Here is a 127,816-nt window from a genome sequence, read left to right on the forward strand (position 1 = left end):
GGTCACACACCCTGCGTGTCACACACTGTCGTTCATACACCACGTGTGTCCCACCCTGCGGTGTGTCCCACCCTGCGGTGTGTCCCACCCTGCGGTGTGTCCCACCCTGCGGTGTGTCCCACCCTGCGGTGTGTCCCACCCTGCGGTGTGTCCCACCCTGCGGTGTGTCCCACCCTGCGGTGTGTCCCACCCTGCGGTGTGTCCCACCCTGCGGTGTGTCCCACCCTGCGGTGTGTCCCACCCTGTCGTTCATACACCACGTGTGTTTCTGTTGTGTGTCCCACACTGTCGTTCATACACCACGTGTTATCCACTCTGTGGTGCGTCCCACGGTGTGTGCTGTGTGCAGGTTGTTCACCTGGCAGGGTCTCCCGCTCTGTTGTATTAACGCAGTCATCGCTGCCGGCAAAATGGCAGCGATGACAAGCGGTGGGTGTCCGCGAGGAGGAGGCGGTGGTGGTGGTGATAAATGCCGCGCTACGAATCGCCTGCTCTGTTTTCACAGCAGAAAGACCCAAAACAGCTCCATTTCGGTGGGACATTTTATTCCTGCACAAAAACACGCCAGGAAATTTATCATCGCAGCAGCAAGCAGCAGCAATGTCCGCATAATATAATAAAATATTTGGCAATCAGCGTTAATAATTGGAGCTAGAATTGTCTACTGACAATGAGCAGGCTGACTCTACGTGTTAGTCAGGGTTTGAATGTTTAGAGAAATGTTACAACATGCACATTGGCATTGGGCTGATGCTGTACCACGCGGGTTGGTTTGAAGTGCCTGGACACGGCACTTCTAACGAGGGCCCCTCAGATCTCGGTGGATTCCCCTTCCCTATTCCTCAGTTTACGACGCAGATGTTCTAAGGCTGCTAGGGCGAGTAGGGAGTTATGCCACATGGTGAACGAGGAGGCCACATGATTCTTCCAGGAGCTCAGGATGGTATTTGTAACCGAAGTGTTTGAAGACTATGACATTTAAAATGGTACTCAATTCTGAGATCAGGCGATAGTTGTGGGGTCACTATGGCTCAAGCAAACTTTTTTTAGGAGCGCTGTTACCCGCGCCATTTTGAACCGGTCTGGGAAACGGCCCTCACTGAATGAAATACATGCCAGGTGGACAATCAGCGGCACAAGAAACGTCCAAGCATGATTTGACAATCGACTTGTGGATGTAGTCAAGTGGCGATGTCTTATTCGGCAGCGGTGCAATGAACATGGACACCTATAACCACCGATGGGTCTCGAGTTTTGCATTGTTCCCACGTTGATGTTGATCCAACACAGATGGCAGACCAGGAGAATGCGTTGCCTTCATGTTAGAAACGTCTTGATCGTCACTATTTTGTTGGCGAAGAACATCGCATATACTGTGCACAGACCTCGTTGACTAGTTGATGGGTGGTTGGTGTGCAGCAGACCCCGCACAACGCGCCACAGAGCACGGGGGTCGCGAGACGACTCGTTGGTGCGCAGAGCATAGAACGATCTGCGAGATTTTACTATAATCAGTGGGTTGGCAGATCTGCAGTTCGATCTGTAAACGAGTCGGACAGTCTCGAAACTAAGTGGTACTTTGATGAATACCTTGCAGTCTGTTTTTTTTCCAACATAAATGTCCAATAAAAACATACTAATTAATTAATTAAACGTGTAAATGCCAATGTTCATTCTTTCGGAAAGAACCAAATAATAATTCCTGCAGTCACGAAAGTTCTAAAATTAAGATTGAACCACTTCTACGGGGAAGTTTTAAGCTTATCTTTTATTTTATCTTTAGACGTGACTTAACCGAAAGAACCAAATAATAATTCCTGCAGTCACGAAAGTTCTAAAATTAAGATTGAACCACTTCTACGGGGAAGTTTTAAGCTTATCTTTTATTTTATCTTTAGACGTGACTTAACCGAAAGAACCAAATAATAATTCCTGCAGTCACGAAAGTTCTAAAATTAAGATTGAACCACTTCTACGGGGAAGTTTTAAGCTTATCTTTTATTTTATCTTTAGACGTGACTTAACCGAAAGAACCAAATAATAATTCCTGCAGTCACGAAAGTTCTAAAATTAAGATTGAACCACTTCTACGGGGAAATTTTAAGCTTATCTTTTATTTTATCTTTAGACGTGACTTAACCGAAAGAACCAAATAATAATTCCTGCAGTCACGAAAGTTCTAAAATTAAGATTGAACCACTTCTACGGGGAAGTTTTAAGCTTATCTTTTATTTTATCTTTAGACGTGACTTAACCGAAAGAACCAAATAATAATTCCTGCAGTCACGAAAGTTCTAAAATTAAGATTGAACCACTTCTACGGGGAAGTTTTAAGCTTATCTTTTATTTTATCTTTAGACGTGACTTAACCGAAAGAACCAAATAATAATTCCTGCAGTCACGAAAGTTCTAAAATTAAGATTGAACCACTTCTACGGGGAAGTTTTAAGCTTATCTTTTATTTTATCTTTAGACGTGACTTAACCGAAAGAACCAAATAATAATTCCTGCAGTCACGAAAGTTCTAAAATTAAGATTGAACCACTTCTACGGGGAAGTTTTAAGCTTATCTTTTATTTTATCTTTAGACGTGACTTAACCGAAAGAACCAAATAATAATTCCTGCAGTCACGAAAGTTCTAAAATTAAGATTGAACCACTTCTACGGGGAAGTTTTAAGCTTATCTTTTATTTTATATTTAGACGTGACTTAACCGAAAGAACCAAATAATAATTCCTGCAGTCACGAAAGTTCTAAAATTAAGATTGAACCACTTCTACGGGGAAGTTTTAAGCTTATCTTTTATTTTATCTTTAGACGTGACTTAACCGAAAGAACCAAATAATAATTCCTGCAGTCACGAAAGTTCTAAAATTAAGATTGAACCACTTCTACGGGGAAGTTTTAAGCTTATCTTTTATTTTATCTTTAGACGTGACTTAACCGAAAGAACCAATAATAATTCCTGCAGTCACGAAAGTTCTAAAATTAAGATTGAACCACTTCTACGGGGAAGTTTTAAGCTTATCTTTTATTTTATCTTTAGACGTGACTTAACCGAAAGAACCAAATAATAATTCCTGCAGTCACGAAAGTTCTAAAATTAAGATTGAACCACTTCTACGGGGAAGTTTTAAGCTTATCTTTTATTTTATCTTTAGACGTGACTTAACCGAAAGAACCAAATAATAATTCCTGCAGTCACGAAAGTTCTAAAATTAAGATTGAACCACTTCTACGGGGAAGTTTTAAGCTTATCTTTTATTTTATCTTTAGACGTGACTTAACCGAAAGAACCAAATAATAATTCCTGCAGTCACGAAAGTTCTAAAATTAAGATTGAACCACTTCTACGGGGAAGTTTTAAGCTTATCTTTTATTTTATCTTTAGACGTGACTTAACCGAAAGAACCAAATAATAATTCCTGCAGTCACGAAAGTTCTAAAATTAAGATTGAACCACTTCTACGGGGAAGTTTTAAGCTTATCTTTTATTTTATCTTTAGACGTGACTTAACCGAAAGAACCAAATAATAATTCCTGCAGTCACGAAAGTTCTAAAATTAAGATTGAACCACTTCTACGGGGAAGTTTTAAGCTTATCTTTTATTTTATCTTTAGACGTGACTTAACCGAAAGAACCAAATAATAATTCCTGCAGTCACGAAAGTTCTAAAATTAAGATTGAACCACTTCTACGGGGAAGTTTTAAGCTTATCTTTTATTTTATCTTTAGACGTGACTTAACCGAAAGAACCAAATAATAATTCCTGCAGTCACGAAAGTTCTAAAATTAAGATTGAACCACTTCTACGGGGAAGTTTTAAGCTTATCTTTTATTTTATCTTTAGACGTGACTTAACCGAAAGAACCAAATAATAATTCCTGCAGTCACGAAAGTTCTAAAATTAAGATTGAACCACTTCTACGGGGAAGTTTTAAGCTTATCTTTTATTTTATCTTTAGACGTGACTTAACCGAAAGAACCAAACAATAATTCCTGCAGTCACGAAAGTTCTAAAATTAAGATTGAACCACTTCTACGGGGAAGTTTTAAGCTTATCTTTTATTTTATCTTTAGACGTGACTTAACCGAAAGAACCAAATAATTCCTGCAGTCACGAAAGTTCTAAAATTAAGATTGAACCACTTCTACGGGGAAGTTTTAAGCTTATCTTTTATTTTATCTTTAGACGTGACTTAACTGAAAGAACCAAATAATAATTCCTGCAGTCACGAAAGTTCTAAAATTAAGATTGAACCACTTCTACGGGGAAGTTTTAAGCTTATCTTTTATTTTATCTTTAGACGTGACTTAACCGAAAGAACCAAATAATAATTCCTGCAGTCACGAAAGTTCTAAAATTAAGATTGAACCACTTCTACGGGGAAGTTTTAAGCTTATCTTTTATTTTATCTTTAGACGTGACTTAACCGAAAGAACCAAATAATAATTCCTGCAGTCACGAAAGTTCTAAAATTAAGATTGAACCACTTCTACGGGGAAGTTTTAAGCTTATCTTTTATTTTATCTTTAGACGTGACTTAACCGAAAGAACCAAATAATAATTCCTGCAGTCACGAAAGTTCTAAAATTAAGATTGAACCACTTCTACGGGGAAGTTTTAAGCTTATCTTTTATTTTATCTTTAGACGTGACTTAACCGAAAGAACCAAATAATAATTCCTGCAGTCACGAAAGTTCTAAAATTAAGATTGAACCACTTCTACGGGGAAGTTTTAAGCTTATCTTTTATTTTATCTTTAGACGTGACTTAACCGAAAGAACCAAATAATAATTCCTGCAGTCACGAAAGTTCTAAAATTAAGATTGAACCACTTCTACGGGGAAGTTTTAAGCTTATCTTTTATTTTATCTTTAGACGTGACTTAACCGAAAGAACCAAATAATAATTCCTGCAGTCACGAAAGTTCTAAAATTAAGATTGAACCACTTCTACGGGGAAGTTTTAAGCTTATCTTTTATTTTATCTTTAGACGTGACTTAACCGAAAGAACCAAATAATAATTCCTGCAGTCACGAAAGTTCTAAAATTAAGATTGAACCACTTCTACGGGGAAGTTTTAAGCTTATCTTTTATTTTATCTTTAGACGTGACTTAACCGAAAGAACCAAATAATAATTCCTGCAGTCACGAAAGTTCTAAAATTAAGATTGAACCACTTCTACGGGGAAGTTTTAAGCTTATCTTTTATTGTATCTTTAGACGTGACTTAACCGAAAGAACCAAATAATAATTCCTGCAGTCACGAAAGTTCTAAAATTAAGATTGAACCACTTCTACGGGGAAGTTTTAAGCTTATCTTTTATTTTATCTTTAGACGTGACTTAACCGAAAGAACCAAATAATAATTCCTGCAGTCACGAAAGTTCTAAAATTAAGATTGAACCACTTCTACGGGGAAGTTTTAAGCTTATCTTTTATTTTATCTTTAGACGTGACTTAACCGAAAGAACCAAATAATAATTCCTGCAGTCACGAAAGTTCTAAAATTAAGATTGAACCACTTCTACGGGGAAGTTTTAAGCTTATCTTTTATTTTATCTTTAGACGTGACTTAACCGAAAGAACCAAATAATAATTCCTGCAGTCACGAAAGTTCTAAAATTAAGATTGAACCACTTCTACGGGGAAGTTTTAAGCTTATCTTTTATTTTATCTTTAGACGTGACTTAACCGAAAGAACCAAATAATAATTCCTGCAGTCACGAAAGTTCTAAAATTAAGATTGAACCACTTCTACGGGGAAGTTTTAAGCTTATCTTTTATTTTATCTTTAGACGTGACTTAACCGAAAGAACCAAATAATAATTCCTGCAGTCACGAAAGTTCTAAAATTAAGATTGAACCACTTCTACAGGGAAGTTTTAAGCTTATCTTTTATTTTATCTTTAGACGTGACTTAACCGAAAGAACCAAATAATAATTCCTGCAGTCACGAAAGTTCTAAAATTAAGATTGAACCACTTCTACAGGGAAGTTTTAAGCTTATCTTTTATTTTATCTTTAGACGTGACTTAACCGAAAGAACCAAATAATAATTCCTGCAGTCACGAAAGTTCTAAAATTAAGATTGAACCACTTCTACGGGGAAGTTTTAAGCTTATCTTTTATTTTATCTTTAGACGTGACTTAACCGAAAGAACCAAATAATAATTCCTGCAGTCACGAAAGTTCTAAAATTAAGATTGAACCACTTCTACGGGGAAGTTTTAAGCTTATCTTTTATTTTATCTTTAGACGTGACTTAACCGAAAGAACCAAATAATAATTCCTGCAGTCACGAAAGTTCTAAAATTAAGATTGAACCACTTCTACGGGGAAGTTTTAAGCTTATCTTTTATTTTATCTTTAGACGTGACTTAACCGAAAGAACCAAATAATAATTCCTGCAGTCACGAAAGTTCTAAAATTAAGATTGAACCACTTCTACGGGGAAGTTTTAAGCTTATCTTTTATTTTATCTTTAGACGTGACTTAACCGAAAGAACCAAATAATAATTCCTGCAGTCACGAAAGTTCTAAAATTAAGATTGAACCACTTCTACGGGGAAGTTTTAAGCTTATCTTTTATTTTATCTTTAGACGTGACTTAACCGAAAGAACCAAATAATAAATTAAGTCTTGGTTGCTGGAAGACAGAGTGTGTGGAGGGGAGTAGAGCGAGGGGAGAGGTAGGAGAGTGCATGGAGGGGAGTCGAGTGAGATGAAAGGGGAGAGGTAGGAGAATGTGTGGAGGGGAGTAGAGTGAGATGATGGGATAGGGAGGAGATGGTGGGGGGGGTAGAGTGAGATCAGAAGGGACAAGTAGGAGAATGCGTGAAGGAGAGTAGAGTGAGATGAGAGAAGAGAGGGAGGCAGGGGTGATTATGGAAGATCTTGAAGGCAGTGAGTGGGATCTTGAAATTGTGGAGGGAGTGAAGTCATGGATCACATGGTCTCACTTATGTACGTGCACTGTTGTATACACAAATTGTTTTATTTTAATTAGTTTTTTTTATCGTAAAATTTGCTTAATTTCTTTTTTTTCAGGTTTCCTTTGGCTTTTGAAAAATGAATCCTCAAGAGTTGGTGAAATATTGCTTTGTATTCCCAATTTATTTAGTGGCGTTTCTCGCAGGTCTGCCCCTCAATGTCATGGTGTGCTGGGTTCTGGGACGCACCAAAAAAAACTCCATGTCCATTTACGCGCTGAACCTCGCCATCGCAGACCTATTTTACTTGGCCGTCGTTCCGATGAAAATCGGCTACACCTTCAACGGAAACAACTGGATTTTCCCCATATTTCTCTGTCGCGTCAGCAACCTGATATTCTTCACCAACATCTACGCCAGCATCATGATCCTGTCGGCGATCAGCGTCGACCGCTACAAGGCCGTGGTGCACCCGCTGGAGATGTCGCGCTGGCGGGAGCCCAGGACGGCGTGGATCGTGTGCGCCGTCATCTGGGTCATCACCATCGCCGAGATCGCGCCCATCAACAACGTCACGTTCACCGTGATGGTCAACGCCACCAACGGCAGTGCTCCCCCCACCATCAAGTGCTACGAGAAGTTCTCAACCAGCGACATGGACTTCTTGACCGTTTACAGACTCTACTTGTTTTTCTCCCTCTACCTCCCCTCGCTAGTCGCCATGCTCTTCTCGTACATCAATGTCATCAAATCTCTGTTCAAAGTCGACGATCGGGTCGAGGTGATGAAACGCGACAAGAAGATCCGCGCCATCAAGCTGACCGTCTTGGTTATCAGCAATTTCTTCGTGTGTTTCACCGCCTACAACGTGTCTCATATCATCGGCTTCATCGAGAGTAGATACAACAGCATGTCCTGGGAGAGCTTGGCTCTGCTGCGAGACATTGCACTGGGCCTCAGCCTTCTCAACAGCCTCTTCGACCCCGTGGTTGCCTTCGTTGCATCGTCCTCATTTAGGAATTCGTGCAAAAGTATCATCAAGTGTAGACTTTTAAAAAACCGCATAGAAGATGCAGCAACTTGACCGAGCCGCATCGCAAACTGCACAGCTCACGCAAACAGCACATCTGCACCATTACCACCACGCCTTAGAGCTGAAGCCAAACATCTTTCTGAGTCTGGATATGTCTCTAGAACCCTTAGTCGTTCGTTCCCTGTGTAGAATATACAAGAAATAGACAAGGAACTACAGACTGAGGAATTGAAGTTGCTCCTGTATAACACCGCGAACGTGGTCCCTGTAACATGCAGAGTCCAAGCCCTGTTTTGTTGACTGTGGTGTCGGAAAGTTGCAGGTCAAAGTCAGAAAGAGCGGTGACGTCAGGACTGTCAGGAAGAGAGCAACGAGGAGGAGAGAATGAATATGGCAACGGCACCGATGGAAAGGGTCGTGATGAGAGCGGCCGAGTGGACTCATGCTGGGTGTGGAGAGAGGTCGTGGTAGTCCGAGTGGTGTGGAGAGACGAGGAGATGGTTGAGAGAGGGTTATGCGAAAGAAGAGGGGGCTGTAGAAAGAGTGCAGGACACAGTGATTGGAGGGAGGGGCTCTGATGAATGGACAATCGTGAGTGGATAATGAATGTTCTTGTGAATATGGGATGTGTGCGTGGAGAGGCCTTGGAAAAGAGTCGGGAATTTGACGTCAGATTGATGTTTGTTTTCCAGAAGGGAGGGAGTGAAGGATATAGGTTTAGAGGGCAGAGGGATAGGAGGTGATAGTACGGTGAGTTTTGAATTAAGACGTTTCATAGGGAAGTGTTCATCGGCAAAGAGCAAAGTCGTGCACCTGAACTTTAACAGCAGTGAGGGTATTATTAATATTATTATTTGTATAAAATGAGTACGACTGTGGGAGGTCAGAAGAGGTTGATCTATAGCAAGATTGTCCCATGCCATGGCAAAGTGACTCAGGGTTAGCCTCGAGCAGGGCGATTCGAGACGGCGCCGCTCTCCGCCTCCCGTGGGACGGACACGGAAGGCGCTGCTGCGTGTCAGCAGCCCTCTTGCAAGGTTCGTGATGTCACTTTGAAGCACACCCACTGTTATAATGGTAAACATGAGTATTGTCCAATGCAGTCGCCTTTATTTATGGGTTAATCCTTTAAGTAAGCACCGAATGAGTCCTAAAAGTATTCTAAAAGTATATTTTGACGGGAGGTAGTGGGTGATTGACCTCGTGGTCTGGACGGCAGTAGGGGGCACAGTTGGTGCATCTGCCGGTCATCTTAGTCAGCCCGTGGCACCTGCTGGGTCTGTCCCATGACCTCCTGCCAGCGAGCCTTCGACACTTCACGTGGCCTCAAAGTGCACCTTGCCTGGCACAGGCGCCGTGGTGACGTCACCATCACTTCGTGGCGAATGGCGCCTGTGTTGGTATTATAATTGGTCTGGACCGTTGGCTAAGATTGCTGCTGCTGCTGCTGTTGCAGCTGACAGCACACGCCGTCGCGTTCAGGAGAGGAGCTCCCACGGAATGGGGCACTTCCAGTGACGAGCGCCGTTTCACGACGAGGGCCCGTGGACACCACCACCACCAACCACCACCACCACCAACCACCACCACCACCAACCACCACCACCAACAACCACCACCACCAACCACCACCACCAACCACCACCACCAACCACCACCACCGCCACGCAGTCAGTGAACGTCACCCACCCGTGGCGGCCTTGCGAGCGCGCCTGCTCCCTGTCCACCTCGTGTCTTCTATTGTCGCTGAGCTGGGCTCGTTTCACGTGACCTACAGTTCAAAACATTCATAGAGTCCGCCCCACGTGGTGGGAAGGAGCGCAGGCCGTGGTCGCACAACCGGGACCAGCCTCACAGCCAGAAGCGTCACCTGGTCATGGTGGTGGTGGTGATAATGACGCTGGAAGTAATACTCATCGAAAAGGCCAATATAAATTGTCAAACATAATGCTTGCCCTTCAACATTCCGGTTTTGTTTTTGATTTGAAGCTTTCGTGACTGCAGGAATCCATACTCTTTGGTTATTTCAGTAAAGTCAGGTAGGTAGAAATACAATAAAACAAATCACGACGTTTCGATTGCAACACAAGCAATCATCATCAGGTGGGAAAACCACAGCAAGAAAATAAACTAAGCTAGTTTAACACGTAGGCTTTCGCGACCAATATCATCAATAATAGAGGGTTTTTGTGGGTTAAATCGCGTAAACTAAGCTGATTTGCATATTTGTCTACGTAACAACTTGATTGTATTGGCTCTGTCGGGTGGTGAAGGGTTATCGTTAAAACGTGGCTTCACACCTCCTGCTCGATCTAACCCAAAATCAACTCATTATGAATCAGATACGTACTGCAGTACACCAACATTTAGGTAGTTTGGGATATTTCCATAGTTACCATGACAATCACAGCGTTGCTGTGGTTAATCGCAGTCAACTCGAGCAATTGACAACAATTAAAGCAAATAGAGAGGATCTCATACTCTTTTGTTCTTTCGATAAAGTCACGCGACTTTACCGAAAGAACTTGAATTCCTGCAGTCACGAAAGTTTTATATAGAACTAGCTGTACTACACGGCTTCGCCCGGGACTTCATCACGCCCAGCCGCCTTTGTCTCCCCAGTGGCGATGTTCACACACCACAGCAGTTACTTCGTTTGAGGCTGAGTCGACCTAGGGGAGGCCCAGGTGAAAATAATCGTCACCGGTGGTGGTCGTGAGCGGGAATCGAACTCGGGTCGCCGGGCTCGTAGCGCAGCGCGCTAACCACGACACTACAATGCGTGACGCTTCCACATGCGCGGGTCACATGACAGATGCGACGTCACAGCTCACTTGCCGTGCAAAAAAATCTACCCATTATTGAGCTCCCCCCCCCCCCCAAAAAAAGAAAAGTGTATTTTTATAATTGTTGCATGGTGTACAGTCTGGAAAGTACCCACATGGCAAATTTCCAGTTTGTTGCATGTCGGGAAGTACGCTAAACATTTTGAACAGACACATAATCACAACTTTGCCTTTTATGGAGATGGAGATCTGTCGAAAATTGTTGATTGTAAATGCAATTTGTAACAGTAAAGTATGATTTCTATTAAAACAGATTGGTGAGACTGTAAAATGTTTCATAATATTGAGTTCGCTTTCATATGAATTCAGGAGCAATTAGTAATTAGTATATTTATTTAACAATTACTTTTATAGGTAAGATGCTACAGGCCCCGCACTATCTGAATCCGGCTGTTTTAAAAACGAGTGATGCTAGAATAGAAACAATGAGATGATAAAAATAACCCTCATCACTCGCTACAAACGGAACCAAATGCTTCTCTCGATTTAGCCACAGGGAAGAAAGTGGGCAGCGCAGCCCAGGCAGACGTCGTGACGCCGTGGACACGAACCTCGCTCAGACACTCACGTGAACACGGTGATCATGGTGAACACCGTGTCCACGGTGAACACGGTGAACACGGGAAAAGTGATCACGGTGAGCCCAGGCACGGTGAGCACGAGCACGTGAACAGAAGACACTCGGGAATTACAGGACACAAAGACAAAGGTCCCCTGTTCAGGCTACATAGGCTATTGGGAAAAGTGCTGCAAGCGATCACCTACAAACGCCGGCACGGCACACAAGGGGGTGGGTGACCAGCACCACATCCCGCCGCCTTTGTCTCCCCATTGCTGTTGTTTTTTTACATACTGTACCACACACATTGTACTCCTGTGAGGCTGATTTGACCAAGGGGAGGCCCAGGACTAGTTCAGATAATCGCTATGACTGGTGCTGGTAGCCGTGAGCGAGGATCAAACTCGGGTCGCCAGGTTCGTAGCGCGGTGCGCTCACCACTGCGCCACCGCTCATCGCAGGTCACCGCGAGTCAAACGCACGCGGCGTCCTCGTAGCTCAACACAAACACCGCGCGCACAGGGACAATGGGTGGGAAGGGAACCCCGCTGTTGATACTCTGTCGGTGCGCGTGCCGAGAGAGACGCCACGCGCGTGTTTGGTCTCCACGGGCCGCCCGCGATGTCTCCAGACGGCGATCGGGGCAAGTTGGTCCCCAACGTTTGCTTTGGCTTCTGCATTTTATATTCAACCGAGCTACCCCCATTGTCCTGACCCAACATGACTCTGAGAAATAAATGTATGAAAAATGACCATTAATATTTTAATATATTGAAGTCTGCTTTGAAAACGCGTCGATTTAAAGTGGCGTTCCCTTTTTAGTTTGTTTTTGTTTCCTGCTTTCCATGCATTGCGCATTGGGATCCTACGATGGAATGCACATTACACATTTGAATTATAATTATATTATCTTAACATATTGTCCATTTTGTGAGGTATCCTAATTAGCGAGTAACTTGCAAGCGAATCAAACATTTTTAACGCTCTGTTTGCATGACGCAATTTGGTCGCGCTCGCTGGTTAGGGGCCGTCCATAAATGACGTCACGCACCTAGGGGTGGGGGGGGGTCAGACATTTGTGACGATGTGTGACGATGGGGGGGGGGGGGGGGGTGAGAAATGTGACGTCACATCAAAATGCGCAACTTTAAATAAATATAGACAACACGTTCTACTTAATTAAATAGACTATTTAATAAAAGTTTTCTCCTACAACATCAAAGTGCAGCGCCATATTAAATGCGCACTACAATGACAATAGTTTAAAGCGATTTGAAGCATAATAATAGGTATTTTACCCTTTTATCTGACACAATACTGACACCTTTTTACAAGAGATCATGTTTGCATTAACCACAATACCTGTGGTTTTAAACTACTTGTTTTATTCGACCAGATGAGGCCCACTGAGCTGTACAGCTCTTTTTCAGAAGCGACCTGGCTGTCGCAGACGATAGCTCAACGAGGTGGTGGCTTATCACGTGGACATGTAAAGCAGCAGCCAAACACTTTGCACGCGTCATAATTTATTCTAGAGGAGAGAGAGACACCGCAAACTCCAAATAGACAGCAGCAGCAGGCATCGCCAGGGTCGGGATCGAACCCCACGCCCTCCTGTGTACCAGGCGAGGTAGTTAACGTCTCCTGGCCACCGTGATGATTATGAGAGAGACACCGACTCCAAATATACAGCAGCAGGCATCGCCAGGGTCGGGATCGAACCCACGCCCTCCTGTGTACCAGGCGAGGGAGTCAACATCTCCTGGTCACTTGCACGGCGCGCCAGGCCCCTCTCCCGCCTGACGCAGTGGCCCCTCTGGCTGCCAGACCCCGGCTCCTAGGGGGGTCACACGCGGAGCTGCCAATCGCGATCCTCTCCACGCGAGCCCTGCCCGCCTCGAAGTCACGCGGCTGGGCAGCTCCTCGCCCGGCTGCTCATGCGATTGGTGACGACGCCGTGCGCGTGGGCGATGCCTGGTAAGATACAACAACATCGCGCAGTTTTATTTGTATATTTTAAGCTTTTTGTTTACCTTGCCTATACTTTGCACTCTGATCGTGTCTTTGTACTGTTTGTTGTCGTAACGTTCTGACCGGCCCCCAGTGGACATCTGTGAAAAAAGAGCTTTATAGCTCATCGGATTCCTCCAGTTTAAATACACATCCTGATTCTGATCACAACAAACAATGACGAAACCGTCATTGGCCCCATCTCCGTTGCATCGCTGTCACCGTCACGACCTCGGGCACGGCGACCACGACGCACTTGGCGCAGAGGCTCGCACCGCCACGGCCGCTGAATGATCGACCCCGAGGCCGGCGTCGCTTGAAGCTCAGCCACAACACAGCGGCGACGAGACCGCCACGGGCCCCCTGCGGACTCAGAGGCCGAGGAGCGAGGGAGCGTCACACAGCAACAGCTGCAGCAGCAGCGTGTGGCAGACACACGAACTTCAGCTGCACACGAATCGCTCGACTGCGAGCGATAGAAGCAGGGAAGCCTGCGAGAGATGTTCACAGCGATGGCTCCTTCTCATCTGTCTGATTATTATGAATGCCCGGCGTTCCGTTTGTCCATCAACTGAATGACCAGGGTCTTTCAGAAGGCCTGAATGAAAAGGTTATAGAAAGTGGACCCCCCAAGATGTGGGGGTGAAACGTTGATCCAACAGGTTCACAAATGTCGCGGCCAACCAAAAAATAATTTTGACCCCCCCCCCCCAAAAATAAAAGTATTTTGTTGATCAATATGCCTACGCACCCTACATACACCAGTCAGTAGTATCTACTATCTACTCACTATATATATGCCTACACATCCTACATACAACAGTCAGTAGTATCTACTATCTACTTACTATATATGCCGATACACTCTACATGCAATAGAGTCTATAGTACTATCTGCACACATGGGGGGGGGGGGGGCATTAGTAGTGAGATAAAAGGCGAAGCCACCTTGGGACGTCCCAAGTGAGCCAGCCGTGTTCACGATGGCCGCTAGCTCAGAATTGTGTGATGTTGCCCGGTTGTGGTGATTCAAGTGTCCGTGTCTTTGTTTCATGAGCTCGCCTGAACTGATTTTACAGTTTTTCCCAACTTCTTGAATACTTTGTGTGCACCCCTTCAGGCCAATGCGATGAGAATTGGTGAAAAAAAGAGTGAATGTCAATGCACTGCATCGCGCGCTTTCAGAAGCGCTTCGCCGTCGTCTGGAATTCCCAATATCATGAAGCCACTGCAGCTACGCACCTTTACATCTTGATTAGCAACTCGTTTCTTTAAAACTGCTTCTTGTGCTTAGTTTGTTGTTCTTTCCCCGCACCTCCAATTAGTATGGTTTGCTACGTACGATGCGAAATACGTTCAACATACAGTCCATACTATCCGGGCAGAGTGCGCGCGTGCCGACACACTGGGGCTTGACTCGCCACTTGAATAATTATTTCATTCACGTTGTCTGCTCCACTCGGTCCGCTTCGTGTCAGTTTGGCGCCACCACGGCCGCGACACTGGCCATTGAAAGCAATAAACTATAAGACTATTAACTTTTTTATTACTTTACCAGGTAAGGCCCACTGAGCCATTTCGCTCTTTTTCAGAAGCCACCTGACCACAAATGATAGCTCAATGAAGTGGCTTATCGCGTGGAAAGTTGTAGCAGCCAAATTGTGGAGGGAAAAAAACCGGAGGACCCGGAGAAAACTCCACACGACCACGGGGAGAGAGACACACAAACTCCAAATATAGAGCAGCATCGTCAGGGTCGGGATCGAACCCACGACCTCCTGTATACCAGGCGAGGTCGTTAACATCTCCTAGTCACCGTGGCGCACCCGCGCTGTATCCAGAGTGCAGCGTGACACTGCGCAGTGATGCTGGGTGACCGCCATCACATTCGCTGTTGTTGTAAGTTGTGCATTTGCCCTCCTCTGTGTGGTGGTGATGATGCCTCATTTGTTGAGTTGTTCCCATTCAAAGCAGCAGCAGCAGCAGCTGCTGCGGGCAGAATCATCACTCAACTCGCGCGCCCGGCTGGGCCCTCCTCCCCCTGGTGCCCTCGTGTATATATATACTAGAGAGTCCAGCTTGTCCCACAGACTCGCTCCCACATCACCGATCTCACACGCTGGCGTGACAAAGAGACGCTCGTCCCCCTGCACGAGTTGCCGCCCGCGCAGAGGACGCCCTGGGGCAGAGCGCAGCCTGCCGGGAGCCCCCCCCCCCGGGGAGCAGCGGTGGCCTGCGGGCCGAGCCCCACACCGTCACGCCACGTGGTGGCGAGAGGCCCCCCCCCCCCCCCGTGCTTCTCGTTCTTGCACTCGAGCTCAGGCGGCTTCTCCAGCAGCAGCTCCGCTGTGGCTCCTCGTGCACGCGGCAGCAGCAACCTGCCAAGAGACACGCGCGGCCACCACAGGACGCGCCTGCTGGCAGATGCCCCACGGCCACGTAGGGGTATTACCCTGGGGTGTTTTATTTTAAAGTTAAGATTGTTTTGTGTGAATGGGGGATTATCTGCTGTTGGTTTTAGAGAATGGAATCTATGAATTTTCTCTCAGATTTTGTGATTCTACCGATTTACGTTTCAACGGTAGCTATCGGCTTACCACTGAATATGGTGGTGTGTTGGGTGCTAGGCCCTACAAAGAAGAACTCCATGTCCATTTACGTGGTGAACCTCGCCATTGCTGATCTATTCTACTTGATGGTCCTGCCGATGAAAATCGTGTACATCGGCAACGGCGGTAACTGGATATTCCCTTCGTTCCTCTGCCGCGTGACAACCCTCATATTCTTCACCAACATCTACGCCAGCATCATGATCCTGGCGGCGATCAGCGTCGACCGCTACAAGGCCGTGGTGCACCCGCTGGAGATGTCGCGCTGGCGGGAGCCCAGGACGGCGTGGATCGTGTGCGCCGTCATCTGGGTCATCACCATCGCCGAGATCGCGCCCATCAACACCGTCGCGTTCACCACGCAGATCAACGCCACCAACGGCAGCAGCTCGCAGCCGTTGACCAAGTGCTACGAGACGTTCACGCAGGCGGAGACCGACTACCTCATCAGGTACCGGATGTTCCTGTTCTTCTCCCTCTTCGTCACGTCCCTTGCCGTCATGCTCTTCTCCTACATCAACGTCATCAAGGCTCTGATCGAAGTGAGGAATCGGACGGAAACCATCAGCCGGGACAAGAAGAAACGCGCCGTCAAGCTCACCGTCCTGGTGCTGGTCGTCTTCTTGGTCTGCTTCACTCCGTACAACGTGTCCCACGTCATCGGCTTCGTCCAGAGCAAGTCCAGCACACTCTCGTGGAGGAGCCTGGCTTTGCTCCGAGACGTCGTGCTCTGCCTCATCGTGGTCAACGGCCTCTTCGACCCGCTCATCGCTTACATCGCATCCACCACGTTTCGAGAATCCTTCAAGAACATTTGGAAGTGCGGCCGGAGCAACAATCGCGTAGCAGCCGCAGTGGTTTAACTCGCGAACACTCTCGCTGCGACATCCCAACGTGCCCGCGCAGTGCTCGCTGAGCTGCGTTGGCTTCCACTTGCCGAACGAATACGTTACGAAGTCGCACTCATTACACACACAAAGTGCTTGCCACAAATGGACCACGATGCCTTGCTGATCTCGTCAAGGAGCATACACCATCACTCGAACTCATTCTCACAGCAGCGGCTTTTGGCTAACCATCGAACAAACACGGGCACTGCACCTCGCGCTTCCGGATGCGATTCTGCAGCCGTCTGGAACGCTCTTCCTTCCGATATTAGGAAGCCACTGGAGCTATGCACTTTTAAATATCAATTGAAAACGAATTCCTTTAGAACTGCTTTTTTTGTTTAGTTTGTTGTCTTAACCTAGCACGGTTGACCACGTTCGTACTAGTCCATGAGCCCAGACCGGACGTCTCGCTTGTGGGTACCGCCTGAGCTGGCATAGCTTTAGCAGTTCCAGCCCCTCCATGTGGCCAACAGCAGTGGATCGCGTGATCACCGTAGGACATGAGCGGTGTCATCAAGTAATCAACTCGTATTAGGTGTCTAAATAAATCGATATGACGAGAGTTGCGATACCTGAGCGGGTACCGATTTCAGCTGTGGCCCGCGGGCTGTCATTTGGCTTCCCCCCGCGCCCTGCGCTGCCCCCTGCCCCGTGCGGGCAGCCCCCGCGCCCTGCGCTGCTGGCTCTGCCCCCACGGCTCACGAGTGAGCAGGGACGGGCTGGAGGTGTACTGTTGTGCGTGTGGATGCGTGCAGTGACGATGGTGATTCTAGCGGTGATGGTGAAGGAGAGTGAGTATAGCGGTGCAGGGAACATGCCCACGGCACAACGCTGGGAAATGCTCAATGGCGGTTAGAATTGCATGGAGCCTGTGCGCCGTTGTCAGAATGGGAGCCGATTCGAGGTGATTTTGTTCAACCAGGCGAGAGAACTCAAAGAGGCCAGGAACAGTCAAATTTACGAAAGAGACCTGCATGGGAGGTGCATCGCTGTGCACTGTGGTGCAGAAACCACGTGGCACCGGGGCGGACCCATTCACGACCAAAGGTCACTTTGGTGGTTAAAGATCCAGTGATGCCATTCACAAGGGTAGGCCATTTTGTTGCATTTAGGATTTTACATCCAGCGCCATTAACCTCCCCCTACCAGCAGACGAATGCCCCTTTACTCCGTAACCTTGAGCCCACAGGGACAGCTGCCACTGGGGTGCCCTTTACATTGTGTTGAGGTCTGATGTACGGCACTGATTTCATGTCCGACGTGCGGTGAATTTATCACTTTTTCGTTAATTACTCCTGTATATTTTGTTTATTTCTATATTTTGATCAATTCATCACGAGTCGCTCGCTGTAAATAAAAGTCCCTGGCTGAAGCTCGGTCGCCCAGCCATAGAAGCACCACTCCCCGCCACTCGCGACGCAGCCTTGCGGCTCATCAAGCCCCATCAACGAGGTCGCAGCTGCTGCGCAAACAGCGGCAGCCACGCGGTATAGAAGGCGCTCACGGCCTGAGGCTGCTGCTGCCCGCGGCGCCTGGCACCACCTGCACGCCTCCAACGATTGCCCCGGGCAGCCCAGAGCGACCACGTGACCAGCTGTCATGGATTTTTTGGCGTTTGTTTTGTTGCATATTTCCCCAGGATTAATAATGGATGGAGAGGTGATCGCCCACACAGGCCCCCTAGTTTCATGCCCAGCAATCGTCGTGCAACTGTATTTATACCGACTTGTATATGCCAGTATTTATGCCACTATTCCTTGCAAAAGGGTTATATTTGGTGTTTGAACATCTTAACACCTGTTTTATTGCCTTAAAGGGTAAACCCCATTCTTATTTTTTCATAATTTGATAGCAAAAAGGTCCCATTTTACGGGCATTCATTTCTTATTTAATACTTGCCCACGTGGCAATATTCCAGAAGGTGGCACGTGGCTATCAAGCCACAGCAGAGCGAGAGGCCTGGTGGATGTGGTATGCCGGGTGTGGAAGAGTTTTCCGGGTTGCCAACAGGGACAGACCTGGCTGAAATAAAATCCTGGTTTATTGATAACGTTGCTATGAGTAACATTACTGGTACCAATATTCCGAATATTGCCATTAATATTGTACAACGTACTGTAACCAAAAGCAATAACAGATATCTCTTAGAATATCAGCTGCCACAACAACATTGAGAAAAACAGCATCAACATTTAACTAACAACAATACAAGTCGTTATAAATACTTTTTTCCCTGAATGTGGGATGTTTATCCAACGGTTATGTGGGTGGAAAATAACGCGCTGTGGAAGGCGCACTCAGAATACTGCCGTGACCTACTTGTTGTACTGCCTATGCATGCAGTATAATACATGATCTGTGCGTGAGCCATAAGGCTGAGTCGACCTAGGGGAGTCACAGGACCGGTTAGGATATTCGTCACCGGTGTTGCCCGTGAGTGGGTATCCACACACATAGACAATTACGATCACAGCAGCACCACCACCACCCTCGAGTTCAAATCGGGCTTCGTGTGCTCCGATGAGTCTGTGACTGCTGTGCGCGTGGACACCGACTCGATGAATTGAAGGTCCTTGCGAGGGCCGCGCTGCGTCACGCTCGGGTCAGTGTGCAGGCGGGGTCCAGAACCCGAGCTGCACACCACTGGCTGGAGCCCCGACACCACTTCTGTGAGAATGCTGAGAAAGGGAGGGCGAGCACGATAAAGAAGAGCAGAGTCTGTCGGCGTGTGTGACGTGGGGAGTGCTCTTCTCCCGCACGCCAAGTCCCATGGCCCCACAATGCCTACAGAGCGATGCATTTCCTCCGCTTTATGTCCCTTCCCCCGCACCTCAGATTAGCACGGTTGGCCACGTACGGTGCGAAATCAGTTCAACATACGCTAAATACATTTGAGAAGTTCCCCTCCTCTTCTTAGGTTTTTTCGGTAAAGTCACGTAGAAAGTAAAATAAAATAAAAACAAAAATCACGACGTTTCGGAGGCAACACAAGTCTCCGTCATCAGGTGGGACCGTCACAGCCAGATTAGCTGTATCAAGTGAGGCAATGATTCAAGATGTAAGCCCCCCCTCCCTCCCGATACGTTCCCGATACGTTCCTTTCATTGGCTACCATAGTCTGATGAGCTCCCCCCTCCCTCTCCCTCCCCCCTCAACTCGCTTTTAAGGGATTACATCTTGAATCATTGCCTCACTTGATACAGCTAATCTGGCTGTGACGGTCCCACCTGATGACGGAGACTTGTGTTGCCTCCGAAACGTCGTGATTTTTGTTTTTATTTTATTTTACTTTCTACGTGACTTTACCGAAAAAACCTAAAAAGATGATTCCTTGCAGTCACGAAAGCTTCAAATCTAGAATTAAGTTCCCCTCCTGCTCAGAGCCTCTGTTCACGTGAAATGTGACGCGCTCGACGTGAGAGGGCATACGTCATTCACGGTCACTCGACGGCAGCGGTTCTTGTACTGCAGCCTTGTACCCCGTTCTCAATCGGCAAAACATGTGTAATGTTAATAAAACCATATGTTTGATGAAACTAAGTAGTTGTACTTTACGTGCCCGTGCTTAATTTGCGTTTCGATGATTTACCTTCTAAAAAAACCTGGCCACGTCTTGCACCCCCAGAAAGAGCATCTCGCACCCCAGGGGGGTGCAGTGTGCACCTCGTGTTAAGAACCACTGCTCGACGGAGTGGAATTCTAAGCCCGAAGCCGACAAAGCAGAGCAGAACGAGACACCAACTGAGCAGAATGAGACACCAGCTGGTGACCAGGGACTGCCCAAGTCTCAAGGCCCTCTTTGAGGAGGATGCTGCCAAGTGTTTCGCAGTAGCAGGCGATGTTGCTGTTGCTGAGTGATTTGCAGGTTATTTTACAACAAATTGGGATGTTTTGGCCAACACCAGTGACACTGTGTGGTTGTGTTTCGCTATGGGACGAGAAACCGGAGACCCCGGAGGAACCCACGCAGAACAGGTGGAGAGAACGCGACCTCCCGAATCAAGAATGCAACAGATACGCTTCTTGCCGTGAGGGGCCAGTGTTGCCACTGCGCCACCCTGCGTTACATTTTGTGAACATCAGGGTCTGTGTCCCACGCTGGATAATGTTGTTACCGTGCACGGGACCACATGGACCACACTGGGCTACACAGGCGTCACGGGTCACATGGACCACACGAGCCACTCGAGACCACACGAGACTACACGAGATCACACGGGGCGACACGGACCACACGGGGCCACACAGCCCACAAGAACCACACGGGACAACACGGCCCATATGGGGACACACGGGGCCACGTGAGACCACACATGCCACATTGGGCCACGTGAAACCACACGGACCACGCGGGAGTTTACGTGCAGTGCTACAGGTGCAGTGTGAGTGCATTCGAAATGCGCACGCAAACACTCATCGTGAACGCGTGAATCGTGAGATCAGAGTTCATACTTTGCATGCTTATTGTAGGAGCAAGGCAGAAAGTAGCACCGGGCAATTCAGCACTGAGCTACGCCGCTATGTGGTGACTCAGGTTAAACGATCCGGGGAGTGCATTACATTTAGAGTGACGGTCTAAAGGTTCATTCGCCCCGTGTGTCATTAGCAAGCCCGCGTTACTGTTTGTTCTGATCACCGCGGGGTGGTGTTCGTGTAATCATAAAGACTCTTGTCGCGTGTGTGTGCAATGCGTGCGCTCTGCCTGTGCGCTTTGAGAAGTATAAGGCGTGTTTACACCAAAGGCTGACTTCGTTTCAGAGAGAGTAAATGGATCATGATACCATTGGCCCATGGTCCCTCGAAGATTCGTCTTTCTCAGTCGACTTTGAGAGTATTTGAGTGGCAGCAGCTTCGACTGCACAGAGCCTCGTCATCAACGGGCATGGGCGCAGACACGCGGGACAATGAAGCGGTCGGGACACGAGGGGCTATCGGTCACCTTTCAGATGCAATCCTCACTCTGACCTCTCGCTCCTCTTTAACACACGTTTAATGAGAGCGTGGGGCAGTGGCTTTGGGAAACTAAATTAGATAATAAAGAAGCAACACAACGAACGTGCCTGAAGAAGAACGTTTACAATCAGTGCACATTCCCCAACATGGGCCCAAGGATACGAACCACGGACAATAGCAAACTAAATGGAGCAAAGGCTGAAAGTTGCACGAGGAAGCATGGCAATGGGAATTCAGAGCGAAACAACCAATCAGAGGGACGGACAATGAGGAGCACGAAAAGAGAGGCTCCTGGAATGACACCCAACTTGAGAGAGAGAGAGAGGGATACGCGGATCTGGGAGCAAACGTGGAGCCATCGTCATCATCGTCTCGACTGTGAAGGGAAGCACGTGGGGTTGGGGACATCACGAGAGCGCGGGTGATGGACAATCGTCGAGACTGGCCATGGAATGGCAACCAAAGGAAACATCCCGCCTGAGACCACGAATGGAGCCGTGCGATCAGCTGGAAAAGCGGAGGCATTCATCGAACAGTGGAGTGATCACGGTTAACGATGATGGCGTGGACCCAGCATCTCCGCGTGCCGGCTCACGGAGGGGGTAGCCTTGGCAGGAGCCTCCTTAAAACGCGCACTGAGACTCAGTGAGGTTGCGGAAACAAAATCCCCCCCCCACCGTGGGCCACCTGCAGGCAGCTCCCGTTTCACCATTCGCATCGAGGCAACATTAGCTACGTTGGGTGGACGTCTCGACGTGCGACCACGCAGGGGTCACACAACATTCGCCTGGGTCGCAGCAAAGGGCTCCAGTGCGTGTTCATTTGCAGAGGAATCGACAACATCTTGATTGGAAGCTTTCGTGACTGCAGGAATCCACACTCTTTGGTTCTTTCGGTAAAGTCACGTAGGTATACAAAAATAATAGATCACGACGTTTCGATCGCAACAACAACTTCAGGACACCTGCAAACGGTCGCTTGTTGTTGCGATCGAAACGTCGTGATGTATTATTTTTTCTACCTACGTGACTTTACCGAAAGAACCAAATTGTATGAATCGACAATAAATTAGAAACCTCTGCAGCTGTCCGAACGCTCCCTCCACACAAAGGAGCCATCCACATCTGGGTTCAGAAAAAACAACAGCCGGCCCTGACGCGGCACGCAGGACCCAATAAGCCGTGCTAGACAATGGCCTCTTCCGTAGCACTCTGGCGCTCTGACATGTTAATTAAATGGACACTCGCGGGACAATAGCTCATTACTCGCACGGGACTCGACAATAAGCTGCATTGCGATGAAAGCTGCTTTCGCCACTGAAGAACGCGTCCCGTAGATGGCACTCGAGTTGTCAACGCCTCGTGGCGCAACTGCTGATCGCTGCAGATACCACGGGAAATTTCCCTTCGGCCTCAAGTTCTGAGCAACTGCCGTGATTCTCCCACGAGTGTCAATATTTGCTTAGCCGAGCGCTCCGGCACTTGGCGTTGAAACAACGGTTAAGCACACACACGCAAGGCTGCTGACTTCTAATTTGGGATATAAGCGACGTGGGAGCCGTAGACAGAGAGTCACAAGTGCGCGCGTGGGCGTGCGAGTCGTGAGCAGACGGCATCCGAAGAGGCGAATCCTCGATCGCGCGGTTTCGCGGTGAGTCCCAGCAGCGACGGTGCGAGACGTTGGGACGCGTGGGAGCCCCTCGGAGCAGAGCGCGCCTTTGGCTCCCAGGGGAGGGGGTGACACAGCAGCGGGAGAAGCCCAATGAGAGCCCACGAGCCACAGCTGACATCGGTACCAGCTCAGGTATCGCGACGCTCGTCGTAACGAATTAAGAAGACGGCTAAAACGAGTTAATTACTTGATCAAACCGCTCATTTACAACGGTTATCACGCGATCCACTGGTGTTGGCTAAAGCTATGCCAGCTGAGGTGGTACCCACAAGTGAGATGTCTGGTCTAGGCTCATGGACAATTACAGATGTATGTTTGAACTTCTTTCGCACCGTACGTAGCCAACCGTGCTAATCGGATGTGCGGGGGAAGGACAGCACACTAAACACAAAAAGCAGTTCTAAAAAAATGAATTTTCAAACTAGATGATTAAACTCGTGGCTTCCTAATTTCGGAAGAACGTTCCAGACGGCCGCAGAAGCGCATCTGAAAGCGCCACGCGATGCAGCGACCGTCTTTGTTCGATGGTTAGCCAGAAGCCGCGGCGAGGATGACCGGAGTTTGCGTGATGGCTCATGCTCCATGACGAGATGAGCAAGATCATTTGTATTGCACAGTTGGTCTATCGCGTTATCCCTGGCTAGGCTATCCTTGCCCATGAGGCAGAAGCAATATGTTCAGGAGCTGCTGCTGCTGGCCACGACGAGAGGGCTTCTGGAGTGAGTTTGTGTCGTTTTGCTGTTCCTCCTCCGTTGGAGGAGCGCAGGCGACAGTGGTTGACGATCTGGTCCAGAGTTTTGGTTGTACGGTGCGACAGTTCAACCACAGCACGACTGAGGTTTGTCTTTAAATTAATCTATGTGTCTCTATGTATCTCTTTGAGTCTATGTCTATCTGTATGAGATTATGATTACGCTTATTATGTGGTCCATAGTTTGGATTGTGGCTTGTGTCTTTAATTTTCCATTCATGAAGATGTGCACATCGGCCTGTTGATGTTCTGATGCGGTTGATGGTTTTCCACCAGTGGTGAGCGGGTGGGTGAGTAGCTGAGTGAGTGAGTGAGTAGCTGAGTGAGTGAGCAGCTGAGTGAGTGAGTAGCTGAGTGAGTGAGTAGCTGAGTGAGTGAGTGAGTAGCTGAGTGGGTGAGTAGCTGAGTGAGTGAGTAGCTGAGTGAGTAGCTGAGTGAGTGAGTAGCTGACTGAGTGAGTAGCTGAGTGAGTGAGTTGATGGTTACATCGCCAGTGTTTTCTAGAACAAGAAAGTAAACGCCAGGAGGTGCGATGTTTGGGTCTAGAACGAGGAGTTTATTATGAACGTCCGTGTTCTTCCACTCACCAACATTCGTCTGCATCTGGGTCAGGTTCTAGGATGATGACAGCAGCAGCGCCATCCCAGAAGGGAGATCGGGGCTCGAGTCGGCGGCGAGGGGCAGGGTTGAGGTATCGGCTGAAGGGTAGGCAGGTGCTTGTCGTTGGCAAGAAAACGTTTCGTCGACCCCCTTGCAGCTCGCGCGACGTCTCTGTGCATATTTGGTGGCAGAATGTTCGCCAGCACACGGGAGCCAGGGGATTGGTGTCGGAGTCAGTGTTCCCGTCGCGTTATTCGACATCCCCAGGTTCCGGTGCGAGGCGGCTCCGAGACGACCCCGGGTCGGGGCTGGCGATGAGCGATGCTGCGTCGCTCATCGCCTCGCTGCGGATCGCGCGTCTCAGACCAGGGCGGTGGTGGAGGGAGGCGGATCAGACTTTGACGTCATGAAAATGCAGAGATGATTTGCGTTCCTTCATGAGAAGAGAATATACATTGCCTAAGAGCAATGACACAAATTATCAGCCTGTAACCCTCATCACACACAGCTAGCATTGTGTAACCCTCATCACACACAGCTAGCATTGTGTAGCCCTCATCACACACAGCTAGCATTGTGTAGCCCTCATCACACACAGCTAGCATTGTGTAGCCCTCATCACACACAGCTAGCATTGTGTAGCCCTCATCACACACAGCTAGCATTGTGTAACCCTCATCACACACAGCTAGCATTGTGTAGCCCTCATCACACACAGCTAGCATTGTGTAGCCCTCATCACACACAGCTAGCATTGTGTAACCCTCATCACACACAGCTAGCATTGTGTAGCCCTCATTACACACAGCTAGCATTGTGTAGCCCTCATCACACACAGCTAGCATTGTGTAGCCCTCATCACACACAGCTAGCATTGTGTAGCCCTCATCACACACAGCTAGCATTGTGTAGCCCTCATCACACACAGCTAGCATTGTGTAACCCTCATCACACACAGCTAGCATTGTGTAGCCCTCATCACACACAGCTAGCATTGTGTAGCCCTCATCACACACAGCTAGCATTGTGTAACCCTCATCACACACAGCTAGCATTGTGTAGCCCTCATCACACACAGCTAGCATTGTGTAGCCCTCATCACACACAGCTAGCATTGTGTAGCCCTCATCACACACAGCTAGCATTGTGTAACCCTCATCACACACAGCTAGCATTGTGTAGCCCTCATCACACACAGCTAGAATTGTGTAGCCCTCATCACACACAGCTAGCATTGTGTAGCCCTCATCACACACAGCTAGCATTGTGTAACCCTCATCACACACAGCTAGCATTGTGTAGCCCTCATCACACACAGCTAGCATTGTGTAGCCCTCATCACACACAGCTAGCATTGTGTAGCCCCCATCACACACAGCTAGCATTGTGTAACCCTCATCACACACAGCTAGCATTGTGTAACCCTCATCACACACAGCTAGCATTGTGTAACCCTCATCACACACAGCTAGCATTGTGTAGCCCTCATCACACACAGCTAGCATTGTGTAGCCCTCATCACACACAGCTAGCATTGTGTAACCCTCATCACACACAGCTAGCATTGTGTAGCCCTCATCACACACAGCTAGCATTGTGTAGCCCTCATCACACACAGCTAGCATTGTGTAGCCCTCATCACACACAGCTAGCATTGTGTAACCCTCATCACCCACAGCTAGAATTGTGTAGCCCTCATCACACACAGCTAACATTGTGTAGCCCTCATCACACACAGCTAGCATTGTGTAACCCTCATCACACACAGCTAGCATTGTGTAGCCCTCATCACACACAGCTAGCATTGTGTAGCCCTCATCACACACAGCTAGCATTGTGTAGCCCCCATCACACACAGCTAGCATTGTGTAACCCTCATCACACACAGCTAGCATTGTGTAACCCTCATCACACACAGCTAGCATTGTGTAACCCTCATCACACACAGCTAGCATTGTGTAGCCCTCATCACACACATCTAGCATTGTGTAGCCCTCATCACACACAGCTAGCATTGTGTAACCCTCATCACACACAGCTAGCATTGTGTAGCCCTCATCACACACAGCTAGCATTGTGTAGCCCTCATCACACACAGCTAGCATTGTGTAGCCCTCATCACACACAGCTAGCATTGTGTAACCCTCATCACACACAGCTAGCATTGTGTAGCCCTCATCACACACAGCTAGCATTGTGTAGCCCTCATCACACACAGCTAGCATTGTGTAACCCTCATCACACACAGCTAGCATTGTGTAGCCCTCATCACACACAGCTAGCATTGTGTAGCCCTCATCACACACAGCTAGCATTGTGTAGCCCTCATCACACACAGCTAGCATTGTGTAGCCCTCATCACACACAGCTAGCATTGTGTAGCCCTCATCACACACAGCTAGCATTGTGTAACCCTCATCACACACAGCTAGCATTGTGTAGCCCTCATCACACACAGCTAGCATTGTGTAGCCCTCATCACACACAGCTAGCATTGTGTAACCCTCATCACACACAGCTAGCATTGTGTAACCCTCATCACACACAGCTAGCATTGTGTAGCCCTCATCACACAGCTAGCATTGTGTAACCCTCATCACACACAGCTAGCATTGTGTAACCCTCATCACACACAGCCAGAATTGTGTAGCCCTCATCACACACAGCTAGCATTGTGTAGCCCTCATCACACACAGCAAGCATTGTGTAACCCTCATCACACACAGCTAGCATTGTGTAGCCCTCATCACACACAGCTAGCATTGTGTAGCCCTCATCACATACAGCTAGCATTGTGTAGCCCCCATCACACACAGCTAGCATTGTGTAACCCTCATCACACACAGCTAGCATTGTGTAACCCTCATCACACACAGCTAGCATTGTGTAACCCTCATCACACACAGCTAGCATTGTGTAGCCCTCATCACACACAGCTAGCATTGTGTAGCCCTCATCACACACAGCTAGCATTGTGTAACCCTCATCACACACAGCTAGCATTGTGTAGCCCTCATCACACACAGCTAGCATTGTGTAGCCCTCATCACACACAGCTAGCATTGTGTAGCCCTCATCACACACAGCTAGCATTGTGTAACCCTCATCACACACAGCTAGCATTGTGTAGCCCTCATCACACACAGCTAGCATTGTGTAGCCCTCATCACACACAGCTAGCATTGTGTAACCCTCATCACACACAGCTAGAATTGTGTAGCCCTCATCACACACAGCTAGCATTGTGTAGCCCTCATCACACACAGCTAGCATTGTGTAACCCTCATCACACACAGCTAGCATTGTGTAGCCCTCATCACACACAGCTAGCATTGTGTAGCCCTCATCACACACAGCTAGCATTGTGTAGCCCCCATCACACACAGCTAGCATTGTGTAACCCTCATCACACACAGCTAGCATTGTGTAACCCTCATCACACACAGCTAGCATTGTGTAGCCCTCATCACACACAGCTAGCATTGTGTAGCCCTCATCACACACAGCTAGCATTGTGTAACCCTCATCACACACAGCTAGCATTGTGTAGCCCTCATCACACACAGCTAGCATTGTGTAACCCTCATCACACACAGCTAGCATTGTGTAGCCCTCATCACACACAGCTAGCATTGTGTAGCCCTCATCACACACAGCTAGCATTGTGTAGCCCTCATCACACACAGCTAGCATTGTGTAGCCCTCATCACACACAGCTAGCATTGTGTAGCCCTCATCACACACAGCTATTTTTCGTGAGTTAAAGTTGATTTGGTACACGGATGTTCCCACTTAGCCCATAGCCGGGCTACTTCCCACGTGAGACCCGTGGTGCGTGAGCTCAGCTGAAGCGGCAACAAAACAAAGACATCAACATCGACATTGCAGAAAACGCGCCCAGCGTCCTTCGATCGTCTCAACGACCTCCGACGAGCACTGTTGGCTACGTACGGTGCGAAATAAGTTCAGCATAAATGCATGCAACGAATGCCTCTTGGCACCTCGATCCGCGAGCCACGCGCGTGGCGGCGCGTGTCTCGCTCCATCGCTCCGTCTGCGGTGTGCGCGTCACAGGAACGAGGAGTGAGGGCGTCACAGTCTGCCGCTCTGTGCAGACGCCGCTCTGTGGGGCCGCCATGCGCTCGTGATGGCGGCTGCGTGGAGCCAACGCGCGGTGGAGCTGCAGATCCGAGAGTGCAGAGACCGTGACGGCTCCAGTCGCCTCGGCGCGCCTCGCCCCCCCCGGAGTCGCGGTCTCTCCTTCCGCGCGCCACCCTCGCCAGGCGCCGCTCGCGCGCCCCTCTGTCGGCCCACGCGGCTGATTCCTCCCGGTGGGTTGCGAGCGTCACAGGGCGGCTCTCTGTGCGGAGTTGAACTTCCGTGGAGATGGGGCTGCAGTAGCAGACGCCTGCCACCACCACCACCAAGTTACTCCCGCACCGCGTGCGATCACGGAGCGTGCTCATGGCCGCAGAGCCACGCGGTCATTCGCAAACATTCCCCCCCCTTCCCTTATTGAACACGCGTGCCGCGTGTCATGCATGTTTAGCTTCGAACCGGGCCGCGTGCTCGATTGAGCAGGAAGTCACATGACGTGCGTCTTTGTGACGTCGCGTGACGGTGGAGCGACTCTCGCATGAGCTGAGCGGGTGAGCGTCCCTCGCAGGCTCAGCGGGGGCAGGGCCGCTGCTGCTGCTGCTCGGCTCTGTGTTGAGGACCTCTGTATCGATGTGCCCCCCCCCCTCCCCAGTTACCAATACGAGATATTATTGTAACCATTCCCGAGTTTAAGTTACCGCACGCTCTAGGGGTAGGTACAATACGCGTCTTATTCAAGACAACATAGTGACAATTCACAGCAATGTGTAATGCAACACACATCCCAACTGTTTGATCCACGCGCGCACAAGCTTGTTACCCGGCTCTTTGGTTCTTTCGGTAAAGTCACTTAGAAAGAAAGAAAATAATTACATAATAGCATTCGACGTTTTGATTGCAACACAAGCAATCATCATCAGGCACAAATGAAAGAGAAAACAAACAAACCTAGTAAACCTAGTAAACTTAGAAATACAATGCAATACAACACGGAGAATCGGCTAACATAGCAGTCAACACCCTACTTGGTTGCATTATATTTGCATCATATTTCTAAGTTTACTAGGTTTGTTTTCTCTTTCATTTGTACCTGATGACGATTGCTTGTGTTGCAATCGAAACGTCATATGCTATTTTTTTTTCTACGTGACTTTACCGAAAGAACCAAAGAGTAATTCCTGCCGTCACGAAAGCTCCAAATCAAGTTTGTTACCCGGCTGTCGCGTGCAGATCCAGTTGCTGCTCAAGAATGGATCTCTCCCAGTTACTGCCCTCGGTCATCATCCCAACGTTCTACAGCGTCTCGGTCATCCTGGGGCTGCCTCTCAACCTGCTGGCTGTCTGCATTCTCGTCTCGAAAAAGAAAGACTCCATGTCCGTCTACATGCTCAACCTCGCCGCAGCAGACACGAGCTTCTTACTGGTGCTGCCGATGAAGATCGTCTACCACTTGAAGGGAAACCATTGGGCTCTGCCGGGGTTCTTTTGCCGCGTCTACACCATGACGTTCTTCTCCACCCTCTACACCGCCACCATGCTGGTGGCCGCCATCAGCATGGATCGCTACTTGGCCATCGTGCACCCGCTCTGGGTCACCGGCTGGCGCAAGACCCGGACGGCGTGGATCGTGAGCGTGGTGATCTGGAGTTTGGCAGTGAGCCACTCTGTTCCATCGAATTTCGTCACCATATTAAGTGTCGTGAATGCCACCAATAACAGCAGCGACCCACCGAGAATTTTATGTTACGAAGCGTTCACCAAGGCGGATCTCGACTTCCTCGTTCCGTTCAGGCTCTTCCTCTTCGTCACTCTCTACTTCACCTCGCTGGTGGTGACGCTCTTCTCCTACGGGAATATCATTCGGGTTCTAGTCACGAGTCAGCAGTCGAACCAGGAGAAGAAGTCTCGCGCCACGAAGATCACGGTCGTGAGCATCCTCATCTACGTGTTCTGCTTCTCGCCGTACAACGCCACGCACCTCGCCGCGTTCGCCTCGAGCAAAATGAGCAACTTCTCCTATCACGCCATCTCCATTCTCAGAGACATCACGCTCTGCCTCTGCTCGCTCAACAGCCTCTTCGACCCGCTCATCATTTACATCGCGTCGTCCGCATTCCGCTCGTCCGTCAAGAACATATTCAGCTGCCGGTTGGCTGCCAACCAGGTGTCCTCCTCGAGCGTCTGAACGCGCCGTTGTCCAGACGGCCACTCCAGCGACAGCTAGCGGACTCAAGCGAACGATCAATACAACACGTCTATATGTGTCTATGTGTGTGTGTCTATTATAATTATAACGCAATTTAAATGACGATGTGGAATCTTCTGGAGTAAAAGCGTGGTGTGAATAATCCTTCAGAGTCAGGAGCGTGTTTCTCGAGGGGGCGACTCGGCCGGCAGACAACGTCAAAGCATTCCACAATTACAGATCTACAAACAAAAAAACGTAATCATAACAACAGCAATCGTGTTGTCAAGTGAGGTTCTAACTCAGACGGCTCGTGCCCCGGTGGCCTGAGGCTGCTGCCTGTGGATGCGGACTGCGACGTGGGGCATTCCCCGGGCGCACGCGGCTCGGCTGCCGAGTGGGCCAGCGGAATAACAACAAAGACAAAGGTCCCCCGTATCGCCTGCACAGATTGTTGGGGCAAGTGCTGTTATTGAGTGGCACATATGAAGGTCGGCACGGCACATGAGGGGGTGGGTGGCCAGCGCCACGCTCAACCGCCTTTATCTCCCTAGTGGCGATGTTTACACAATGCACCGGCTACTCATTTGAGGCTGAGTCGACGTAGGGGAGGCTCAGGACCGATTCAGATAATCGTCACTGGTGTTGGTCGTGAGCGGAAATGGAACTCGGGTCCCATGGTTCGTAGCGCAGTGCGCTAACCGCTACACTACCGCTCCCCACACTAACACACACACAGACACACACACAGACACACACTAACACACACACAGACACACTAACACACAGACACACGTACACACGTACACACGTACACACACACAGACACACTGACACACACACAGACACACATACACGGGGGCACACACTAACACACACACAGACACACTAACACGGACACACAGACAAACACACAGACACACACGGACACACTAACACACACACAGACACACTAACACGGACACACAGACACACACACACACTAACACACACACACTAACACACACACAGACACACTAACACACACACAGACACACTAACACACACACAGACACACAGACACACGTACACACACACTAACACACACAGACACACTAACACACACAGAGACACACAGACACACTAACACACACAGACACACTAACACACACACACACATGCAGGGGGCAGATCGGGTGAGCGCGCCCAGGTGCATGGCCACGACGCCGCCGCAGCATCAGCAGCAGCAGAGTGCGGCAATGTTGAGGGCACGTGGGGACGCCGGGTTGAAGCACAGCGGGGGCTGGATGATTGCCGACAGCGGGGGAGCGTGTGGCATGCTGTGAAGAGAACCGGGTGCTGGGATCCAACTTGCCCGAGACCACAGAGAGACAGCGCAGCGCACAGCGACGTGGGGCAGCGACCCACCCCCCCCAATCCCTCACGTAGCCCCCCTCCCCCCAATCCCTCACGTAGCCCCCCTCCCCCCAATCCCTCACGTAGCCCCCCCCAATCCCTCACGTAGCCCCCCCCAATCCCTCACGTAGCCCCCCTCCCTCAAATCCCTCACGTAGCCCCCCTCCCCCCAATCCCTCACGTAGCCCCCCCCCAATCCCTCACGTAGCCCCCCCCCAATCCCTCACGTAGCCCCCCCCCAATCCCTCACGTAGCCATCCCAATCCCTCACGTAGACCCCCCCAATCCCTCACGTAGCCCCCCCCCAATCCCTCACGTAGCCCCCCCCAATCCCTCACGTAGCCCCCCCCCCCGAATCCCTCACGTAGCCCCCCCCATCCCTCACGTAGCCCCCCCCCAATCCCTCACGTAGCCCCCCCCAATCCCTCACGTAGCCCCCCCCAATCCCTCACGTAGCCCCCCTCCCTCAAATCCCTCACGTAGCCCCCCTCCCCCCAATCCCTCACGTAGCCCCCCCCCCAATCCCTCACGTAGCCCCCCCCCAATCCCTCACGTAGCCCCCCCCCCAATCCCTCACGTAGCCATCCCAATCCCTCACGTAGACCCCCCCAATCCCTCACGTAGCCCCCCCCCAATCCCTCACGTAGCCCCCCCCAATCCCTCACGTAGCCCCCCCCCCCCCGAATCCCTCACGTAGCCCCCCCCATCCCTCACGTAGCCCCCCCCCCAATCCCTCACGTAGCCCCCCCCAATCACTCACGTAGCCCCCCCCATCCCTCACGTAGCCCCCCCCAATCCCTCACGTAGCCCCCCCCAATCCCTCACGTAGCCCCCCCCAATCCCTCACGTAGCCCCCCCCAATCCCTCACGTAGCCCCCCCCCAATCCCTCACGTAGCCCCCCCCCAATCCCTCACGTAGCCCCCCCCCCAATCCCTCACGTAGCCCCCCCAATCCCTCACGTAGCCCCCCCCAATCCCTCACGTAGCCCCCCCCCCAATCCCTCACGTAGCCCCCCCCCAATCCCTCACGTAGCCCCCCCCCAATCCCTCACGTAGCCCCCCCCCAATCCCTCACGTAGCCCCCCCCCCAATCCCTCACGTAGCCCCCCCCATCCCTCACGTAGCCCCCCCCCAATCCCTCACGTAGCCCCCCCCCCCAATCCCTCACGTAGCCCCCCCCCAATCCCTCACGTAGCCCCCCCCCAATCCCTCACGTAGCCCCCCCCCAATCCCTCACGTAGCCCCCCCCCCCATCCCTCACGTAGCCCCCCCCAATCCCTCACGTAGCCCCCCCCAATCCCTCACGTAGCCCCCCCCCAATCCCTCACGTAGCCCCCCCCCCCCCCCCCCATGTTAACTACTCCGCGTGGTATAGATGGCGTCGTGGGTTTGATCGCGACCCTGACGCCTGCTCTATAGTATTTGAAGTTTGCATCTTCTCCCCGTGGTCGTGTGAATGTATGTCTGGGTCCTCTGGTTCTTCCCTCGACGATAATTTGCTTTGTTAAACTCCTTTGGGCCAGTCACACTTCATGTTGCCAGCAACAAACGAGTCCAGTTCAGCTTTCGGCAAGTAAGTGAATGCGCTCTCGGGCTGCGCCGCCGCCGCCGCGTGTGACCCCGACGGTTGCGCAGTGCGCTGGGGGCAAAACACCACAGCCGGTCTGAACGTGCCGTGGAACCAGTCACGGCCACAACAATCGCTTCGCCCCATTGCGAGCAGGTGCCTCTTCTCTACCTATTTAGAGTAATGAAATATAATACCACAACAGGAAATATAATATCACAAAACAATGCGTGTTGGTCTTACGCCGAATTCGTATATAAATAGTGGACACGAGCCAGACAGCAAAATATTCTCCAACCAGGTGGGAGGACAACGTGGGAGAGAGCGGGCGACTTGTGACGGTGAGTGCGCTGGTTTGCTGAATACAAACACAGTCGGGTTTGCCTTTATGCCGAGACTAGATCTGAAAATGAGTAGGGAAATCACTTCGGTTAAAGTCATCTAGTGGAGACGTATTATGAGTTTCCAAAACTCGTTTGCAGGAGCCGGTAAAATATTTGCTTTGCAAAGCCAAATGAGCAATCGGAGCGTGTGCAGTGGTATTTGGGCAACCTCGATGGCAGTGGCAATAGGCCCACTCGCCTGGGCCTCCACTCGGCTAAGTCTGAGTTTCCACGTGGGCAAATATCCAAATTGATGACTTGATTTGACGATTAGAACAGTTGGTTGTGTACGGTGCGAAAGAAGTCCAACATACATATTTAGATGACAGCCATAAGAAATGAATAATGGAATCGTGAATATTGGTCGGGCAAGCCGAGGTGTAGACTCCAGAATGTTCCTCTTCATGCCTGCACCGCGCGATCATCCCCTTGCGCGTGTGACCCCAGGTGTCTCCATGCTGACAGCGCCATCATCTCACGCGTTGGTCGCTCCACGCGGGGGATGGGACCGCGTCCCCGGCACGGGGCTCCTGCGGCTGAGCGAGGCGGAGTGACCGCGAGCCCCGCGTGAGCGCGAGCGGCTCCTTGGGGTGCGGCGCACTCGCGCCACCGCGCCCGGACCGTGTCGTTGTTCCAGCAGAGATTGTTGTTGTTGTTGCTGATATATCAGGAAAATGGGCGGCAGTGAGACGATTCAATTCCTCGTTATCCCGATCATTTACACCATCGTGGTGATCATAGCCCTCCCGCTGAACGCGCTCGCCATATGGGTGCTTTGCACGAGTAAGAAGAACTCCATGTCTGTCTACATGCTCAACCTCGCTGCCGCGGACGTCTCCTTTCTGCTCTGTTTGCCAATGAAAATCGTTTATCATTTCCGCATGAACAACTGGACCCTGCAGGACCTCCTGTGCCGCATGTACATCGTCGTCTTCTTCACAAACGCCTATACGACGCCAATGTTCTTGGCTGCCATCAGCCTGGACCGGTACATGGCCATCGTGCATCCTCTCGTGGCCTCCCAGTGGCGCGAGCCCAGAGCAGCGTGGCTTCTGTGCCTCCTCATCTGGCTCATCAGCATTTCCAGCATAATCCCCGTCAGCACCGTCACCGTGCTCAGCTATGCCAACGTCACCACCAGCAGCAACAACAGCAGCAGTGGCAGCGCTCCGTCCATCAGATGCTACGAACAATTCACGGAGAAGGATGTGGAGTTCCTGATCCCGTACAGACTCTACGTGTTTTTTTCACTATATTACACCTCGCTGGTTATAACGTTGTTTTCGTACGGAAATGTTCTAAAAATTCTCATTCTCAACGGACATCGGCAACTCACGACGAGTCGAAACAAAAAAATCCGAGCTGCCAAGATGACCGTCGTCAGCTTAATCATTTACATCGTCTGTCTCACGCCGTACAACTGCACGCACGTCATCGGCTTCATTGAGAGCAAGACGAACGCCTTCTCTCTCAACAGTATCGCCCTCCTGAGAGACATCACCCTGTGCCTCAGTGTGCTGAACAGCATCTTTGAGCCGCTGCTGGTATATACCGGGTCGTCTTCGTTTCGTAAATCTCTCCAAGGGATTCTAAAATACACAGGCAATGCCAATCAAGTGTCTCCCATTCATATTTAGCCACAGCGCTTCGAGGCTCAGCGTAGCGCGAGATTATTGCCCGGGCAGACGGCATCTCCGAATGCTCTTGGGCGCTGGTCAGTCCATTGATGCAGATGTGATGACGGCCACGCGTGAACATTTATAGCAATTAGTTAATTATTTAAATACCCAGGAAAGCTACAGTGAGGGAAAAAAGTATTTGATCCCCTGCTGATTTTGTACGTTTGCCCACTGACAAAGAAATTATCAGTCTATAATTTTAATGGTATATTTATTTGAACAGTCATTCCTCGACTTTCATCGCGTTCCCGTTCTGCGAGTGGGCCGCCGACCGTCCGGGACGGGCCGGCGACCCGCACACGTTCCAAATCGCTTACGTTTCGTTGATTGTTGCTGTGTTTTTATCTTTTTCTTACAGTTGTATTTATTGCATGCTTTTTGTACGTTCGTTGATGTTAATTGCGTTGTTGTTGTTGTTCTTGCTGTTACATTGTATGCTTAGTGTCCTTTAGGGGGGTAGGTCGATTCGCCGCATTACGATTGCTATTGGTCAGCCGAGGTCGGCTGGGATTTTTCTACGGGGGAGGGTGGTGTAATGCGGGCGAAAGCGACCTTCCGGATGTGACGTCACGGGGGGTGGAGCCATGTGACGTGGGTGGAAGGTTCGGGTCCTTAAGCGGGTAAACCGGAAGGGGAAGTCAGTCGGGGTGTGAGCGGAAAAGAGTGAGGCCACGCGGGCGAGTGAGAAGAGGGGGGGCACCGACGGCCATCGGGAGCCAACCCCGAAGACAGGAGGAAGCTACGGAGTGGTGTGCAGCTGCGGAGAAGACAGCCAGAAGGGCTGCGTGTTAGAGGCAGCGGTGTGGCTGCCAGGTGTGGCGGGAGAAAAGAGGGAGAGACAGCACGAGGCTGTCAGAGCTGCAGAAAGGACGAAGGAGAGAGGAGTTGCAGCGAGTACAGCCAAGGGGGGCTGTGTGAGAGTAACAGCAGCGGGGCTGCTGTTGTGGATCGGGCCGACATCGGAGTCAGCACCGAGGAGAAGCTACAGAGTAGAGACAGCCGTGTGGGAATACAGTACGAACCGAATAAAGGACACTGAGCCAGACATCGTGGTCCAGTCGTTTATTACACTGGTGTCAGAAGTGCAACGGCATGTCGAAACAAGTGAGGAAGAAATTTAATCCGGCGCCTGCATCGGCTTCTTCGTCCGACGACGACGAACTCCCTCCAACCACGCATTCTGCTGGGGTGGTGGAGGAGAGCCCTGCAGAGGCGAGCACGGGGACGGGAGTGGAGGATGTCGGCGCGGTGGCGGGTCCGTCGACATCATCAGACGCTGATCAACGATGGCAAGAGATGGCGGTACAACTGGAGGCACTTAAGGACGTCCTGACGCATTTATGCCATCTCATCGCGCCAGGGACGATGGAGGACGCAGTTGGTGCTCCGCGGGCCGCCACGTTGCCTGTCCTGCCGCCGCCATTGGCCACGCGGCAAGAAGCCGCCATCTTGCGCGCTCCGCGGCGCCAAACCGCCATCTTGGCCACGCCGCGGGCCGACGCCATTTTGAATTTGCCACCACAACCACCACCATTGGAAGACGGCGGGAAGAGGAGTCGGAGTCGCCACCTTACTACAGTTAAAGAATTTTCCGTCGGTGGGGACTGGAGCGCGTTCGCCTGCGGCTTCTTGGCGGCGGAACGCACAGCAAGATGGACCGATGCGGAGGCTTTGGAGGTGTTGCCGACTCTCCTGGACGACGAATCTGTCCGATTTTTCCGTTCCATAACGACCGATAAGAAGGCAACTTTACGTGGTGTTTTTCAAGAAATGGCCGACGCTTACGAGCCACCAGATGATGCGCATCGGCGATTCGCTCAACGACAACGAGCACCAGAGGAGTCGCCCGTGGCGTTCAGGGGTGCGGTGCTGGAGCTGGCCATGGCAGCTTATCCTGAGACGCCACAGGACCTGCTCGAGCCTCTCATATTAGGGAAAATGTTGGAGCTGTCTCGGGATCTAGGGATCCCCATGCCTGTGTGTGGGCATGAGAAGCTAACTTCCCGGACGGCTGCTAAGTGTCTCGATGCGCAATTCAATCTCCGTCGCTGGAAACAAGTGACGGCGTGGACGGGGGGGCCCGTCAAAGAAGGGGATGCGCTGGGGTGGAACCCTGCGCAGGCTGTCTACGTTCCGGATGACCGGGGCCCTCAACAGCTGACGGCCGCCTCCGCTCCATGGACGGGACGCGGCGGGCCGAGGCCGCGCGCGGCGCTACCGGAACGGGGCCGTCAGGAGGCAAGGCCTGCGCTTCGGCGCAACGATGCCGAATGTTTCCGCTGCGGGCGTAGGGGCCACTACGCCAGAGACTGCTGGGCCCGCTTCCCGGCTCCGCCGCAGCAGGAGGCCTCGGTACCGGACAAGTCGACTAAAGATCCTCCGAAACAGGCATGTCGGCACGCACCAGACACCCGGCAAGGCTTTACACCTCACCCATCGCCTTCGTTGCGCGATCCTAATGTTGTTGTTAAAGAAAGCCCTTCGACGGGGCCTTGTCGCTCGGTCACGCAGTGGCGCAAGTTGGCACGGAGAGTCGTCGCGGCCGCTACGGGTTCGTCCACTGTACCGGGGTCTATACAAGGGGTGGACGTACGCATTTTGGTCGACTCCGGCGCGTCTGCGACTATTATTTCGGATGTCATTTTCCATCTGTTGGGCATCCCGCCGGGGGCTGTGCGTCCGGTTTATGGGTCGTGCGTCGCTGCGAACGGGGGTAGCATGGGTATCGTGGGCCAGGTGGATGCTAAGATATCTATTGGGGATGTGTCGGCCTCGGGCGTTGTGTTAATATCGAGATCTTTGGCGGTTCCTTGTTTGTTAGGCACCGATTTTTTGGCTAAGATGCCCATTTTGATCAAAATCAATGAGAATTGTATTGAACTGCCGGGGGGCCGTCAAATCTCGTTTCTGCCGTCGCCCTGGGGGCGACCTGCTTCGGCCGTACAAGTGCAGGCGCTGTCCGTCGCATCTGTGGACATCCCACCTGGTACACAGATGCTTATACCCTTGCGGTATCGGAAGCCCCTGCCTGATCGGCTAGGAGCAGTAGGGGTCTTGTTGTCACCGTCCGCCACGATAACAACCGGGTTGGCGTTAGTGGGGGCACAGACCATCGTCCGGCCGGATCAATTACCGTTTTTACAGGTGCTTAATGCGGGGGGGGAAAACGTCCGTGTTCCGGCCGGTACGGTTGTGGCACATGCCACTACGGCGTTTGCGACGCATGATTGTCCGCATAGCCAGGGAGTGGTTGCTGGGGTTTCCGAGCCAAGGGGTTCGGATAATCGTTGGGTTGCTGACTTATGTGACGGAAATTCTTCCCTGTCCATGGAGCAACGTGGTGCGCTGCGTAAATTGTTGTTGACATATTCCGATGTGTTCAGCTCCGATGATTTGGATTTGGGCCGCACATCGTTGCTTTACCATCACATTGAGACGGGCGATGCTGCCCCTATTCGATTAAATTCGCATCGGATGAGTCCTGCGGAGCGAGAACACGTGCGGGGGGCAGTGGAAGACATGTTGGCTGCGGACATTATATCGCCATCTAACAGCCCATAGGGCGCTCCGGTCGTCTTGGTTAAGAAAAAGGATGGCAAATTGCGATTTTGTGTTGATTTCCGGAAATTGAATAAAATATCGGTGGCAGATGCGTACCCCCTGCCGCGTATGGATGACTCCCTCGACGCATTGTCGGGGGCTAAGTTCTTTTCTACACTGGACCTCTCTTCGGGATTTTGGCAGCTTCCCCTTGACGAGTCCTCACGGGAGAAAACCGCATTCCGTACGCCGCAGGGGTTATTTCAATTCAACTGTCTCCCGATGGGATTGAATGCGGCCCCTGCTACATTTCAAAGATTGATGGAGCTCGTTTTGTCGGGGTTGCAGTGGGAGACGTGTCTTATATATTTGGATGATATTATTGTCTTCAGCCGCACATTTGATGAACATTTGACGCGGCTGGAGACAGTGTTCACGAGGATGCGTTCTGCCAAATTGAAATTCAAACCAAAGAAATGTCACCTACTGCAACGGTCCGTCCGCTATTTGGGGCACATTGTGAGTGCTGAGGGGGTGTCCACGGATCCGGAAAAGACGGCGTGCGTCCGGGATTGGCCGACTCCGGCCACCGTGGGGGATGTTCGGCGGTTTTTGGGATTTGCCTCGTATTACCAAAGATTTGTGCCGGGTTTTGCGACGATTGCGAGGCCCTTGCATCTCCTTATGGGTAAAGGACGGAAGTTTGGTTGGGGACAGCCGGAGGAGGCGGCCTTTCGGAGTCTGCGTGATCTATTGGCCACGGCCCCAACATTGGATTATCCCGATTTCGATCACCCATTCATTCTTGATACGGACGCGAGTGACACGGGTATTGGGGCGGTATTATCACAGTCTAAAGGGGGTGTAGAGCGTGTCGTGGCGTATGGTAGCCGAGTCTTGTCTCCTGCGGAAACCCGATACTGTGTCACTCGCAGAGAACTATTGGCGGTTGTTTTTTTCCTACGGCAATTTCGACCATACCTCTACGGTCGTTCTTTTATTGTGCGTACGGATCATGCGGCCTTGCAATATGCCCTTAAGATTGACCAGCCATCCGGACAGTTGGCACGTTGGTTGGACACGCTACAGGAATTTTCCTTCCAAATTCAACATCGGAAGGGAGTGCGCCATGCGAACGCTGACGCACTTTCCAGATTACCGCGGCGCGCCCCTTGTAAATGTGAGTCGGGGACGCATAGGTGTTCGCCGATTCCAAACCCCCCTCAGCCGCTTACGTTGGCCGTCGAGAAGTCGGACACTCCGATGGAACCGGGACCGGCTGACGGGGTTTTGAATCTGCCACGGTCTGTCTGGATCCGGGAACAGATGATGGATGAGTCCTTGGTGTCCTTGCGGAAGCGGTCTGCTAGGGACAATGGGAGTCCGAGTACGGCTGTGGGGCCGCAAACCGCTCTCCGAGATGGTCTGCTTATGTGGCGGGAGGGGTTCCAGGAACGTTGGCGCCTGGTGGTACCAACGTCCTTGCGATTCGAGTTGATTAGAACCCTCCATTGTGACACTCTCTTACATTTAGGGGTGCAGAAGACCTTGTTGACGTTGCAACGTCATTATTTTTGGCACGGCATGGCGACAGATGTCGTAGGGCACGTGCGCGCGTGCCTTGCGTGTGCACGACGTAAGCCGCCGAAACATCCTTACGTGCCGCCTCTCCAGTCGATTCAGGTGTCTCGAGTCAATGAATTGGTGGCACTGGACATATTGGGACCTTTTCCACCATCGGCGAGGGGAAATAAATATTTGCTGGTAGGGGTTGAGTACCTCTCCCGTTGGCCGATGGCCTGGCCGTTGCCCGATCAGTCGGCCGCGGCCATTACCGACGCCTTTTTGTTTGGGTATATTATGGACAAGGGGGCGCCTGAGAGACTCCTCACGGACCAGGGCAGGAATTTCTCTTCTAAATTATTGGCGGAAGTGTGCGCGGGCCTTGGGACTAAGAAAGTACGGACATCCCCATACCATCCGCAGACGGATGGTATGGTTGAACGGCTGAACAGGACATTGTCTGCCATGCTTTGCCATACCGTGAGCGAACAACAATCAGATTGGGATCTGCACATCCCCGGAGTGCTTTCGGCGTACAGGATGACGCCTCATGCGGCTACAGGGTATTCGCCGTTTTACCTTATGTATGGTCGGGAAAACGTGCCGCCGGTGGATGTGCAATTGGGAACTGGGGTGAAGGGACCTCGTAAACCACTTCCTGAATACATTCAGGACACGGTTCGCCGAGTCACGGAGGCGCGGGAGAATGCCCGCGTGGCGACGGCCAAAGCCCAGGCCCGGAACGAGCGATATGCGCGACGGTCCGAGGGGGAGTGCCCCTGGAAGGTTGGGGACCTAGCCTGGCTTCATTGTCCACAGGTACGTCCGGGAACCTCTCCGAAATTGCACAAACCCTGGCATGGTCCCGTACGTCTCATTGCGGTTCCCAACCCACAGTCAGCACGCGTCCAAATTGGGTCTCGTCGCTGGGTTGTGCATACGTCGCGCTTGAAACCATATGTTGCTCCCTTACATGATGCGTCATCCCCCAATGTTGCCTTGCCGGGGTCTGTTGCTGCTGACTCTCCCCTGCCTGCGTCCATTGATCTTGCTAGAGTGCCTGTCGTACCTGTTCCAGACAGGCCGGCCGTGACATTGCGGGGGACGAGGGGCCCTGCTCGGAGGACGCCTGCCAGGTCTGCGGGACCTTCGAGCCCTGCAGCCCTTCCGACCCAGCTGCGGGCACGGTCACGGGACAAGCCCAAGACTAATTCTTTAGGGACACGGGACGTTGGTGGACTTCCAGCTGCGGCAGGGGGATTACCCCCTGTCATTCCTCGACTTTCATCGCGTTCCCGTTCTGCGAGTGGGCCGCCGACCGTCCGGGACGGGCCGGCGACCCGCACACGTTCCAAATCGCTTACGTTTCGTTGATTGTTGCTGTGTTTTTATCTTTTTCTTACAGTTGTATTTATTGCATGCTTTTTGTACGTTCGTTGATGTTAATTGCGTTGTTGTTGTTGTTGTTCTTGCTGTTACATTGTATGCTTAGTGTCCTTTAGGGGGGTAGGTCGATTCGCCGCATTACGATTGCTATTGGTCAGCCGAGGTCGGCTGGGATTTTTCTACGGGGGAGGGTGGTGTAATGCGGGCGAAAGCGACCTTCCGGATGTGACGTCACGGGGGGTGGAGCCATGTGACGTGGGTGGAAGGTTCGGGTCCTTAAGCGGGTAAACCGGAAGGGGAAGTCAGTCGGGGTGTGAGCGGAAAAGAGTGAGGCCACGCGGGCGAGTGAGAAGAGGGGGGGCACCGACGGCCATCGGGAGCCAACCCCGAAGACAGGAGGAAGCTACGGAGTGGTGTGCAGCTGCGGAGAAGACAGCCAGAAGGGCTGCGTGTTAGAGGCAGCGGTGTGGCTGCCAGGTGTGGCGGGAGAGAAGAGGGAGAGACAGCACGAGGCTGTCAGAGCTGCAGAGAGGACGAAGGAGAGAGGAGTTGCAGCGAGTACAGCCAAGGGGGGCTGTGTGAGAGTAACAGCAGCGGGGCTGCTGTTGTGGATCGGGCCGACATCGGAGTCAGCACCGAGGAGAAGCTACAGAGTAGAGACAGCCGTGTGGGAATACAGTACGAACCGAATAAAGGACACTGAGCCAGACATCGTGGTCCAGTCGTTTATTACACAGGTAACGAGCTGAGATTAGTCTTAAAGGGAGTGTTCCTAATCTCAGCTTGTTACCTGTATAAAAGACACCTGTTCAAAGAAGCAATCAATCAATCAGATTCCAAACTCTCCACCATGGCCAAGACCAAAGAGCTATCCAAGGATGTCAGAGACAAGATTGTAGACCTACACAAGGCTGGAATGGGCTACAAGACCATCGCCAAGCAGCTTGGCGATAAGGTGACAACAGTTGGTGCGATTATTCGCAAATGGAAGAAACACAAAAGAACTGTCAATCTCCCTCGGCCTGGGGCTCCATGCAAGATCTCACCTCGTGGAGTTGCAATGATCATGAGAACGGTGAGGAATCAGCCCAGAACTACACGGGAGGATCTTGTCAATGATCTCAAGGCAGCTGGGACCATAGTCACCAAGAAAACAGTTGGTAACACACTACGCCGTGAAGGACTGAAATCCTGCAGCGCCCACAAGGTCCCCCTGCTCAGGAAAGCACATATACATGCCCGTCTGAAGTTTGCCAATGAACATCTGAATGATTCAGAGGACAACTGGGTGAAAGTGTTGTGGTCAGATGAGACAAAAATGGAGCTCTTTGGCATCAACTCAACTCGCCGTGTTTGGAGGAGGAGGAATGCTGCCTATGACCCCAAGAATACCACCCCCACCGTCAAACATGGAGGTGGAAACATTATGCTTTGGGGGTGTTTTTCTGCTAAGGGGACAGGACAACTTCACAGCATCAAAGGGACAATGGACGGGGCCATGTACCGTCAAATCTTGGGTGAGAACCTCCTTCCCTCTGCCAGGGCATTGAAAATGGGTCGTGGATGGGTATTCCAGCACGACAATGACCCAAAACACACGGCCAAGGCAACAAAGGAGTGGCTCAAGAAGAAGCACATTAAGGTCCTGGAGTGGCCTAGCCAGTCTCCAGACCTTAATCCCATAGAAAATCTGTGGAGGGAGCTGAAGGTTTGAGTTGACAAACGTCAGCCTCGAAACCTTAATGATTTGGAGAAGATCTGCAAAGAGGAGTGGGACAAAATCCCTCCTGAGATGTGTGCAAACCTGGTGGCCAACTACAAGAAACGTCTGACCTCTGTGATTGCCAACAAGGGTTTTGCCACCAAGTACTAAGTCATGTTTTGCAGAGGGGTCAAATACTTATTTCCCTCATTAAAATGCAAATCAATTTATAACATTTTTGACATGCGTTTTTCTGGATTTTTGTTGTTGTTATTCTGTCTCTCACTGTTCAAATAAACCTACCATTAAAATTATAGACTGATCATTCTTTGTCAGTGGGCAAACGTACAAAATCAGCAGGGGATCAAATACTTTTTTCCCTCACTGTACATTGAGTCGTAGGATGGTCCTGCTATATTGAGGTTTCATTTCGAGACGTTTTTAGCCAATTAATGAGTTACTTATCCAATTGGGAGGAAGGGGGAGCAAACACGCGTGATGGGGCAACACTCTATCCCCGTACAGATGGAAACAGATGGCCATTAGTCCACTTGCTGTACTGCCGTCTTCTGGATAGCCAGAGTATGGCACCTCATCGACGCCCACGGGAAGAGAGTTTCATCACATCAATGAGGTGTTCCGCTAACCCTCGCCTCCTCCACAGCGCGAGCTTACAGGCTACCACGTGTAGAGCCACCAGTGCCCGGCGAGACCGACGGGGGCGTTCATTCCGAGCGAGCCGGTGCACAGCACACACACTACACAAATACACAAGGCCGTCCCAGCGCAACGTGCCAACTCGGAACAATGCCGACACGTTTAATCTGGAAGATGTTTCTCTACACATCTCAGCTGTACACCACAAGATTGCAGCCGCGACTTTTATAACGCCTCGAAGTGGAGAGGGCCTCCCAGGCCAACAGCGGGGCCCTCACAGCCTCTGTCCCGGTCCCCGTGTCCTGCGGCGTGCCATTGCAATTGGAAGAAAACGTTGCCAGTTCGTACACTACATGGCACTGGAGGATGATGCAAAGCTTTGCTATCCGTTATTAACGTACCACATGTCGCTTCCTTTTGTTAGGTGTTAATGACTTAACATGTAATATTACGTCAATAATTGCGTACTCTTAAATGTTGTTTTTTCCCCTGCTGTACTGCACCTATAATCCTCAACTCGTATGTACACCACGTCTCATGGTTTACAACGCGATGTGAGATCTTCTCCATACACTTTAGGGGAGTTGGTCCTGGATGTCTCGTCTCGTGTTTGCATTGACACTGTGAATGAAGCTGATGTCCACGGTAAACCTGCCCTGTCAGCACTGGGGCAGGGAGGGGGGAGGGAGGGGGACAGACTAAAACTAAACTATTTTTTATTTTACCAGGTAAGGCTCACTGGGCTATATAGATCTTTTCCAGAAGCGACCTGGCCACAAGGAAGTGGCTTATCATGTGGAAATGTATAGAAAAATACTTCGAAAACACATTGATTAAACTATGTAACACAATTTTTGTTCCTGGGTACTAAGTGCCTATGCCTAAAAAGTATAGAAAATGGCTATTATTCCCCACAAACTTTGCTTTTGTGACCAGGGCTTTATGTGAAGGAATGACACAAATGCACACTTTTCTCATTGAAAATAGGTACATTTCTAAATATCACTGTCCTGATCACAAAAGCAAAGTTTGTGGGAAATAATCGGCATTTTCTGTACTTTTGAGGCCTAAGCAATTAGGAAATAACACTCACTACCCAGGAATTTTTTTTTTGTTACACAGTGTTAGAAATGTAGAGGGAAAAGCCGTAGGACCCGGAGAAAAATTCACGTGACAACGGGGAGAGAGAGAGAGACATGCAAATTCCAAATTAACAGCAGGCATCAGGGTCGGAATCGAACCCACGGCCTCCTGCATACCAGGGGAGGTAGTTAACCTCTCGCCACCAAAGTGCCCCAATCATCGCACGAGTGACGACCCTCACTTGAGATGTCCCCCCGACCCGGTGGGTGGCCACGTTGGAGGCTCCCATAGCCGACCTGATGTTTGTGTCGCAGACTTCCCACTCCCTACCAACGCGTGCAGTGGCTGCGACGCAGCTCACCAGCAGCGCTGTGCCATCCACGCGACACACCGCCACGTCAGTGACACCGTGACCTCCGTGCGTAAAGGTCACCACCAGTGCCTCTAACGCCACGAGCTGCCCGGCCACGGCCGGGACTGCTGGCTTCGTGTCGCATCACGCATCGGAGCACTGCAACGGCACGATCGTTTAAAAGGGTTGTGGTCTTTGTCTAAGCATTTGACCGAACAAATTTGAGCAACAAACCTCAACACACCAGTACCTTGCACATGTCATATTTTAGTTTTTTATGTATATATTTATATATTTACGGGGTTCCTTGATTGGCTGTCTTGAATCTATAAGATGTGTGGCTCTCGTTCTATATTGAGGTGGTTATTCAGATAGTTGCAGCAGGGGTAGCGGAGTGGTGAATCATCGCTGTTGTGACGTTGCATGATCCGTGAGTCTGTTCTGCGTGGTGACCGCAGTTTCCGAATTTGTAAATCTCCATTTGTGCATTCTGCTTCCACACCAACATTTAGTAGCCGAGTGGACAAAGAATGTGACCTGCTTTTACTATCAGCTCCTGTACGCGCACCCAGCACTGCGGAGGCCACGAGGGTTGGTGGACCACCTCGTGTGACCCCCCCCCACCCCCCACGGCGCTGTGTGCAGAGGTCGCCATCTGCCGGCTTGCTGGGTGACAGTGCAGCAAGGAGGCTCATTCACAACTGGGTTGGCAGCTGGATGCGAGCTTGAACTCAGCTGCTCATCGTGCCTGCGGTCGATAAAGCTCGTACCGCTTTGTGTGGTATCACTAAGGGTGGAGTGGCCCCGGCACAGCAATGTGGAGTGGCCGCCAGTTGCGATGCGCGCTGCACACACAAATCACAACAGCCGCCATTCGCCACTCAGCGGCGTCACCACGGCGCTTGTGCCAGGCTAGGTGCACGCCACACAAACACAGCGCATGTGTCACACAGTGGGGCTCAAGCAACATCGTCATAAGCTCGGCACTGATATAAAAGGGGTTGACAGCTAATGGTCATAGGCGATGTTTCAGGCAATGGCCTTTCTTCGTGGCATACAAAGACCGGGGCAATAATAGTTCGCGGCTGCACTTTACACCACAAGATGAGGCCTCATTCAAATGAAACTTTCAAAATAGTTTCGTGTCACCCGCGCTATGACGTCATCGCGATACCCGCGCTATGACGTCATCTCCTTTAACCGATGCGCGCGACGTCATCTCGCGCGCGAGTTCGCGCATGCGCAGAGGGTGGGCGCGCGCTTTTGAAAGCGGAGCCGTTGGTGTTTGAAACCGCGAGGCGACACCGACAGCGAGGTGACGACTGCCGCGCACTCCTCACTCACCACCACACTCACCACCACACTCACCACCACACTCACCACCACACTCACCACCACACTCACCACCACACTCACCACCACACTCACCACCACACTCACCACCACACTCACCACCACACTCACCACCACACTCACCACCACACTCACCACCACACTCACCACTAATCGCCACCACTCGCCGCCACACTCACCGCCACACTCACCGCCACACTCACCGCCACACTCACCGCCACACTCACCACTACTCACCACTACACTCACCACTACACTCACCACCACACTCACCACCACACTCACCACCACACTCACCACCACACTCACCACCACACTCACCACCACACTCACCACCACACTCACCACCACACTCACCACCACACTCACCACCACACTCACTCACCACTACACTCACTCACCACGACACTCACCACCACACTCACCACTACACTCACTCACCACGACACTTACCACCACACTCACCACTACACTCACTCTCCACTACACTCACCACTATGCTCACTCACTCACCACCACACTCACCACCACACTCACCACTACACTCACTCACCACTACACTCACTACTACTCACCACTACACTCACTCACCATTACACTCACCACTACACTCACCACCACTACTCACCACTACACTCACCTCCACACTCACCACCACACTCACTCACCACTACACTCACCACTACACTCAACACTCACTCACCACTACACTCACTCACCACTACACTCACTTTTTGTTGTTCAAATGGTCATCGCGGCGTTGCTGATTTGTTTCCAGTGCCCTCTTAGACAGTGGTGTAAACTCCACATTCCTGTGACGGGGGCAAGTACTTCAATTGCATTACCAGTGTTGGGGCGCCGCGGTGGCGAGATGTTAATCACATCGCCTGTTGTGCAGGAGGCCATGGGTTCGATGCCTACTGTATATTTGGAGTTTGCGTGTCTCTCTTCCGAGGTCGCGTGTATTTTTCTCCAGGTCCTCCACATGTTAAGCCACTTCTTTGAGCTGTCGTCTGTGATAGGCAGTCGCTTCTGAACACGAGCTATACAGCTCAGTGGGCTATACCTGGTAGAATACAGTAGGTAGTATTTACCAACAAAGTGGTACATATTTTACTGTCGGTGTTAGTCCATCGTAACGTGAAGGAGCCAAACGTGGACGTCGCATTTTTGAGATACTCAGCCATAATCAATCCACTGCTGTTTGAATGCTTTCCCAACCCGTAGCCATCTCCCACACGGTGTCTCGCGATGTGACAATCCATTAAACAACGACGACATGCGAGCCTATGTCATCGCTCCATCTCCCAGCTTTACGTCCTTTGTGCCTGCTCCTTTGGCTTCTGTGGCACCGTTACTGTTGAGCATTAGCCATCATCCTACAGTAGGCGGCAGCATTTCCCCACTGGAATTTAGCCAAAGTAAGTGCAAAACCACAACTAAGTCTGTGCGTCTATTGGCGACGACCGTGTTGATACCACCAGCTGTCACTCCACTTGAGAACGCGGTGTTATCACAGGCGGCTGCCTCGATTCTAACCCAGGATCTCCACGGTGCAGTTCAATGGCTTGACCTCGGCCACCTGTAAAGCCACTGTCTTAACAGTCTCTCTCTAACGTGTGTGTGTGTTATTTGACCGTGAACTCATATATCTGTCCTCCAATTTATTTTCCAATGCCCATGTTTCGTATTCATGCGCAATGACAGTTAACATTTCAGAATATTTATTTATATTTCGATTTAAAGCTTTCGTGACTGCAGGGATTCATCTTGGTTCTTTCGGTAAAGTCACGTAGAAGGGAAGTAATAAAATAATAAAAATAAAACATAATAAAATGAAATAATTCTCACGACGTTTCGGCTACAACGCAAGCAGCCGTCTTCAGGTGAAGAATGAGACACTACCAAGCTAGGAGCTTATATATAAACTGGGTTGGAGGTGGAAGAGCGCCTTAACAAAAAGAATGTGCATATGAAGAGGAATTTAGCATATTCATGGAAAATGCGTAGGAGGTGGGCGGGGGGGGGTTCAAAGTCATATTATGCCCATGCATTATGCAGGATCAGCAGCACCAAGGGGGGGTGCAGGGAGTAGCATTAACAAAGGAAAGGAATGTTATTGATATGTAGCTGCAGTTACTAAACAACCACGTAGAAAACTAAAGTATAAACTACATAAAAAACTAAAGTATAAACTGCATAGCACCATCAGTATACTTACTATACTCTACAATAAGCTGAGTTACTAACAGCAAGTAAAACATTACAATTGTACGTCGTAAAAATTATATAATATGCTTGCATCTAAACTTTATTCTCTTACATCACACGAGCATATACCGTACCTTATGGAAGAGGTACGTAGACGACACTTTTGTCATCTGGCCACATGGCCGGCCTGCTCTAGACCAATTTCTCGACCACATCAATTCCATACACCCAGCCATCAGATTCACCATGGAAGTCGAAAATGATGGCAAGCTACCCTTTTTGGATGTCCTAATCAAAAGGAGACCTGATGGTTCAATGAGCCACTCTGTCTACAGGAAAGCCACCCATACGGATGCTTATCTAAAACCGGATTCCCACCACCATCCATCCCAGAAGAATTCTCTCATCAAGACTCTATATCATAGAGCCCAATGCATCTCCGACCATGAACACATTACTCCGACTACACAATCCGCAAAGCCATCACTCCAACCATCAAGAAGGATTCTGTTGAGGAGCCTTTCAAGACCATCACCTTACCCTACATTGCTGGGGTCACAAAAAAGATCTCCAAAATCCTGATTAAACACAAGATCCAGGTCCGATTCAACACAGTACATAAAATCCGTGATCTGGTACCGTCTGTAAAAGATGTGGTTCCAGACATACAGTACCCTGGTGTCTACAAACTAAGTTGCCTCTGTGGTAGCAGTTACATTGGGGAAACCAAACGACATGTCTCGGACCGCATCCGTGAACATAAAGCTGACCTGAAACACGGTAGGACAAACACCTCAGCCGTGGCAGATCACTGTTACAACTCAGTGGGCTCACATGACATTGACTTCTCCAAGACAGAGGTTCTCTGCAGGCCATCTGGCTATCATGAGAGATTCGTTCATGAGGCGATCCACATATACAAACACAGAGACAATTTTAACCGAGAGGATGGATTCTGGCTTAGCAATCATTGGAAGGACGTAATAAACCATTTCGATACACATTAGGGTGGGTAGAATAATACATAGTGTTATGTTGAAATGTATAAGGTATAGGGTGGTTTATAGTAAATCAGTATATAATTTAATGTTGGGTTTATCTATGGCAGTATATAGTACGGTATATGCTCGTGTGATGTAAGAGAATAAAGTTTAGATGCAAGCATATTATATAATTTTTACGACGTAGAATTGTAATGTTTTACTTGCTGTTAGTAACTCAGCTTATTGTAGAGTATAGTAAGTATACTGATGGTGCTATGCAGTTTATACTTTAGTTTTTTATGTAGTTTATACTTTAGTTTTCTACGTGGTTGTTTAGTAACTGCAGCTACATATCAATAACATTCCTTTCCTTTGTTAATGCTACTCCCTGCACCCCCCCTTGGTGCTGCTGATCCTGCATAATGCATGGGCATAATATGACTTTGAAACCCCCCCCCCTTGCCCACCTCCTACGCATTTTCCATGAATATGCTAAATTCCTCTTCATATGCACATTCTTTTTGTTAAGGCGCTCTTCCACCTCCAACCCAGTTTATATATAAGCTCCTAGCTTGGTAGTGTCTCATTCTTCACCTGAAGACGGCTGCTTGCGTTGTAGCCGAAACGTCGTGAGAATTATTTCATTTTATTATGTTTTATTTTTATTATTTTATTTATTTATACTGGAGGAATCCGATGAGATATTAAGCTCTTTTTCACAGATGTCCAGTAGAGGCGAGTCAGAACGTTATGACAAGAAAATATACAAAACACGACAGGAGTGCAAAGTTTAGGAAAAGTAAACAAATCACTATTTTAAAAAGACACTTGTTAAAATAATAATTTCGTCACATATGTACGTTGCTTTTCGTGGCCAAGTTTAGTTTTACAAAAGCACTCCAACCTGCTGTCGTCCTCCTGTTTATGCCACCATTTAGACGCTGGTCGGCCTTCAACGATTACCCTTGCCATATGATCATCTTGGGGTGCTGCGGTAGCGAAATGTTAACTACTGCGCGTAGTATACAGGAGGTCGTGGGTTCGACCCTGACGCCTGCTGTATATTTGGAGTTTGCATGTTCTCCCCATGGTCGCGTGGATTTTTGTCCGGGTCCTCCGGTTTTCCCCTTCACATTTAGAAACATGCGTTTAGGCAGGGGTGGGGAATGTATAAGGCCCGCGAAATAATTTGGTCTGGCCTTGCCAAGGCAACCGCACGACTCGAAATTTAATAAATCTCGGCGCTTTTTTCATAGCACCATAAATTTAAGGGTAAGTGGGCGGGGCTAGAGGTGGAATTTGCATGTAAATGTAAGATCGGTGATGTACCTCCACGATGAAGATGCAGCTGTGGAGGTGGCCCTTGTATTATGAGAGATTAACATGTCAATGTAAAATGTAAGATCGGTGCAGTCACGAAAGATTTAAGTCAAGATTTAAGCAGATACTGCTATAGATTAAGCAGATACTGCGATAGTCAGCAGATACTAATATAACGTTAGTAGTTACGACTATAATCGGTAGATACTACTAAAGAGTAAATAGATACTACTATAGATTCAGTAGATGCTACTGTAGGGTCAGTAGTTACTACAATAGAGTCGGTAGATACTACTATAGAGTCAGCAGATACAACTATGGAGTTAGTCGTTACTACTATAGTCAGTAGATACTCCTATTGAGTCAATAGATACTATTATAGAATCGGTAGATACTACTATAGTCAATCGATAATACTACAGTCAGTAGATTCCACTACAGTCAGTATATATTGCTGCAGAGTCAGTAGTAACGACTATTGAGTTAGTAATTACTACTATATAGTCAGCAGATACTACTGTAGGGTCAGTAGATACTACTATAGTCAGTAGATACGACTGTAGAGCCAGATACTACTGTAGAGTCAAATACTACGATAGAGTCACTAGATACTACTTGCTTGATAGTATGTAGGGTGTGTAGGTGTATATGCCTACACGAGGGTAAAAATATTTTTCGAGGGGGGGTTGGGGTCGACAATTTTCGGAAACTCTTTCTATATATTTTTTGGACTTCTGCAAGCCTCTTATAATTTTGTTGATGGACAAATGGGCAAACGGCACGCTTTCACAATAGCTTAGTATTTGTGTATGTTTCTGTTATGTTTTTAAAATAAGTTTTAAAATACATTTCCCCCCGGGCAACGCCAGGTACTTCCCGCTAGTTTAACTATAAACATCTATTTCCAGCTCTGCAATCTCCTTAATGATAATTTTCTGTCATTTCCTGCCATTGGTTGTATAATATGAGATATAACATTTAGCAAAATATGAGATTGTTAATATTTTCTCCAATTTTCGGAAAACGTGCAAATGTCACTGAATAGCTTCATAGAAGGTGTATTCCGGTCTTCCCGTGTGTTGTTTGTTGCATCGTGCAATGGGATTGTATCTTTTCCATCTTTTATAAAATAAATGTTCATTAATATTTTGTACGTAGGCCTTGACCGTGTATTCACAAATATCATGAATGGGTTTAGCAACGTAAAAAACCCAGGAATCAATGCAGCTGATATGAATGTGTGGCACTTGGCGTGTGCAGACGATGCGGTTTCTTGGTCAGTCAGGAGCCGTGCAGCTGTTTGAGGTCTTGGACATAGGGGCCAGAACACTGGGATGTTATGGTGCAAGCTTTGCGAATACAAAGTTTATGGAAGTACAAATTGGGCTCCTATAGTAGTAGGTTTCAAATCCTGGAAGGAGGAAAGAGGTTGAGGTGGTAGAACATGCGAGTCTCAACAGGGGATAGCCTTGAGATGTCACTTGAAGGTGGATGGTGTTTTGGCCCTGGGAATGTGCAGTGGCATAGAGTTCCAGATGGGTGCTGGTGCAGCTACGGCGAAACGCTAGTCAGCCACGACATCCCTGACTGGATTAATAATGTCACCTGGTTTTGTTTTTTTTAACACTGAGATCATTTTGCATGCCACTGTAGTATCATTTTCTGGAGCTGGACACAGCAGTGCCCATGCTTCTGTCTTGACTGATTGAACTCTTGTTTGCCCACCTGTTAAGTGTTCTGGATTCCACAGAGATACCCATATGCATAAGACTATGAAATGACAGCACTGCAATATGGTGAAAGATATGCCAAGAAGGATGCTGATAAGTTAACCATTTTCATTAAATTATACCTTTAATTAATACAAAAATCACAATCGGCTAGTTAGTTGGTAGTTTGGAGGTGTTTTCCAACCAGCTCCAAGAATGTTGATGCTGGTACAACTCCTCACTGTGTGGCTGTTAAGGGGTTTTATTGGCAGATACGCTGGTGTACTGTTAACTTTGGTTGACAATTTACACCAAAATATTAATTAGTGTCGTCATGCATGAATACAGAATAGGGGAGAGTTTAAAGTGCCGTAACGTATCTGGTTTTACTGACCTGCTCCCCACTTCTATAAATATTTCACTGGCATCCACTACAGTAAGTGTATCCCTGATGCTCAATTTAGAGCTGAACAGCACGTTATGTGCAACATACAGTGCTGTGTGCTGGGATAAACAATCTGTATCGTGATCTTTACTCACTCTTTCCAGTGTTTTAAATAATTCGTTCTATCCCCAAAATTGCCTAAGTGATGACTTCTTTAAATGGGGTTTTATCTGTTTGTATCGTTCTCGGTGATCTGTGTATATAATGGATGGTTATCTACTCACAAATAAGTCGATAACATCTGGTGCAAATATATGGATATATTCACAAATAACATTGCAATTGCGATACGAATTTATGCCTTCTAAAGGAGCTATTTTATAATACTGGCAATTTGGTCGTCCGTGATATCTATGGTGTAGACACTTTGTTCTCATGAATGACCAGATAAACCTGTTATTAACGTTATGAATTGTATTATATCCAGCCTTGGGATTCTCGAAAACGATACGGACACATTGTAACCTCTCGGCCAATTTGAGTGGCAGTCTTGTGGACGATAATGCGTGGTGGTGGTGGGGGAGGGGGTGGCAGCTGGAGGAAGTGGTCTAATTTTAGGGAGTGGCCAAATAATTCTGTCTGGAATGGCCAACGTGCTACCTTACGTGTTTCTACTCTCGTCGGGGGCAGACAATGGGACGAGGATTCCTGAGGGAGTTAATGCCCCTCCTGGGCTTGCACTACATTCCCTCCTACATGATTGACCATAAAAGGTACTTTTAAACCTGAGTCACCGGCAGTGACAGAAAATAAATAAACAAACGCCCTTTAAATTTCCATGCTGCCGGGCACCTCGTGACTCAGTCCCTCCTGGATGCCCAGAGGAGTGAGGTAGTTCCACGTGACTTCGGGTTTGGCAAGAGACGGAGTGTGAGTGAGTGTGTGTGCGTCTTCTGAGGGTGTCGAGTTTGGGAGCTCGTCCCCCCCGCCGCCCGCGTGGTGGGAGGAGTAAACAGAGAGGGGGGGGGGCTGCTCGGGGGGTGAGGTGGCAGGGCGTGTTGCAGGCGCGGGACCCACTGCGTCGTGCGCCCGCGTGGTCTCCGCAGCTCCCGTGAGTGCCTCCGTGCCTCTTGGATGACTTAGCGCGGCACCAGCCACGACTTACTCACTGCTGCAGTACCTCTAGCGACTTCTACCACATCGTATACGCCTCGTCAAGTGGGTCTGGCCTCTTTGCGGTTACCACAGTGGCTTGAACGTCGCTCATCGTGGTAGGTGCTTTAAACCGAGTTTGTGGAAATGTCAGTTTCCGTATTAAAAACGTACTTTGTGCCATCTGTTACAATTCATAGTATAATAAGGTGTGACATTCAACCGCTACTTTTCATACACAATGTAATCTTTGAGAGGTGTGACGTGAACTTTCGCAATGTGAAGAAGTTTAAACCATGTAAAGTTTAATATTTGATTTGCGAATTGTTTATTTTCTTAAAGTAGGTAATATAGGTAATATAATTGATGCTATTGTAATGATCTTTAGATGACACAACTTGTTTGGCCTTTAATACAGAGCTTTGGTAATATGTAAGTGTTGAAAACGTTTGAATGTTTAAATGGTATCGTTTGTGGAGGGAGTGTTAACCCGAAGCCCTGTGGTGTGCGAGTAGAACTGTGGGTGACGATATGCGAATGCAGGGGAAGTGTGCGCCAGAAGTTATCCGCCTCCACGAGGTGAACCTGACCTCGAGGGTTTTGGCTTGAGAGAGAATAGCAGCAATCTCTTGCCGTGCAGTGTGGACAGCTGTGAGCATCCACCGAAGAAGGAAAAGCAGAACATTGTAAAGTTACTAGATCAGTCATACTGATTAATGTAAATAATATTTTTGCACGATGCAAAGTGATAGTCTTGTGGAGCCTCGCCGTTGTAGTTTGTTTTGTAATGTGGTGTCATGCATGGGATATGTTTTGTCTGTATTTTGGCTACTTTCTCCTTATGATTCTATCAGTTTTAACAACTTTGTTTTCTCTTTAATTAAAATTACATTCCGGTTGTGGTTTTGTATCATTTCACTTGACACAGACATTTCCATGTATGTTTATATGTATCTAGAACTATATTCTTGGTTCTTTCGGTAAAGTCACGTAGAAGGGAAATAATAAAATAATAAAAATAAACCAATAAAATAATTCTCACGACGTTTCGGCCACAACGCAAGCAGCCGTCCTCAGGTGAAGACCAGGTCTGTCGGGGAGACAGCGTCTGAATGAAACACCACCACGCTTGGAGTGTATATTTAAGCTGGGTTGGAAGGGGGGAAGGGCGCCTTGACAAAATAATTTGCATATAAAGAGGAATTTAGCATATTTATGGGAAATGCAGGTATATGATTAGTACTACTTGTGAAATGCGTAGGAGGTGGGCGGGGGGTTTCAAAGTCATATGCCCGTGCATTATGCTGGATTAGCAGCATCAAAGGGAGGGGATAGGGGTAGTATTAATAAAGGGAAGGAATGTTAATAGTATGTAGCTGCAGTAACTAAACAAACACGTAAAAAACTAAAGTATAAACTACATAGTATCATCAGTATACTAAATATACTCTCCAATAAGCTGAGCTACTAACAATAAGTAATACATTACAATTCTATGTCGCAAAACATATAATATGCTTCCAGCTAAACTTTTTTCCCTTACATCACACGGGTCTACCCCGTACTATATGCTGCCATAGACAAACCCAACATTAAATTATATACTGTATTACTATATGCCACCCTATACCTTAGAATAATACATAGTGTAATATTACACTATGTATTATTATATCCACCCTACTGTATATCACACTGCTGTATATTCACTATACAATTACGATACTATATATTGCCTTATACACTGTATTAAAAATTACAATTTTATACCATTAATTATTATACAATCTGCTATACACTATACCATTGACCGTCGAGTGAAATATCTAGAACTACTTTTGCACCATACGCAGCCAACCGTGCTAATCAGAGGTGCATGGGAAGGACAACATACGGGTAGCTGGTAACACAACCACCTTGTGTCAGAGACTGAAAGATGCTATCGCAAAACTACTGCTGAAGTCGCTTCCATGGAACCCTTGATCCTCTTTAGGGGACCACTTTGCTCTGCTTTGCACAACGGTCGTCATGTCAATCAAACTGAAATGTGTAAGACTACATTTAATGTGGTGTCAAAGTTTGTGCAGCCATTGGTGACAATGCCAAAATGTCAACTGTTCACCTGAGAACACCGCGGTTTCACCACGGACCTTGGCCCTGAATCAAACCCAGGACCTCAGCAGTGCCAGGTTCAGTACTCGAACCCTCGAGCCACCGGTCCACCCTGAGATTTAAACAATTTTGAGGGCCGCCTATGCAATAAAAAAGGTGATCTTTAAAGTAAACTTTGCCCTTTCATGCCAGACCTCTAAAAGATAATGTAAATTCTATGTAAAGCCTTTGAATCTTCATCTTTAACATTCGAACCGTAAAAATGTTAAGTATTGTAAGTGTTTTTTCTTACCTTCAAATGTAGGTATAAATTTGGTTGCACTCTGCTACATACAGTAAACTTCCAGCTATCTGGAATTCAAGTATCTGGAATTTTTTGACTGAGCCAGACCGTGTCTGGAAAAATAAAAAACATTCAATGAGCCAAAAATCCAGCCCACATTTAGACAATTCCAAACAGCCACCAGGCCGGCACTCCTCTGGCGCGCACCCACAGCGCGCAGCCAACGTCATGAGTGTGACGACCAAAGTGTGCTGTGAGGTGTTGTGATGTACAGTGAGTGTTAATGTTAAGTTTGCTAAACTGTATCATGAGTTTCGTTTTCTCAAAAGCTTAAGTGTTATACAATGACACCCCTGTGGTCTTGCCAAAGGGATCAACACAGCTGCATTGCATTGGTGGTGAGTACAGAACTAGCGTGTGCAATAATATAAATCTTTGTTTACCTTAAGTGGCCTCATACACGCAGTGCACTCGCACTGGTCAGGATCGTTAAAGGTTAGTAGCTCTGACTAATGCTTCACTGTCTGCAGGGACCGGCGTGTTTGAGACCTGGCTAGCAGCGCCACTGGATAAGAGTTCTGATGTTGAGTTGGCGAGGGGTGGTGGTGGTGATGCTTGGGAAAGGGATGCGTGTTGATTATTTGTCATTTAATGGTTTTTGTAAATGTGTGTATCGTTATTTTTTTCCAGGATGAGCTCTTCATTCGTGGAAAACCTCATTGATTGGGGAGATTTGGATGAAATCAAAACAACTTCATCTGCCACTTTGGAGAAGACTGTTGCTGGAGCTTGTTTTTTAAAACCGTCCATTCTGAAGGCATCTCAAAAGGACAATTTATTTCCGTCCAAACCCAATAAGGTGATACTTTTTTCCTTTTTATCACGCAAGGTCAGGGACCCATTGATAATTGACCGTAATAAATTACTTGGTCCAGGTGGGTATCTCATCACCCCCACACTACCCCTGTGTGTGTACCCCTCCCAAGCAGCACAAACCTACCTGTTATATAATTTTTAAATGTGTTTGCATCACGAGCCACGTTATTGTAAATGGTAGAGTAGATAAATAACACTCGGGTTTGTAAGCCAAATTGGCCAAATTATTGGGTCAAACGTCCAATTTATTGACAATTTCAACTGAATTCACATAACTGGGATATACGCTTTCACTTGTCACCTCATTGAAATGTCAGAATCGGTCTGGAAGGAGTTCTCCAGCTATACATGATGCCACTGCACCACGCTGCCACCCCAGTCTAGCAGTGATGTACGCGCAACAATCCTATGAAGTATTTTTAAAATTGTAATTCTTTAACTTTTAAGCTCAACTAAAACGATGTAAAGTTTTCTATTTACGATCGAGGTTAAGAGTTCGCCAGATTTGCAGTAATAGATTTAAAATATTGTTTTTACGTTTCCAAAGGATGGTTTCTGTTGTACGTGTGTTGTTAGGTATTGCCACACACTTCGTGATGGTATCCATTCAAAGTTGGGCCAGTCCCGGCTCTTTAGAGATGATATTGCAAAGGGTGCTCGGGTGCCAAAGTATGTTTCAATTTTGTTTCACATGGAGTAGCTGAGGTGCTCTAATATTCTGGTCAAAATTTACAGTACAGCAGTTTCTTGATACTTCCAGTTTTGTAGGGTAGCTAATTAGGCTGTCAACGATTATACGCAGAAGTGCAGATTGCCGTTTTGGAATATTATTGGAGGTGATACCAACAAATTTTTTTACATGCGTATTAGATCATTCGAGTTGATTTTTGTTGAAATAGTTAGTATTGTCCTGCCAAAGGTTAGAATAATGCGAAATCTTGTCGCGGTAGTGGATTGTTTGTTCCTGTTGATGTTCCGAGGCCTCAGAAAGGACGGTCTTCATAACGTGCAATTAGATGAAGGGTCACACGCGTGTCAGTTACTTCCACGTCACACGCGTGTCAGTTACTCCCACAGTCACACGCGTGTCGGTTACTCCCACAGTCACACGCGTGTCAGTTACTCCCACAGTCACACACGTGTCAGTTACTTCCACAGTCACACACGTGTCGGTTACTTCCACAGTCACACGCGTGTCAGTTACTCCCACAGTCACACGCATGTCAGTTACTCCCACAGTCACACGCATGTCAGTTACTTCCACAGTCACACACGTGTCAGTTACTTCCACAGTGACACGTGTGTCAGTTACTCCCACAGTCACACACGTGTCAGTTACTCCCACAGTCACACGCGTGTCAGTTACTCCCACAGTCACACGCGTGTTGGTTACTTCCACAGTCACACGCGTGTCAGTTACTCCCACAGTCACACGCGTGTCCGTTACTTCCACAGTCACACACGTGTCAGTTACTCCCACAGTCACACGCGTGTCGGTTACTTCCACAGTCACACGCGTGTCAGTTACTCCCACAGTCACACGCGTGTCGGTTACTCCCACAGTCACACGCGTGTCAGTTACTCCCACAGTCACACGCGTGTCGGTTACTTCCACAGTCACACGCATGTCAGTTACTCCCACAGTCACACGCGTGTCGGTTACTCCCACAGTCACATGCGTGTCAGTTACTCCCACAGTCACACGCGTGACGGTTACTTCCACAGTCACACACGTGTCAGTTACTCCCACAGTGACACGTGTGTCAGTTACTTCCACAGTCACACGCGTGTCAGTTACTTCCACAGTCACACGCGTGTCAGTTACTTCCACAGTCACACGCGTGTCAGTTACTTCCACAGTCACACGCGTGTCAGTTACTCCCACAGTCACACGCGTGTCAGTTACTCCCACAGTCACACACGTGTCAGTTACTCCCACAGTCACACGCGTGTCGGTTACTTCCACAGTCACACGCGTGTCAGTTACTTCCACAGTCACACGCGTGTCAGTTACTCCCACAGTCACACGCGTGTCAGTTACTCCCACAGTCACACGCGTGTCAGTTACTCCCACAGTCACACGCGTGTCAGTTACTCCCACAGTCACACGCGTGTCCGTTACTTCCACAGTCACACACGTGTCAGTTACTCCCACAGTCACACGCGTGTCAGTTACTCCCACAGTCACACGCGTGTCAGTTACTCCCACAGTCACACACGTGTCAGTTACTCCCACAGTCACACGCGTGTCGGTTACTCCCACAGTCACACGCGTGTCAGTTACTCCCACAGTCACACGCGTGTCGGTTACTTCCACAGTCACACGCGTGTCAGTTACTCCCACAGTCACACGCGTGTCGGTTACTCCCACAGTCACATGCGTGTCAGTTACTCCCACAGTCACACGCGTGACGGTTACTTCCACAGTCACACACGTGTCAGTTACTCCCACAGTGACACGTGTGTCAGTTACTTCCACAGTCACACGCGTGTCGGTTACTTCCACAGTCACACGCGTGTCGGTTACTTCCACAGTCACACGCGTGTCAGTTACTTCCACAGTCACACGCGTGTCAGTTACTTCCACAGTCACACACGTGTCAGTTACTCCCACAGTCACACGCGTGTCGGTTACTCCCACAGTCACACGCGTGTCAGTTACTCCCACAGTCACACGCGTGTCGGTTACTTCCACAGTCACACGCATGTCAGTTACTCCCACAGTCACACGCGTGTCGGTTACTCCCACAGTCACATGCGTGTCAGTTACTCCCACAGTCACACGCGTGACGGTTACTTCCACAGTCACACACGTGTCAGTTACTCCCACAGTGACACGTGTGTCAGTTACTTCCACAGTCACACGCGTGTCAGTTACTTCCACAGTCACACGCGTGTCAGTTACTTCCACAGTCACACGCGTGTCAGTTACTTCCACAGTCACACGCGTGTCAGTTACTCCCACAGTCACACGCGTGTCAGTTACTCCCACAGTCACACACGTGTCAGTTACTCCCACAGTCACACGCGTTTCGGTTACTTCCACAGTCACACGCGTGTCAGTTACTTCCACAGTCACACGCGTGTCAGTTACTCCCACAGTCACACGCGTGTCAGTTACTCCCACAGTCACACGCGTGTCAGTTACTCCCACAGTCACACGCGTGTCAGTTACTCCCACAGTCACACGCGTGTCCGTTACTTCCACAGTCACACACGTGTCAGTTACTCCCACAGTCACACGCGTGTCAGTTACTCCCACAGTCACACGCGTGTCAGTTACTCCCACAGTCACACACGTGTCAGTTACTCCCACAGTCACACACGTGTCAGTTACTCCCACAGTCACACGCGTGTCGGTTACTCCCACAGTCACACGCGTGTCAGTTACTCCCACAGTCACACGCGTGTCGGTTACTTCCACAGTCACACGCGTGTCAGTTACTCCCACAGTCACACGCGTGTCGGTTACTCCCACAGTCACATGCGTGTCAGTTACTCCCACAGTCACACGCGTGACGGTTACTTCCACAGTCACACACGTGTCAGTTACTCCCACAGTGACACGTGTGTCAGTTACTTCCACAGTCACACGCGTGTCGGTTACTTCCACAGTCACACGCGTGTCGGTTACTTCCACAGTCACACGCGTGTCGGTTACTTCCACAGTCACACGCGTGTCAGTTACTTCCACAGTCACACGTGTGTCAGTTACTCCCACAGTCACACACGTGTCGGTTACTCCCACAGTCACACGCGTGTCAGTTACTTCCACAGTCACACATGTGTCAGTTACTTCCACAGTCACACGCGTGTCAGTTACTCACACACGTGTCGGTTACTCCCACAGTCACACGCGTGTCAGTTACTTCCACAGTCACACGTGTGTCAGTTACTTCCACAGTCACACGCGTGTCAGTTACTCACACACGTGTCAGTTACTCCCACAGTCACACGCGTGTCGGTTACTTCCACAGTCACACACGTGTCAGTTACTCCCACAGTCACACGCGTGTCGGTTACTTCCACAGTCACACGCGTGTCGGTTACTTCCACAGTCACACGCGTGTCGGTTACTTCCACAGTCACACGCGTGTCGGTTACTCCCACAGTCACACACGTGTCGGTTACTTCCACAGTCACACGTGTCAGTTACTTCCACAGTCACACGTGTGTCAGTTACTTCCACAGTCACACGCGTGTCAGTTACTCACACACGTGTCAGTTACTCCCACAGTCACACGCGTGTCGGTTACTTCCACAGTCACACACGTGTCAGTTACTCCCACAGTCACACGCGTGTCGGTTACTTCCACAGTCACACGCGTGTCAGTTACTTCCACAGTCACACGCGTGTCAGTTACTTCCATGAGTTTACGATCAGAGGGGTGTGGTGGTGTGACAGCATTTGTGATGTCTTGTGTACACATGGCATCTTGTATGATATCGTTAATGACGTCACCCTGTTGTGTCTTTAGTGTCATTGGAAGTATCTAATACTTACCAAGTCAAAGGTGAAATTTGGTGGAGAAGTATCCTGATCCAGTCGGGATGGCTGCCTTGTTTTAGAATGAATCGATACATTAAAATAAATGAATTATAAAAAATATACTTTTGCGTGATCAAAGAGTTTGTTAATTGATTAATAATTGCACCTTCTCAGTTCCTTTCCTGTAAGAACATATTCCGTATGAAACACATCAATGGTTTTATAATTTGCCTGTCACTGATAGATCTTAAATTAGTACAGACACCAAATGAAAGTTTTGCTTTTGTTAAATTATAAACTGTGTTCTATTTTTTTCCCCACCCAAAACGTTTTCTCACAAAGAAAAAAATGGGCAATGAAGAAAGTAGTCCGCAAAGTGAGGTAGGACGAGAGCACCCTGCTCACGGCTGCTGCTGCGTGGCGGTGTTCTTAACAAGCGAGATTGTCAGCGGTTGTGCGCTGCTGCTGTTGTTGAGGTTTCCTAATGCCTGCACGCCAGCTTAGTCTTACATTGCACATTAATGCTTGAAATCCTATTCCACATTTTCTTAATATCATCTAAAAAGTTGCCGATGCATACAATTCGATAGCGTTTCTGCAGGTTACTTGGCTGAATAATGTTGGTTACCAACACTTGCTTGTGTGGTTGCGCCACTGGAGAATTGACATGTCGGTGCTTGATCGAGGTGGCCACTTTGGAAGCAGAAATACATTTTGTAACCCCTATCATTTACTTATTTGTAACACTTTCTTATTCGCTTCTTGTCAGTGTGCTTATTTTAGGGTTGCCGCAATATCAGGTTATACGATTTTAAATTTCGCAATGTGTGATGATTCACGATCTAAGTTTACCTTGACTTTGTCATTTGTATTTTATGTCTTTATCTTGTTTTTGTGCTTTGTTCTACTTGATAAAAAATATGAAAAATTGCCAAATCGTCATTCCCTGGCAGTTCACTTAATTGAAGCCTGCCATAAGTATTCTAATCATGATGGTAACTGCAATCTTTGATGCTTACAAAACACGTGCTGTCAGGAATAATATTATACAATCGACATTCTGTCAATTGTGTTATAATAAGGTAATTTAATGAGTAATATAATTTTTCGTAACTTTAATGTTAAGTATTCTTTTAATCACATTTTTCTCAAATTTTTATGAAATTGCGATATTTAGCAAAATGGACAATACGATTATTGTGCGCATTTTATCGTACAATATAACCTAGGACTGTATTTTATGATACCGGCAAAACATTGGCCCGTAGATGTATTGCTATATCACGGCAACCCTAGTATATATTTGCCGAGTTGCACGGTTGTATGTTGAACTTCTTTGGCACCTTACATAGCCAACTGTGCTAATCGGAGGTCCAGGGGAAGGACAACAAACTAAACACAAAAAATCGGTTGCACAGTTAAAGTGTGAACACACTTTAATCTTCACAGGTAATTCTTGAATGGCTGCATTCTATGCCTGTCGCTTCCTTATCACTCTTGTTTTACCACTTACTAGCACGGCGTTTGTTCCTTTTGAACTTCGTATTTTGATACCTCTGAAAATGTCAGTCAACTCATCCATAATACAGGTTTTTTTGGGGGGGTTAGCCATATTTGACTGTCTGCCTGATGATGGTAGTTGTAATTATTGGTGAAACGTCATACTCGGATTGTAATTATTGTGTATTTGCTCTCCAACACACCAGTGTGCTGTTCTCGTAACGAATTGGCATGTTCTGTTTACGTGACAAACCTTCCTAATTGGCTGTGGCGGGTGGTGGCGGGTTTAACACCACATTCATATTTATGCGATCTAACCCAAAAAAAACTATTTTGTATGATATTGGTCGCGAAAGCCTACGTGTTAATCAGTCAACTCATTCTGACAATTTAGACGGTTTCCTCATCCGCACTGTGCTCACATGCATCATTACAGGGCTTGACGAACTGCGCAACGCTGTAACTCGTTGCACCGCGCAAGTCCCAAATAAACTTGCTGAATTCAACGACAGAGTTTATTCAAATCTGCTTTATTTTCCTTCGTGTCTTCCGTCGCTGGACACTTTGTATCGTAGCCCTTTGGACCCGTGCTCAGCAATGTCAAACAGTACCTCTCACATGTCTCTTCTAGCTCATCTGATTGCCACTTCTGTTTTCTCATATCTCAATGGATTGTCGATCATCTCATAGATTGTTTGAAATGCTTCCTATCTTTGATCAATCCTGAATACATATTCACCCTTTCTCGCTGTCTTCTATCCAAGCGTGTCTTTTACATCTCTGCATCTTTTTCGATTTAAAGCTTTCGTGACTGCAGGGATTCATATTCTTGGTGCTTTCGGTAAAGTCACGTAGAAGGGAAATAATAAAATAATAATCATAAAACATAATAAAATAAAATTATCACGACGTTTCGGCCACAACGCAAGCAGCCGGCTGCGAAACGTCGTGATAATTTTATTTTATTGTTTTATTTTTATTATTTTATTATTTCCATTCTACGTGACTTTACCGAAAGAACCAAGAATATCTCTGCATCTGTCACTTGTCTACGCCTCTTTTCCCACCACCGCTATTGCCTCTGCTCCAGCCACTATATCTCTCTCTCTCTTGTACTTTTCATCTCCACATACCTGTCATGTATCTCTTTCCTCTCATCTTACTGCATCTGTCTGGTCCAAGTTGTTACTTGACTACATTTGCCCTAAGTCTACATCTCATCACTGTCACGTCTACATCTATCTTCTGTCATCTAATTACACGTCTGTCTGTCTATCTATCTCACATTAACATGTTCTCTTATCTCAGTACTACTGTCTCATCTCGCCACGGTGGCGAGATGAACTACCTCGCCTGGTATACAGGAGATCGTGGATTCGATCCCAACCCTGACGCCTGCTGTATATTTGGAGTTTATATGTTCTCCCCGTAGTCGCGTGGATTCTTCTCCGGATCCTCCAGTTTTTCCCTCCACTTTTATAAACATGCGTTTAGAGTATTTGGCTGCTATAAATTTCCACATGCTAAGCCACTTCGTTGAGCTATCATTTGTGGCCAGGTCGCTTCTGAAAAATATCTGTATAGCTGCTGAGTGGGTCTTACCTGGTAAAATAAAAATAGTTTATTAGTTTATTTTTCACATCTCACTTCTGCATCTATCTTGTCTACACCTACTCCCATCTCACTACATCTGTACTTTGTCAATAGCTCTCATCTCACTTCATGAGTTTCTTTAGTTTATCCAGTAAAACCTCTCGGGGTCCTATTCGGATTAACTGGGATTTGGGGTACGCCGGGAAGGCTACTGAAAAGCAAATAAAAATGTGAACCCCCTCAAAAACCCTCTGATCACAGCACTATTTGCGCGGTATACAGGCTGTAGAGCACCGTGGAAAAGCGCGATGTTCATCTTGTGCAGGCAATTGCCATCCGTGACCATTTAATACAGCATATTCGATTGGCGCGCAAGTGTACTATCAGTTGTAAAGTGCTCCACGATTGCTCCCCTGATATCCGTTGTATGGCGTTAGGTGAACATTGCACTCGTACACGACTCTCAGACTCTTAAACTGTACGGAGCACGTCATTTTAGAGGGGTTATTAAACAGTAAAACATAAAATAGTAAAAAAAATGTGGTATTTATTTATTAACTAATCACATGTCAGTGAAATGTGTGAGGTGTGTATTACTTATAAATGAAATGTAACGTGTATAATTATTAATTGTGGTATGCTGGATGTCCCCTTTAAATGGAAACATTCTTTCCTTACTGAGTCTGGCTGTCAAAGTTTTACTGTATTTCTTATAGTCAATATATGTCTCACCACTTCTCTAACATTGTCTACATCTCTTAATACTACTCTTTGGGTTTGATATAATGTCTGGCTGGATACCTAATTTAATTGTTTGGCATTTAAAAGAATATCAAAAAACGTGTTAAATGTACCCGATAAGTTTACCAAAACTATAAAATAGTAATTGTTGCTACATAGCGGGTGATCTAGGCTTTCCTCGTGACACAAGTTTAAAGAAATTTGAGTTACTTTATTGAATGGTTTCTCGGGTGTACATGGTTGACGTGGTTATAACAATGTTTACATTTTACAACATGTGCACACGATACACCTAAATGAAATTGTGCACACGTGGGGGCGGCTGCACTGAGTGCGCGTTTATCCCAACGCAGGTCACGTTTCAGACACCTCGACGCGACCCTGTCACCAAGAAGCCGCTGTCTCCAGCGGAAGGCGTGTGGGGAGGAGGCCTTCCCGTTGCCCCGCGCGAGGAGGAGACCTCTTCGTCCCCACTACAGCTCGTAGAGTCCAGCCCTGCGCTGCCGCCGCCGCTGCTGCTGCTGGGGGCAGGGGGAGACCTTGCTGCAGTGCAAAGCACAGGAGCCGGGTAAGATCTCTCTCTCGGTGATGCTCGTGGGGCGATGACGTTGCCTCGGCGGTAGCACGTTTGCCGCTTGTCGTGGAGGTAGCGAGATGTTAACAACCTCGTTTGGTAGCAGGAGGTCGTGTGTTCGGTCCCGACGCTGTGATACCTGCTGTGTATTTGGAGTTTGCATGTCTCTCTCTTCCCACTTGCATGGATTTTTCTCTGGGTCCTCCGGTTTTCCCCTCCCATTCAGAAACATGCTTTTAGAGTATTTGGCTGCTATAAATGTCCACATTAGCCACTTCGTTGAACTTTCATTTGTGCCCAGGCCGCTTCTGAAATAGAGCTATACAGTTGAGTGGGCCTTACCTGGTATAAAAAATAATGTTTTAATTTAGGTTCACAGTTCAAATCGACCAGCTGCCCTAGTTAATACTAAGGCTGTTATAACCGCCAAAATACGTGCCGCCTGCTTCACAGTTGACATTAAATATCCCATGATGTAATTCACAAGAATAGGCCATTTTGTGCTGGCGTCATGGTTCACATTTGAAAAATTACCAGCAAGTTTCTCAATTTGGATTATGCATAGCAATCATCCCTTCGACTGCAAACTCTTGGCTAAGGCCCTCCTGAAAAAACAGTTGCGAGGCTTTCCTGGGTAAGCAAGTGTGGTAATAAAAGAAAACACATCCTCGATATACAGGTTTTATTAACCAAATATAGTTACACGATGTTGAAATTGTGGTTTAGTGCACAATTACATTTTAAAAAATTAATTGAATTGGACTGCAGATAATTCTTTCCCTGCTGTCGCTGCCACTCCTGTAAGAACTATATACTTTTAATCAGAACAATATTATTTATTTGTGTTTTTTATTTCATTTTATATTCTATCTATGTGACTACCGAAAGAACCAAGAATATGAACTATATAATTACCCACAGTCCCAGAAATACTTAAGTACAATCACAAGAAGCGTGCTGGCTGATCGCTGAGCATTCTCCACCCCCCCGCCTAGCGAGGAGCAGCAGAGGGTGTCACCTGTGCAGCCAGCTGTGTCCATTACAGCGTCACCGTCGATACCTTTACCATGCTTTTGTAATGCTCAAACAATCACCCCTATCTGGCATCTTCATTGCTCTCGCAAGGAGGTAGGAAACCCCATCTCATACACTTCGTTATATGGGAATGTTTTTGTTTATATATGTAAATTAATTTGAAATCACCCATGAAATATTCCCTTGAACCTTGAAACTATTCCAAATAACTTGATCTGCCCCGTCTGAGCTCACACATTGACAATGCATCACAAGTCTTGTCGTCGGCACCATTCCCTTACAATGAAGATTATTTAACGTGTAGGAATTCACAGGCAATGTTATTCTTCATAATCGATTTGTATTTTAAGCCCAATTTCTGTTGTTATGACCTTTCATAAGGAAAATGCATTGGAACTTGTTAGGTGAATAAATTATAAACGAATAGCTGTAATCAGTTTTAACAGCATTGTGACAAAGTGCCATTCTTCAGTGGACAACATTTAACATTCAAGTTATGCAGTGGGTCTCAGAAAAAAGCTGAGTTTCATCCTGAGCCTATGTTACCTGTTGAATCTACAAAGTCTGCTTGCAATTGTCTGAGAATGTCCAGCTATTCTTGGCCTCGCACACCATCCTGACAAAACGCCTTTTGTCGAGCAAAGTGTATGGCCGTTAACTGGCCCTTAAATAAGTGTAGGGCCTTGTCAAGCGCTAGCAAGTGGCTTTCTGTGGCGGGGCATGGCCCTGCCGAAAGGACACCAAAAACACCGTCTCCCCTTCACGGTGATGGTGACTCAGATGAGACCATTCACTAACCGTGGCTATTTATAAGTGTGATTAAACAGTGGAGGTGGTGTGTGTTGCAATGGACAGTGTTTATAGAAATTACCGAGTATTTCTGTAAACATTATTTTGGAGTGGAGGTTTTCAATTTCTGTGCAGTACTGTTATAGAATTTAGGTAAATGACTTAGTTGTTCCAGGAATGGCAGATAAATTTGGAAAAAACTGTTTCATATGTTAGACCTAAAATAGATTTTGTACTGCAATACGACATTTATGTTTTTTCCTTTATTGATTGTCTTCTGTTCATGTAACAACTTTCACATAACCCAAGTTTTCCAATGTAATTTCTATCTCGACTGCTTGCCTTGTAAGAAAAGTTCTTCCCAACCTTGGGTCAACAGATTCTCCCATTAGACTTAAGGGGATTCATAACTGAATATGATGTGTACAGGATTGTACTATTAAAGTACAGGCATCCACGATTTTCTCTTGTCAACTCAAGCTCTACAGCAAATCTGCTATGTGTTTTACTGTGCATCAAATGTAATATTTGAATGCATAAAATCCCTGTCGTGCAGCTTATCTGGAGTGCTGTTTACAGGGATACAACAGCCGTCACTGCAGTGGAGACTAAGATTCCAATGGGGACTTCAGAAAGTACATAATTGAAAAAGGTTGGGAACCACTGCTGTAGGAATCCTGTATGGAGAGAAGCTTCTTGTGTTGATTGTTATGTTCTTGCTATAGATTGCTTGTCTTTCTGTTTGTTAACATTGCTTTCTTCTATATGTCTTGAAATGTGTCCTCATACCTTTGCATCCACTAAAACTTGTGTCTTTATCTCTACAGTGTCGTTGCTGATGGTGACACCATTAGCAGCGATCCACTTCTTCACATTTCCACTGCACTAAAAGAACCTCTCAATATGGAGTGCATAACCTCTCATAACATAGGCGTTTCTGAGCTCGAATCTCAAGAAGTATTGGCTTCCGATTGTCACTTGAAAATACAAACTAGTAATTTTCCTCCTAACAAAGGAGAAATAGTTGAAAATCTCTGCTTTGGAGATGGGAGTGATACTTTGGAACCAAATGATGTGCAAGGAAATGAAACGTATTCACTAGCTATTACCACATCACATGAACAACGTATTGAAAACAGTACATCAGAATCGGTGACTGTAGAACAGCTTAATACTCCATGTACAAGTTGTGCAGACGATACGCTTACAACAGTAGGTGCCGATGACCAAGAGAGCCATGATGTGGGATCTGCCACCTGTGCTGAATTTATTTTCAATCCTGGCTCGGGCGACTGCCAAGAGAACACCAGTAAATTATCACTTGATGAGGATTCTGACACCGAGTTGTTTTGTACATTTGCGACCGATGCACATGATGAAAATGATTCGGGTGAAATTGAGGACACAAATGAGAGTTACAATGCCGCACATTCAGATCTTTCTGACAAGTCGGCTTACAACACAATTGAAGAAGAATGTAGCCTTGAGAATGACGTTACTCGTGACCCTCAAGAGGACATTGAGCGTCTCAGTATTGTCCATGCAGATCGTTCCGACACGTGTGCCGAAAACATAGACGACGCTCCGCTTGAAGGAAACTGCCGTATTAATGATTTTGTCGGTCAACCTCAAAGTGGCATTGATAGTGAAGTTGAAGATAATGCAGAAATTGAACTGCCTGGAGAGTTGGGCAGAGATGCAGCTCGTCATCCTGAAACAAATAAAGTTATAACGGAAGTGAAGGATTCGGGTAACCAACTTGACGTACTACAAGCTGAATTAAAGTTCAACTCTGACTTGTCCTGGCAAACAACGAGTATCCCTCTGTCATCGAATTTGAACGACCATGGGAAAGAGTGCATTACCCCGCATTTGGAAACAGGAGACTCGAGTGAACTTCGTCATGGAGCCCCCATCATAAATGAAGAAGTCTGGCTCTCTGATGCCCTTCAGGACGAACCTGCATCTCACGGAGATGTGGTTGCTATTGGAACAGCCTGCACCCTTTTTCAAGATGATGTTAATTCTTTGGTTGAAACCGGTCCCCATGGTGATGCAAATCATTTGCTTCATGACGTCGATTACTTGATTGAGGAAACAGCAAATGGAAAGGAGATTTACAAGGCAAATGAGAATGGCACGATTGAAACACAGCAGCAAGAAGAGCGAATTGAAACCTCGAGCAGCGTGAGTGAAGAGAGTGTGCTGCTGCTGCACCCTGAGGGCAGAGCGAGTGAAGAGAGCGTGCTGCCGCTGCACCCTGAGAGCAGCGCGAGTGAAGAGAGCTTGCTGCTGCTGCACCCTGAGGGCAGAGCGAGTGAAGAGAGCGTGCTGCTGCTGCACCCTGAGAGCAGCGCGAGTGAAGAGAGCGTGCTGCTGCTGCTGCACCTGGAGAGTAGAGCGAGTGAAGAGAGCGTGCTGCTGCTGCACCCTGAGAGTAGAGCGAGTGAAGAGAGCGTGCTGCTGCTGCACCCTGAGAGCAGCGCGAGTGAAGAGAGCGTGCTGCTGCTGCACCCTGAGGGCAGCGCGAGTGAAGAGAGCGTGCTGCTGCTGCACCCTGAGAGCAGCGCGAATGAAGAGAGCGTGCTGCTGCTGCACCCTGAGGGCAGCGCGAGTGAAGAGAGCGTGCTGCTGCTGCACCCTGAGAGCAGAGGGAGTGAAGAGAGCGTGCTGCTGCTGCACCCTGAGGGCAGCGCGATTGAAGAGAGCGTGCTGCTGCTGCACCCTGAGAGCAGAGCGAGTGAAGAGAGCGTGCTGCTGCTGCACCCTGAGGGCAGCGCGAGTGAAGAGAGCGTGCTGCTGCTGCACCCTGAGGGCAGCGCCAGTGAAGACAACGTGCTGCTGCTGCACTCTGAGAGCAGCGCGAGTGAAGAGAGCGTGCTGCTGCTGCACCCTGAGAGCAGCGACTCGCTCGCTGATCCACAACATCGGATTGCAGATGTCAGTGAAGAAATGCCATCGTGCTCTGACAGAGCCCCAGAAGACCAAAGTCCGATGTCTTCCTTAACCATTTCCAGCATCCACAGTGTGGTGGTCCCTCTGAGGTAATAATAATAATAAAGGTTCCTTCACACTAACAGTGTGAGCTTGAGTTGTGCCAGCAACATCACAGTGCACCCAGCGCAAGCCTTCCTTGCCATGCTGGTGGCCATGCTGTCCAAATTATCTTTTTAATTTTCAAATTAAGGGAGGGAAAAAACACAAACATGCTGTACAAAGTATACTGGTTAAAAATGTCTTTAAAAAACATAATTTGCAATCATTGCTAAATAAAAGAAATGTAAGTCAAGCATTTATTTGGGGCTATGTTGCTGTGTATTCTCCAAATTTAGTAATTTTAGGGTGATTTTTCCAAATTTAGAGCGTTGTGTCGGCTTACATTGCCTATTCTTGTTTACATAACATCACGGGATCTGTGGTGCTCAGTGTGAAGCAGACGGCCCGTATTTATGGTAAATACACCCACAGTATTAACCAGGGTGGCATTAGGGTTTGAACCATGAATATCTACAACAAATTACAATGGCGTTACCGCTCAGCCATGTCACTGCCCCAATATACAACCGATTTTCCCTCTAGGGCAGGGGTGGGGAACGTCCGGCCCGCAGACCGTATAAGGCCCGCAAATTCATTTAATCTGGCCCTGCCAAGGCAACCGCAGGCGGGACTCGAAATTCAATAAATCTAGGAGCAAACCTGGAAAAGCAGTTGCGAGTAGCAACATCATCAATACCAGCTAACGTCACACGCCTCGCCAAAGAGACGCAGTTTCAGCCATCACATTAGGGGTGAGTTAGTTAAATGTTTGACCAAATATAACAGGCTCATTTTTAAGCTGATAATTTTGTATGGCCCGCGAATGATGTTATAAATATCCAAATGGCCCTTGCCAGAAAAAAGGTTCCCCACCCCTGCTCTCGGGGCTTGTAACCTACCAGTGAGTCCTATCCTCTATCCGAGGGCCTTTAGAAGTAGACTGACAAGACAAACAAACCTCCAGGGCTTGTAACAATCCACTAAAATTCCACGCATATGTTGTAAACCTGCTTGCTGTGCTTCCACTGCAACCATCTCATTGGCTTGTCCCATTCAGTCTACGTCTATTCTTGATCCACCCATACTGCTTCCATAGTTGCTGGATTACAGGCAATGTGCCACTACGTCTGGTCCGAATACAGCTGGAGCACAACGGACTGTTTTGTACTTCCGAGGTGTAATCTAACTTATGATTGTCCTCCCGTTAACGTGAATTGTGAGTGCAGAGTGCGAGCGACCGCTTCATGTGCGTGCTGTATGCTGTGGTGCGCCGCTCGCGGCTGGCGATGGTCTTTAAGTGGCACACGATAACTCGGCGCCTCTGTTTCACCGAATGACTTGTGATCTCCGTTGAGGTCTTCTCACGTTAAAAGCAATTGTAGAACCTCTTCAGCCCCCGTAGGCACATGCAAAAGCTGCTGCAAGCTCAGTGCTTGATACTGAAATTTTTTGGCAAACATCAGCCGGTGCATTTGTCAACAGTTAAATCCCAGTGGCACAACTTTCGCCCAATTGGCTTTCGGAGTGGCATAGGTTGGCTGTAGAGTAAAGAGATTGATGCTTCGGCACCAAATGAGACGCCCGTGTGGAGTAGAAGCAAGACTTGTGCTGCGTGCCACCGCTCGCTTCCTTCGCCTTTCCAGACGTGTTTGTCATTGCAAGACGTCTGGTTCCGATTTAAACTATTTTCAATTCATTTTCCATGTCAAAACTCTGTGAAAAAGTTAACTTTATAGATAAAAAAAATATTCTCACTCCCAGCCCCGGGACGTGGAGAGTTGGTGGGGATAGGTTCAAGAGTTGACTCTTGGGTCCCCGGGGCTCCTGGGGCATGAGGGAGGGGCTATAGCCCGGGCATTGCTGGCGATTCTGAGCCAAGAGCTGCAGCAGGACCTGACCAGTCCTGGGCTGGCAGAATAGTGGAGTTTCTAGCCAGCGGAGTAATGAGGCATTCATTAAGTAGTTTAACACCAAGCCAGAGGACTTGATGAACCGGGCATCTAGATGTAGTACAGAGCTGCATTTTCTAGCTGGCCTGCACACAGCATTGAAACATTTTCATGACTAAGGTTACTTCGTGTTGCTTAGAGATGTCGTGTTTTCTTCGTGTTACACCGTGTCACCATGTGTGTGTTACACTGTGTTACACCATATGTGTGTGTTACACTGTTACACCATATGTGTGTGCAACACAGTGTTACACTGTGTGCAACACAGTGTTACACTGTGTGTGTGTTACACCATATGTGTGTGTGTCTGTGTGTGGGTGGCTCAGCCTGGAGAGTGAGCCGTGCACCACCACCGGTATGGCGGGTGATGAGGCTCCGGAGCAGCTGCAGACCGGCCTGGACAATCCCTCACAACATCTCTCTTCATTTGACAGGTATTTTCAGTATCTTATTTCTACAGCAATTAATAATGAACTCCTGCAATGTGTTGTTGTTAACTTCTGGGTTGTCTTCACAAGTCTTGAACGTTTGCGAAGTTCGCTTGATCCATTCCAGCTTGGTACCACGGACAGCCCAATTTGGCACAGCGCACTCTGTGTACCATTCCTGAGGTTCCAGTCTCGTGGAAGTGGCCGAGTGCAATGCTTGCACTGCGCTCCGTGTGCTGTAGCTCTTCCAACTTACCCTGAATTCCGGGTTATCTGAGTGGTTTCAAATAGAGTTTACTCTACATATGTATCCATTATTAAGTGTAACGGGTGCCAAGAACATTTTGTCGCGTTATGTTTGTATTTCTTAACTCGCACCTAATACTCACCAATTGCACCAACACGCACCGTTGACACTTTTCACTCACGCTGTAACTCGTCACTGACATTATTAATCGCTAAACATGACATACACGGGCGCTTTTGTTAATGCCACTCACGCTCACCACTTACTAATGCACTCACCATTCACACACGCTGCTCACATGAGCACTCGCCACTTTACCACACATCCGATTGCACGGTTGGCTACGTACGGTGCGAGAGAAGTTCTACATGTACATACACATCCTCCTAGTACATGTGGCCCTGCCCTACGTTTGAAGTGAGTCGACATGCATTGATCCACACCAGTCCCTTCCACTGTCTTAATCTCCTGCCCCCCCCCGTCCTACTCGCTCTGTTCGCTGTAAGGGGAACCGGTTTGTGCGTCATGCACACACGCAGTCTGAGTGCCGCTGCGTAGCCACTCGGCGATTTTATTTAGCGAACAGCTCATGATGTGTGTGACCCATGTTTATCTTGAGCGCTCTATTGCAACCTTCATGATTGAGTTCTTACGTAATTTATTTCAGTTAACATTAATTGCATACAGTATGTATCTCTACTTGTTGTTATTTTGCTTCGTTTTCGTCTACCGTGGTTGGTGTCCCCGTTGTCTTTTGTTTCCCATGTGCTTCCTCCGATTTGTTGCCTGCATTGGTATTTGCATGTACATGCACGGTTACCCTTCCCTTCCCCCACCTCTACAGCCTATATAAGTCCATGTGTGTGCCTCTCCATGTGTGTGTGCCTCTTGGTGTGGTGTTGCTCGTTGTGTCCCTCTGTACTGCCCATAACACCTTTCCCTGTGTGTCTTCTCGGTGTATGTATCTCTGCTATCTTGTACCTCGTGTCTGTTCACGAGTCCTTATCCCCTGTTTATGTTGGTGTTTTCAACCTTTTGAAATACGTGGTCAATCAGGTTCAGTGTCTAACTGTGTTGTTGGCCGACTGGGTTGCATCGCATTATGTTTCTAAGGTTTGCTGAGTTCGCGTCTCCCATCTGCTTGCTGTATTTGCCTCCGTGCAGTTTGCCGTCCTCTGTGTACTCTGTGTGTGATGTCCCTCTGTTTGTTCCCCCGCTGTGTGGTTTACGCCATTTTCACCTGAGGACGAGCGCTTGTGTTGAGTTCGAAACGTCGTGATTTATTTTTATTTATTTCTTCATACGTGACTACCGAAATAACCAATTAGTATATTAGTTTCATGTCATGACTGTCGGTTTACATTCATATGTAGGTGAAATGGCTACATTTTAGGGCTGGGTAGGGTTATGAAAAATGCTGAACAATGCTGAACATTTTATTTTATATCTAATATTTTTATGAAGGGCCTTGGATTGTAAGAACTTGGATGACTGCATCATTTACCACCAATTATAAAGCCTGGTCTGCTTTGGGAATTGGTATTGTATTGTCTGTTATAGGATATGGTAGATCATATATGGGTAGTCAAAGATAGGACTAAAACATTTTCCATATCTACTTGCTGATGTCATTGGTTGACCTCTACATGTTTCATTATTTTGGTCCCTATGCTCTTCGTGAATGGTCTACAAGAGGGTATTATTGGTTTAGTGTACATTCACATCGCCTATGTCGCCTTGTCTCAATGTAATAATGAAAGAGGCATCATTATACAATGGAGGTGTTTAATTTTTGCGTAACTCACTCATAGATGGGGCTGCTTGGTTGTTCCCACAGCTGTCCTGCTTTCTTCTGGATCCCCACAGTGATCCCTTGTATCTATGGAACCTTTTTTGACAGTATTTTTTGCAAAAGGTATCCATTTGCTGTTTAAACATCTTAACACCTGTTTTATTGCCAGAAAGGGTAAAACCTATTCCTATTTTTCGTACAGTGATTCCTTGCGTTTCTGGGAGCGGTCAATGTCTTCATTCTGCAAGCGTACAACTTCAAATTAAGTCGATGATGTGTCTCCCCCCAAGCTGTTTTCGTGATCTAATTTCCACAACACTTGCATCTGACAATCGGTGAGTGGAAATATGATGTGGCATTTAAACAGTAGGTTATTTATAATTGTTACTTGGGAGGTATCTAAAATGTTCATCAAAGTCAATTATCCTGACAAACGTACGCGTAGAAAACAACCGCCCAAGTCCACTCTTGCTGTCTTGTTGAAGACTGCTGCCTCTGCGTGCCCAACGCGGGGATTCTCACAATCCAGCCCAGGGACTCGGGGCACATGTGGTGTTTTCCAGCATTATCGACTTTTGGTGTCACACATTTAGTTTTCATTTCGTTTTCTGAGACTGGGGCATCATAACTGCATGATTGATAGCTACAGTTAAAATATACTAATTTTGGATATATTGAAGGTAATTGTATCAGCTTTGAATGCCTCCTGAGACTTGTACATTGAAAAAGACTGATAAAGATGAGATATTGGCACTCGAAATGTATTGCTACAGAAGGATACTCCATCTAAGTTGGACCCAACGAGGGGCCAACATAGAAGTAAAAAAAAGGTTGCACATCGAAGAAGACAACCTGATGATGCAGGCAGTGGCACTATTTGGACACATGTAGGATGGACAACAACAGGAAAATTAATAAAAGTGTTGTTCAGGGGATGACCTAACAGCGAATGTTTTGATGACGACAAGAGATTGGTGCCAGAGAGATGTGGCCACGACTTGAGCGTATTGGCACAAGGCAGAGAGGGACGTGGAAACGAATTTTAGCGTTATTATCTTTAAATTTATGAGACGATGTTAAGTGTTTATCAGAAATGGTGAGTGGTAACATTATTGCATTACAGCTGTGTGAATGACTACATTTTTAGGGCTGGGTAGGATCCAATCATCTTTCCTGCGGATATCATGAAGAATGCTGAACAAAGCAGTTTTAAAACGTCTTCCACATAAAATATTCAAATTTTCATTAAATATCAGCCAGGCCTGTGTTTTGGTCGGGCCACAGAGAGCCGTGTATTATTCATATAATACATAATTGCGTCGAAAATTTGGCGAGGGCTGTCCTGCCTGAAAATACGCATACCGGATGTGATCTGTGAAGGGCTCTGATGGGCCCTGTTGTGTCGGTCAGCGTCAGGATTTGCAATCAGTGTCCTCCGTCTATAATGGGAAGCTCAACTACGTCTGATTCGTTTTTTGTTGATTCATTTTGCATATTATTTTTGGTCTTCAAAAATGTTAATATTCTGCTCACGAAGGTACATGTTGCATACGCAGCTCGAACTAGCTGTATACATTAAATGTACGAGAAGTGAGCAGGGTAGATTTGTGGTATATTTTAAAGCTTTGTTAAGGCTTTTTACCCACGTGCTTGGTTTAGCTCAGCAGGGCAATGAAATTCCATGGCAACCCCAATGCTGTCCTCTGTCAGGCTCATTCCACAAGCAGCAGGGAGAAGCCAATGGAATGAAAGGAATGTACCAGCTCAGTGAGATGGCAGGGAAGGAGAATTAATTAAGGATTCTTCCTCATTCACGTGTTAGCTTTTAACTGCTTTATTGTGATTTGGTTTTCTATGATGTTTTTATGAATCCTCCCGTATTCTGCCATGTAAGCGTAATGCGGTTGCTTTTCTGGAATAAAGAGATGTAGTGAGCTGCTGTTATTTGCAGAGGCAAAAACTGGGCTCCACCCTTGAAGGGAGAATGATGTAATGGAACTGCGCAGACACTGCAACGAGCCCTTGCTGATCGCCTGCCAGCGGGGAGGGACTGCTCACATGCGAGCAGCGCCGCCGTAGCGTTTACAATGTAGCTGCGGGGAAAAAATACCGATTCTTGGTTTTCTGGGCTGCTTCGTTTTAAAAGGCGTGTCCTCCCAGTCAGTTGTGGGTATAATTGATGGCCTGGAGGTTTTTGTTGCAAGCAAAAGGCGACTTGTTTACATCTGCATGTCAATGAAGAAGCACTCCGAAGCAAGGCTGCTGTGGCAGCGTTGACGACACAAACCGCACGTGCTGGGCCCGTTGCTCGGCGGGGCCGGGCGTCGTGCCGCCGTGCGCACGCTGCCCCCCGCTGCCGGAGCGGCAGCGATGGGCAGCGTGCAGTCGCAGCAGCCCCCCGGGGTAGGCGTGCAGGAGACGGCCGAGCCACTGTAAGTGCTGCGTGCATCGTGTGCGTAGGCCCGCTTGTCTGCAGATGCACATGCTGCCCCGATTGTATGTGGGCCCTGTAAAGCCAAGAAGACGTTTTGCCAGAAGTGTAGATTTTGTGCTGTTGTGCTGACAGACTATTTACCAAAAAAAATTGTGCAGTGTTTTGCGTGTGTGACTCGGCGAATGTTGTGGGGCTCACAGGTAGCGCATGCTGCCCGGAGCTGCTGTCGAGATGGATTGTTGCCTTAATTTGTGTCGCCTCCGTCTCTGTGTGCTTACATTGTGTTCAGGTGGAATAGCGTCTCAATGTTTTATGGGAAGGCTTTTACCGTTCAAATTGAAAGAGCAAACCGTCTTGATTTTAATTTGATGAGTGAGTGTAAGTATACATTCGATTTTAATGTTTTTAGTTGGAACAGTGACAAAAAAAGATTCAAATGTAACATTTTCTGCAATGAAAGCAGTGTTTGTGCTTTTTTTTATTTGGTTATAATTTGAATGATCGCTTGACTGACTGAAATATTTCCAGTTACTATAATAAAAGCCACATTCTAGTACTTATCACGTCTAAGCCAAGAGCTTGTTTTATAGATTAGATCTGCTTTGTTTTCTTGCTGTATCTCCGTGTGTCTGGCTACGAACAGCCAACCACTGCATACAGTACAGCTGGGTTCTTCAACTGGTGGCACACAGCCCAGAGGCTGACCACGGAGCCTCTTGGAGTGGCCCGCTGGGACGTAAAGAGATGCAGATTAGTGAGATGAAAGAGCGATAAACAATGGCTAGAGATGAGAGAGCTGTCGACGATAGATACCAATCAGTGGTCACATGTACAGGATGGATCTGAAATGTAGATGCTGACGAAGCAAATTTGAACAATAACTGAAGAGTGTATATATACTCTTTGGTTCTTTCGGTAAAGTCACGTAGGTATAAAATAACATTATTTTATTGTATTTTCTACCTACGTGAGTATGGATTTCTACAGTCACGAAAGCTTCAAATCAAAACTGAAGAGTGCTCAAAGAATCGTGGAGAGGTGCAGGATTGGCATTGCACGGAGAGAGAAAGAGGGACACGCGGTTCGGAGAACAAACGCCAGTAGTGACGTGGGTTTGGGCAGGACTTGCTGTTGTTGGAAAGGGATCGTGGCTGTTGGTCTCGACACTGATTAAAGAGTGGAAGCCAAGAGGACGAGATGCTTAAGAGAGTGTCCGTGAAGGAGATGGAGCGGTGAGATAAGTTCCCACGCAGGAGCTGGGCGAATTGTTGCATCGTGTTGCCGTGAGGGATGACGATGACTTGGGGAGGACTCGTCCAGCAGTGGATCGGGTTGCCGTGTGATGTCGCGAAGTCTGCCCTTGACGTTTGGATGTGCGGACGTTACACGGCATGGCCCCAGCGGTATGGTGCATTTGCCGCTTGTTGGAGAAGTTGTCGCTTCCAATTTGGCAGGTTGCCTTGGGTAATACCAAAAGAGTAATTACATTTGATGCCAGCATAGTTTGTGTGATTTTATTCGTTTTTTGGTATTTCTGATTTTCCCAGGAGGGATATTTTCAGAAAATGTCCTCTGTTGGTCGATGTTTTGACTCTAAAACCTTGCTTGGATTTACCATAACAAACTGAAATAAATACGTGATAAGCAACAATATAAATGTGCACAAATTGTCATTGATACTGCACTATAAGATTGTGTTTCCTAACCTAGGGGAACTGATGAGGTTGTAGACAATGTCCAGTAAATGTTGAGCAATGCCCTGTTACCATATAGTATATCACATAAATAATGCATATGCATGGCTGTACATCTAATAGAATAATCAATAGGGTACGAACATCTAGTCTTGATAATCATTATATGACGCTAAACTGTTTTGTGGACTAAGGGATCTTTATTTGTTTGTTATTCAAGGAATATCTCATTCGTAATACTTGCTGTTCATTTGCAGAAAGTTGACCCTGCTATGAAGGCGTTGTTTAGCACTGGTTTTAAACCCTCTGGTATTGAGACCTCCCAGTCTAAGTCCACTGGCCCCTGTGCCACCAACACCCCCCCCCCCCCCTCCTTGAGTTTCTGGAAGATTTCGGTAAAACTGTGATCAACATTCTCCCAGACGTCTTCCTCGGCTGCCAGCAGTCTATCATGAAGTCTCGTCCACTGGATATATCATCCCTTCCAGCGGCGTGACCTGCCCACGTGCTCTCACATTTCGTATTCAATCTTCTGGTCATCCTTACTACAGAGCCACTACAGTTGGCAATACTCATAATACTAAGCCCATAAACTTAATTATGGCCCACATCTATGTATAATAAAGTGGAGGATATGTGCTTTCTCTGCCTAGGAATCAATAACGAGGACGTGTAGAGAAGTAAATAATGGAAAAATGAGAAAACAGAATAGGCTCATGTGTTTATTACCGTGACGGACAGCTAATATACACATCAAAATGTTCAGCGATGTTAGATCTGGTCTCGATGCTAACATCATGGCCCCAACTGTCCAATCAGTGTGTGTTGCTTGTGGCGCAAAACACTTTGCCAAGACTGTTTTGAGCAAAGTTGCATGTTGTGTACTCCAACACAACATGGTACCGTTTAACTTTTGTTTTATTAGCACGAATGCCACATTTGAGAGGAAATGTAGCGAGAGAGCTACTGCAACCAGAGGTTATAGACGTTTGTGGTGGGTATCTTTCTTATTTTTTTTCTCTCTATCACCTTGTTCCCTCTGTAAATTTCACTAGCCGACGTTTACTAGCTTTACGTTTGCTAGCCTTACATTTACCCGTGGGTTGTACCCACCACAAACGTCTATAACCTCTGGTTGCAGCAGCTCTCTCGCTACATTTCCTCCTGCCTCAGCAGTCCGCCTGCTGTATTGTTTCACCTGAAGACGATGGCTTGTGTTGCTATCGAAACGTCGTGATCTATTGGTATTTTTCTATCTACGTGACTTTACTGAAAGAACCAAAGAGTAAGAGACAAGTTAAAATGGCAAGCAAATTCAATATTCTTTCCCTCTTTGCTAAAGACCTGTTTGATGTATTTTATTGTTTCAGTCTTCAATAGTTTGGTTTGCTACTGAAGGACCTTTTTAAATATTATATAGTCCTTGCTTTTGGTTGCTTTTATATCATGTCCTTACAAGTGCCAGCTTACCCTAAACATTTTGCTACAGGCTGGGCTACATTCCTGTATTAAAGAAGGCTGTTGATCTCTTACGTTCTTTGCAGGAGCTCCGATTCGGAAGGCGCATTTGAAACCCCAGAACAAACAACACCAGTCCACGCCGCACATTTTCAGCAGGACGCACTCGACGTTGAGGCAGAGTCTGCACAACTCAACTTGGGAAACCCCACTGGTAAGATCACAACTCTCTAAGGAGTGCGAGATTGAGAAATGGGGGATATTTGCTTGGCCATCAGCCAATTAAGTAGTTTAGGTTAGCTTGGTGGCATGAGGTTGGTTTGATCATTTGTGCCTCTGCAATGCTACATTCTTTGTGGCAGCATTATGGGTAGGTGGAATATAATTTGAAAGTGGTGACTTATCAAGGGTGAGTCCAGACCCCTTTTGTAATACAACTCCCAAAAGCAGTTGAGCCTCCAGTAGGCCAACGATGGAGGTATTGGCTGATTTGTTTTGGAGCCTGCAATAAGCGAATGGCAGCACAAAGATTGGGAGAGGGTTATCGACTGGCCCATGTTTCACCATAAACCAACCACTATGCCATGAGTTCAGATACAAGCTCGACCCCCAGCTTGTTTAAGCATTCCATGAGCAGGCCATGTATCCGAGATTTAGGTACAATATAAACGACAGAAATATGTCAAAATATGGCAGCAAACAAGACACTGTAATAGGGATGACACAAATGAGAAAGACGGCACAAATGGACAGTGAAAATAACAGCCAATACAAACCAGACGGTATGCATGAGGCAGGCCCTACACATGAAGTGATACACACGATACAAATAAGACAAAATATTTCTGACACCATAGAGAAAGTAAAAAGAGAGCGAGGTACACAGCAGGGGATGAGAGAAGCCGTGCTGGAGGCTGTTGAAGCAGAGGTGGTGTGTGCGGAGCAGGGGGGGGGGGGGTCACTGGCAGTGGGGGGGTCGTGTTGGGTGGCTGTTGATACGAACTTCAGCCACGGAGCGGGCACGACGACCGTGGCACCCGTCAGCTTCTCTACAGCGTAGTGGAGTGGAGCTTTTGATGAAACTCACTTCATTGGTCCTTGCTGCGTTTCACTTCGTATGCTGTCTGACTGCATTTAATATACACACACACTTGGCATATTGGACAACAATCATCATTATGCTTCCATGGTATGGTGGCTCTAAAATGGATGAAGATGCATACTCTGACATCATTGAATGTGACATTTTAAGTGCAGGTACAGTGTGAGTTTTGGCTGAATAGAGCAGAAGTATCCGATTACCGCCCGTTTATATTACTCATTTAATAGTGGTGATGATCTGTACGGACCAATCCCGTTTGAGATTAGATTGGCCCATACTGGCTTTACAGGATTAAAACACATCTAGGCATCTGGTTACCTTCCCATTGTTTACCTTCGGCAATCATCGACATGTTGCTAACAACAAGAACTACCTCCCGAGTCCGGCACTCAGAGCTCACTCGAGTTTGTGAATCGAGGCAAGCCCCGGGTAGAGAAACGTGGGGACTGGGTGCGCAACGGTTAGCGCCACTGCGAACCCGGCAACCCGAGTTCGATTCCTGCTCAAGGTCAACACCAGTAAGGATTGTCTGAACCAGTTCAGGACTCCCCTAGGTCGACTCGCCCTCAAATGAGTACTTTGTGCGGTGTGTAAACTTCGTCGCCTCGGAGACAAATGCAGCTAAGCATGGTGCTCGCAACCCACCCTCTCTCGTGTGCCACCTTCGCTAAAAGCACTTTCCCCAAAATTCTGTCAAGGCGAAAAGGGGAATCTTTGTCTTGTCAACTTTGCCTGTGGGATCATTAATATTGATGAGCGAGCAAGGTGTCTTGCTGGTGGGCAGAGCAGGAGACATTAACATTGTCTTCACTCGCAGGCCGCCACTCACCCGCTAATTCATCATCATGACCAGCCATGAATCGTGCGACAATTTTGATGTGACGCATAATTTAGTGTCATTTATCCTAAATATTAATGTAATTTCTATGTATAGCATATTGCATCTTATTGTTGGTAGCTGCGTCCGTCAAAGATCTGGCTGCCTTCGTGAACCTTGGCACTGCTTAAGCCTCTTTTTAAATGGCTGTCTTTTTGTATACCTTCGTTTAATAGAATGCCAATGTGATATATTTCAGTGCAGTTGTTTTTTAATAAACAAACATTTTGTTGCACAAAGTTGATTGTTTGAACGAATGCACTAATCTGATTTATTTAATGAATGTCCAAAATGAGCTTTACATCAATTGTTGTCTTTAAAACGTTTACAAAAGGTGTTCATTCATTATAAACTTTATTCCCTTTTTGCAGATTTGTTTCCCGAGTGTTTTGCGACCTCGTTAGAAGCATCTGCGAGTGCGCAGCTCCCCCAGGAGGCTCCACAGGAGACTGATGTGGACACCCCGAGCGGAGCGCCTGTCGAAGCAGACGTTGCCATTCCCCTTGAAGACCCCCTGGCAGCTCCCACCAGCCCGAAACTCTTTGACGAGAACGAGCCCATCGCCAGTAAAGGAGCCTACGCCCTTGACTTCGAAAACCTTTGCAGCAATGTCCTTCTTGAGGGGGTATCCCAGGTGGAAAGGGAGTGTGGCCAGGCACTGAACCGCCTGCTGGAGACTTCTTTGACCGGAGAGAAAAACCCCGCCCCAGATGTTGATACTTTTGTGCAACAACCTCATGCACTGGTACTGAAGGCAAGTCCTCGGACAAAGAAGACAAAAACGCAAGCTGATAAAACAGCCATCATTGATGCTTCTGCAAAACAGGAGGTTGCACTGGAAACTCGTACAGACACTGCTGAAAATGAACCAGGGAAGTTGTCATTGAATGGCAATTTCCCAAATGTGGAAAATTCTTCAGTTGCAAATCCTTTGTGTAGTTCCTCTAGTGCAGAATATGTTGGTTCTGTACATGAGAACAACATGATGACATCAGAGGTAACTATTCCTGCAATTCCCTTGGAGGAAAAGAGCACCGCGTTTGTCTTGGACCACTTACCGCATCAGCCAGCCACAGTTAACATTGATAGTCCTTCAAGTGCTGGAGGACAACATTTTGATGCAGACATCGTTGGTGCTGTCCCTGCAGAAACCAACCTACCGCAGTCTCCACAGCTTCCACAAGCTTCTTACACATTCGATCCCTACAGCTACGATGATTCTGTCAACCCATTTCAAATTGGAGGATCCAAATTACAGAATTCTCCTCCTTTTGACCGCAAGCAAGCTTCCGCTGCAGCCTTTGCTGAACCAGAAGCACAGGTAGTTACCTCTCAGCCAGAGAAAGGGGCTGTTAAGCTTGAGTTTGACTTCTCGGACAACAAAGAGAATGCAAATGACCCTGAAAAGAAGCACACGCCACCTAAACGGTTGGGTAGAAAACCAGGAGCAAAGGGGTTGCCTAAGAAGAAGGCCACGCTCAAGAAACCAGCAGTGGTGCACGATGTTCCACCTGTTGCCGAGGCTGCAGTAGCTGCAGATGCTGAGGGAATTCTATTGCCTAAAAGTTCCTACGAATTGGACTTCTCCAAACTCGATGACCCCAACTTTAATCCATTTGGTGGAGGGCCAAAGATGCAGAATTCGCCCAAGCTGCCTCGTACATCCTATACTTTCGATGCGGACAACATTGAAAGTGTGAACCCGTTCAAATCCTCCATGAAGATGTGTTGTTCCCCACCTAAACCCGCTGGCATTGAGATCCCACCTGATATGGGGACCTCTGTGGAAGCCGAAGACTCCACCGCGCCTGTTGCACCTGGGAAGTCTCCGCTGAAAAAGAAGAAACAGCCAGTAAAAACGTACGTATAGAGAACTGTTGTCGTGCAGCATCGTCTTACGTTACACAAACACCTTGGGCAGAAACAAAGGGATGTAGCAGTTTGCTTACATCGTGCATTCACAAATGTTGGACTGAAATGCGAAAATGTGAAAAGGGATATATGAATATGCGAAGACTGTAATTGTAATGCATTCTTAAATCTTGAATTATGAGCATCTATAAATGTAATTGCAGTCGACTGGATGTGCGCTAATTGTAGAGGACTCGGCTAATTGCATACAAGCAATTTTGACAATTGAAAATTATTATAAACCAATCAGATTTTGCATTTGAAGGCCAAGGGAAGGGTTGGATGAAGCTGGATGTGATAATAGGAGTGTGGTACAGCAGAAGGAGTGCAGACACATGCCATAGTCTTGATCATAGAACCATGAACACATCCATCCCACTGCTCGTCATAGATAATCGTTGCTGTACGCCATTGCAGAGCAGAATTTGGCACCACCTGAAGTGGCACGTCTTTAGTAGTACCCATGTAGTTATGTGGCTGATTATTGTGAGTACCCACGTAATCACGTTATTCAATGTTGATGGCCACATCAAGCAATTGTAACCATTGAAGTTATGCCACATCACATTTGACTGATAAATGAGATATCTGGTTATTATTTGTTTCTTTCGGTTAAGTCACGTCTAAAGATAAAATAATAAATTAAATTAAATAATAGAATACGACGTTTCGATTGCAACACAAGCAATCATCATCAGGTATAATGAAATAGCGACATAAAATCTAACCAGAAAACTATAGACAGACATATTAGCAGACAGATATCACCAAGATACATAGCGAGAGCAACACAGGTAACAGAGAGGGGTGATCGTCTCTGTGTGGTGGCCTTAAATAGACAGAGGGGGGGGGCGGAGGCAGAGAGGGAGGAGGGTTAGAGAAAAAATTTGCATATCAATGAGTGGTCAACAGAAGTGGTGCTGCGAATGCGATGGCACGGCAAGCAAGCCTGAAAATCAGGAGGACACACTAAAATTAAATAACCTAGTAAAATATCGAAATGTAATGTAATACAACACAGAGGGTCGGTCAACACACAATTAACGCATAGCCTGGTTGATTACGTATTTCAAAGATTGCTAAGTTAGAATTTAAGTGTGAACAATCTAAAGAGAGGACACAGGCAGAGAAAACAAGTCGCCAGAGAGAGAGAAAAAAGATGAGCTTAAAACTTCCCCGTAGAAGTGGTTCAATCTTAATAAAGTTCTAAAATTAAGATTGAGATATCTGGTCTAGGCTCAGGGACGACGTCTGCCTACAGTTTATAGTGTTTCACAGAGCTATTGAAAGAAATAATTCCATTCATTTTTGTCCATTTTTGCAACCATTAATTAATTCCTCTTGTACCTCCAAAGATGTGCTTTTCTCCGTGTACCAGGCAGGACAGTCGTGACTCGTGTGCTTATCTTTGTGCCTAATGTGTTAGGTCAGTGTCCCCCATGTTCAAATGAACATTTGGCAGTGCTCATCCCTGTTGATTGTCCGCAGTCGGTGGTGGGAAATTTCACATTCCTACAGCAGGGATCATCAGCCACATAGAGGACAACAACCTCTGTGTTGACATCTCACTGGAATGGTGCAGCCTGCCCCAGTCGTGCAGCCTCCCCAGTGGTGCAGCTTCACCCAGTGGTGCAGCTTCACTCACTCAGTGGTGCAGCTTCACTCACTCAGTGGTGCAGCTTCACTCACTCAGTGGTGCAGCCTCACCCAGTGGTGCAGCTTCGCTCACTCAGTGGTGCAGCCTCACTCACTCAGTGGTGCAGCCTCGCCCAGTGGTGCAGCTTTGCTCACTCGGTGGTGCAGCTTCACTCACTCAGTGGTGCAGCCTCATTCACTCAGTGGTGCAGCCTCACCCAGTGGTGCAGCTTCGCTCACTCAGTGGTGCAGCCTCATTCACTCAGTTGTGCAGCCTCACTCAGTGGTGCAGCCTCACTCAGTGGTGCAGCCTCACCCAGTGGTGCAGCTTTGCTCACTCAGTGGTGCAGCTTTGCTCACTCAGTGGTGCAGCCTCACTCACTCAGTTGTGCAGCCTCACTCACTCTGTGGTGCAGCCTCACTCGGTAGTGCAGCCTCACCCAGTGGTGCAGCTTTGCTCACTCAGTGGTGCAGCTTCACTCACTCAGTGGTGCAGCTTCACTCACTCAGTGGTGCAGCCTCACCCAGTGGTGCAGCTTTGCTCACTCAGTGGTGCAGCTTTGCTCACTCAGTGGTGCAGCTTCGCTCACTCAGTGGTGCAGCTTCACTCACTCAGTGGTGCAGCCTCACTCAGTAGTGCAGCCTCACCCATTGGTGCAGCTTTGCTCACTCAGTGGTGCAGCTTCACTCACTCAGTGGTGCAGCTTTGCTCACTCAGTTGTGCAGCTTTGCTCACTCAGTGGTGCAGCTTTGCTCACTCTGGTGCAGCTTCGCTCACTCTGGTGCAGCTTCACTCACTCAGTGGTGCAGCTTCACTCACTCAGTGGTGCAGCTTCACTCACTCAGTGGTGCAGCCTCACCCAGTGGTGCAGCTTTGCTCACTCAGTGGTGCAGCTTCACTCACTCAGTAGTGCAGCCTCACCCAGTGGTGCAGCTTTGCTCACTCAGTGGTGCAGCTTTGCTCACTCAGTGGTGCAGCTTCACTCACTCAGTGGTGCAGCTTTGCTCACTCAGTGGTGCAGCTTTGCTCACTCAGTGGTGCAGCTTCGCTCACTCAGTGGTGCAGCTTCACTCACTCAGTGGTGCAGCCTCACCCAGTGGTGCAGCTTTGCTCACTCAGTGGTGCAGCGTCACTCACTCAGTGGTGCAGCCTCACTCAGTAGTGCAGCCTCACCCAGTGGTGCAGCCTCACTCACTGAGTGGTGCAGCCTCACTCACCCAGTGGTGCAGCCGCACTCAGTGGTGCAGCCTCACCCAGTGGTGCAGCTTCACTCAGTGGTGCAGCCTCACTCACTCAGTGGTGCAGCTTCACCCAGTGGTGCAGCTTCACCCAGTGGTGCAGCTTCACTCAGTGGTGCAGCTTCACTCAGTGGTGCAGCTCCCCCAGTGGTGCAGCCTCCCCAGTGGTGCAGCTTCACTCACTCAGTGGTGCACCTTCACTCACTCAGTTGTGCAGCTCCCCCAGTGGTGCAGCCTCACCCAGTGGTGCAGCTTCACTCAGTGGTGCAGCTTCACTCGCCCAGTGGTGCAGCCTCACTCACTCAGTGGTGCAGCCTCACTCAGTGGTGCAGCTTCACTCAGTGGTGCAGCCTCACCCAGTGGTGCAACTTCGCTCAGTGGTGCAGCTTCACTCACTCAGTGGTGCAGCCTCACCCAGTGGTGCAGCCTCACTCACCCAGTGGTGCAGCCTCACCCAGTGGTGCAACTTCGCTCAGTGGTGCAGCTTCACTCACTCAGTGGTGCAGCCTCACCCAGTCGTGCAGCCTCACTCACTCAGTGGTACAGCCTCACTCAGTGGTGCAGTCACACCCAGTGGTGCAACTTCACTCACTCAGTGGTGCAGCCCTCCCAGTAGTGCAGCCTGCCCCAGTGGTGCAGCTTCCCCCAGGGGGCTTTGCGTTACTGACCTTGCACAGGTGGCCAGGCTACGTTAACCATGCCTGAAATGGAATTTGAGATCTCACTTATATATCATTTGTTATTTTTAATTCAATCCCTTAATCTACATGTCTGTAATGGGTACGGTTTTTTCAAAAGCGAATGCATTTTCTATCTGATGATTTATATTGTCGAAAGCTAGCACCAAGCATGCCACGTTATATAACAGTACAATTATCAATATAAAATAATGTAAATCTTTTAAACTAAAACCAAACTTTTTATTTCACCAGGGAAGGCCCACTGAGCTATATAGCTCTTGTCAGAAGCGATCTGGCTACAAATGATGTGTAATTAAATGTTTAATACTACTTAAATATCAGAATGACAAGTCAAGACATATGTTCCTATTTAAATATATATTACAATAGTACTAATAGTGAAACATGTACAATGTTCAGGTAAGTGGATTGGCTAGGGGAAGAGGGAGAGGGTAGCTGGGGTGGGGGGGTGCAGAGGGAGGGGGTAGCTGAGGGGGGGGGGATGCAGAGGGAGGGAGAGGGGGGAGCTTGGGGGTTGTTGAGGGACTCTATCTGTTCCCCAGTGCTGCTTGTGGTGCAATTTAAATACCACATCCCCCTGCCGAGTGTCGGGCTGTCCAATGTCTTGCCCACAATTATGTTTTCCAGTCAATGATTAATCACTGGAATGTTACTGCTATTGAGATTTTGATGTGGCTCTTAAGTTGCTCATAGGCCAAACAATTTAAGAACTCGTGGACTAGATGATTTCAAGACATGTTTTTTTCTGGGAATTATTCTCACTACATCATACACAGGAATTATGTCGTAGTTTAAATTTGTTTTGTTATTTTCTTTGAACCTATCTACATGACTTTACCGAAAGACCCAAAGAATATGAATAGGAATTATGTCACACTGTAACAATTCTTAAATCACTAATCTGGCAAAAAATGTAAACACACCAATAAATCAGGAACGTCCATGAACTGGGAGTAAAATAAGACAGTTACATTTCAGCTTTACAAACTGATTACCAGGTGGGCCATTGCATAAACTTGCCACACTGCACACCCTGCCTCAATCTCACTTTGGTCCCCCCCCCTCCAGTGATATCATTAGTGCGGTGTCAAAGGAGTTTTCAACTTTTATGGTGCAACCCAAGCTTGTGTGTGGTTAGGAGAGGCACCGTTGTTTGGGCAGAGTTGTCATTTTGGTTCCCCTCTTTGTTCAATGCCATCCACGTTGTTGGAGTCCATTCACTGGAACAGGAGATGTGGGAGGGGCAGCAGAACAGGGTGCCACGGTGACTAGGAGATGTTAACTACTTCGCCTGGTATGCAGGAGGTAGTGGGTTTGATCCTGACCCTGACGCCTGCTGTATATTTGAAATTTGGTCACGTGGATTTTTCTCTGGGATCTCCAGTTTTTCCCGCCATATTTAGAAACATGCGTTTATAGTAATTGGGTGCAACCAAATTCCACGCGATAAGCCACTTCCTTGAGCTATAATTTGTGGCCAGGTCGCTTCTGAAAAAGCTGATAGCTCAGTGGTACCTTAGCTGGTAAAATAAAAAAAAAGAAATGTACATGCAGGAGTTACAATGGATCGCTTGCACTCAGAGGGAGGTTTGTGTGTTCGGTTGATGGTTGTTGACCGTGAAGACCTCAGCTAGGGCATTGCAGATTTGGGAAGTTTGGTACTGAGATGGGGAATGTGAGGGATTTTGAGGGGAGGGTTCCAAAAAACTAAATAATTATATCTATTTTTTCTCCATCCCTACGTGCATGTATTGTGAGCGTTTATTAAGAATACATTATTTTGGACTTGATTATCTTGGCAGTATGCGATGACGTGCAGTCATTCGTATCATCACAGTGTTAGGAATTTTGTTTATTTTGAGGTCGTAGAAGGCTGTATTTAGTAAATGTGTGTTATGCGTTGACGTTTTTTTTTTTCATTTGTGGTCAACCGATATTGATCCTTTTGCGGATGTACATTGGAATTGACTCACAAGATCAAACTTTCATAGACCGATGTCATTGACTACAATACCGGTTTACTAAATTATTGCCTCAGCCAATGCGTCCAAAGTGCAAAAACAAATGTCTCTTCACCATGACATCCCACAATCACAACGCCTTTCAGCAGGAATGTGTTTCCCTGTATAATTTCCCTCTCCTGTCCTGTGGCCATCAACGGAGAGCTGTGCAACCTTTATGAAAAGAGCTCTTTTTGAAAAAAAAGTAAGAGGATAGCAATATACGACTTTTTTTACTTTAAAAAAACTATTAATTACTTTTATTTACCCGGTAAGGCCCAATGAGCTCTTTAGCTTTTTTTCAGAAATGACCTGGCCACAAATGACAACTCAGGAAAGTGGCTTATCACGTGGAAATTTATAGCAGCCAGATACTCTAAAAGCACGTTGATTCTAAATATGGAGGGAAAACCCGGAGGACCCGGATAATAATCCACGCGACCACAGGGAGAACATGCAAACTTCAAATACAGCAGGCGTCAGGGTTAGGCTCGAACCCACAATCTCCTGTATACCAGGTGAGGTCATTAACATCTCGCCACTATGGCGCCCTTATTAACCTTAACCCGATCAACATCGCGAAACCTGAAACTCAGCCCCAGTAACTCATTGTGGTCGTTTTTAGTAAGAAGGTGAAAGCTGCAGAGGGTGCTCGCTCCACGTTGTTGTTCACGTGTTAAGCGCGCATGTGCGCACGTTGACGTGCTCCGTGGAGAAAGCCGCCACCACCCCACTCTACTGAGGTCATCGCCGCTGTGGCGCTTCCTCTTGCGTTAGGGACCGCACTTGGCTCGTGGGCATTGACTGCAACAACAACAACAACTGCAGCCGCCATTCGCCACTAAGTGGCAGTGATGTCACCACGGCGCCTGTGCCAGGCCAGGTGCACTTAGAGGCCACGTGAAGTGTTGAACTCGCTGACCGGAGGTCACGGGGCAGACTCAGGTGCCATGAGTTGACTGAGATGACTGGCAGATGCACCAGCTGTGACTGCACGTGATACAAAAACACGCGATTTAGTGCTCGTAACAGCCTCAGGTACGCAATGCACCGAGGGTTCCAATGCCTGCTTGTTCTTAAACGTACGGCAAATAAGTGATAAATTAGTGAATGCTACCTTACATTTTGATTAAGTTAAAGTATAGCATGCACCTGTGTGATTTGCTCTGAAAGTTCAAACCTCGACATTCCAATTCCTGTGATTGACTTAATGTCCTCTGTCTTGTCTAAACTCTTGTCTTTCTTTTTTGTATTAATGCAGCGGCACATTAGAGGGCTTGAAGTATTTGTGTTCTATGTTGTAAGTACTGTGTTTGTTTCGCTACACGTGCGCTTCGTTGCCCCCTCGCACACGTGGGTTTTCTCTCTGGTGAAGCTGCATAAGTGTCGCTATCAAATATATTCGTGCATTTGGTAACATCCATGATGCTACAATTGTTTTGCCACCATAAATCAGTGCTTCCTAGCCCACCCTGCTCATGGCCATGCTGTCTTTTTAAAATAATAAAAATTGAGCTGACGTTAATATGAGGATCGCCCAGAAAGTAATGCCACACATAAAAAATATATTCCCACTGGAAAATGATCAAACTTTCAGTGAGCTGTAAGATTTAACTTTCACACTTTTCACAGTTTCAAAATGTCCCTACCAATAGCCCCTCGCCAATTAGTCGTCAAAATTCCATCGAGCAGCGATGTGCATCGCAAACAAAGGGCTGGAATTGAGTTTTAGACTGCAGAGAACGAGTCAGTGGGGCAACGTTCACAACAAGAAGCACTGGGGCGCTGCTGGGTAAAACGAGTACACATTTACAGACGACGAGGTTGTTAGTGAGGTGATGAAGTGGCTTTGAGAGGCGGGACAGGACTTTCGCTGGCAATTAATACACGCCGCCTTTTCTCGATGGCGTAAAGCCATTGACGGTGGAAGGGGATTATATGGAAAAGTAATGCGCATGTAGCCAATACCATCGCCAATTGTGTGGATAAGTTTCACTTTGCCTCTACATTTTGGCTGAGATAACACATTTTCATTGGGCATTACTTTGTGAGCGACCCTCGTACGTGGTGGGGACAGTGGCGGTGTGCGTGGTCTGTGACCACGTCTCCTCCCAAATGAAGCCGATACTCCCACGGGGTTCCCAGCTCTAGATGGACGTGGGTGCTGCTTCCCTACCCTAACCCTCCACCCACAGTCCAATGTCATTCTAATGTGGGCTCAAATATACCCAGATGGTTACATTGGGCTTGATCTTCCTGGTGCTGTGTAATCTGATGCAAACTTTGACCTGACTATCCCAAAGTCATTGTGTAGCTTACTCATACGTTACAAAACACACATCTGATATTTTTTACTGTTATTTCTTCATTTCCTTCTTATGGTTAAATGTAACGAGGGAGGTGGCTGGGTGCCTTGAATCTCAGTGTGTCGTCGGTTGGTTGCCTCAGCCTGGTCATCGGTGCTGCACCAAAAAAACATGTCATTGTGCACTTCATTGCGGGCAAATTTGAGCTCTTAAGAATTAATAATAACATGTTAGACTGTCATAAAACAAACATTAACCCTCTTATTACATGGCGGTTGGGAAGATGCTGCTTCCTACCGTGTAGACCGGAGGTCACTTGAAGGGCTCTAATAGGTAGCTCTGTGATATCTTCTTCCATGGGCCTGTCGCTTACATCAAGGGTTGCACTGCTCTGCAAGAGACCCGAATCGATAATGCCTCATGAGATAATATCGACAACACAATCGGGATGAATTCAGATTTTTTTACTTAACTGTAGGAAGAGGATTATAATTTCCCCCCTTCCGATATGTGTTGTGTTTATAAGCCCTGTGTGTCATTGACACACGGTCACACTGTGTCAGCCACATCACCTGAGTTGGTGCACCCTCGCTTAGCAGCACCGTGCACAGAGCACGTAACCACCTTCATTGGTGCTTTCAAGCAGCGGCAGTACTGGCTGCTGCTGCTGCCCTTTCTATTTAAAGGTGGCCACGGTGGCTCATTTCTGTAATTAACTATTCAGGTGGGGTTGATGGATTGTGCAGAGGTCAGTATTTCTGTCTTGGCTCGTTGATACTCATGAAATGGCAGTCCATATATTCCTGAGCATTATGCCCATATTTTTCTATCTTATTCAGTGATGCCCTACAGCCAAAACTTCGTCATTTCCAAAATTGCCCAAACATTGATCACTCTTCTGGGAAATTCTTGACGCTCGTTGCAGGCGTCTCTATGTTAAAAGGGGTTTGTACATGATCCGCGTTCATGGTATCAGCTGCCACCTCACTCTCTGAGAACAGGCAGCATTCTATTTCATCTGAACAGGACAAATTGGGCCGATTTAAACCTGGGATGTAAGTTATGTAACTTGTTTACATTAACAGATACAAGTGCTTGTTTACATTGGTCCGATTTGCTGCAGTAATGGGCTTCATTTGCTGAAAAGGACAGCCAAGAGACGTTTTAATGTAAAATAATCTTAGGAATAGGAGATACGAGAAAAGCAGCATTGCAGCCACCCAGTTGCCGTCGATCGCTGGCAACATACTGATGTTTTCGTGTTATAGTCGGAAGCTCTCTTGATGAGTAATGTTGTAGATCATGGGATAAGCGGCGAATGGTGCTTTTCACGAGTGAACTGACTGCACCATGTGTGCCACACAGCTCGTTCGTAATAGTTCACGATGCACTTTATCGCAGCAGTCTGTACAGGCCTAGTCTGTGTTTAACGTGGGGCTGCACAGTCAACGCCATGCTTCAGGCTGGAACATTATTTGCGTGGGTTGTAGACAATTTTAAGACGTGCATTGAAAACTACGTTGAATTCGTCATTAATTCTGAATATTATTACACTTTCAGGGGTACCTTTAAGGTGAAGAAATCTCCAAAAAACTCTCCTGAAGAAATTCCTCAAGTAAGCACTACCCCCCTTATATTACATCACTGCCTGCGCCATGTTGTACTTGGGGTCATCTTTTCTCGGCTCCAGTTAATTTGGCGGCAGGGTGGCACAGTGGTAACGCTTGTGCCTCGCAGCAAGAGCAGCCCCTGGGTTCGATTCATGACTCGTGGACCTTTTTTCCAGATTCTGTGTTCTCTCTCCCCCTGCTCTGCGTGGGTTTCCTCCGGGTTCTCTGGTTTCCTCCCATAGCAAAAAGAAAACATACAGTGTAACTGGCATTGGCCAAACATCCCAATGCTGAAAAATTACTCCATTGGGATCACACAGAGCAGCAACATCGCCCCCCTACTCCGAAATCTTGGCAGGACCCTCCTGAAAACGAGTCTTGAGACTCGGTAAGGCTTTCCTGGGTGAAATAGCGTGGCAATAATAATAATCAACTATAATAATTGTGCGTGATGCTTCGTGCCGCTTGCATGGTCATTCATTGATACCCTTACGGGTATAACTGTGCCATGTTTCCACAGGATGACCTTCCCCTGGACGACGTTCCGGTGGACATCCACGCGTCGGGCCGTGCCACCGACGAGGAGAAGCTGGCCTCCTCGGCGGCTGCGGCCAGTCACAAGATGGCGCAGGGCTCGCAGCCTCTCCCGGAGCCGGCATTCTCCGAGGCCGCAGACCTCGAGGCGTTGATCGGTGATGACGAGTTCCGGTCGGCTGCAGAAGGTGAGCCTCTCGGACGTGAACAGCTTTATGGTTGCCGCGGTGGTGAGGTATTAACTACCTCACCCGGTATACAGCAGCTCCTGGGTTTGACCCCAACCCTAATGCCTGCTGTATATTTTGAATTTGCATGTCTCTCTCTCTCTCCTCGTGGTCGAGTGGATTTTTCTCCGTATCTTCCGGTTTTTTCCTCCACATTTAGAAACGGGCGTTTAGACTTTGGCTGCCATAAAATTCCACGTGATAAGCCACTTCGTTGAGTGATCATTTGTGATAGCCAAGTCGCTTCTTTAAAAGAGCTCCATAGCTCAGTGGGCTTTACCTGGTAGTGTTTTTTTATGTTGTATAGCCCTGTTTCACTTTAGCATGGGATGAGAACGCACCCCCAACAAGCTCATCAAAGCAATACAATTATTTGTGTTAGAAGCAACGTATTTGTCTTAACCGTGGATGGTAATATTAACATGCTGTAAGTAACATTATCCCTCGTCTCCTGGGGTAGAATATTAACTTGCTCGTATTATGTCGGAGCAAGAAAGCTGTATGCTGGATTGAGACACCCATCTGTCGATGCACACATACGTCAAAAGCTCAATATGCGAGCGGTGCTTTCTGAAATAGATTCCCACGGTAATGGTATTATTGTCATGCTTCAATGCTTCAACGACAAGGATGAATGCCAGCACTCTCACACTTGATCTTAAGAAATCAAATGGAATTCATAATACAAGTCTAAGCATTGTGCATTTTTCTCTAAAGTCCACAAGTTTCAAGCTTCATCTCATAAACCAACATTTGTCTTTGATTTATGATTGCTATGATTGTGCCAATGAGCTCTTTCGTGCCCTCCTAACATTGACTTTCTTGCCTTATCTTTCTGCAATATGTATAAATGCATTCGATTGATTTTTTTTATGTAAATGTGTTTTTTCAGTTCCAGGGTTTGACCAGCCTATAGACTATCTTGAAAATTTTGGATCCACATCATCTGTAAGTTTGAAAGTCACTGACCACTACATTGTAGCTGTAAAATGTTTGCTGGCGATTTATATATTTGTATTTTCTTAATCCACTTGGCATTCATTAGCGGTGAATGGTATAGTTCTTGTGATGATAAAAGCACAGCCCGTTGTTTTTAGTTTACACCGGTGCCTTCAGATACCCTGCGCTGGCCACTCAATTTGTGTGTCTGTCGAAACGTCGTGAGGCAGCCAGAGCGGCGCTTGGTTCCCCGAGCCAGCGATGCCCTCGGCTTTGCCGTGGCCTCTGGGAGGGCCGTTGTTCCGCCCGCCTTGCTTCGCGGCGTGTTGGTCGCACCCCGCGAGCAGCCTTGTGGCCAATGATAGCGCCAGTTTCCTCTGGGACATGTTTTGCCAGTATCAAAGTATAAGAAATAAGAATGGTTTTACCTCTTCATGAATGCTGATACTTGGATTGTCTTTGTGCTGTCTGCCGTTTGGCATTCTCTGGTCTGACATTGGTGAGACAGGGCCATAAAGAAGGCTGTCTGGTGTAGGCCAATCAATTTAAAACACAATGTTTTTATTATTAGAGCATATTTTTTGCATGTTTTCCCACAACTACATGCGGTCAATGCAGACTTGATTCCTTGCAAAAGGTATTGCCAGACAGAGTAAAACCTATTGTTATTTTTCATAATATTCCTCTCCGTGGCTCATTGGATGTAATGGATTTCCTTCAAGCTCAGTGAGAGCCCACCGAGACAACACATCTCTTACTTGAAAGGGAAACATTTAAACAAGGAGTGCATGTTCTCAGATGCTAAGCAGGAAATTGAACTCTCATTGACCTTTGTTTTGCATGTATGCAGGGTGTTTCAAAAAGATGGACCCAATTTCAAAGCAGTATATTTCACGATGGCAACATGTTACAATTACACAAAAAGTTACAAACGGTTTAATGAGTTATCAAATTTTAATAACCATTTTATAAATGCTCTATGTGCCCTCCACCTGCTGTACGGACAACATTGAGACGATAGTTTAATTCGTCCCAAACGCCTCTCAAAGTGTCTTCTTCCACTGAAGTCACCGCTGCCGTGATTCTGTTTTTGAGGTCATCCAGATCAGTCGCTAATGGTGGCACAAAAACACGGTCTTTGACGTATCCCCACAAGAAAAAGTCGCAGGGTGTAATGATGTCTGGGGATCTTGGGGGCCAAGAGTGTAGCGCCAAGTCTTGGGGTCCCGTGTGACCTATCCAACGTTGAGGCACGTGTCTTGCGAATGACTGAGGCTAGAGGCTGTTTGTGCGCTGGGAGAGGCATCTAGCGGTCATCATTTGAAACTGTGCCCCGCCCTTTCAAGTGGTAAGAGTTTCATTCATAAATGGTTCGTGGTTACAGAGATACAGCGATTTCAAATCGGGTCTATCTTTTTTAAACACCCTGTATATGCCATTACGTAAGCATCTCGTGTTTGTCACTGCTGCTGATCTTGTATGTGCACTCCTCACAGCACACTGAAACTTTTTTTTGATACCTTTGAATTCTACCATGCTTGGTTTATCTCCATTTTAGAATTTGCTGAATCATCAATTAATATCGATACATTGCTCTCACATGTCACTGCACGCATAACTGAGCAGTGTTTTGTTTACATTGTTTCAGTTTCAGGAATCTGCTCTAAGGAAGCAATCTCTCTACCTGAAGTTCGATCCCTTGCTCCGAGACAGCCCAGTGAAGAGCATCTGCCAGCGACCGGAAGCTTTGTGAGTCTTTGTCAAACGCGCTGTGGTGTTGTGCTGTGCGTGCAGCCAAGTGCACGTGATTGCAGTTTGAATAATTGTGTTTGAAGAACATATTTTTCTATTCATATAACCATGTGTGTTTTTCCTATGTATCTTCCCAATATACATTGGAACACCTATTTGTCCTGGTATCTTCTAATTACAACAATGTAAGGCCCACAAGATCTACTGTTTTCCGTGTTACATGCAGATCCCCAAGAAAATGATGATAATGAGATTAGCAAATTAAAAAATGTCATCGTCTAGCAAAACCACGGAGAGATTTTATTTTAGCGCTGTGAAGTCCCCGCGTGTGTTCTCTGGTGCCTGAAGTCCCGCGTGTGATGGAGCGCCACAGGTTCTCGCACCCAGAATAACGTTCCGCACGGGAGGGAGGAGGTCCCGCCGGCGTCGTTCTCCCCGTTCCCCACCATCCCACACAATGTCCTCGTCACGTTGCTTTCTGAGCTCGCAGTGCGGTCGTGGTGGCTTCCCCCCGCCGCCCGCTCCTCACCGGCGTGTTGGGGTTCCCGTTGGCCGCGTTCGCAGGGAACCGTCGGCGGCGCTGGCCCAGCACGCGGGGGGGGTGGCGGCCGCCCTGGAGGCCGAGCTGGCCAAGCGCAAGGGCGTGGCGGAGCTCCTCGCCGTCTCCCCGCTCAAGACGGACACGCTGGTGGTGGGGCCACGCTCGCTTCTCTCGCACGCTCGCTTCCCTCGCACGCTCGCTTCCCTCGCTCGCTCGCTTCCCTCGCACGCTCGCTTCCCTCGCACGCTCGCTTCCCTCGCACGCTCGCTTCCCTCGCACGCTCGCTTCCCTCGCACGCTCGCTTCCCTCGCACGCTCGCTTCCCTCGCACGCTCGCTTCCCTCGCACGCTCGCTTCCCTCGCACGCTCGCTTCCCTCGCACGCTCGTTTCCCTCGCACGCTCGCTTCCCTCGCACGCTCGCTTCCCTCGCTTGCTTGCTTCTCTCGCACGCTCGTTTCCCTCGCACGCTCGCTTCCCTCGCACGCTCGTTTCCCTCGCACGCTCGCTTCTCTCGCACGCTCGCTTCTCTCGCACGCTCGCTTCCCTCGCTCGCTCGCTTCCCTCGCTCGCTCGCTTCCCTCGCACGCTCGCTTCCCTCGCTCGCTCGCTTCCCTCGCACGCTCGCTTCCCTCGCACGCTCGCTTCCCTCGCACGCTCGCTTCCCTCGCACGCTCGCTTCCCTCGCACGCTCGCTTCCCTCGCACGCTCGCTTCCCTCGCACGCTCGCTTCCCTCGCACGCTCGCGTCTCTCGCTCGCTTCCCTCGCTCGCTCGCTTCCCTCGCTCGCTCGCTTCCCTCGCACGCTCGCGTCTCTCGCTCGCTTCCCTCGCTCGCTCGCTTCCCTCGCACGCTCGCTTCCCTCGCACGCTCGCTTCCCTCGCTCGCTCGCTTCCCTCGCTCGCTCGCTTCCCTCGCACGCTCGCTTCCCTCGCACGCACGCTTCCCTCGCACGCTCGCTTCCCTCGCACGCTCGCTTCCCTCGCTCGCTCGCTTCCCTCGCTCGCTCGCTTCCCTCGCTCGCTCGCTTCCCTCGCACGCTCGCTTCCCTCGCACGCACGCTTCCCTCGCACGCTCGCTTCCCTCGCACGCTCGCTTCCCTCGCACGCTCGCACGCTCGCTTCTCTCGCACGCTCGCTTCCCTCGCACGCTCGCTTCCCTCGCACGCTCGCTTCCCTCGCACGCTCGCTTCTCTCGCAACATCGGTCTGAATACTTTAACGTTTTTAACGCAATGGTCTATTTTTATGTCTATCAAAAAAGTGATCATGTTTTTTGTGTACGTGTGCGTGCAGAACATATCTACCTGGGAAAGTGCAACTACGGAGGAGTTGCTTCCAGAAATCGCAGAGAAAAACCCAGCCGCCTTTGCACTGAGGCTTCAGGTATGATTCCTGTACAAGCAAACGGTGAAACCACGGTGACACACACAGGACCATCACCGCCTCCTGCCAACTAAATAATATCTTCTGATTTAGCATGTGACATTTTAATTAAAATGTTCACCAGAGCAAATGACTGTCATAGCAAACACACATCAGTGATATTCTCAACACTTGCGCTGAAAAAGACCATATCCTGTTCAGCTGAAAACAGATGGATCAGAACCAGCAATGCTTGTGCATGAAACTGTTCAAGTGTTTCGTTGGAGATGTCAGTTTCTCAGCGAGGCATAACTCTTGAATCGGTCGGTTCTTTCTTCTTCTCGACTCGATGGAGAGATTTTGCATACCCAAAACCTGTCAACCCCTTATTAGTCCCTACTTTATTACATGCCGATTCAGACCTTATTGGTCACCCCGTGCCCTTATAAATCTCAACACTCATCCTATAAAGTCCCATCACAAGGGAGAAACACAAATAAATAGATAACAAATGTTGCCCGTATTGAAACGACTGTATGCAATATGGACCTGAAAACTCCATTTCCCTGTACACGAATACGAGTAAACCATATGGGTTGACAGGTATGATACCCTCTCACTCCTGTTATCTAAAACTAAGCTATATTTTGATTTTAACAGGTAAGGCCCACACTGAGCTATGCAGCTCTTTTTCAGAAGCGACCTGCCTACAAATGATAGCTCAACGAAGTGGCTTATCACATATAAATGTATAGCAACCAAATACTCAAGTGCATGTTTTTAAATTTGGAGGGAAAAACCGGAGGACCCAGATAAAAAAGAGAGAGAGACGTGCAAACTTCAAACATACAGGCATCAGGGTTGGGATCATAGCCACGACCTCCTACATACCAAACGAGGTAGTTAACATGTTGCAACTGTGGCGAGATGTTCTGCTCTGTATAGGACTACATGCCTCGCCGTGCCCCGGGGAGCATGGTTTCCATAAATCCTGGAACTAGAGGGCCAGCCTTGATGGGGACGGCCCTCTGTTTAGGGATCGCCTCCCGTGTGTCTCAGCTGTACATTTCTTCAGCAAGCAAGGCGGTGTTGTATATGTTGGTTATCAAAATTTGTTATGTTGTATGCGTGCGTGGGTGAAATTATTATGTTGTATATGTGGGTTATGAATATTCAGTGAAAATAATAATAATCAAATGAAATTTGGTCAAATGTGTAATTATCCGGAAATATGTTAATTTATGTAATTATGCACATTTAATTATGCCAATTCGAGAGGTAATCGTAGTAATTATGCGAGTGGGTGTAATTATGATAATGCAAGTCATTATGATAACCAGACCCCGCCTCGGTGACGAGGGTGGGTTATCGATCGGAATAAGGCAATTAATCGTATGCAGTTATGCAGGTGTGGTGTAAGTATGCAAGATTAACTTAGATTTACTCGGCATCGTTGTCTAGGTTCCTCTCATTCTCGCTTTAACATTCCCAGAGTGGGTATTCGTGGTTATATTTTAGGTCCCCGGTTCACCCCGTTATCGCTTTAACATTTACTGAGTATGTATTAGTGTGTTTATTAAGGTCACCAAGTTCAGATCTCAACGCAGAAGCAGATCTTATGCATAGATTTTAGGAAAGAATCACACAACCACTTCTGTATTAATCAATTTATTACTAATTCAACCTCAACTATGATATAGTATGCGAACTCTCAATCCCGGAACGTCAACACGGCATCAATACAGTATCATCAACGATTGTCTGATTTCACTTTGACAACGGCACATGGATCCCGCATAACGCGATGGTTGTTAGTGAGAGAGAGAGTCGTTAAAATATGCAAATACTATGCTAAGAAAAACCTTAACGTTAATGAATGATTATACTCAATATTGTTCACGCAGTACCGCACTCCTTATTGATCATACGCAACCCTTATCACGTTGTTAGCACCTTGGGTCACGGGACAGTTGAATATTCTGTAGAGGATGCGAGTACGTGCGGCGATTATGACTGAAAGATACTTGAAAGATTATACGGCGATAAAAAAAAACACAATCAAAAACAGTTATTATTCTTAAAGGCACCAATCTCAACAGATACATCGGCAGGTTATCTGACAACAGAATGGCTCGGAGTAAGGGCCTGCGACGGTGCTCCTTTCCCGAAGATCGTTATCTTATACCAAGTTTACTAATTGGGGACCAGATCACCTGATAAGGATCTGGTGGGCCACCACTCCCCACGTGAGCGTGGCTCGGCGGAAGGAGGTGCCAAGAATCAATTCGTATTGATGGATCTGTTGGGAATTTATGCGATTAAGAGTACAGCCCACTAAATATTAAAGATAAAAATTACGAATACACTTATAAACGACGGATGGCCATCACTCGGTCTCGTCGTGATGCCTTCACAGCCACGGATGGCTTATGGGTTCGAGTGTGTTTGAGTGGTAAGAGTTGTCTTGAATAGTCAGTGTTCGGAGTCGGTTCTTTATGTCAAACAGACGCCTGGTGGTCGTGTGGTGAGGGGGCGGTGCGCGTCATACGTATCAGTCGCTCCCCTGTCACCGTGGTGAACTGGTTCGGATGCCCGTTGATACGCTGTCGCAGTTCGGAACCCGGTCGGTAGGTGGCGCCCACAGCTCGCTCGCAGCGTGCAGTGTTGGGTCGTCGACCAGGGTGAGCACGGAGCCTCGTCGCCAAACCGCGACCCTCACCACTCCGGCGGCAGCAGAGACCTCCGACTCGGCAGAGGTTGACCCACGCAGGCCGAGTTGAGCTGTCAAGCGGGTCTTGCCCGCCTGCAGAGGAGATGGGGAGCCGCTTGAGTCGAGCCCCGAGAGCCGGCTCCGGTGAGCCGATCGAACTCGGCTGAGTCCCAGACGAGCTGAAGAGTCGAGCCGACCCGCTGGTCGCAGCTCGCTCCTGAGTCGACCCTCCCGGTCGAGCTGGTTTCCAATGCTCAGGGTCCTTTCTTTTATGCCGAAAAATCCCTTTTGGATCCTGCCCACAAGGCGGGGTTTCTTTCGATTTTTGCTGTGTCAGGATCTGTCCGTAGGTAGGTGTGTCCATGTGTGTGTCCGTACGTCCGTATGTCCTTGTGTGCATCACCCACGGTATATTCCGTTGTCATACTCCCTCCATAAAATCCACGAGCAAACAATCAGATGTTACAAATTGCCTCGAAGTCGTCTCTCTGTCTGGGTGCGATATTATCTCTTGTCTGGCCTTCTTCATGAACCAAAACACAGACGTTACAAATCGTCTCATAGGCGTCTTTGGCCGTGTTGCACGACCTGGAGGGAGGGGCAACACTCCCTCCGACCCTCACCGACGCACAAAGAAATGGTTAAAAAGTTTTAACATTTGTCCCTTACCATTTCACAGTTATGATTCGGTATGTAACCTAAGGTCTGTCGTTTCCCATCGTGGTGCTTGACTCAAGTGGAGGTGTTTCCCCGAGCGTATACACACTCCTATCCCGCGCTGCGGGGATACAAAGACGGCCGGGATCTCCCTTTCTCTCCGACCCTGGGTTTAACATCGCTCTTTTATTATGTATTTTATATTCGACCTGGTGGTGATTCATCCCGCATATGCTTCGGGTCGAGTTGTAGCCTACCCTGTTGTTAAATTCCGACTTTAACGTTACTTTAATAGCAATACAGAATAATTGAGCTTTTTGTCTTAACTAGGCGAACGCGAACTTCTGGTGACCCCCGCAGCCTTGTTGTTCAGCTGAGTCTGCATCCTTGAGAGCTCACTGTGGCCATCCAACCTTCTGCTCTGGGAGTGTTATTCTTAATCAGCTCCCTCCCCTGTGCACACAGCCTTGAGCTGACCCACTTCCTTGGCCTTTTTGGGTTTATCTTTGCTCCCTCAGCTGCAGGAGGACAAGGCGTATTTCTACCTCCTCCCTGTGTGCACGTGTTCCAACTAGCTCGGAATCCCTAAACACACAATCAGTGATGATTCCTGGCTTTCTGTGGTTGTGATTTAGACAAAGGCGCCTCTGTTCCCTTCCATTGCCTTTGAGTTGACACTGCCCTATTATTCGCCCATGTGCTGAGGTCATAGAATTTGTTTTGACTTCAGTAATATTAACATTCAGTATTGGATTAGCAAATGGGCAATGGTTCATTGATGTAGCTCGCAGCCTGGTCTCCAATTTGAGCGAGCGCGAGGATCGATAATTTAGCCTACTCTGTTGTTGAATTTCGAATTTTGACGTTACTTTAAAACCATGCAGGATGGTTGGGCTTTTTGCCTTAACTATGTCTGGCTGATTCTCCCACTGTCTCTGCCGCCTGCACGGGTGACATGTGCCCGTTCATCAGGCCTTATCTTTCCTTGAAGCAAGGTTGCAAATTCTGCCATCCTAGCCCTCCTCCAGTTCATTACTTAACAACACCTGGTGTTTTGCAGTTTGCTGCGCTTTGGTGTGTTTTCATTCATTATAAAAACAAGTAAAAAGATAATATATAAAAATATCAATTTTGGAAGAAGGGGTTAGTATACAACAGCGGTGATCATTTGAGGGTTCTTTGACTGGGAAACGTGTTGTGGTCTATAAAGCCCACCACTGGCAGATGTGTTATTGAGTCACTCGTGTTAATTTTTTTTCAACTTCTCCCAACTGCAAATAGCAGTGATGTTTGCCTTTGTGAATGTCTTTAAGGACTCCCATTGAGTCACAACGACCTAACATGGCACTTTGTATTGTTTCCATCTTTCACCAATTATCTTGAATGTGTTTTTTAACATCCAGGGATGGGGTTGAAGTGTTTCTCTTCTGCATCATGTGAATGTACAACAGCATTGGAACCTTATTTATTGGTAGAGGTCACTGTTCTGTTTTTTATGTTCGGTTTTGCATTTGTCACATGATAAATGTTCTTCTCAAAGCAAAAAGTGAGCTACTCGGCAAAGAGATGCTGAGTAGCTCACTTGCCCAACTATTACGTTCGCTCTTCGTGTGCTTTTGGGCCCTGATGCTTGATTCCGATTTTCAGTCCATGATCCTTTCTCCCTTCCTGCCTCTTTGCTCTTCCGTTCTGCGCTTTTGGCTTATACTCTGTTGCCCTGCTCTCGTGCCCCATCCCACTCTGTCGATGGCTTGGTCCGCTCCGCTGCTGCTATTGATTGGGTGGACTGGGGAGTGCAGGAGAAGTTACAGCTGGCTGCGGTGCAGCTGGAGGCCTTTCATTTAGACAGCCATCAACGGACCCTCTCCCCAAACATCCCCCTAGAGTGGCAGGTACAGTTTGCCAGCCGCAGATTGTGCCTGCAGGCAGTCTGACTTTAATAGTCGAAATAACGAGTGTTTTAACTCGGACGTGAATCCCTGCTTGATTTGAAATAACTCCGATGGCATTGTAAGTGGCACTCGTAATTCACTCGCTCACTTTATACAAGACACGTGCAGGATCCGTTATCTCCTGGTGAAAATGTGCGGCAGTATATATGCGATGGGCAAAGGTCGATCAATTAATTGACTCCAATATATTCAGCTGCCAGGCAGTTAAGGAAAAGGTGGAGTTGATTGGGAGGAATTTGTAGGAGGGCATGGCATTATCACAATGAATGTGTGGTATACACGATATTGGCACTTTTTTACATGCAACAATAAGTATAATTACAGGATTTCCTTGTGAAAGAACACGTTTTATTCATGCTCTCAGCACTGGCACTGATGTGAATGTTGTATTTACTTCTCATGAGGTTAATCTTGCACATTATTGGAGACTATAACTTTCAAAACACGGTGTTCGGAAAAGATGATTAAAGGAGGAATAAAAGATGATGTTATCAGATCTTTGTCTCATTGTAACATAGCAACATTAATGTTCCATGTTTACTTGGCTTTGACGAGTCATTGACTCGGGTAGTGCCCACAGCTTCTAAAGAATCATGTGCCATCCTGAAAAAAAACTCTAAACAGACAATTTATTTGCAAAAGATTACGTGAAAATTGTTGGACCCATCTCAACATTCCACGTGTCCTTTAAATGCGGCTTCCATTCGGCTCTGTTAATTTGTGCAAATGGCAGCTGTTACCTGGTAAAGTTTGAAGGTCACTGCTCGTCTGGAACGGGACGAATTTCGTACAATTTCAGGTGTCGGGTTTTAGTCTGGTAGACAAGTATCTGGCCACGCGTCGCTGTACTGGGGGGGGGGTCCCTCGGAGTGTTGGGTGATGATTGTAGGCTTCCTTTTTAAAGGCTGGCCTAGCAGCTAATTAACGCATTTACAGAAGAACACGCATGTCTTGCTGCAATATGATGTTTCCGGAATGGACATTTACGTTTTTGTGTGCACTTCATGATATTCAGTCGAGATTGAGACGTTACTTTATTGACACTTTAACATATCTGCACAATGCATGTGAAAGATGAAGATGTCTTTTTGCTACCCGATTTGTGTGGCGGCCGCCCTCCATGCAGTGCAGCACTGGTTTTCGCTGTTTGAAAATTCACGTGCAACTGAACTGACACTAACACTCTGTGTGCTTATTGGTATGATGAGTGGTACAAGTGTCGCTCTGTGAGAGTTTGCAAAACGTTTTCCTGCGTGTTGTCTTCGCTTGCGTGTTTGTCACTTGCTTCCAAAGGGCATCAAACTCGGCGTCAGCCACGGCCGTTTTCGTCGTATTTGTAGACGCGAAACTTGAGGTCATACGCTGCCCCCGTTCTGGTTGCAGGTGGACATTCCGCCAGTCCCTGAAGTCCCTGCCCACAAGGGCCCGGTGTACACCCCACCGGTGGGCATGCTCGATCAGAATGCCATCGTGAGCCTGCTGCGGTACACGCAGACGGACCTGGACGGCGCTTTGCAGCGGGCCCGCGAAGAGGTGAGCACCCTCAGGACGCCGCTGGGTGACACGGTGCACACTAGACCAGAACCCTGCCTTTATTGATCGTGCACGCATTGTCTGTTCATTGGTTGTCATCCGGTCACGTTTTATTATCGTTCATTAGATTATGCACTTTACATGAAATATATTTCTACTAAACTCATACCACAGTTCATCCCTTATAATACTTTTTTTAAAGGAATGTCACAGTCCATTACTTCTCATGGAAGACCACAAGATAATTTGTTTTCATCCTTGCCATGGCTAGACTCCCCGTAAGATTCCTTCCCACTACAGCTCTTAACACTCCATCTCCCCTGTATACATCTCGAGCACACTTACTTACAGCTGGACTTTCCTCAATGCAGATTTTGACGAAAAACTGTGAGATCGCAGAATGGAAGAGGACGTGCGATGACGACAAACGGGAGGTCACAGAAATGAGGTGGGGTGTAAATTAATGTGTCAGCAAAGCCCGTGTAATAGTCCAGCAAAAGCTCTGCCATCCGGTATTTTACCACCCAGAATGCTCTATTAACCGGCATCTGTCATAGACGGCAATACTAATCTTTCTTCACATATCCGGAAACATTCCGAAAGCCATCCGGCATCTTGCCGTGCTCTTCTCATAGATCTATCGTTTACGGAAGTCTCATAACGCTGCCGAGTGGTGGCGCTAGCTACAGTCTGTACATACAGTGTTGTCTCCTGTACTCTTAAACGGCCCCACTGCTTCTCTGCAATCAAGGTAGAATGCGCTACAACTGACTGGTGAGCACCTCTGTAAAATAAAATATAGTTTTTTTATATCATAGTTAAAATGTAGGCTTATCTTCCTTCTCAAAAAGTTGAATGTACTTGGAAAATTTGGTGAACTATAAGTATAACTCTCAGATAACTGGAAATATTTGATTAACCGGCACCCTCCATTCCCCATGAATGCCGGACAACAGAGCTTCTGCTGTACGAACAATGATGAGATGGTGGTGTGACATTGGTTCAACGCGTGACACCACATATGCGTGTGCAGCGGAAAATAACGGCACTGCCTCTTTTGCAAGGGCGACCACCCGTCCCTGCACGCCACAAACCCTCCCCCCCCCGTGAACTCCTGCAGCCACGACTCTACAAACCCCCCCCCTTCCCCCCCCCCCCTCCCGTGCCTATATAAAGCCACAACGGCAGATCATTCTTTCTCACCTGATGACGGACGCTTGTGTTGCGACCGAAACGTCGTGTTCTTTTATTATTTGTAATCAACTTGTTTTTTGTGCAGGAAAATTGTGGCAGAATACGAGAAGACCATTGCCCAAATGATTGGTAAGCTATTTCTGCACCTCACCTAGTGATCTCCTAAACCTGGTCACAGACCCCAAACATAACTGCCCAGTCCTATAGGTTCTTTTGGGTAATTTCATGCATCGTGCATAGTCAGCGAAGGACCGTTGTGCCAACCGTGTGACCTCCTGCGACAGCGTTCGCGTAAACTGCTTGAGCTGCCATACCAGTGTCTCGAGAGATGTTTGATCTACGGATCACGAGGGTCGCAGTCCGCTTGGAACAATGACCTTCAACTGTGAGGTGCGCAATTTTATTGCAGGAGTTTGCGTATCGAGACGGGGCGACGCGCCCACAATGTGACAGCCGTCTCCCGTAAACTAAGCTCTCGATCGCTAGGAGACGGGTCGTAGATGCAATGGTGACGTAATAATAAGTTTGAGTAATTAACTTGTTATTTTCTGACACGCATCTCGCGGTGACGAGATGTGAACTACCTCGCCTGGTACACAGGAGGTCGTGGGTTTGATCCTGACCCTGATATTTGGCGTTTGCATGTCTCTCCCCATGGTCACGTGGATTTTTCTCTGGTCAACTGGTTTTTACCTCCACATTTAGAAACATGCATTTGGAGTATTTAGCTGCTATAAATGTACACGTGTGAAGCCACTTCGTTGAGCTCTCATTTGTGGCCAGGTCGCTTCTGAAAAGGAGTTATGTAGCTAAGTGGGGCTGACCTCGTAAAATAAAAATTGTTTCATAATTATTAAACTATTTTAATAATCATGAAACTACTTTTATTGGGCCACTATTTTTAATAGAGAGAGTGGTTTAAGTGGTGCTGGCCACTGCTCTCTGTGTGTGGTTGACACGTCTTTCTTGTCACTTTACGAGCTCTGTGAGAAGACAGCACCCACTGCAATCCAGTGTTGTTGCCCTCGTTAGTCAGCCCCACCGTCTCCTGTGCACATTCACTAGGGTTCCTTCCCACTCTTGCAACTTGGTTTCTGCAGCTGAACCAATGCAGTCTTTAATCTGTTGCTAAATGGTCTATGTAGCCCCACAAGAGGGGGTTGCAACTGTTAGGAGTATTGCAAGGAGGGCGGTGAATTCCAAGCCATAGTGATGAGAAGGAATTCCCCTTGAAACTACTGTTGTAGGACTTGTTTGTGTGTGACAATGTACAGTGGTGGCTGTGTGTGGATTACAATGGGGTTACTATCACAGTGTTCCCCTTCATGTGCAGCCAATGAGGAGGATGGGTATATTAGTGCAGTACATTTACTTACTGCACTGATGTGTCCACTATGCCCCAAGTCACTGGACATCAGAGATGGGGAAAATTTGTAACGATAATAGCCAAGTTACCAAGCTGTTCTGCAGCTTGAATATACGACTAATTACGTTTGATCAATGTCATAACTATTTTAAAACTATCAAAGCAATCCCATATCCGTTTGTGGCTGCTGCGTAGAGGAAAGCCAGATGGAAAAGGCCATGATGGAGAGGAAAATTCAGCAGGAGATGGCTGAGAAGGAACAGTATTTGGCCGACTCCAGCTCCATGGAGAAGTCCTTTTCAGAACTCTTCCGCCGATACGAGAAGATGAAGGAGGTGTTGGAGGGTTATCAGAAGGTAAAGGCTTTATAATCCGCGTGTTAAAACGCTCAACTAAACATGTGTGGTTTATTCCTGCCCTTGGCTCGCGCATGGAACACGTGTCCACGTTACTCAGGGTGTCACTCACGGATGCTGCACACGTGGTCGTGCGTTGTGTTTTGCAGCAGAAACGCAACAAATCCACAACTGCAATTAAGCATTTGTCTACCCATTTGCTAGTGATCATTTACATGTTATTCAGGAGCATTTCGCTGAATCTTTAGACCCGTTTTTGCGGAGTCTCCTCCAGTAAGGGATTGGGGCTGGAGACATCACTCATGTTGTAAAAGCTCCTGCCTTGTCGCTAGATGGCGGATATATCGTGTCATCAAGGGACTGTGGTGCCTGTCCACAAGTGAACAGCTTGTCGTTAGTTGTGTCGTTTCATGTCGGAGATTTTGTAGGACACTTTTGTGACTCAGTCTATTGTTTAGCGAGTAACCTGTTGCGGCGCGAATGCGATCCCGGTCCTCACCGCACCAAAGGTAAACACGGACAGCGGCTTGTTTGAAACAAAATAAGCGACCGTTTTTGAAACCACAAAGTACACCGCAGTGCCTAGTTCCTCCTGGCTTTGACATTCCTCATCTACATTGCTGGCGTATCCATCAAACACACATCTCTTCTTAAATGTATAATTAAAGACACGAGCCACCATAGTGACCATTCAACCCAAACTATGGAACATACAGTAAATGATTGTCGCCTGCCCTCCTTCAACAGAGGTGGAACAGCAAAACGACAAAAACTCTACTGAAGCCCTCTCGTCATGGCCAGCATCAGACCTCGACATTGGCATATTGAGCTCCTGGACATATTGCCGTATGCAAGAATAGAATAGTGCCTGGTTTCGTAGATCATGTACATGAATCCATCGTTTAGCACGGTAGATGCGTTCCTGAAAGTGCCACGTTAAGCGAGGAATTACTGTACCGATCGCATGTGCACTGTAAATCAGCCCGCAGTCATCTCATGGCGGGACAGGACTGAGATAAGGGTACGACGCTGTGTATTGTATCATTCCGCATGCTGTATCATTCCGCTCAGCCGCGCAGCTCGAGAAAGTAGTATGTCGTCCACCGCTCAGAAACCGCATGACAACGATGCTTGTTCGGCGTTGTGCGAAAAGTGTTCCCTAATAAAAGAACCGCCTTGCTGCAAAAAAGCGTTAAGCGAGGACTTACCGTATAATGTTTCATTGCTATACCGTGACTTCCCATATGGTGTCTGTGTGTGCCTGGTGTCGTTTGCTAGAATGAGGAGGTACTGAAGAAGTGTGCGCAGGATGCCCTGACGCGCGTGAAAAAGGAAGACCAGCGCTACCAAGCCCTCAAAGCCCATGCAGAGGAGAAACTGGACAAGTGGGTGATTTCTCGCACAACGTGTCTCTCGTAAATTTACATTTCCTCACCAGATGACGGTGGGCCGGGAAGCAATGGATGTTCGATGGAGACGAGGAAAAAATTAATACCGTGGATGTTTATTGATCGTCATTTGAGTGATAGTGTGTATTATATAGTAGATACGGGTTTTTTTAGGTATATACTACGTGTTTTAATATACAGGTATATATGCGTGTATGTTGGTATATGGACATGTGTGTATGTTATCTTTTTTATAAACGTAATTTTTTGTCTGTCTGTGTGTGGACGAAACTTGCGAAGGATTTGGCTCGCGAACGGTGGGGTCCACGTTTAAAAAAAACTTACTATCATGCCCCAACGTAACCCTGGCTGGGTGACACTCTCTCTCGCTCCCTCACCGGGAGCCCGCACCGCACACTATACGTGGTGCCTAATTAGCAATTTAGTGCTCTTTTTTTTTCTTAGTGAATTATTACTTTGTACGTCCCAGCGCGCCAAAGCACGCGTCTGCGCATGCGCGCCCCTAGCGACGCACACGCGTTGAGTGATGGGGGGGATTCTCATTCGCGTTTAAAATGCAACAAAAACACACAATTGAGGTACATTCTTCAAAGTGTGATGTCCTCTTCTCCCCCCCACCCCAATGTACGCAATTACTATTATAGGGTCGGTAGATACTAATATTATAGAGCTTACGTACTGTTACTGTAGAGCGGGCAGGGGGATGGTTGGGGAGGGGTGGCGGCCCAGCCTACCAAGGTATCACCTCGGCCAGCTGGGTAATCTAGACGAGGCCAGGGGCTCTGCACGGGACTAGGCCTCACCACAGCACTGTTAAGTAAGTACTATTTTCTTGCTTCTTTCGCTAAACTCACGTAGATAGAAAACTAATATTAAAAAATTACGTTAATAAATATTAAAATAAAAATGTGTGTGTGTGTAGAAAACGAATATTAAAAAATGTAGTTACTAAATATTACAATTATAATAAAGTCCATGTGTGCGTCGATGTGTGTGTAAGAGTCGATGTGTGGGTCTGTGTGTGCGTGGGTCCATGTGAGTGTGTAAGTCAATTTGTTTGTGTGTGTGTGTGAGTCGCTGTGTGTGTACGTCGATATGTGTGTGTGTGTAAGTCGATGTGTGTGTTTGAGCCCATATGTGTGTGTGGGTCAATGTCTTTGTGTGTGTGTATGTGTCTTTTTCACCCGGGCAATGCCAGGTACTTCCCGCTAGTATGTATATATGTGTGTATACAACAGGGCGTGGCACTTCTAGCCTGGCACAAGCGTTGTGGTTACATTACCGCCACTGGGTGGCGAATGGCAGTTGTTGCTTGTGCATGTATCTGTATGTAAATGTGTCTGTGCAGTATGTACGGAAATGTGTGATAGTTTGTTTTGATGACACACCTAGCTCGGCCACATGCCTCCATCGGAGTTGCTGCAATGCTTTTTATCAGAAGTGCTCATCATTCCAAGCTAGGCAGAATGATGATCACACAACCAAAACTCGTGCCTTTTACCTAACTGCTCACGACAATTGTACAGATCAAATTGGTCAGCAAAAATGAATGTTTTGTAAAAAGGAAAATCACTGAACGTGTTCCTTGCCGTATCGTCTAAGTGCGGTGTTTTCCGTCAACAAAGCTGCCTCCTGTAACTTCTGCGGTCCACATTGATCCATTCTCATTCTCTCATGCCTCTCATCGCCGCATTTACAATTGACATCGGAGCAATTACTTCACTTACACAATACACCTTATTCTCATTCACGTTTATTAAAAAAATATGCAATGCCCTTTTTATATATTTTGTTCCCCATATTTTAGTCAAATGATTGCAAATCCAGTGATTCTTTGTTACCTGAACTCTAACGCTAACCACTCTGGATCATTCTTTGCTTATAACCCAAATCTAGACATTGCTTGTGGAGACATAACCATCATCATCTCTAATGATTGATAAACAAAAAAAAAATACAAGTTTGCTGAAGGAAATTCACAGCTTAAAGAGATCTCACGATGGTTGCGAGATGTTAACTACCTCACCTGGTGATAATTGGTTTTTTACCCTTCTATCTGGCAACAAAACTGACACCTTTTTTACAAGGAGTCATGTTTGCATAGACCACAATACCTGCAGTCGTAATGCAAACAAAAAACATAACTCTGATAATGTATGCACTGTCCTTGAAGTTGATTGGTCCACACCCGAGACAGCTTTCCTTAGAGCCTAGTCTCACATGGTGTTGGACCAGATGACGCCAAAAGTGCGCCTTTGGTGTTCAGGAATTTCTGGGTTCTACCCCAACCCTGATGCCTGCTTTATATTCGGAGTTTGCGTGTTTCTCTCCCTGTGGTGGCGTGGATTTTTCTCCGGGTCCGCCAGTTTTTAGAAACATGCGTTTTGATGATTTGTCTGCTATTCATTTCCACGTGATAAACCACGACGTTGTTGTGGCCAGGTCGCTTCTGAAAAAGATCTATACAGCTCTGTGACCCTTAACTGGTTGGTAAAATAAAACATAGTTTAGTTTTAAATAGATTGCACGGGTTGAATGTATGCCCCCTTGGTCGACAGTAGGGCGAGACATTGTACTGTGCGTGTGCTGGTAACAGGGCTAATGAGGAGATCAGTCAGGTGCGGAACAAAGCCAAGGCGGAGACCGCGGCGCTGCAGGCCTCTCTGCGTAAGGAGCAGATGAAGGTGGACTCCTTGGAGCGCTCTCTGGAGCAGAAGGTATCAAGCCAGCCGTTGGAAATACCATACGTCGCCGTATCACTTTCCATTTGCCTACGTCTCTTCATATCTGTGCTTATCAAGTCTCCATGCCTCTGTTTTCTATTTGCGTGCATTTGTCTGCGTGCTTCTGCTGTCTGTTTAAATTGCGTTGTTTTGGTTTCTCTCTCACATCTGCATTTTTCATTTTCTTTCATTTAAACATATTGTGATGTTGCTGATCTTGCCCTGCACATGTGCGTGCCTCCCTCGACAATGAAATGTTTGCTTTTGTTTATGCATCTGAAAGGAAGGTGATTACCGTATTTTCCCGCATATAGCCCGCAGATGCATATACCCCGCAAAAATAGCGTTTTGTGTAAAATAAATTTCAGATAGCCTGCACCTCCATATACCCCGCATGCATTCATATCTTTAACGTCGTTACCGCAGCTTAATTCCATCATATTAATACGAAGTTTACATTTGTAATACATTCCACTATCAATTGTTAACATTAAAATCATAATGTGCACAAAGAAAACAAACTAACCGGAAATGAGTGAACTTAAAACAGTAAATAAGAAACAAAAGTAAATATCCAATAAATAAGTAACACATAACTGGTAGATAAGTAAGCGTACTGTTAGGCTTACCAGCATTCGACCTCATCTTATTACAGCTACTGGACCGGTAGTTACCCCTGTACAGTTTTAGCACTGGTAGATTGCGCACTGCGCAGACAATAGCAGCACTACGGTAACACCATTGCCTCCTGGCAACAAAGCCATTGGAAGTTTGAAACACAGCTCATGGTCGCGACTGTATAGTGCTCAGCCAATGGCAGCGGCCTAACGGGCTCAGCAATTATGATTCCGCGTCTGGTAGACGCTTGTTAAGGCCCTTCCCATTGTGCAATCCATAGCCTCAGCTGAAACTTTTGCACCCCCCTACAGCCACTGAAAGTATTACCGTAGTTTATGGGCAAATGTAAACATTGTACAAACAATTAGAATATTTGAAAACGTGATAACATGTGCAATTTTAGTGTGAGTGGTTTATTCAGCAGTGCTTTAGTCAAAGGTAAGTGTATAGTGGATAGTCCTACCATGGAAAAATTAAACGAGTTATGACGTCACACGTGTAAAATATTTTTGGAATAGCCCGCACCTGCATATACACCGCAGGGTCTAGTTTTGTTTGTAAAAAGTGGTCTACCCCGTGGGTTATATGCGGGAAAATACAGTAAGTATAATTTTGTCTAACTTGTGGGTTTTTTGCAGACCAAGGAGATTGAAGAATTGACCAAGATCTGTGATGAACTCATCTCCAAGATGGGGAAAAGCTGAGTTACCGTTTGATTTGAGATTGGGAGTTTTCTTTTTTTCACGTGAAATATAATTTGTATTGTAGACATTGACTCGATAGGTCCAAAGACAAACATAATATGGTCATGCCTCATGATCGCGCAAAGAACAACTTGTACAGTTTCAACACGTACAGAATTTGTCACACCTCAAGAACAGAAGGATACGCTTTTGAATGCCTCACTCCGTCCGTAGTGCCGGTTCGTGCGTGTTATTCTTGTTGTGCCGCTCCCAGCCCACGTTGCCTCCCCTCCCGCTCTCTCTTGTTGTCCCCTGGGAAGCACAGCAGCATCCACACTTTCACTTCTCGCTCCAAGCACTGCATGGTTTAAACATCTTTGAATCTTTCAAATGATTTTCCGTGTTATGGGTTTGAATATTTGTACAAATTTTTTTGATTTATTCGTATCTAATAAGACTGATTCGCATGAAGATGTCTACACAGACGTTAACAGTGCCGTTTTAAATGGCACATGCACTAGCCAAGGTAAAGTAACAATAGCTGGTTGCCGTTTACGTTTTGTAACTAGCTTTTATACAAGATTAATGGTCGTAGATTGAATGAATACATGTTAGTTGGTATTTCATTTAGTTTAGCGTTTATTTTTTTTGTGGAAAATGTCTGCGGTAATATTTAGCTTTTTGTGAATCCCCACTGGCATCTTTGCCTTAAGCCGGGCAGCGAGCCCTGTGGGTGGATGTGTTGGTGAAGTAGGGCGTGCCACCTTTGACATATTGTTTTACTCTGTATTACTAATGCATGCATCTCGCATCATAATAAAAAGTGTTTTGAACTTCTTTTATTTGTAGGTTGCTTTTTACATTCGTTTAAATGTCTTGACCTTAAGGTATTGCATTTCTGAACACCTCTCCTCAGTCTTTGGGAAAAGTGTAAATATGGTATTATAATAAAACATCGAATTAAATCACTGTCATGGGTGTGTGGTAGTTAATATATTATATACTTGGAAAGTGTGTATGGGTCAGTGGGCTTCCATGCCATTGTCTGCACAAAGTTTCCCACTGGGCCGCATCACACGGCATTCCCCATGGTAACCATGGCAGCGTTTGCCAAACTCCTTCCTGTCGTCTTCCAACAGTCGACAATTTAATTGTTATAATTTATTGAATGCTCACAACAATAACCCGTTTTTTTTCCTCAGCAGCAGCTGGGTTGATCTGCCTGCTGTGCCAGGCTGGCAGGCCTGGTGCTGGTGGTAGGAGCCATGCTTTATTGTTGTTTGCTGCCTCCTAGGAGGGGACTGGACTGGTACGAGCAGCTCCAGGGATCCTCTGGGACTCGAGGTGTTTGTGTTAAACTAAAAAAAGAAACTTCTTATTTGACCAGGCAAGGCCCCCACTGAGCTATGTAGCTCTTTTTCAGAAGCGACCTGACCACATGATAGCTCAACGAAGTGGCTTATCGTCACGTGGAAATTTATAGCAGCCAAACAATCTTAACGTGTGTTGGTTCTAAATGTGGAGGGAAAAACGAAAGACCCGGATAAAAATCTACCCGACCACAGGGAGAGAAATACACAAACTCCAACTATACAGCAGGCATAGTCAGGGTTGGGATCAAACCCATGACCTGTATCACAGACGAGGTAGTTCACATCTCACCACCGTGGCGCAGCTGAAGAATCCTCTAGGGGTTCGTGTTGTGGATACCTGTGTGCTTGTTCCCTGGACTTTTTTCTGACTTTGGGAGCTCGAGTGTTTACTAGCTCGTGCTGTGTTCCTCGGATACCCTTGGTCTAATCTTGATTTGAAGCTTTCGTGACTGCAGGAATCCATACTCTTTGGTTCTTTAGGTAAAGTCACGTAGGTAGAAAAAATAATGGATCACGACGTTTCGATCTCAACACAAGCAATCATCTTCAGGTGAATAAGTAATATTTTTAAAAACTTTTTTTTTAAACACGCTTTTTATGAAATGTACTAATAATAGCAGAACTCCACGACTCCAGAAGTGGCCCCGAAGCTTGCCATAACGTAAGCGACCGTGGTCATTGACAGCCATCAGTTGAGCGTAGACAATTAGACCCAAGCCGAAATATAACATATAAAAACCATCACCTTGCCATACATAGCAGGGGTTACCAAAAATATTTCCAAAATTTTTAACAAACACAAGATCCAGGTTCGATTCAACACAGTACACAAAATCCGTGATTTTATCCCATCTGTGAAAGATGTGATTCCTGACATGCAATACCCTGGTGTCTACAAACTAAGTTGTGTCTGCGGTAGCAGTTACATTGGGGAAACGAAGCGACATGTCTCGGACCGTTTTTCGCAAACACAAGGCAGACTTGAAACACGGCAGAACCAATACCTCTGCCGTGGCTGATCATTGTTTAAACGCGGTGGGCTCACACGATAGTATTTTCCGAGACCAAGGTACTCTGCAAACCTTCGGGCTGCCATCAAAGATTTGTCCATAAAGCCATCCAGATTTATAAACACAAACTTCAACCGAGAAGATGAATACAAATTAAACAATCATCGGATAGACGTGATCAACCAGGTAAAGTTTTAACTGCTTTGATGTTCCCTTCCTACCTACCAATATTAGCCGACTCTCAAATTTCCTAGCCAAGCTAGGCCCTCGCCGAGCTTACATTTACAAGGAAACTTCCGGGCCCCGGCTGACCTCTGGCCCTCGCCGAGCTTACATTTTACATTAGCTGCCCCGCCCATCGCTAAACCTTTATAAACAGCCTGCCTCAGCAGATTTCCCCCTCTTTTTCACCTGAAGACGATTGCTTGTGTTGCGATCGAAACGTCGTGATCTATTATTTTTTTCTACCTACGTGACTACCGAAAGAACCAAAGAGTATGGAGCCTTGGTCTAGTTCATTCTGTCTCAGGTTCTAAAATGATATTTGAGTTGGCTCTGGTGAGTAAAATGTTTGGCGTAAACCCTCCACCCAGTACAGGCATCTTCTTGGTTCTTTCGGTAAAGTCACGTAGAAGGGAAGTAATAAAATAATAAAAATAAAACAATTCTCACGACGTTTCGGCCACAACGCAAGCAGCCGTCCTCAGGCGAGGACGGCTGCTTGCGTTGTGGCCGAAACGTCGTGAGAATTGTTTTATGTTTTATTTTTATTATTTTATTACTTCCCTTCTACGTGACTTTACCGAAAGAACCAAGAAGATGAATCCCTGCAGTCACGAAAGCTTTAAATCGAAACCAGTACAGGCAGTTAATAAAGTCACGTGAACAAATGTAATAAACCACTGCGACGACGATCTGTAACTTTTCATTCCTTGACAGCTGGACAGCTCCGCGCTCTTCACTCTGACACGGCTGCACTCCCGTTCCCGCGCGGTTAGATGTTGTCGCTCGCGCCAGCTCTCTCACACCCGCTCCTGCGCGCCGCTGACAGGCGGCTCACAAGGAGGAAGCCTCCGGCCCGCCACGTGGCCGCTGGCATTCCGGAGGCGCGAGACGTGGTCACGCTCCCTGACTCCGCATACTGACCCCGAGCCCCTTCCGGCTTCCCCTTATATCCCCTGACCTACGTCACGAAGCCCCGCCTACAGCCACGCCCCTTCCCGACCCTTCTAGATGGTTACTCCCCAGGGCCTTTGAGCACCGCCCTTGAACTTTGGCTCATCCCTCTGATTGGTTGATGGCCCAGGCGGCGGAGCCTATCCCACTGATCGGCGATCGTCGGTGAACTCTCGCTTACACAAACGTGCCAATTTCTTACTGCAGCAGCACCACCGGCGTGGTTGTTGGAGAGCGATCCACACAACGCTGAATAATTAAGAGCACGGGCATTTTGCTGGTAGTTACAACCAGCATAATCGGGTAGTTGCCATAATTGTGGATTGTGCTCCAACATTCAGAATCTTGTTTAAGCTGAAGGAATCCGATTAGCTGTCGGAATCTTACTTACCACTTTTTCACAGATATCCAGTTTTACTTGTGGTGCTGCGGAGGCAGTCAATCATTGGCACATTTGCGCACGACGACATTTTTCACCGGCTGTGTCTGGTGGAGGAGGCTGTACGACACATTTCACTTCATAATCAGAATCCGATGAGCTATGAAGCTCTTTTTCACAGATGTCCAGTAGGGGCAGGTAAGCAAGTTACTACAAAGAACACAAAACACAAACGTGATAAAGAAAAGTAAAGAAAAGACGAGCCGGTCACTAAGAAAAAGTAAAATATTTTATTAGATACTGTATTTGTACATATTGTACAAGTACATTCTGTACATTCCTGACGATGTTTCAACACTACATCCAAATTTGGGCAGGGCAGTAAAACAACAGCCCCAAGGCACACCAAGACAACACACCCTCAATTTAAATGCACATTAAATCCTTACCTATCGATACATAGGTAAGGATCAACGTTACAAATCACATTGGCAAATGCGGTTGTTTCCAGCACCAATCTTCTGCTTCAAGATATTTTAAGGAATATTTATGATGTTAAGTGAGGAAACAAGGTTAAATCTTGATTTAAAGCTTTCGTGACTGCAGGACTTCATGTAGATAGGTTCAATGAAAATAACCAAAAAAACTACGTTTCGATCGCAACACAAGCGGTCGTTTTTTTTTCCTGATGACGACCGCTTGTGTTGCGATAGAAACGTATTTATTTTCTTTGAACCTATCTACGTGACTTCACCGAAAGATCCAGAGAATAGGAAACGAGGTTGTTCCAAAACGTTGGTGCTGCAACAGCAAGGGCTTTGTCGCCTCTTCCAATTCTTATCCTAGGGATAGTTAGGCAATTAGACGTCTTAGGTTTTCCTGGGTTTGACAATGGAGTAAATTAATTAGCTAAGTATAGCGCACATTTGCCAAAAAGGATTTTATGGATGAACAGAGTCCAATGTCGATTTCTTCTCGCATCAGGTGATGTGAGATTGAATTTTAAGAAGAGGTCACAATGATGTGTCCTCTGTGGTACATCCAGTGCATATTGAAGAGCTTGCACGATCAGTCAGACCAAAACATTATGAATCATTGGTTGTGAAGGTCTTCTACACGTTCATTTCTGTCTGGTGTTCTAACTGGTTGGTGTCATGTTCCTGTGGTGTTCTAACTGGTTGGTGTTGTGTTCCTGTAGTGTTCTCACTGGTTGGTGTTGTGTTGGCGTGGTGTTCTAACTGGTTGGTGTTGTGTTCCTGTGTTCTCACCGGTTGGTGTTGTGTTGGCGTGGTGTTCTAACCGGTTGGTGTTGTATTTCGATTTAAAGCTTTCGTGACTGCAGGGATTCATCTTCTTGGTTCTTTCGGTAAAGTCACGTAGAAGGGAAGTAATAAAATAATAAAAAATAAAACATAATAAAATAATTCTCACGACGTTTCGGCCACAACGCAAGCAGCCGTCCTCAGGTGAAGATGTTGTATACTAACCCTTCTTCCAAAATTGATATTAATAATGTTTGATGATATTTTTATATATTATCTTTTTACTTGTTTTTTTAATGAATGAAAACACACCAAAGCGCAGCAAACTGCAAAACACCAGGTGTTGTTAAGTAATGAACTGGAGGAGGGCTAGGATGGCAGAATTTGCAACCTTGCTTCAAGGAAAGATAAGGCCTGATGAACGGGCACATGTCACCCGTGCAGGCGGCAGAGACAGTGGGAGAGTCAGCCAGACATAGTTAAGGCAAAAAGCCCAACCATCCTGCATGGTTTTAAAGTAACGTCAAAATTCGAAATTCAACAACAGAGTAGGCTAAATTATCGATCCTCGCGCTCGCTCAAATTGGAGACCAGGCTGCGAGCTACATCAATGAACCATTGCCCATTTGCTAATCCAATACTGAATGTTAATATTACTGAAGTCAAAACAAATTCTATGACCTCAGCACATGGGCGAATAATAGGGCAGTGTCAACTCAAAGGCAATGGAAGGGAACAGAGGCGCCTTTGTCTAAATCACAACCACAGAAAGCCAGGAATCATCACTGATTGTGTGTTTAGGGATTCCGAGCTAGTTGGAACACGTGCACACAGGGAGGAGGTAGAAATACGCCTTGTCCTCCTGCAGCTGAGGGAGCAAAGATAAATCCAGGGTGAGTGGTCAAACGAAGTGGGTCAGCTCAAGGCTGTGTGCACAGGGGAGGGAGCTGATTTAAACAACCCTGCACGTCTGAACGTGAGGGGGCCTTTGACCTGAAATTAAGAATAACACTCCCAGAGCAGAAGGTTGGATGGCCACAGTGAGACGAATAAGAGTGTTGTATATCTCAAGGATGCAGACTCAGCTGAACAACAAGGCTGCGTGGGTCACCAGAAGTTCGCGTTCGCCTAGTTAAGACAAAAAGCTAAATTATTCTGTATTGCTATTAAAGTAACGTTAAAGTCGGAATTTAACAACAGGATAGGCTAAAGTTATTGATATTCACACCCACTCCAATTAAACCAGGCCACAAGTTACGCCTACTGAACCATCACCATCATTAAGTCAATATGAAATGTTATTTCCATACTTTAATACTTTTTATACAACTCGACCCGAAGCATATGACAATCAGAACCTTCCTAAGTCAAAATTGAATCGCACCCAGACAGGAGCGAATAGTCGATATAAGGTTGAAGAGGGAAGGAAATTAAGAGCACGGCGAACTGCAAACGTAAGCAAAAAGCCGGGAATGACACCAACCCAGCGACCCACCAGCCCAGCAACAGCGAGTCGGGCTTCGTCAGGCCATAAAAGTAGAAATAATAACTCCCGGGGTCAGGGGACACAAGAAGAAGCAGGCAGACAAAAACCAGAACTGACTCCAAGGTTCAACCGCCCTCACCTACAAGGAGTGACGGAAATTAATGAGGCCTTGAGTTAAAGGCATCAGCTGGACAGCAACAACAACGGCGAGCAGAGATAGGGTGGGGCAAAGACTGCGGGGCTATGAAATGCAACTTCATGTCAGTAAAGCCCTGACAAACAAGTTAAGTTAAAGACATCACAATACATAATATCGTACATAACATCAATGTTAACGCTATTCACCGTAAACTATATTCCGCTTATATAACCATGCAGACACCAAGGAATACGAATTCCTAGGATCAAGAAACTTACCCCTTAACCTAAGATATCGGAAATAAATTGATAATAATAAGCATATGCATGAAAAGACAAAAGTAAAACTTATGGAAAAGCCAGGATAACGGGATGAATCACCACCAGGTCGAATATAAAATACATAATAAAAGAGCGATGTTAAACCCAGGGTCGGAGAGAAAGGGAGATCCCGGCCGTCTTTGTATCCCCGCAGCGCGGGATAGGAGTGTGTATACGCTCGGGGAAACACCTCCACTTGAGTCAAGCACCACGATGGGAAACGACAGACCTTAGGTTACATACAGAATCATAACTGTGAAATGGTAAGGGACAAATGTTAAAACTTTTTAACCATTTCTTTGTGCGTCGGTGAGGGTCGGAGGGAGTGTTGCCCCTCCCTCCAGGTCGTGCAACACGGACAAAGACGCCTATGAGACGATTTGTAACGTCTGTGTTTTGGTTCATGAAGAAGGCCAGACAAGAGATAATATCGCACCCAGACAGAGAGACGACTTCGAGGCAATTTGTAACATCTGATTGTTTGCTCGTGGATTTTATGGAGGGAGTATGACAACGGAATATACCGTGGGTGATGCACACAGGGACATACGGACATACGGACACACACATGGACACACCTACCTACGGACAGATCCTGACACAGCAAAAATCGAAAGAAACCCCGCCTTGTGGGCAGGATCCAAAAGGGATTTTTCGGCATAAAAGAAAGGACCCTGAGCATTGGAAACCAGCTCGACCGGGAGGGTCGACTCAGGAGCGAGCTGCGACCAGCGGGTCGGCTCGACTCATCTTCAGCTCGACCGGGAGGGTCGACTCAGGAGCGAGCTGCGACCAGCGGGTCGGCTCGACTCATCTTCAGCTCGACCGGGAGGGTCGACTCAGGAGCGAGCTGCGACCAGCGGGTCGGCTCGACTCATCTTTAGCTCGACCGGGAGGGTCGACTCAGGAGCGAGCTGCGACCAGCGGGTCGGCTCGACTCATCTTCAGCTCGTCTGGGACTCAGCCGAGTTCGATCGGCTCACCGGAGCCGGCTCTCGGGGCTCGACTCAAGCGGCTCCCCATCTCCTCTGCAGGCGGGCAAGACCCGCTTGACAGCTCAACTCGGCCTGCGTGGGTCAACCTCTGCCGAGTCGGAGGTCTCTGCTGCCGCCGGAGTGGTGACGGTCGCGGTTTGGCGACGAGGCTCCGTGCTCACCCTGGTCGACGACCCAACACTGCACGCTGCGAGCGAGCTGTGGGCGCCACCTACCGACCGGGTTCCGAACTGCGACAGCGTATCAACGAGCATCCGAACCAGTTCACCACGGTGACAGGGGAGCGACTGATACGTATGACGCGCACCGCCCCCTCACCACACGACCACCAGGCGTCTGTTTGACATAAAGAACCGACTCCGAACACTGACTATTCAAGACAACTCTTACCACTCAAACACACTCGAACCCATAAGCCATCCGTGGCTGTGAAGGCATCACAACGAGACCGAGTGATGGCCATCCGTCGTTTATAAGAGTATTCGTAATTTTTATCTTTAATATTTAGTGGGCTGTACTCTTAATCGCATAAATTCCCAACAGATCCATCAATACGAATTGATTCTTGGCACCTCCTTCCGCCGAGCCACGCTCACGTGGGGAGTGGTGGCCCACCAGATCCTTATCAGGTGATCTGGTCCCCAATTAGTAAACTTGGTATAAGATAACGATCTTCGGAAAAGGAGCACCGTCGCAGGCCCTCACTCCGAGCCATTCTGTTGTCAGATAACCTGCCGATGTATCTGTTGAGATTGGTGCCTTTAAGAATAATAACTGTTTTTGATTGTGTTTTTTTTCGCCGTATAATCTTTCAAGTATCTTTCAGTCATAATCGCCGCACGTACTCGCATCCTCTACCGAATATTCAACTGTCCCGTGACCCAAGGTGCTAACAACGTGATAAGGGTTGCGTATGATCAATAAGGAGTGCGGTACTGCGTGAACAATATTGAGTATAATCATTCATTAACGTTAAGGTTTTTCTTAGAATAGTATTTGCATATTTTAACGACTCTCTCTCTCCCTAACAACCATCGCGTTATGCGGGATCCATGTGCCGTTGTCAAAGTGAAATCAGACAATCGTTGATGATACTGTATTGATGCCGTGTTGACGTTCCGGGATTGAGAGTTCGCATACTATATCATAGTTGAGGTTGAATTAGTAATAAATTGATTAATACAGAAGTGGTTGTGTGATTCTTTCCTGAAATCTATGCATAAGATCTGCTTCTGCGTTGAGATCTGAACTTGGTGACCTTAATAAACACACTAATACATACTCAGTAAATGTTAAAGCGATAACGGGGTGAACCGGGGACCTAAAATATAACCACGAATACCCACTCTGGGAATGTTAAAGCGAGAATGAGACGAACCTAGACAACGATGCCGAGTTAATCTAAGTTAATCTTGCATACTTACACCACACCTGCATAACTGCATACGATTAATTGCCTTATTCCGATCGATAACCCACCCTCGTCACCGAGGCGGGGTCTGGTTATCATAACGACTTGCATTATCATAATTACACCCACCCGCATAATTACTACGATTACCTCTCGAATTGGCATAATTAAATGTGCATAATTACATAAATTAACATATTTCCGGATAATTACACATTTGGCCAAATTTCATTTGATTATTATTATTTTCACTGAATATTCATAACCCACATATACAACATAATAATTTCACCTACGCACGCATACAACATAACAAATTTTGATAACCAACATATACAACATAATGGGGGCGTCGCCCGGGATCTCTCGCAGACAGTTTATGCATGAATTCAGGAACGAATCACTGTTGTGTTAATCAAAGTGTTGTGAACTAACGTTGCCTTGTGATTGTAAACGGGGGTATACAAACAAAACGCGCTCTGAAGGGAAATACCAGAGTAGCAGAGTATAACAAAGACAGCTGGGCTGAGATTATTTGCTCGAGTTGAACTGACGCATCCTGTGATACAATTGTTTATATGTGCTCTGAAGGGGAATTCTAGAGTAACTTACGCCGCACATGAGATGTTAGAATTAAGATACACTCTTAAGTCTATTAACCACACTACGTAATAGAGATGGCACAGGATCCACAACATTCTGAGTTTGACACACCAACGCATAACACTGATACAGAGTGGACCTCTGAGGAGGAGATGGAATCTATGGAAAAACAATATCGGGAATTTGTGTTAAAACGTACTGGACGGACTGCTAGCCAGCAGACGGAGCAGAGAGATATATGGGAGGGGAGCCATACAGAAGATGTTAAGGCCCATAGAAGGAAACTACTTAAGGACGTGATGAAATGTGGCAAAGCCAAACATGACGTAAAAATTGCAGAAATAGCGAGGGTAGACTCGTATCTCCTCGCACAGACAGACAGAGAAAGATTATGGAATGAGGAAAAATTTGAAAGGGAAAGACAAGAGAAACTGTCCTTAATGGAGCAGGTAGAGCGTCTGCACGCCCTCGTGAGAGAGAATGAATCCGCACTAAATGCACCAGTGAAACACCCAGACGTTGATACACAGAACACATACGGGAGTAACAATTTACCACACTCCGAGCCACGTGGACGTAGCCCAGGGCCAGATCCCACAATGAGTATGGCTACTGTGCAAAGCAATTTTGATAAAGTAACACCCTCGCAAGTCGAGGAGAGAGAAGAGGAAATAATAATACAAACGGGAAAACATGAGGCCGACCACCCCAACGTTAGAGAGAGACAAATAATTAACCCTAAGTCATCAGGATACACTGTAATGAGAGGGCGGAAAAGGGCGGAGCTGGTGCAAGACGGGAAACATGACATAAACAGCACACCAGGCAGACGCATGCTACGCAAGTATGACCGACATGATGCAGATGACAGAGACAGCTCACCAGAGAAACGCACCTCGCACAAACACGACCAACACGACACGGGTAACAGGAGCTCACCAGAGAGACGCACATCACACAAGCATGAGCCATGGGATAAGCAGAAATCACCGAGCCAAGTTGACCCACGTTACAGGTGCAAAAGGCACTACAAAAGTTATGTTAAGCAGAGCCACCGTGATGGTGACGGCTCATCTGACACTGACTCCTCTGACGATTATCAACACGACACGGGTAACAGAGAGAGCTCACCAG

The 127,816-nt window shown here is 47.4% G+C and overlaps 5 protein-coding genes across 10 annotated transcripts; all 5 read left to right on the forward strand.

Annotated features, from left to right (window-relative positions):
* Positions 1-7,077: 7,077 nt before the first annotated feature.
* On the forward strand, positions 7,078-8,022 carry LOC144718007 (proteinase-activated receptor 1-like). Its single transcript, XM_078593865.1, has one exon. It carries the CDS (start codon positions 7,078-7,080, stop codon positions 8,020-8,022), a length of 945 nt encoding a protein of 314 aa, XP_078449991.1.
* Positions 8,023-15,910: 7,888 nt separating this feature from the next.
* LOC144718008 (proteinase-activated receptor 1-like) lies at positions 15,911-16,858 on the forward strand. Its single transcript, XM_078593867.1, has one exon. The coding sequence runs from the start codon at positions 15,911-15,913 to the stop codon at positions 16,856-16,858; it is 948 nt and encodes a 315-aa protein (XP_078449993.1).
* Positions 16,859-30,204: 13,346 nt separating this feature from the next.
* Positions 30,205-31,143, forward strand: LOC144717495 (proteinase-activated receptor 1-like). The gene has a single exon (XM_078592865.1). The coding sequence runs from the start codon at positions 30,208-30,210 to the stop codon at positions 31,141-31,143; it is 936 nt and encodes a 311-aa protein (XP_078448991.1). The 5' UTR covers positions 30,205-30,207.
* Positions 31,144-34,942: 3,799 nt separating this feature from the next.
* LOC144717736 (lysophosphatidic acid receptor 6-like) lies at positions 34,943-36,148 on the forward strand. The gene has a single exon (XM_078593336.1). It carries the CDS (start codon positions 35,163-35,165, stop codon positions 36,123-36,125), a length of 963 nt encoding a protein of 320 aa, XP_078449462.1. The 5' UTR covers positions 34,943-35,162; the 3' UTR covers positions 36,126-36,148.
* An 11,496-nt stretch (positions 36,149-47,644) lies between these two features.
* On the forward strand, positions 47,645-117,365 carry LOC144717737 (transforming acidic coiled-coil-containing protein 3-like). Of its 6 annotated transcripts, none has more exons than XM_078593338.1 (21): positions 47,645-47,765; positions 58,649-58,817; positions 63,666-63,704; positions 67,511-67,725; positions 70,383-72,599; positions 74,867-74,974; positions 82,680-82,807; positions 84,944-86,432; positions 95,925-95,979; positions 96,495-96,696; positions 97,628-97,683; positions 99,323-99,423; positions 99,991-100,117; positions 101,259-101,348; positions 108,030-108,179; positions 108,551-108,627; positions 109,459-109,502; positions 110,935-111,095; positions 112,374-112,480; positions 115,101-115,221; positions 116,484-117,365. In XM_078593338.1, exons 2-21 carry the CDS (start codon positions 58,650-58,652, stop codon positions 116,547-116,549), a joined length of 5,721 nt encoding a protein of 1,906 aa, XP_078449464.1. In that variant the 5' UTR covers positions 47,645-47,765; position 58,649; the 3' UTR covers positions 116,550-117,365. The 6 variants fall into 6 exon arrangements, with proteins under 6 accessions (XP_078449464.1, XP_078449466.1, XP_078449467.1 ...); XM_078593337.1 differs by lacking the exon at positions 47,645-47,765 and adding an exon at positions 55,490-55,682; XM_078593339.1 differs by lacking the exon at positions 47,645-47,765 and adding an exon at positions 56,079-56,142.
* The last annotated feature ends 10,451 nt before the right edge of the window (positions 117,366-127,816 follow it).

This window comes from Lampetra planeri, chromosome 4 (genome assembly GCF_965212315.1).
Source record: "Lampetra planeri chromosome 4, kcLamPlan1.2.h2, whole genome shotgun sequence".
Lineage (NCBI taxonomy): Eukaryota > Metazoa > Chordata > Hyperoartia > Petromyzontiformes > Petromyzontidae > Lampetra > Lampetra planeri.

Bases quoted from the DNA above. Each gene is read 5' to 3' on its own strand.
- LOC144718007 (XM_078593865.1), top strand. From the start codon at position 7,078: ATGAATCCTCAAGAGTTGGTGAAATATTGCTTTGTATTCCCAATTTAT.
- LOC144718008 (XM_078593867.1), top strand. From the start codon at position 15,911: ATGGAATCTATGAATTTTCTCTCAGATTTTGTGATTCTACCGATTTAC.
- LOC144717495 (XM_078592865.1), top strand. From the start codon at position 30,208: ATGGATCTCTCCCAGTTACTGCCCTCGGTCATCATCCCAACGTTCTAC.
- LOC144717736 (XM_078593336.1), top strand. From the start codon at position 35,163: ATGGGCGGCAGTGAGACGATTCAATTCCTCGTTATCCCGATCATTTAC.
- LOC144717737 (XM_078593338.1), top strand. From the start codon at position 58,650: ATGAGCTCTTCATTCGTGGAAAACCTCATTGATTGGGGAGATTTGGAT. The intron at 99,424-99,990 runs GTGAGTCTTTGT...CCGCGTTCGCAG, and splicing joins TGCCAGCGACCGGAAGCTTT to GGAACCGTCGGCGGCGCTGG. The intron at 109,503-110,934 runs GTAAGCTATTTC...GCTGCTGCGTAG, and splicing joins GACCATTGCCCAAATGATTG to AGGAAAGCCAGATGGAAAAG.